We start from the raw sequence: 144,179 nt of genomic DNA on the forward strand, positions 1-144,179 counted from the left end.
AGTTCATGAAACAGATTCCTTATGACATATTTATTGCTTTCCTACAATACGGTGCTAAAAATATTCACCGAGTCTTTGCAAGACTCCTCAAGAAAATGGAGATTCAATATGAGTTTTCTCGCTCCTCGGTCTGTGAGCCCTAGGTAGGGCAGTGACTACCCCAGCACTTAGCTCAGCAAATGGCACAAAGTAAGAGCTTTAATGAATTGTTATTATTGGTATTATTATCATGTTAACTCCTCTAGACTGTAAACTCCTTGTGAGCAGGGAGTATGCCTACCAAATCTATTATATTGTGCCTGCCCAAGCGCTTAGTACAGTGTTTCACACATAATCAGCATCCAACAAATGCAATTGATTGATTATTCTGCACACAGTAAGCACTTAATAAATACCATTCATTTATTCATTCAGTCATATTTACTGAGAGCTTACTTCGTGCAGAGCACTGTACTAAGCACTTGGAAAGTACAATTCAGCAACTAAGAGAGACAATCCCCGCCCACACCAGGCTCACAATGATTTATTAATTGCTGGGTTGGGAAAGGAGGGTCTCTGTGGACAGAGCATAGGCCTCGAAGTCAGAAGGACCTGGGTTTTAATCCCAGCTCCACTACTAGTCTGCTGTGTGACGTTGGGAAAGTCACTTCACTTCTCAGTGCCTAAACTGCCTTATCTGTAAAATGGGGATTAAGACTCTATGCCCCATGTGGAACATGGACTATGTCTAACATGATTAGTTTGTATCTTCCCCAGTGCCTAGTTCTGTGCCTGGTTACATGGTAAGTGCTTAACAAATAACTTTTTAAAAAAAGGGGGATATCCATCTCCTTCCATGGGCATGAGAGACCCTCATCAGAGGGAAAAGGCTGTGGTCTTTCAACTCACATTTGGTATCAGGAATCCCATAAGAATCCTTCACTCTCTGATTGAGGGTCTCTTTTCAGGTATAGGATTGTCTGGACAGAACCTTGCATTCTTTGGTCAGAGCAAAGTGGGATGAATGAAAGGATAGGAGGGAGGAAAATCTTCCCATCAGAGCAGTGGGGCATGCTCATATACACGCCTTGTGGTTCATGACTCCAAACCTGTCGAATCTGACAGTCTGGCTCACCCTAGCTAATAAGTTGACACGGAAGACTAAATTTTCCCCGTGCAGACTGGGTCCCAAACCAATTTAATTACTGAAAAAGTATCTTCATCCAAAAATAGCCATGCCCATTAGTTTGCAGGGATAAACCATCCTGCTTCCTGTGCTATGTGTATGAGTTTACTATCTGAGGATGGCCAAGGGTAAATAGCACAGATTTAGGAAACTGATTTTAGCCCTGGCTCCGCCACTTGCATTTTGAATGACCTAGGGCAAGTCATTGAAAGTCTCCATGCCTCAGTTTCCTCTTCTGAAAACACTGTTCTCCTCCCCTCCCCCGTAGACCGTGACTCACCTGGGCAACAGGGATTGTGTCCAATCTAATTACCTGTCCCAGTGTTTTAACATTTAATGAATACCGTAACTATTATTCCCATTTACTCAAGTGCAGGTCTGGGTGGAGAGGGTGAAGAAGGTTCAGTCGATATGGCATTTATTGAGCTCTTACTCATTGCAGAGCACTGGACTCAGCTTTTAAGAGAAGCCATATCAAGAGGAAAAGTCTTAACCAAGAAATAATGGTTTCAACATAAGGATATATGGCATGAAATCTAAGCAGAGCACAGAAGATAAGATGAAAGACATCAGTGTTAATGATCAATGATGGGATTAACATCCTTCACGACAGGAGGTTGTTTGAAAGTGATTCCACGATTTTAGTGTTAAACAGAAACATCTATCTGCATTTCAGGATGCACTTTTTTAGTCCATAAAATGGATTCCCTGACAATAATTCCAATCATTTCAGCCCTTACCCACCTTGCATCCCAACCATAACTAAAGAGTGAACAGCTCTTTAATGATGTGAGGCCGTGAAGGTCCATCACCTGAAATTGCACAGTAAAACATGGAAAGCACTGACTGCATCTAGAAATAGAATTCACTGTGGTAACATCAGCTTTGGCTGGCTCAGCTCATCATGGGAGTCATTCCAGCACGAAGCTTCATGGTTAAGCGTCATTTACCCACTGCTTTAAAAACCACAGAGTGCAGGTATTGGGGTGTGTGCAAGAAACATCATTCCCTGCTGAATCCTTTATATCCCTGGGTCTCTAATCTACATTCTGCAGGTCTATGCCAAAGTGTTCTGAAAAATGTTTAATTCTGCTGAGAAGAGTAATCTCTCCCTTTGAGAAAATATCCAGTAGGGGTGACATCTGTGGCTCCTTAGGGCTGGTTTCTGCTAACCGCATTTCCTGGCTGAAATATTTGATTTAATTTATGAGAACAGTTCAGGCAGCAGCTGTATTGGTATAGCCTTTTTTTTCCTCTCCCAAAATGCTTATCTTTGTGTTTTGTTAAAAACAACATAATAGGTAAATGGAATTTGTGCTCTTGATAGGTGTCATAATGACTGCAAATTCTTTATCAGCAAAGTTGGCAGAGCCTGGGGAGAGAAGAACTTTGTTCTCTCTTACTCTGCCCTTCACGATCACAGATCTATGGCTCGCCTGGGATTCTACTTCCTTGCAAGAGAGGAAGCGTTGACTTTCCATTCCGGTTTTTCCTTAAGATTTCACTGCTGATGGATCATGACTACTAATTGAGCACTATACTAGACATTTGGGAGAGACAGTAGAATTACTGACATGATTCCTGCTCCCATGGACCCTGTGCTCTACTTTGTGCAGAACACCGGCTTGAGAGAGTACAATAGAGGTAGATGACAGGCTCCCTGTTCCAAGGAAGATGGGAAGTAGCTTGGCCTAGTGTAAAGGGTACATGCCAGGCAGTCAGGAGCCCAGAGTTCTAATCCCAACTTTGCTACTTGCCTGCCGTGAGGCTTTTGGCAACTCACAACTTTTTTGTGACTCTGTTGCCCCGTGGGAAGCAGCATGACCTAGTGGATAGAGCATGGGCCTGGAAATCAGAAGGATCTGGGTTCTAATCCAGACTCTGCCACTTGTCTGCTGTATGATCTTGAGCAAGTCACTTTGCTTCTCTGTGCCTCAGTCACCTCATCTGTAAAACGGGGATTAAGACTGTGAGCCCCATGTGGGACAGGGACTGTGTCCAACCTGATTATTTTGTATTTACCCCAGCATCTGAACAGTGCATGATGCATAGTAAGTGTTCAACAAATACCATTATCAATATTATTATTATTATTAATGTGGGAATGAAAAGTCTGTTTTCCCTCTCCCTTACACTGTGAGCCCCATGTGGGACAGGGAATGTGTCCAATCTGATTATCTTGTGTCTACCCCTGAAGTTGGCACTTAGTAAGGACTTAACAATTATTATTATTGTTATTATTACTACTATTTTTATTATTATTCTTCAATAGCAGCACAGTTTAGAGGTAAAGATATGTTAATGTGTTTCAGTTTAAATATGAAAATAATGATGATATTTGTTATTCGCTTACTCTGTGTCAAGCACTGTTCTAAGTGCTGGGTAGATTCAAGCTAATTCAGTCATTCAATTGTATTTATTGAGCACTTACTGTGTGCAGAGCACTATACTAAGCTTCTATCAGCTTACAAGCTAATCAGTTTTGACGCAGTTCCTGTCCCACACAGGGCTTCCGATCTTATCCCTATTTTCTAGATGAGGTAACTGAAGCACAGCAAAGTGACTTGCCCAAGGTCACACAGCGGACAAATGGCAGAGCCAAGATCAGAACTCAGGTTCTTCTGCCTCCTAGTCCCATGCTCTATCCACTAGGACACACTACTTCCCTAGTACACAGCTCTTCATCCAATAAGCACTCAATAAATACTACTGATTGATTTTTAAAATGTGTATTATTTTCTAAAAAGAATATATCAAATGTCCTCTCTCCCTTCCCTTCTTCCTGAGTCTACAAGAAAAATCAGCCTGGCCTGGCTGATGGAAAGCTGAGTTCTGTGACTCACAATGAGTGTTGCTCAGATTTGCTTTTCAACTAGGTCAATGATGACATTGTAATTAGAAGACACAAGAGCTGCTGTTTCTGAATGTAATAAAATGTCAGCCTTGACAGCAGCCCAAATTAATGGCTTCATAAAATATGTTTTAGGGAAAATGTGTCAGTGATATTTTGCAGAACAAATTGAGAACATTTGTTTTTTCTTCATGCAAAGTTTTTCCTAGTCGGATGTATATTGTGCTTGACCATGGCCGTTCCCTAAATTAAATCTGTGCATTAGGGATTACATGAGCTTTTTCATAGTCCATTTTTATTTCAATGTGAAATAAAGTATTTGCCTTATTTGAAAGTAAGCTCCTTGTGGGCAGGGAATGTGATGCTTTTGTACTTTCTAAGTGGTGTATTGAGCACCTAATGAGTGTTCAATATGTACTAACCACCTCAAATACTATTTAAATTTGAAATAAATTTGAAACTTGGCAGAGAAATCAAAAAAGTCATTTAGGCCAATCTTATGCTTTTAGATTGATTCATTCTTTGTTGTTTCTTCGTCAAGCGCACTGACAAATATTTCTGAAGAAAAATATGCAAAATAATTTTATTCATTCCTTCGAATTATTTCATTCAACTAATCTTTTTGACTGTGACACTTCTTGAAGGTGATCTGTTTATAACATTATGCTGCTTAAGGCACAGACATCTGCACCACCTGCTATGGTAGTTAGTTTAACCGAATCATGAAAATACACGTTACCCTACACGCCTAGGGGCTTAAAATAAATTGGGCAGTGGATCAACTATAAATTTGGCCATGCCAAGTGAGAAATTCAATATCACCCTTTTCTTTGTCTTTCCGTTGTCTTGAACTTTTCCTTAAGAATCTCTGTTAGTGAGAACCTGAAGGGGGAATATTAAATGACTATATTTCAGGAATTGCTAGTGTGCTATAATGTTTGGAATATGCCCGTGGGATAGGGAGCTCAATTTGGGAGCCTCTTTCTCCTTGTTCCCACAATCTACCTCTAACTTTTGGATGGGTCAGGAAAGTGAGCAAGTCGACATCAATCTTGTCATCTCCCTAACTAACCTACCTGAAAACTAGACTGTCCAGATATCATCAGCTCTTCTCCCACTGCTGGTGGATGGTGTCTTGAGTCTCTCCCAGTTGGTGACCTGTTTCACCTCCAAAAATGGGTGGGGGGGGAGAGAAGGAGACAGCGAGACTGAAGGGGTGGGGCAGAAGTGGAATTCTTAAATATGGATTGGGTCAGTTGAAATTGGTGAACTGAATACCACATGAACAGACTTAATATTTCTGGGAAACTGTTTGCAAGGACGATTCAGACTATGCTATTTGCTCTGAGTTTTTCTCATTGGATCTACTTTATTGAATGAATAAGCAACTTCAAAAGTGCTTAACATACATTTGTGGAATTCCATTAATAATAACCCTGTCAAGCCACTAGGGTAACATTCAGTAAATTGTTTCTCCAGTGAGTGTCCCAAATGGTATCTATAGGCTGAAGAGTTCATGGTTTCCAAAAATGCCTACCTCATAGCCAAGAAGTTGTTTATGCACCTGGAAAGAACGGGCCCTATTTGTTTTTTTTTTGCCTGCCGGGCAGCTTGCTGAACATGGAAGAAATATTCCTAAAACCCTGGATTAGGGATTCAACACGCAGTAGCAAAAGCAACACTGGCCAGTAACAGGAAAATAGCCTCTTCGGATTTGATTCCTTTGAGGAACGCTAATCAGTCAATCCATCAATTGTATTTATTGAGTGCCTATCATGTGAAGAATGCTGCACTAAGCACTTGGTAGAGTACAATATAACAATATAGCAGATATAGTCTCTGCTCACGATGGTATAATAAATATAAATAAAAATGATTGAATGCTGGCAATAAACTTTCATTCTAGCAAGGTCAATCTATAATATCTGTTATGCACATACTGTGTGCCGGACATTGTACTAAATGCTGGGAGCACACATTAAAATTAGTAGTTCTGATCCCTGGCCTGAAGGAATTTGCAATCTAACAAGGATGACAGGCATTAAAATAAATTAAAGAGAGGAGGAGGAAGGAAAAGGAGGTTATGCACTTAAGTGTCTAGGCTGTAAACTCGTTGTGGGAAGGGAATGTGTCTGTTATATTGTTGTGTTGTACACAGAGAAGCAGCGTTGCTCAGTGGGAAGAGCATGGGCTTGGGACTCAGAGGTCGTGGGATCTAATTCCGATTCCATCACTTGCCAGCTGTGTGACTTTGGGCTTCTTATTTTTTTCTTAACTTCTCTGTGCCTCAGTTCCCTTATTTGTAAAATGGTGATTAAGACTGTGAGCCCCACATGGGACAATCTGATTATCTTGAATCTCCCCCAGCACTTAGAACAGTGCTTGGCACATAGTAAGCGCTTAACAAATGCTATCGTTATTATTATTGTTATTATTACTCACCCAAGCACTTTATACAGTGCTCTGCATAAAGTAAGCACTCAATAAATATGATTCATGGATTGTATCAATCCAATCTGATTATCTTGCATTTTACATTCCCTCGCTTAGCACAGAGTTCAACACATAGTAGATGATTATCAAATACCATGATTATTATTATTATTGCTGTTGCAGTATTGCATTGAGATAAGAGCAGTGCAGAGTCCCCAGTAAGATGGCTAGGTTTGGAGGTCAATCCAAGAATTCATTCAATCATATTTATTGAGACTTTACTGTGGGCAGAACACTGTACTAAGTGCTTGGGAGAGTACAATACAATAGACACATTCCCTGCCCACAACGAGCTTACAGTCTAGAATCAGAGAGAGTCCTAGGCCAAGATACTCTTAGGGGCACACCCCCTGACCTACCCCATGCCCTCGGGGTCAGGGACCAGGTTAGGAGGAAACCTCCACCTCGGTGGATAACAGGAAGTCTGAAACATGCCAACTTAGAGAAGAATTCCACTTTGTAGGGTGAGGGAGAGGGAAGAGAAGGAGGAGCCATCCAGAGATCGTGCTTTACCTAGTTGGAAAGAGGGAACTGAAACAAATTTATCTCCGACTCATTGACTTCTCTCTGTGTCTCTGTTCTTTCATCCCTTTATAGGGTTGTTTTCTTTTTCAAAGGATATATAATCGAACTGATTAGATAATGGTTTCTGAAAGAAACGAACACAGAGGCACTACAGAAGTGAATTGCAACTATAAATAACACCTCAAACAACTCAAGAAAAGCATAGTAGTCTAAAATGGAACATAAAAGCTATCATCTGTTCCGATGTCTTTTTTCCCCAACCTCCCCCAGTAGCGTGGCTTTGAAATCTCTGATACCAATATGTGTTGTTACAGGTACCTTCAATCTGCTTGGGTGGTTTGTCTGAATATTATCAAATTGAAGGTCTTGATCAGCAAAGCCATCTGTGAGGGAAAAGCAGAGAGATGGAAGCCAGAGAGATTGTTGCAAGAGTGCAGATTTAGAAGGGCAGCGTATTCAAGTGGTATTTTTTACTTGTTTTTTTATTTTCAGTTCTACCCACTTCAGGACTTTTAATCAAATCCCAAGGTAAACAACGATTGGCCAAATGGGATTTGAACAAAGTCTGGATGAAAGGCACTCTAGCCAATTCCAGAGATTTCCAGCTAGTCTGCACAGCAGATGGCTACTAGCCAGGTTAGCCACTGAGGTTCATGCTGACCTATGTCCTGTTCCCTGGATGACAGTCATCCTCCCAGTTTTAACACTCCAGGACTGGGAGAGACCCAAAAGGTGTCTTTGAACTGTTCTATTTCCATGTTTTTCCATACATTTTAATATTTCTGAAGTAAATGATGCACTTAGAGTGGGCCCTACTTGGAGAAGACTTTGCCAATGCTAGCCGGGACTTCTCCTTCACATATCTTGGAATTGAGAAGGGAGCTCAGGTGTCAAAAAATTCAATCATCTTGGATTCAATCAATCTATCATATTTACTGAGGTCTTACTCTGTGCAGAACACTGTACTAAGTGCTTAGGAGAATACAGTAGAGTTAGTAGTCTTGATTCCTGCCCTCATGGAGCTTTTATTCTAGTGGAAATTCAAAGGGCTTTAATAGCAAGTGACAATTTGGGCATAGTTGCTCTCTCAAACTTTACCCATTCTTTCATTTCTGCCATTTTTAAGGTTCCCGGCAGATCAAAGTTTTACTTGTATTTGGAGCATGGCCTAGGGATAGAGCACAGGCTTTGGAGTCAGAAGGACTCGGGATCTAATTCTGGCTGTGCCACTTGTCTGTTGTGTAACTTTAGGCAAGTAACTACACCTCTCTGGGCTCAGTAACCTTTTCTGTACAATTAAGATTAAGACTGTGAGCCCCATGTGGGACATGGACTGTGTCCAACCTGATTAGCTTACATCTCCCTTAGCATTTAGTACAGTGTCTGGCACATAGTCAAGTGCTTAATGAATATCATAAAAATATTATTCTCTCTAAAAGTAACTATGGGCAGGGAATGTGTCTATCAGTTCTACTATATTGTTATATTTTACTTTCCCAAGTGCTTAGTATGGTCTTCTACACACAGTAAGCCCTCAATAAATATGATTGATTGATTTGGAGGACTCAGGAACATCTGTGTTTAGACCATTATGGGAGCAGAAGATGAATGTCTTCCAAGATGAGCAGAGTTCTTTTCTTCTTAATTCTTCTCACAATCACCTTCAGTTCCTTTAAATCTGCATTTAGGGTCAATAATAGGTGAGAGCTTTGGGCAACATTCTTATTTTGTCCTCACATCCTCCAACCTAATGCTTTTCTCCAGTGTTACCTTTCACTGAGTCAATTTGGCTCTTTGCTTCATTTCTCTCTGGACTGTCCTATGTTTTTGCATGTTAAACTCTGGTCAGAGCTAAGCCAAACTGGCGAACATCCCAGGAACGACTGTTCTCTTGCTATTTCCTGACCAACAGGAAACTGGTTGTATTATTTTAGTCTGGCCAGATAGCGGGGGTCTTTCAAAAGTCCTCCAATACAATTTCTCAAGCCTAAGAAATCTAGAGCATCTGTAGGAACTTGGGACAGGATCTGAAATTCTGAGTCCCCCTGAAGACTCAGTTAAACCTAGCTGCTAATTATCTTCAACCAGATGAAACCTGAGCAAGCTGACCAACATGATACAGACCCTGTTTCAACCTTGCCATCAGATGTGTGGTGTTTTTATGTGATTGCTAAGATGTTTTCCAAAAGATTTCATAAGGACCAAAGCTATGCCTGTATGTTTGGCAGGAAATGATCAACACCTAATGAAAAGTGATTGAAAATGAACTTTTCTTCATTATGTTAGAGAGTTCATTGGCTTCATAATAGCACATTTTTGTCTGCATATTTTTCTAGCATAATGCCAGCCATTTAGGCAAACACAAGACAAAAGAAGTTCAGTCAGAAATGCACCAAAATGTGTGAACATAGCAATATTTAATCTCAGTAAAATGACCCTGGAAAAAAGAGTAATGTCATAACACTACAAAAGTCAACAAACTGAATGAGACACACAGAGGAAGTCAGTAGACTCTGCGATTCTGCAAAGGATTTTGTTTAAATTAGGCAAAGACAGATTGTGTTTCTATTGTGTCATCTCAAGTTAGGCAGAGGCATGAGTCTAGTGGTCCATGAGATGTCTCAGAGATATTTTGTTCCGTGGACAAAGACTGCGCCTGCTTTCTATGCCAGCCATCTCGTTATGCACAGTTGGACCCGGAGAGAGAATGAGGATGTTTTAGTGCAAATCTTCACCACTTTCGGCAAAAATAGCTCAAGTGCATGAACTACTGACTGATTTAAACACATTCCTCCCCTCCCCCTTAACCATTAGTGGCTGAGAAGTGCTTACCTAAATGCTAAAGGATCAGGGAAAATACAGACTGCTACATTTTCAGGTGCCCAGAGTTCAAGTTTGGAAGAGATTCTCTGTCATGACATTTTTTGATTGTAAACTCCTTGAGGGCAGGGATTGTGTCTACCTACTCTATTGTGTTCTCTCAACAGTGCAGTGCTCTGGAGACAATAAGCACTAAATACCACTGATTGATATATAGGTACAGAGAAGCCATGTGGCCTAGTGGAAAAAAGCATCAAACTAGGAGTTAGGAGACCTACTTTTTAATCCCCGCTCCTCCACTTGCCCGCTATGTGACCTTGGACAACTCACTTCACTTCTCAGTCTCAGTTTTTTTCATCTTTGAAATGAAGATTAAATACTTGTGCTCCTTCATCCTTAGATTTTGAGCCCCATATGCGACAGGGACTGTGCTCTTATGAATATCTTTTGTTTACCCCAGGGCTTAGCACAGAGTAAGTGCTTAAGGAATACCAAGATTATTGTGATCATTATTATTAGGGATTTATCTCAGTGTCAATAAATCATCACCTGAAAAACCTCCCTTTCTGAGATGGCAGAGATTATGTGAAAAATTCCCACTACTCTCCTCCTCCCTCTGCTAATGTTGACAAACTCTGAGAAATTGAAAGGGAGAAAACAAAGGGAAGGAGGGACTTGAATTTGTTTAGGGAATTGAGAAAGTAAGTGACAAAAACAGAAGAAGGAAATCCAGATGGCTCTATAGAAAACATTTTCAGCCCCATTTCCCTTGTTCTTCACAACCTAGAGTGGAGAGGTTTTGAGTAGACAGTTTCTAGAATTGGAAGTAGAATAAAAAAATTCTTTCAGAAATCACACTTTGAAAAATAATCATCGACAGTATCAGAATGTGTATTTTCTCATGATTCTACCAATACCTATATTCATTAAGGGTTTACTGTGTGGCAAGTGGTGGGGTAGAGGCAAGATAATCAGATCAGTTTCTGTCCCATCTGGAGCTTACAGTTGAAGTGGTGGGGAGACCAGATGTTGAATCCCCATTTTATAGAGAATTTTAAGTGATTTGCCCAAGGTCACATAACAATAACAACCAAAATAATAACTGTGGAATCTGTTAAGCACTTACTATGCACCAGACACTGTACTAAGCACTGGGGTAGACACAAGCAAATGGGGTAAGACACAGTCCCTGTCCCACACTGGGCTCATGGCCTTAATGCCCGTTTTACATATGAAGTAACTGAGGTGCAGAGAAGTTAGGTGACTTGCCCAAGATAAGATTGCTGACAGGTGGAGGATCAGGATTAGAACCCAGGCCTTTCTGACTCCCAAACCCATGTTCTATCCACTCGGCTATGCTGTTTCAGTTCCGTGGCAGATAAGTGGCAGAGCCATGCTCTTTTCATTTTGAATTTCCTGAATAATTACTAAACCTTAGTATCCCTTCAGTAAACTCTACAACTATCAATTTGGTATGTTAAGGAGCAGCATAGTCTAGTGGAAAGAGCACAGGCCCGGGAGTCAGAGGACCTGGGTGACCTTGGGCAAGTCACTTAACTTCTCCATGCCTCAGCCTCCTTATCTGTACAGTGGACATTTAATACCTCTTCTCCCTCCTACTTAGACTATGAGCCCTGTGTGGGATAGAGACTGTGTCTGACCTGATTAACTGTGAGAAAAGCAGTTTGGCTTTGTGGAGAGAGCACGGACTTGGGAGTCAGTGGTCATGGGTTCTAATCCCGGCTCTGCCACTTGCCAGCTGTGTGACTTTGGGCAAGTCACCTAAATCCTATGTGCCTCAGTTACCTCATCTGTAAAATGGGGATTAAGACTGTGAGCCCCACGTGGGACAACCTGGTTACCTTGTATCTCCCCCAGCACTTAGAACAGTGCTCAGCCCATAGTAAGCACTGAAGAAATACCATCATTATTATTATTATTAACTTGTATCTACCCCAGTGCAGTGTTTGACCCATAGTCAAGCAGACTTTAGGGCTGTTTCTAAAACTGCCATAGGAACCCTGATGTGAGTGTCTGAGCTGCCAGTCATGCTCACTCACAGGTCTATCAGAAGCTCAGCATGAAGAAACTCGCCTTAGGGCAATATGACCATCTCCACAAGCTTTGAGTGACCAAGCATCCTGATACTGGAGGCCATTCAGTGAAATCATTTGTAAAATGGGGATTCAATGCCTGTTCTCCCCCCTACTTAGATGGTTCTTTCATTTATTCATTCAATCATAGAGTGCTTATTGTATGCAAAGCATTGTACTAAATGCTTGGGAGAGTACAAATGGGTGAACAGATGGTGAGCCCCATGTGGGACAGGGACTGTGTCTGATCTGCTTATATCTATCCCAGTACTTTAGAAGAGTGCCCGACACAGAGTAAGTGCTTAACAACTCAACTGCATTCTTCTTTCCCAAGAAATTATTACAGTGTTCAGCACATGGTAAACCCTTAATAATAACAATAATTATCACTGTGGTAATTGTTAGGTGCTTACTATGAGCTAGGCACTGTACTAAGTGCTGGGATAGGTAACAGGAGATCGGGTTGGACACAGTCCCTGTCCCACATGGGGCTCACACATTTCATCCCTATTTTACAGATGAGGTAACTGAGGTCCAGAGAAGTGAAGTGACTTACCCAAGGTCACACAGCAGGCGTGTGGTGGAGTCGGGATTAAAGGCCAGATCCTTCTGACTCCCAGGCCTGACTCATTAGGCCGTGCTGCCAGATATCCTTGATTGATTGACTGCTTGACCCTGAAGGTCCTTGTCTAGAGCCCTGATTAAGGGTTGTGGTATATGATTTGGGCAATTGTTCCAGCAGCCACAAGCTTTGGAGGAGGGTAACCACAGAGGCCATTAGACTGTAAGCCCTTTAGTAATAAAGTGCCAAGAACTGTAGTCAGCCAGTCAGTTAATCATATTTATTGAGTGCTTACTGTGTGTTGACCACTGTACACAGTAATTGGGGGAATACAATATAATAATATAACAAACACATTCCCTGACTACAGTGAGTTTACATTCTAGAGGTGGAGACCGACATTAATATAAATAAATCACATATATGTACAAGAGTGCTGTGAGGCTGGAGGGGGGATATATAAAGGGAACAACTCAGGGTGATGATGCAGAAGGGAGTTGAAGAAAAGGAAAAGAGAGAGTAGATTTAAGACAATCAGGTCAAACACACTCTCTGTGGGACTCTCAGGCTATGTAGGAAGGAGAACAGCTATTGAATCTTCATTTTACCTGTTAGGAAATTGAGGCACCGGAAACTTAAGTCAGTTGTGCAAGGTCAAGCAGCCGATGTTGGATAGGGGTTTAGAATCCAGTTCTTCTGACTCCCCAGGCCCATGCTTTTTCCATTAGACCATGGTGCTTCTCAGCTCCTTGAGGGCTGGGTTGGTACCTACCAACTCAGTTGCATTATTCTCTCCCAAGCCCTTAATACAGTGTTCTACACACAGTAAGTACTCAATAAATGCCATTGATTGATGGTGGGGAGGAAAGAGGCCAGCTGCTGATGCTTCATTGTATCCTATACCTTGGGCTTCTTGTCAGTGGGGAATGTGTCAAACAACTCTGCTGTACTTTACCAAACACTTATTTCAGTGAACTGTAAGTGGTCAATAACTATGATTGATTGATCGACCCTTAAGATGTGGGCCGCCTGCCCCCGCCATGACCGAAAAGCCTGAGACCCACCGGCTGCCAGTGTGGTCTCTCTGAAATCTGGGACTAATCGACCTGCCACCCCGAGCTAGGTGTGGGAGTGGGGTGTAGACGAGAGGGGCAGCAAGCTGTGGGGAAACATAGGCGTTCATTCGTTCGTTCATTCATTCATTCATTCATTCATTCATTCATTCATTCATTCAATCGTATTTCCGGAGCACTTCCTTTGTGCAGGGCACTGTACTAAGCCCTTGGAAAGTACAATTCAGCAATAAAGAGAGACAATCTATGCCCACGCTGGGCTTACGGTCTAGAGCCGGGGAGAGAGACATCAAAACAAGTAAACAGGCAACAATATAAATAAATAGAATTATAGATATATGCACATCAAAACAATTAACATACATCAATATAAATAAATAGAATTATAGATATATACGTAAGTGCTGTGGGGAGAAGGCGGGGGGAAGAGCAAAGGGAGTGAGTTGAAGTGATGCAGAAGGGAGGGGGAGCTGAGGAAAAGGGGGGCTTAGTCTGGGGAAGGCCCCTTGGAGGAGGTGCACCTTCCGAAGGGCTTTGAACGGGGGAAGAGTGGTTGGTTGGCAGATTGTTTAGATAGGTATGTACTGCTACCGATATTGATTTCCCAGCCCTCTTTTCTAGCTTGATGGCATCAGGCAGTCAGTCAATCATAAGTGCTTGGTACATAATAAGCATTTAATAAATACCATCATTATTTGGGCAAGCCACTTCACTTCTCTGTGCCTCAGTTACCTCATCTGTAAAATGGGGATTAAGACTGTGAGCCCCACATGGGACAACCTGATCACCTTTTATCTACCGCAGTGCTCAGAATAGTGCTTGGCACACAGTAAGTGCTTAACAAAAAGCATCATCATTATTTATTGAACGTTCCCCACTTAAAAGCCCTACAGAAGGCTCACCTCCCAGGCACTTAGTACAGGGCTCTGCAAATGCAAGTACTAAGTGCTTGGGAGAGTACAATACAACAAAATAACAGACACATTCCCTGCCCACAATCAGCTTAGAGTCTATAAGGGGACCACCACTGGCATACATTATAACACTAAGAAACATTTCATATTCCCAGTGATTCAACTCTATGGATTCTGTATGAATGATAAACCTTGAACTTCTCTACTTCAAAGCCTTGTTGAAGGCACATCTCCTCCAAGAGGCCTTCCCTGACTAATCTCTCCTTTCCTCTTCTCCCACTCCCTTCTCTGTATACCTGATTTGCTCTCTTCATTCTTCCCCCATCCCAGTCCCACAGCACTTATGTACATATCTGTCATTTATTTATTCATCTTACTGTCTGTCTCTCCCTCACCTCCCAGACTGTAAGCTCATTGTGGGCAGGGAATTTGTCCGTTATTATATTGTACTCTTCCAAGTGTTTAGGACAATGCTCTGCACACAGTAAGTACTCAAAAAAATATGATTGAATGAATGAAAATAATGATGGAATTTATTAAGTGCTTACTATGTCTCAAGCACTGTTCTATGCGCTGGGATAGATACATCATAATCAGGTTGTCCCACGTGGGGCTCACAGTCTTAATCCCCATTTTACAGATGAGGTGACTGAGGCACAGAGAATTTAGGTGACTTGACCAAAGTCACACAGCTGACAAGTGGTGGAGCCGGGATTGGAACCCTCGACCTCTGACTCCCAAATCTGTGCTCTTTCCACTAAGCCTCGCTGAAAAGCAATTGGTTGAACACCTGAAATGTACCAAACCCTTGGGTGAATAAAATAGCGGTACTAGACATGACCCTTGCACTCAAGGAGCTTAGAATCAACCCAAAATTATCATTCTTTGCCTGAGATAAATTAGTAGAGGCATTAAAAATTCCCTTAAAGATTCATTCATTCACTCAATCATATTTATTGAGTGCTTACTGTGTGCAGAGCACTGTACTAAGTGCTTGGGAGAGTACAATATAACAATAAATTGACACATTGCCTGCCCACAACAAGCTTACAGTCTCTATCACTCCCTCATTTGAATGCTGGGTTTGTAAGGGATGTAGATTAAAAAACACACTCAGCCTTCTATCACATTTTAGTTTAGAATATGTTTGTTTCAGATGGCATCCTATGTACTTGGATTTATGGCCCCTAAAACCTGAGTGAAGGCAGTTTAATGGAAAGCAAATATAATTTCTCCATTGCATGAATTAAATGGACCATAAAAGAAAATGGAAATCATAAGGAAGACCAACATTTCAAATCAGGAATTTTTTTGGAATGGAACATGGCATACACCTCGTTGAAAATGGATTGTTCAAATTCACTGCTTGAAATTGAAACACAGACTGAATGATTGATATCTGAAGCAAACCTAAATTAGGCACCAGACTAAAACACCTTCTGCTGTAATGGGAAGATTTTGTCCTCATGAAACCTTTTATTATTATTAAGGTATTTCTTAAGCCCTTACTGTGTCAAGCTCTGTTATAAATGCTGGAGTAGATACGAGATAACCAGGTCCCAAGTGGGGCTCACAGTTCAAGTAGGAGGGAGAACAGGTATTGAATTCCCATTTTACAGATAAGGAATCTGAGGCACAGAAAAGTTAAGTGACTTGCCCAAGATCACATAAAGGCAAGTGGTGAAGCTGGGATTAGAAATGCCAAAATGCTTAGTATAGTGCTCAGCACATAGTAAGCACTCAATAAATACCACTGATGATAATGCTGTCCTTGGATTTCCAGGCCCGAGGTTCTTTTCCACTAAGTCACACTGCTTCACCACCTTCCATAGTGGCTTCCAAAATCTCAAGCATGTGCACGCACACACATCCATACCCACACCCACATGGAGGTTTTTTTTTTAATAACGTGGCATGCTCAGCCCAAACCCAAACGGGCTCATGTTGTCAGAAGAACATCCCTTAATCCACGAATCCCTTTCTAGACAAATGTATATTGACGTGGGTATTTGTTAAGAACTTGTTATTTGACAATCAATCAATCAGTGATATCTACTAGACACTTACTGTGTGCAGAGCACTGCACTAGGTGTTTGGAAGATACAATACAACAGAGTTGGTAGACATTTTCCCTGCTCCACTACTGGACTGATTATCTTTTATCTACCCCAGACTTTAATACAGTGCTTGGCACACAGTACATGCTTAATAAATACTACCATTACAATGCAAAATAAACAGATTGGACAGAATATTGATCTATATGGGGCTCACAGTCTGAGAGAGAGCAAGAACTGGTATTTAATCACCATTTTTCAAATGAGGAAACTGAGGCACTGAGAAGTTATGTGACTTGCCCAGGGTCACATGGCACATTAATGGTGGTCAGGATTAAAAACTAGGTCTTCTGACTCCCAGGACCATGTTCTTTCCACTAGACCATCATGCATTATGGCATAGCCGAGTGCATTAATGGAGATCTGTCTTTGCAGACAAATTGAATACTAGGGAGTCCTAACTTATAAATCCTGACATCAGCATGCCAACCTGATTGGCAGAAAGTATTAAAGATTTTCTGCCCCCAAATCTTGCCCCATTCCCCATTTGCTGTGCTGGGTGGTCCCAGAAATGTCAGAAGATCTTGAGTTTTGCAATCTTCAGTCATCACTGAACGCACTCTGATGAGAGCTCTTTCCTAGGCACTGTGAGTCAAGATTCAGAAATGTTCTCATTTCCAAAGTGCATCACAGCTTTTCAAAGTTTTTCCTCCTTAGAAGACACACTTTTGGGTGAGAAACTCTCCATTTAAACTTTCACATTTTTCACATGGGTTTTTGGAGTATTTATGTCTTGGTTCTCTTGAAGTTTCCTAGGTGAAAAAAGCAAATCAATTCTTTTTTTTTCTATTCTACTTAGATTTTTCTCTTCCCTCTGTTGCCACATGGGTAAAAAGGAAAAAAATCTAGTCACTGGATACAAATGTCTTGTCAAGTAGGTGAGGGAGAAAGCTTTGGATTTTCAAGTTACAGGTATTTGTTAAGCTCTTACTATGTGTCAAGTCTCTTAGGTGCTGGGATAGTAATAATATTAATAGTAATTGTGTTATTTGTTAAGCATTTCCTATGTGCCTGGCACTGTACTAAGCACTGGGGTGGGCACAAGTAAATCAGGTTGGACACAGTCCCTGTCCCACATGGGGTTCACAGTCTTAATCCCCATTTTACAGGTGAGGTAACTGAGGCTCAGAGAAGTGAAGTGACTTGCTCACAGTCACACGGCAGACAAGTGATGGGTAGAAATGGGCTAATTAGTTTGGATCCAATACCTACCCTTCATGGGGCTCACAGCCTAAGTAGAAGGGAAAGCACGAATTAAATCCCTTTTTTACAGGTGAGGGAATCGAGATATAGTGAAGTCAAGTGATCCGTCCAAGGCCAAGCAGTAAACAAATGGCAGATCTGGGACTAGAACCCAGGTCCTCTGAGGTGAAGCCCGCGTTTCTGATGTTCCAAAGTTCCCGGAACTGGGGACTCTGTATCGTTTTAATTATCTTCAGATAACTAGAGTTGACTGGCCCCTTTTAAATGGTTTCCCCCTCCAAAGATATGGAATCAATTCCTTTAGGCCCCCCAAAATGGGCATTATGGTAGTCGTGGGTATGACAATCTCATAAAATCACTATAACTGATTTTCTCTGTGGTAATCAGTTCAAATGAAATGAAATAATGCTCTTTCTAAAAGTTTAGAGATTCTGATTTTTACTGTCTCCTTTTATTGCATAGTTGGAAACATTTCCTCAATGAGGAGAGAAAAAAAAGGAAATTTTTTTCATGCTAGCAGCATAATGAAATGACAAAGAGCTGTTTGTAAAGGGGCCATGATATGAAAAACAGATATTTAGCATTTGATTACAAGGAACTGGAAGATTTAATTGGCTTAATGACTTAGGTTGAAAAGGATATGACACTCAGGACAGAAAAATCCAGCTCAAACAAAAGCATTTAATTTAGCAACAGAAAAACTATAAATAGAGTTGGTAGGGGTTTGCCTCACTAAGGAGTGTTTATTAATTTCTCAGTTGATTTGTGAGTAAATGTGGGGTAGTAGGAGCTGTTCTTCAGAAAAAGGAAGTATTAAATATCCAAAATCTGCAGGTTAAACATCTGAAGCACTTATGTACATATTTTATACACTCTATTACTTCCTCCTATCTTAATTTAAGTATCTGCTCCTCCACTGGATGGTAGATACTTGGGGACAGGGATCACCAAACAATCAGTCAATGATAATAAAATACTAATCGAATAAAATAATAATTTTCGTTACCCTATTTATTTTGTTAATGAATTGTACATCGCCTTGATTCTATTTAGTTGCCATTGTTTTTACGAGATGTTCTTCCCCTTGACGCTGTTTAGTGCCATTGTTCTTGTCTGTCCGTCTCCCCCGATTAGACTGTAAGCCCGTCAAACGGCAGGGACTGTCTCTATCTGTTGCCGACTTGTTCATCCCAAGCGCTTAGTACAGTGCTCTGCACATAGTAAGCGCTCAATAAATACTATTGAATAAATAATTGTATTTGTTCAGCACTTAGAATATGCAAAGCAATGCACTTACTATATGCAAAGCTGGAGTAGATTCAAGATAAGTCCCATGGGGGCAGGAGAACAGGTATTGAATACCCATTTTGCAGATCAGGGAATGGAGGCACAGAGAAGTTCTGTGACTTGTCCAAGGTTATACAGCTGACAGTGGCAGATCCGGAATTAGAACTCAAGACCTCTGACTCCCAGGGCCATATTTATTGAGCCCTTACTTTGTGCAGAGCACTGTACTAAGAGCATGGGAAACCAAAATTAAAATAAATTACGGATGGGTAAACAGAGTGTGTGGGATGAGTTAAGCAGTAAGAGGGAATGGATTGTATAAGTACAAAGATGACTGAATAGGGAAATTAAATAGGTTGGGGAGAATGGCATTTCCCCATTTCCCTCTGCTCCTCCCACTCTCCCTTCCCATCCCCTCAGCACTGTACTCATCTGCTCAACTGTATATATTCTCATGACCCTATTTATTTTGTTAATGAAATGTACATCACCTTAATTCTATTTATTTGCTATTGTTTTAATCAGATGTTCATCCCCTAGATTCTATTTATTGCTATTGTTCTTGTCTGTCCGCCTCCCCCGATTAGACTGTAAGCCCATCAAACGGCAGGAACTGTCTCTATTTGTTACTGATTTGTACATTCCAAGTGCTTAGTACAGTGCTCTGCACATAGTAAGTGCTCAATAAATACTATTGGATAAATACTATTGAATTAATAAAGGCTATTGAATGAATTAATGAATGGCAGGAAGGAGGATGCGAGCTGGGGGTTTATGGCAGGAGAAAAAGGAAAGAGGTGAACAAACTGGTTTTAGAGGAGCGAAATATGTAGACTGAGTTATAGTGGGATAGGAATGAGAATAGGAAGGAGGGAGCGAGCTGATCGAATGCCCTCAAGTCGGTCATGGATCACGTATACTAATTTATATTATACCCTCCCAAGTGCTGAGTTCAAAGCCCTGTACGCAGGTACTAAGAAAATGCTATTGATTGTTTCATTGATTAAAAGAGGGCAACATGTACATTGTCTGTTGTGAGCACCATCAAAGTTTTGACTGCATTTAGTTGTCTGATTTTATTACATAGCCATTGATCTGATAGAAAAGGGTTACATTTGCCATTCGGAATTGAAAACAGAGAGGATTAAAAAGCTCTGAAGATTTAGGGTGATGAAAAATTTCCATTTAAAGTTTCATTAAAGACCCATCAACTGGTTGAAACTAAAGGGTTTTGTGTCTAAAAATGGAAGTGAAAAATGGTCACAAATAACCTTAAAAACATTAACTGGATTACTTTTTTTCTAGCTTACTTCTGTGCTACCATAGAAGAAACTGGAATCAGCAAAATCTAATTGCATATACATTTATGTTAATATGACATTAAGGTTAAGATTTTAAACCATTGGTGGTAACTGCCAAAGCATCAAATCATTTCCCTCTACTTATGGAGTAATTTTGCAAAACAATTAGAGCTAATGCCCTAGTCTGTTAGGCAAAAATCCAGTTTCAAATGAAAATAAGTTCAGAGCAAATGTGTCTAGCTAGTCACTCAAACCAAGAGAGAATTGAAAGCAGAATATCCTGATGTCTCACTCTTTATCCATTCGGGATCAGCTTGTAATTATTGTGCTTGCCCCTACAAATGCAGATTTTTTTGACCATGTGATTGTGTCCTCTAACTCTTGATTGATCACAACTTCATGGTTAGGTGTGGGGGAACCTTGAGGTGAGTTTTGGAGGCCTCTTTCTATATTCAGAAATGAAATATTCGATTGCACTTTATGTCCGAATTGCTGCATTTCTCCCACTTCAAACTCAACATTGAAAGATCTCAGGCATTTAGTTGACTTAGCAAAGGATCCCTAAAACAGGTATCAGAAGAGAGGAACACATCCTATTTCTCTTCAAAGCTGGTTAACTACAACCATAAAGTGCTGACCTCCTTCAAAAAAATGGTTTGTGTTATAATTTCCCTACTCCAAGAAGCATGACCCTCAGTTTCACCCTCCTTACCTTCCCCTTTCTTTTCCTCTCTCCTTGTATTGTGATGACTGGAGAGAGATGAAGAAAGGATTCAAGAACAGAAAGTCCAAATCATATCAATGGGATTAGGCACAGATATGAAATTCAATTATGGACCAAGGGAAATAGCCAAAAATATAATAAATTGGCTTGGTTCTCTCTCAATCAAAGCCATTTATTGAAATTTTACTCTGTGCCAATATTGTAGACTGTGAGCCCATTGTTGGGCAGGGATTATCTCTATCTGTTGCCAAATTGTACATTCCAAGCACTTAGTACAGTGCTCTGCAAATAGTAAGCGCTCAAAAAATACGATTGAATGAATGAACGAATAAAATAGAATTAGAAGACATCCTTGCTCTCAAAGTGCTTCAGTCTGATGAGGAAGGCAGACACTAAAATAAATTACAGATAGGGGAAAAGAACACAGGTTAAAGATACATATGGAAGTGCTCTGTGTTTGGGAGAGGAGGGAGGAATTAGAGTGAGCCAGAGAAGGCTTCTTGGAGGATTTGCAATTGAAGAAGGGAGGCGACACAGTGGAAAGATCATCGATCCGGGAGCCAGAGGACCTGGGTTTTAATCCTGAATCCCCGACTTGTAAGCTGTGTGACCTTAGGCAAATTACTTGACTTCTCTGTGCCTCAGTTCCCTCTTCTGTAAAATTGGGATTCAATGCCTGATCTCCCGCCTACTTAGACTGTGAGCGCTAAGTGGGACAAGGACTGTGCCCAACCTGGTTATCGTATATCTATTATCTTGTATCTTTCCCAGAGCTTAGTATAATGCTTGGCATATAGTAAATGATTAATAAGTACCATTAAGAAAGATAGACTTTGAAGATAAGGAGAGTAGCAGTCTGCCTTATAATAATAATAAAAATGATGGTGGTATTTGTTAAGCACTTACTCTGTGCCACTTACTGTTCTAAGCTCTGGGGTATATACAAGGTAATCAGGTTGTCCCATGTGGAGCTCATAGTTTTAATCCCCATTTTACAGATGAGGTAACTGAGGCCAAGAGAAGTGAAGTGACTTGCCCAAAGTCACACAGCTGACAAGTGGCGGAGCTGGAATTAGAACCCATGACCTTTGACTGCCACGCCCGTGCTCTTTCCACTAAGCCACACTGTGAAGGAGGAGTTCCAGACATGAAGTAGAGCATGGGTAAGAGATTAATGGCAAGTGAGAGAAGAGTGAGGGATAACTGACCTCAGAGGATTGAAGCTTGTGAGTTGGGTTGTATGAGATGATGGGTGAGGAAAAATAAGGGAAAGATGTGGATATAATGGTATTGTAGTAATAATAATTATTATTGTATTTGCTAAGCACCTACTATATGCCAAGCACTGTTCTAAACTCTGAGGTAGATACAAGAGAATCAGGTTGGACATAATTCCTGACCCACATGGAGCTCACAGTCTTAATCCCCATTTTACAGGTGAGGTAACTGAGGCACAGAGAAGTTAATTGACTTGCCCAAGGTCACACAGTAGACAAATGGCAGAACTGGGATTAGAACCCACGACCTTCCGACTCCCAGGCCTGTGGTCTTGCCACTAGGCCATGCTGCTTCCCATGTATCATATTATCAGGCCGTGAATGGAAGTAGCAATGCTATTTATTAAGCTTTTATTGAGTGCAAAGCATAGTACTAGACCCTGGGAAAATACCCAGGTGAGAACAGCATGACCTATTGGATAGAGCATGGGCCTAGGAGTCACAAGGACCTGGCTTCTAATTCTGGCTCCACCACTTGTCTGTTACGTGACCTTAGGCAAGTCACTTAACTTCTCTGAACCTCAGTTACCCCAGCTATAAAATGGAGATGAAGACTGCGAGCCCCACGTGGGACAGGGACTGTGTCCAACCTGATTAACTTGTCTCTACCTCAGTGCTTAATATGTTAAGCATATAGTAAGTGTTTAACAAATACCATTACAAAAAAAAAAAGAAATAAGCACAGTGCCTGGGCCTCAGAAAGCTCATAGAGATTTTCAGTTTCTCCCCAAGGAATGTTCAGCCGGATTTCCTCAGTGTAGAGACAGGTCATAAAGGGAACTCTGTATTGTATTGAATGCACATAGTAAGCATTTAACCAATGCTACTATTATTAATGCCATTATCTACACAGATATTCCTTTAAAGAAATGATACTTAGATTGTCTCCACCATAATCAACTTTGAGGAGTCCTTCACAATCAATCAATTGTATTTATTGAGTGCTTACTGTATTCAGGGTACTGTACTAAGTACTAGGAGAGTACAACAGTGTTGGGAGGAATGATCCCTGCTCTCAAGGAGCTTACAGTCTAGAGCTTCTTGAGTAAAGGTTCCTCACTTTACAACTAGGGTCCTCCTACCAGGCTGACACCCGTATTTCTTCCTTTTCACAGTCCTCTCCTCCATCTCTCCAGCGTGCAGCTATCCGCTACCTCTCTCCTTCAGAAGATGTTCCCCAACCCTTCAGGGCCGACAGTCCATCCTAGGGTAGCCAGCCAGGTGTCCTGTGGGAGTGTTTTGCACACAGTAAGCTCTCGATAAATCCTATTGAATGAATGAATGAATGAATGAATGGAAAATGACTTGCCCAGGTTCGGCACCTGAAGTGGTCAGTCAGTCAACTTTATTTACTGAGTGCTTACTGTGTGCAGAGCACAATATCAAGTATTTAGGATCATACAATATGACAGTATAACAAACACATTCCCTGCTCTCCACGAGCTTATGGTCTAGAGGGAGAGACAGACAATATCAATTTAAAAATTACAGATATGTACATAAATGCTGAGGAGCTTGGGTGGGGAATGGATAAAAGGAGCAAGTTAAGGTGATGCAGAAGGGAGTGGGATAAGATGAAAAGAAGGCTTAGTCAGGGAAGGCCTCTTGGAGGAGATGTGCCTTCAATAAGGCTTTGAAGAGGAGAAGAGTAACTGTCTGTCGGACATGAGAAGGGAGTGCACGGTGATCAGAGAGCTCAAACAAGGCTGTCTTGTCTTTCCCCCCTCATTTACCTTTCTCTCTTCCCCACCTCTATCCTTGGGCTGTGGTTCGCACACAAGCTGTCCGTGTTGTTCTGGGCGGTCTGCCCAAAATCCATATGGTCTCTAGGTGTCCAGTCTGGCGGCTGACAAGGGTCAGTGAGGGTCTCCCAGTGGCCGCCAGGAACAGCCGGTGCAAATGGAGCACAGATGGTCCTGGGAAGGGGTGTAATGCACATTTAAATTTCATTTTGCTTCAGTATCGTCTCCTGCTGACTCAAGCAGATGAATCCCAAACTAAGGAAGATCTGTGAACTTGCTGAGACTGTGGCCGAAGCATAAGCTTCAAAAAACTCAGTGCTGAGACCACTTTGTACTGCTTTTTTAATGGCATTTGTTAAGTGCTTCCTATGTGCCGGGCACTGTTCTAAATGTTGGGGTAGCTACGAGCACATCAAGTTGGACACAGTCTCTGTTCCACATGGGGCTCACTGTTCTAATCCCCATTTTACACATGAGGCAACTGAGGCACATAGAAGTGAATTGACTTGCCCAAGGTCACACAGCAGAAAAGAGGCAGAGCAAGAGTTAGAATCCAGGTCCTCTGACTCCTAGGCCCCAAGTCTCTTTCCACTAGGCCATAGTGCTTCTCAACCATTTAAAGGAGAAGCACCTTTTTTGGTATGCCAGCACTGTCCTGTGACAGGTCTTTTTCAATGTTCAGTACAGTGCTCATCAAAGACAAAGTGCTTAGTGAATACTACTGCTATTACCATCCCAAAGTCAATTTTTTTTTTAATTTTAGGTTGAGAGAAACATTGGCCTTTCTCCCTATTTTTAGTACTCTTGGGCTTGGGCCCAGCAGGGTATTATCCAGGGTGGGTCACATCCAGTGACTCATAAATAATTGTTGTATTTGCTAAGTGCTCTCTATGTGCCAAGCGTTGGTCTAAACCCTGGATTAGAGACAAAATAACCAGGTTGGACACAGAACCTGCCCCCCAGGCTCACAGTCTAAGTAGGGGGGAGAACAGATATTCAATCCCCATTTCAAAGATAAGGAATCGGAGGCACAGATAAGTTGTGACTTGCCCAAAGTCACACAGCAGCCAGTGGCAGAGCCAGGATTAGAACCCAGATCCTCTGACTCTCAGGCTCCTGCTCTTTCCACTAGGTTCCACAGATCTCTTCTTGTCTCCTTTATTTCTCTCCATCTCTTCCCCTCTTCAGTACTGCTCACAACAACATTTGGCATTTATTTAGTTCAGTCCCAAACTGCCTCCCTCCTCCTCAATTGACAATCTCTTACCCGAAAGGCCCTTCTGGCCCCTCAGTCAATCATATTTATTGAGTACTTACTGTGTGGAGATAGTAATAATAATAATAATTCTGGTATTTGTTAAGTGCTTACTAGGTGCCAGGCACTGTATTAAGCGCTGGGGTGGAAACAAGCAAATCGTGTTGGACACTGTCCTTGTCCCACTTGGAGCTCACAATCTCAATCATCACTGTACTAAGTAATTGAGAGAGTACGATACAACAATAGACACATTCCCTGCCCAAAATGATCTTACAATCTAGAGGACAAGTTCCCTGAGAGAAACAAGCAGGGCTCATTCTAGCAGTCACTACATAAACACACACATAAACACACACACTTGACTATGTAAAGCACATACAGCAACACAAACATATAATAATAATAATTGTGGCATTTGTTAAGCACTTATTCTGTTCCAGGCTCTATACTAAGCGCTGGGGAGGATACAAGCAAATCAGATTAAACACAGTCCATGTCCTACATGGGGCTCCCTGTCTCAATCCCCATTTTACAGATGAGGTAACTGAGGCCCACAGAAGTGAAGTGACTTGCCCAAGGTCCCACAGCTGACAAGTTACCTAGCTGGAATTAGAACCCACAATCTTTGGATTCCCAGGCCTGTGCTCTGTCCACTTTGCTATAAGCCTACATCTATTTGTATTGAGAAACAACATATACCAAGGTAGGTGCAAGAAATAATGGAGCGTGAAACAGGATACTAATAATCATAATAATAATTGTGGCACTTGTTAAGTAATTATCTTATTCCAAATATTGTACAAAGCACTGGGGTAGGTACGAGATAAACAGGTCCCTCCCAGGGCTCACAGCCAAAAAAACCCAACCTCATTAAAATCTTGGCATAGCAATTCCTAGCTCTAGAACCCATAATGCTGAATGTGATTTTTTTTTCCATCTGCAAGGTCATGATCCCACTTTAGGGACCAATCCCAGGGTCAAAGAGGCAAACTGGAAGCAAGATGGTGAGCAAGGTAGTAGGTGTGATAATGTCCATGATATGACATAACATAAGATGAGAAACCAAGTGATTTAGTACCCTGGAAATAACTTGGCTGGCTCCAGTCTTCCCAAGCAATCAACCTTTTCACCACTACTGCATGACCAGTCATAGGAAATAAATGTTACTCCTCCACATAAGCTCTTCAGTATAAATCTCCACCTGATAGATTTCAGACTGCACTAGACAAGGCTCTGAAGATGCTCACTAGCTGTTGAGTGGCAAAATCCAATGTCAGTCAACCAGCTAATAAGATTTATTGAGTACTCACTATGTGCCCAGCACTGTAGTAAGAGTTTTAGGGAGCACAAAATAACAGAATTGGTAGACACATTCCCTGCCCACGAAGAGCTAAGTATGAGCTCTCTTATTCACCTCCCTCAGCAAGGTACTGTGAGTAAAATGAGGACTCAAATTTATAAAATAGACAAGTCTTTTCGCCCTTAAGGAAGTTGCAAAGAAGTAGCAATAACTACATCAGAAAAAAAATCTTCCCCTGCCTTCTCTGTTCTGTGAAGTTAAAATTGTCATCTTTTGACCGTGACTAGTAGGTTCAAAAAAACCTCTAAACAGAAGGAATAAATGTATTCCGATAAAGCTGAGACCCGTAATGAATCCGATGAAGAGACTGTGCTTCGACTCTTGGGAAAAATATATTGACCAATAACACCGAGGACAGACATTCAAATCCCTGCAATATTGGCCTTTTCTTCCAAGAGCTTCAGGTCTGGAACTACAGCAAACAGAGCAGCTGCAAAGATAATTGAATTTAACTTGATATTTTTAGATGGTCCAGGGACCTGCTTTTCAAAAACAGGACCTCTTCTCTTTAATAACGGATGTTTCCGTCTGAAAGCAGGTTAGAGGCTGGAAAGGGGGAGTAATGTTAATTAGTCAAATGAAAATTCTGTTGTTTCTCAGATTGCTCAGTTCTACTCTTCCCCTTTCCTCATACTACATGGACTCTCATTTCCAAAACCCACTGTCTGACAGTGCTTAGTACAGTGTTCTGCACACAGTAAGGGCTCAATAAATATCATTACTTGATTTACTGATGGAGAGCTTCTATCATAATCATCCAGCCACTGATGTTACGTTAAGGTGTTGGAGAGAGCCACCTAGCCACCTGGTATATTGTGGTAGCAGGGGCACCGTTGGAGATGTTAAGGACTGTGGGAGTGTTATATTGAACTCTCCCAAGTGCTTAGTACAGTGCTCTGCACACAGTAAGTGCTGAAGAAATATGACTGATTGATTGATCTTTGGACTGCTGTTTGGGTCCTCAGTGGCAGCACAGAGAAAGTGAACAAGAAGAGAGACAAGGAAGCTAGAGGGACACCTCACCCTCCTCCCTATAAATGGGTCTCTCCTCCATTTTGCACCACCTTTTCTCTTCCTCCCAATGTCCCCTAGTCCTTCTCCTAGCTCAGGATAGTGGCACAGTAGTTTCAGTAGGTTCTGATAATCCCCAAAGCACGCAAGATTTACTTATCAATCAATAGTATTCAATGACCTGGAGAGTTTCCAATACTCTACTCTTTTAGATGGTCCAGGGAACTAAGTTTCCAGTACTCTACCAGTCACGACTACAGGAGGGAGAGTCAAGCAGAGGCATACCCATTCCATTCCTAGCTTGGCCCGTGGCTAGCAGAGACTCATTTACTGTGCGGAGGGGGCACTGGTAAACCCCTTCCATATTTTTACTGAGAAAACTCTATGGATACACTAGCAGAACGATTGTAGATGGAAGATGGAAGTGGGGCGTTCTGGAAGAGATGTGTCTATGGCGTCACTAAAGGTCCCTGTCCCTCACTGGGCTCATCATCTTCTTATCCCCTTTTCTTACAAATGAGGTAACTAAGGCCAAGAGAAGTGAAGTGACTTGCCCAATGTCACAAAGCAGACAAGTGGTGGAGTCAGGATTAGAACCCGTGACCTTCTGACTTCCAGGCCCGTGGTCTAGCCACTACACCATGCTGCTGTACTAAGGAGTGGAATAGATTCATGATAACTAGGCAGATGAAAGTCCTGTTTCAGCTGGGGCTCCCTGTCTAAGCTGGAGGTAGAACAGGCTTTGCATCCCCACTTTACCCTTGAAGAAACCTAGGCACAGAGAAGTTGTGACTTACCCAAGGTCACCCAGCGAACAGGGCTGCAATTAGAACCCAGGTCCCCTGACTCACAGGCTTGTGTTCTTTCCACTAGGCCCCACTTCTTCCAAGTCACAGAGACTTTAGAAGCAGGAACCTGCATGAAGGAATTGGTGATGGTGTACACGCCCACTACTTTCTCTCCCCTGCCAGTCATTGTAAACAGAGAGAGAAGGGAGTACACAGGTATGGGTGCAGCAGTACACGTAAGAATTTCACGGCCAACGTGACTAGAGCAGAGGACTGGATCTCTGGCCCAGCACTAGCCTGACAGACGGTCGCCAGTGTAGCCTCTAGATGCTTGACCAGGACCCAGGCAGAAAGGCTTGGCTGCAGTGGGTGACTTTCCTATCAAATGTAACGGCGGTGGGACCACTCATTCATTTGATCATATTTACTGAGTGCTTTCTGTGTGCGAAGGGCTGTACTAAGTGCTTGGGAGAGTGCAATATAACAATAAAGACACATTCCCTGCCCTCAATGAGCTTAGAGTCTAGAGAGAGAGACAGACATCAGAAGAAATAAATAAATAAGCAAACAAATGAATAAATAAATAAATAACTCGTGGCAGGGCCAGGGAAGTAGAGTGGCTGTGGCTGTGCTGGGTGCATCAAAGGAGATGAAATTTCACAACCACAAACACAAAAGAACCAATGCATTTTATGTCACCGTCTGGAAATTGAGCCGAGCTAGAAACAGTGTGAATGTGGCTGGCCTTCGGAGAAGTTATTGGATGTGGCAAGGAAGGAGAGACTTTTATCATCATCTGTTTCAGAGAAATATCATTTCTAGATTCAATGCACATACGCTTGACTTTCTATTTCTGTGCTCAGGCCACTAGGTTAGAGAACTGTCTTCCCTTTGTGTCACCGGGGCCTAATTGCAAATTTGAATTAATGACCAGACCATTTCAGTTCACGTGTACGCTAGACAATGTATTGATGGAGCAATAGATCATAGCCGTGTGTAAGAAAGGTTCAATTGACTGATTGCTGAAGCATCAGTTTTTGGCAGAATCTCTTCCACCCTGCCTCACTGTTCATCAGCCTGTTTACAAGTGAGAAATTTTACTCCCAGAGTGGTAGAGAGGCTGAGACTGTGGAAAAGGGACCTCTCGCCCACGTCCTGCCTCTGGCCTGGAATGCCCTCCCTCTTCATATCTGACAGATAATTACTCTCCCCGCCTTCAAAGCCTTATTGAAGGCACATCTCCTTCAAGACACCTTCCCTGAGTAAGCCCTCCTTTCCTCTCTTCCCACTCCCTCCTGTGCCGCCCTGACTTGCTACCTTTATTCATCCCCACTGCACTTATGTATATACCTGTAATTTATTTACTTATTTTAATGTCTGTTCCCCCTGTAGACTGTATACTAGTTGTGAGCAGGGAAAGTGCTTATTGTTATAATGTACTTTCCCAAGTGCTTGGTACAGTATTCTGCACACAGTAAATTCTCAATAAATGCAACTAAGTGACAAGAAGCACTGTAGACTAATGGAAAGAGTACAAGACTGGGAGCCTGGAAACCTGAGTTCCAATCCCAGCTCTGCCAGTTGCCTGCTAAGATCACTGCTTGTGACCTTGGTCCTGTCACTTAACTTTTGTTTTCTTCAGTTTCCTCATCTGTAAAAATGGAGATTAAGTAACAATTCTCCCTTCCCCTTAAGCTGTGAGTGCCATGTGGGACACTGACCTTTTCTGACATGACTATCTTGTATCTACTCTAGCGATTTCTTCTGTGCTTGGTGCATAGTAAGTGCTTAACGAATCCCACAAGTATTAATTGTGTTAATCCTACACCAGTAGAATCTGGTGACCTTCTGGGCAAGGCCAGGGGGTGATGAGTGTCACTGTGTTTGATTTTGCCACAAACGTAGCAGCCTTCCTGGGGTTATGAAGCTTTGAAGTCTGCATTTAAAACCTTGACCTGTGGGCATCGGTCTTTGCCCCACCCTCATCCCCACAGAACTTATGTACATATCCGTAAATTATTTATTTATACTAGTGTCTGTCTCCTCCTCTAGACTGTAAACTCCTTGTGACCAGGGAAAGTGTCTACCAGCTCTACTCTATTCTCCAGCTCTGAACTCTCACCCTCTCCGCACTCACGTTTCCTCCTTCCTTCAAGACATCTCTCTTTGGATAGCCACCATCACCTCAAACTTAACATGTCCAAAACATAACTCCTTATCTTCCTACCCAAACCCTGTCCTCACCCTGACTTTTCCATCACCATCCTTCCCGTCTCGCAAGTCCATAATCTTGGCATTATCCTTCACTCCTCTCATTCAACCCACATATTCAATCTGCCACTTAATCCTGTTGGTTCAATCTTCACAACACTGCTAAATCTGCACTTTCCTCTCCATCCGAACAGCTACCACATTAATCCAAACACTTATCCTAACCCACCTCGATTACTGTAACTGCCTCCTTGCTGACCTCCCTGCCTCCTGTCTCTCCCCACTCCAGTCCATACTTCACTCTGCTTGCTGTCCAGATCGTCTTTCTACAAAAAGGTTCGGGCCACGTTTCCCCCTCCTCAAGACCCTCCAGGGGTGGCCCATCTACCTCCACATCAAACAGAAATGTCTTATCATCAGATTTAAAGGACTCAATCACCTTGCCCCTTCTTATCTCACCTCACCATCCGGCCCCCACACCTCAGTCCTCTAATGCCAACCTCCTCACTGTACCTTCATCTTATCTATCTTGCTGCCGACGTCTCTCCCACATACTGCTTCTGGCTTGGATCACCCTCCCTTTTCATATCTGACAATTACTTTCTCCACCTTCAAAGCCTAATTGAAGGCAGATCTCCTCCAAGTGGCCTTCCCTGACTAAGCCTTCATTTCCTCTTTTCCCACTCCCTTCTGCGTCTCCCTGACTTGCCTCCTTTATTCACCACAAGCCCCTCCCTCCCCACAACACTTACGTACATCTCCATGATTTATTTATTTATATTAATATCCATCTCCCCATCTAGACTGTAAGCTCATTGTGAGCAGGGAATGTGTTTGTCATATTGCTGTTTTGTAATAATAATAATTATTATTATGGTATTTGTTAAGTGCTTACTATGTGCCAAGCACTGTTCTAAGCACTGGGGTAGATAGAGGGTAATCAGGTTGTCCCACGTGGGGCTCAAACTTTTAATCCCTACTTTACAGATGAGGTAACTGAGGCTCAGAGAGGTTAATTGACTTGCCCAAGCCCTTGTTCTTTCCTCTAAGCCACGGTTTTCAACTGATCCATCTTCCAAGGGGCCTTCTCAGACTAATACCCTCTACATTACCTATGCCTCTGCTGTGCACTTCTTAAATACTTTGATACTCACCCCAACCCCACAGCACTTATATCCACCTTACACTCTACTATTTCCTCTACGTATAATTTATTAGAAGCTGCGTGGCTTAGTGGAAAGAGCCCGGGCTTGGGAGTCAGAGGTCATGGGTTCTAATCCCGGCTCCGCCACTTGTCAGCCGTGTGACCTTGGGCAAGTCACCTAACTTCTCTGGAGCTCAGTTCACTCTTTTCTAAAATGGGGATGAAGACTGCTAGCCCCACGAGGGACAACTTGATGGCCTTGTATCTCCCCCAGTGCTTAGAAAAGTGCTTGGCACATAGTAAGTGCGTCACGAATACCATCATCATCATCATCATTAAAGCAATTGATGGATGGATTTTCCCTTGGAATGTCACTGGGGGCCTAAGGGAAGTCAGTGTTACTCTTTGATTGTGAACTCCAGGAGGAAGAGGGGCCATGTCATGTACTCACCAATATATATTCTCCCAGTACTTAGTACAGTGCTCTGTGCAAAGCAGGCACTTAATAAATGATACTACTATTTCTTATCTTTGGCTTTTGGAAATCTCAACCATAGAGGGAGTTGATCCTGGGACAAGGTCCTAGCAGTCATCTCCAGCCTTCAGCCCAGGACTCACTTACTCTCTCTCTCTCTCTCTCTCTCTCTCTTTTCTTTTACTATGTCCTCCAAGGAGGTTGATTTTAGGCTACTACTAAGAAAATTATCATTTTAATTATTGCAAGTAAAAGCCAGAACATCCTTGCCAATTAAGTTCCTATAGCACATGATGCATATAGTGACAAGCAAATTCCTCTGAGTTTGACTCCATTATGGGATTTAATAAACAAGCAGGGCAAATGATGCAGGGTTTTAGATGATACATTGGAAGCTAGAAGGTTGTGTCCAGGATAAGTGTATTAGTGAAGGGACTGCCTGATCTTTGGAAGGGAAAGGAGGCAATTTTCAGTAACTATAGGTACATGTCCAAGGTATGGCATTTAGGTGCAAAAGAAAAATAAATAACCGTAATACTTGACACTGGCTAGAGATAAATGCAACACGCATAAACTGGGGAATCATAGCTGACCGGAAACTAAATGAATCCATAGTCTAGGGTCCCACATTTTAGGGTCAAATGCTTAATAATAATTAATGATTAATAACTATGGTATTTGTTAAGAGCTTACTATGTGCCAGACACTGTACTAAGCACTGTGGTGGATACAAGTTAATCAGGATGGACACAATTCCTGACCCACATGGGGCTCACAATCTAAATCCTCATTTTACAGCTGAGGTAACTGAGGCACAGAGAAGTGAAGTGACTTGCCTAAGGTCACACAACAGACAAGTGGCCAAACAGGGATTAGAACCATGGCTTTCTGACTCCTAGGCCCATGTTCCATCCACTAAATCACACCGCTTAAAACAGTGTCCTGCACACCTTATATAGAGTTCACTGCTTGTTTTGTTATGGGATCATTATGAAAATGCACCCAGATTAGTAATGAGGGTGCTTCATGGCTATGCATGATGTAGTGGATAAGGCACGGGCCTGGAAATCAAAAGGTCATGGGTTCTAACATGGCTCCGCCACGTCTGCTGTGTAACCTTAGACTGTACAGGTTACTGTACAGTCGATTAGACTGTAAGCCATCAATGGGCAGGGATTGTCTCTATTTGTTACCGAATTGTACATTCCAAGCACTTAGGACAGTGCTCTGCACATAGTAAGTGCTCAATAAATACTATCAAATGAATGAATAACTTTGAGCTAGTCACTTCACTTCTTTGTGCCTCAGTTACCTCATCTTTAAAATGGGGATTGAGACTGTGAGCCCCACGTGTCCAACCTGATTTGCTTGTAACAACCCCAGAGCTTAGTAAAGTGCTGGGGACATAGTAAGTACTTAACAAATACCATTATTATCCTTATTACAATCATTATTTTTACATGGAAGTAGTGTTTATTATCAGCCTGGCAAGCACAGGAGCATGCCAGGAACTTTAGTGTCTACTGAGGCCAGGTCAAAGAGCAGGTAGAGGGATGGCTGGCAATATTGAGGTGTTGGCCTAGTGGAGAGTATATGGGATTAAGAGACAGGAGAGATATGTTCTTGGTTTAGTTGCACAACTGGCATGCTGTGTGACCTTGGGCAAGTTACTGAACTTCTCTGTGACTCGATCAGTGATATTGGTTGGGCACTTACTGTGGGCAAGGCATTGTACTGTGTACCTGGGAGAGTACAACTCAGTAGTATTGATAGAAACTATCCCTGCCCACAAGGAGCTTATAGTATACAGGGGGAGACAGACATTGAAATGAATCACATATAAAGAAATACTAAAATATAAGGATATGGACCTAAATGCTTTGTGGGGCTAGACTGAGCAACAAAATGCTTTCGGGGTACACAGCCAAGCACATAGGTGACATAAAGGGGAAGAGGAGTAGGATGGATGGTGGCTTGGTCAATTAATGACTAGTCTTCCTCATTTGAAAAATGGGCATTAGATACCTGTTTACCCTCTCCCTTAGACTATGAGGCCCATGCAGGACAGGGATTTTGTCCATTTTATGATTTTTCTGTATCTACCCCAGCACTTAGCACAGTGCTTGGCATATAGTAAGCGCTTAACAAATTTTATTGTTATTATTATTATCGTTAACTCTCTCAGGGTCGCACCTGGAGAGTTTCCAGCACTCTACCAGTCCTGACTATGGGAGGGAGAGTCAAGCAGAGCCCTACCCCTTCCATTCCTATTTTGGGCAGTGGCCAGTGAATGGAAGGCAATCTGCTACAAGTCATAAGTCACCTGTTATGGTCAGCAGCAGCTTGGGACAGAGTCGAGGGCAGAGACTCAACTATACTATGCGGAAGGAGGTAATAGTAAACCGCTTCCGTATTTTTACCAAGAAAACTCTCTGGATCCACTACCAGAACGATTGCAGATGGAGATGAGGCACGCTGGGAGAGAGGTGTCCATGACTTCGCTATGAATCGGACAATACTCGAGAGCATAACAGCAATTGTTATCATTATTGATTGTGAACCCTTCAGTGGGGAAGCCCCCACCCAATTCCCATCTTTGAATTATTTCCCAATGCTTAGTACAGTGCTCTGAATACAATAAGTACTTAATAAATGCTATTACTTATTACTGTTACTACTACTCTAGACTGTAAGCACCTATCAACTCATTATACAAACTCCACTGTGCTGGACTCTCCCAACCACATAATAATAATCACTGTGGTATTTGTTAAGCGCTTACTATGAGCCACTGGGGTGGGTACAAACAAATTGGGTTGGACACAGTGCCTGTCCCACGTGGTGCTCACAGTCTCAATCCCCATTTTACAGATGAGGTAAAGGAGGCCCAGAGAAGTGAAGTGACTGCAAATGGTAGATGTGCAATAAATATCATCAATTGATTTCTACTTAGCTTCCACTGGGCAGCTCAAAATCGGGTGGTTTTATGTTTGTTCTGTGGACGCATCTCCAATAATACTTCCTTTCAGAGATGAAGTGGATGAGATTTGCAAGTAGTTCTGATTGTGGATGGGTGACTGCAGCCTTAAAAATAGGCCTAACCTACAATTCCCAAACCAAAGGACAACTTTGGAAGCATCAGTCTCTCCTTTGTTTCACCTCTTGGTTTGATTTTCAGGGTATTTGCATATGTAGGGGAATGCTAAGTATATATACTGTTCTCTTAGTTTATTGGAGGAGAAGAAGGGGTAGCTGGAAAGGGGAGAGGGTACATAGGAAGCACTGTGGTCTTGTGGAAAAAGCACAGGCCTGTGAATCAGAGGATCTGGGTTCTAATGCTGGTTCCACCACTTGACTATATGACCTTGGAGGAGCCACTTAACTTCTCTATGTCTCAGTTCCCTCTTCTTTAAAATAAGGATTCAATATCTGTTCTCGTCTCTATTTAGACTGTAAGCCCCAGGTGGGACCTGATTATCCAGTGCATAGTCAAGTGCTTGGCACATAGCAAGCACTTAACAAATAACACAGTTATTGGGAAATGTAGGCAGGGGTGATGCAAATTTGGTAACTAGCATGGAATTTTTCTAGCATAAGGATTTTCAAAAACACTGCATGACTGGACATTTTTGCCTTATAATGAGGTCTTTGATAAAGAAGTTCCTGGGGATTTGAAGGGATGTCTTTGTCCTGGCAAGATTAATCCTTAGGGGCCCAGCCGGACCAGACATGAAGCTTTCCTTTGGTAAGTAAAGAGAAGGGGTAAATGGAATAAACTTCAGCCTTCTTATAGGACATTCAAAAATGTCTCCAAACTTGGAACAGTGAGTCCTTGGGTAGAAACTGGTTGCTTGAGAGAAAGAGACAAACCTAAGTTGAGGATGCTTTAAATAAAATGGAACTGGAAGAGAAATATCAAGATGATTACTTTTCAAATCTACAGGCCTAAGAAAATATCATTCATCACAGATTACACCAGTATGGGTGAAGATAAGCTGGGAAATCAGAAGAAGAACGGAGATAAAAATGAAAAGAATAAGAGCAACAGAAGACCAGAGAAGGAATTTGGCAAGAAAAATGGATAGAAAAAGTAGATTAGAGTAGAAAAGAGAGTAATTATTTAGCAAGGAACAGAAGGAATGTAAGGTCCTTAATTTACCAATGGGTGTACACATTTGGGAGAGTAATTAACTTCCAGATGTGGTTCCAAGAAGTTAGTATAATCACTCTACCGGCTAGTCAATTGAAGAGCTAAACACATTTATAAAAGTGACCCATTTAATCCTCTCCTTTGGGCCGGATCAAACTGAGAAACTAATAACCCAGTTGACCTCACCCCCAACTCATAAATGTCTTGTAATAATCAATTTTTCAGTAGCTCACTTACCTCTATCTACCACCGACATTTAAATGCTAGTGTCTCACTGTGATGAATGGTCAAGGTGTCATTTGTTGGAATTCATTTAGATTTTTGATTTGCTTTGTGCTGAAGTCTTAGTGCTTACAGGAGCAAATCATCAGAATTTTCAGAAAGCGAGAGTGAACATCTTAAGCGTAGCTTGGTGATTCAGTGGGAGCCAGATGTCAAGTCATTCCCTTTGAGTTTTTGTGGCATCCTGCATTAGATATAATGGTTCCGCTACACAGACACTTACAGGAAGGTTGTGGGGAAGGGAAAAGCCCTCAGAAACCAAACAGTAGGAAAGACATAAAGCAAGCAGTTTGGAAGAATGACAAATGCTGAACTAAGAAGAGAAGAGGAAACTAGGAAGAGAGAAAGTGGAAAACTGGAAAGATTACTTCTCTGGGCTCATAAATGAGATGGAGATGAGAGAAAAATCTCCTGAAGAGGAAAACAGAGCCACTGAGAAAATGTTTGGATGGGAGAAGTGGAAATCTACTACCGGGAGAGAAAGGCTCCCCTGTTACCATGGGAACTGGTATCTTATTAGTGCCCTATCACTGATATGAAGTATCACTTCCACTGCATCATAGGCAATTCAAGTGGGGAGTCCATCAGTTCATTTCTGTGTTCACATTCTTTGCAATTATTCCTTTGCACAATCTCCCTTCCCCCATCCCCTTCTCCCTCCTTCTTTTCCTCTCTCTAGTCCCCCATTCTCTTTCTCTCCTGTCCTTTCTCACCCTTTTTCTACTTCTTTTCCTCTTCCCCTTCCTCTTACCTTTTATCCTCTCCCTTTTACTTACTCACTCCTCTTGTCTTCTATGGACTCTACCCTTTATCTTTTTCTTCTCTCGTTTTCTTCTCTTCCTCCCCTCTCTTGTTTCCTTCTCTTCTCTTCCACCCTTCTAACCCCTTTTTTCTTTCATCATTCTAATATTAATGATAAAACAACAATGAAACTAATAATAATACTAATAATAGTACCTGTTGAACACTTGCTATGTGTCAGGCACTGGGATAGTTACAAGTTAATCAGATTGGACACAGTCTCTGTCCCACATGGGGTTTACAGTCTAAGCAAGAGGGAGAACAAGAATTTAATCACCGTTTTACAAATGAGGAAACTGAGGCATAGAGAAGTTAAGTGACTTACTAAAGTAACACAACAGGCAATTGGCAGAGCAGGGGTTAGTACCCAGGTCCTCTGGCTCCCAAGCCCAGTCTTTCCATTAGGCCATCCTGCTTCTCTTCCTCTTTTTTCTTTTCTTCTCCTCTTCTCTTCCACTCCTCTCTCCTTTTCCTCTCCTCCTCTTCTCTTCTATGTCTCTCCTATCTTCCCTCTCACTTTTTCCCAGTAAAGGGTTCCAATCAATCAATCAATGATATTTATTTAGCATGTGCCACTTGCAGAGAACTGTACTTGGGAGAGTACGAAACAGTAGAGTTGGTAGGCATAATCCCTTACTACCAGGAGTTTACAGTCAAGAGGGGGAGACAGACATTAAAATAAGTTACTGATATGGTTCCCTGAAGGAAGTGCATCTTTACTGACAGTGACTTCTCTTTGTTCTCTCTCCTTCTTTTTGATAATAATAATGATAATGATATTTGTTAAGCACTCACTATATGCCAAGCACTGTTCTAAGCGCCGGGGTAGATTCAAGGTAATCAGGTTGTCCTAGTTGGGGCTCACAGTCTTAATTCCCATTTTACAGATGAGGTAACTGAAGCACAGAGAAGTTAAGTGACTTGCCCAAAGTCACAAAGATGATGTGATGGAGCCAGGATTAGAACCCACAGCCTCTGACTCCCAACCTCCTCTTGCCACTAAGCCACGCTGATGCCTCTCCCACCTTCCCCCTCACATCTTCCGTAAAGAACTATTCTCTGGGTAGTTTATAAAAATAACTTTTGAAGGAACAGGATAGGAACAACATATTCAGGGAGGCTGAGCCGACGGGGAGGTCTTTTCTGTACTTCACTTTCCAAAGCTGGTCCGAGCTGCAATAAGCACACAAGCTATAGCATGTGATATCCACAAAAAACAACAACCTCTATTCCCAGAAAAAGGGACATTGGTGGAAATTAGCCCCAAATGACCAAACCCCCTTCTCCCAGGGGGCTATGATCTCATTTGATTACCTATTTGGATTGGCAGCAGAAAGTTCCAAAATGACTTAATGGTTAAATCCTTGGCTTTGTTACATTGCAATAATTTGGTCGCTGAATGATTTATGGCTTGTTCTATAAACAGCCCAGCGCTGTCATGGCCCACTGAGTTGAAGTGCGGGCTGGAGAGAACCAGAAAAAAACCCCCAAACTTCCCCAAGTTCTGGCATCTTGTATTTCAGCTATGTAACTGCAGGTGTCGTGAGTTATGAAGGTGAGGTGCTAAAGGAGGAGGAGTCTGATGCCTCAAACCTTTCAATGTTTTATTATTCAGTTTGACCAGTTCTTGCCTAGTGAAAAGAGCGTGGGACTGAGAGTCAAGTCTCTCTTCCACTGCTGGCCTACTGGGTGACCTCGATTGAGTCACTTAACCTCTCTGGACCTCAGTTTCCTCATCTGTGAAGAGGGGATAAGATTATGGGCCACTTGTGGAACTGGGTAAGTTTCAGATCTTCTATCCTTGCATCTACACCAGTGCTTAGGCCATAATAAGCACTTCCTAGATGTAGTAGTAATAATAATAAAATAATAATAATGATAATAACGGACCTTGCCGGAGCTTTTAGCAGAGTGTGTCTGAATGTTATTAATGGGCCTACATTCTGTTCTAGTCCCAGCAGTATTCGGGATCTTTGGCTCCATACTTAGTGTTGAAAGCATGCTCACTGCTGCGGCCTGGATAATGAATGTCTTCCCTTCCTTGGTTTTGATCAAAGTCCCCCCTCCTTAGCTACAGATGGTATAGACTCTCTACGGCATACTCAGATGGGGACTGTGAGAGCATTTGACACTGAAATTGGATGCGACTCATAACTCAGTGTGTTATAAAAATGTGTCCTCTCAGGATTTATACAGGCTGATCAACTCCACACTTCACATTATAATGGGAATATTTAGCATCTTATCCCCATGAACCTCTGCTGAGTTAAGTGTATTATCTCTATTTTACAATGTTACCTCCATTTCCCACAATGTGAATTTTTCCCCATTATCCACTAAGAATAAAAGACCTTTTCATGACTAGATTTGTCAGCAGCTGTAGAAAAGGCCTTCAAATAGTATTTTATAGAAATATTAATAAAAAAATAATAATGTTGGTATTTGTTAAGCACTTACTATGTGCAGGGCACTGTTCTAAGTGCTGGGGTAGATAAAGGGTAATCAACTTGTCCCAAGTGGGGCTCATGGTCTTAATCCCCATTTTAGAGATGAGGGAACTGAGACACAGAGAAGTTCAGTGACTTGCCCACAGTCACACAACTGACAAGTGGCGGAGCCGGGATGCGAACCCATGACCTCTGACTCCCAAGCCCGAGCTCTTTCCACTGAACCATGCTGCTGGTAACCAGGTCTGCTAGCAGCCAGAGTGTCAAATAAGGGTGCCAAACAACTTGTTTTAGAAAAAAAGCAGAAGATCTTCTTAATGAAGAAAAATGGGGTGAGAAATAATATTGTATTCAGGACTGAGCTACCTCAGCCTGGTAATGCTGGTGTGCCAGGTCCCAAGCAGGCCATATTTGGAGAATTCTATGAGACGGTAAGCTCCCTGTAGGTGGGGAATGTGTCTACCAACCCTGTTGTACGTGTCTACCAACCCTCTCTTCCAAGTGATTAGTACAGTCCTCTGCACACGGTTAGCACTCAATAAATACCACTGATTCATTGAGATGATGATAGATTGCCTGTTGTCATAAAGGAGACAAGGCAGAGTTGGGCTTTTCCAGTCAACCAGATTGCTTCCCCTTTTTCCCACTGCCCCTTTTATCCCTAGAAGACTGAAGACATGGATCACATATGCAGATATCCTCTGGGATACTCTGACCCTGCCTGGATTCAAGCTTCTATGGAATTTTATTTCATCTTAATTGACAGCCGTGTACTCTATGTCATGTCTATACTTGATCACCTTCTCTCTCCACTTAATTTGAAGCCCTTTAAGGAAAGGGGTAGGTGGAACTAACCGTCTGTAAACCCAAGGACACTGGCCTGCTAATTCTAGTTTGAACCTAAGTGTGTTAGATTGACTACACTGCCCTTGTCAGACTTCCACATCCAAGATTCCCATCTTATTTCTGTTTCATTAGGGGCAGGATACTTGTGATTCTGAGGAAAGGGTTGTCAGATCCCAGACAAAGGCCCTGAATTCTCCTTCCTGGGTGTTAGCTTCTCAGGAGTTGTTCAGACGACAAAGCGACAGGCCTTTAGTCACTGGCTTTGCCATGACTCAAGAATGTGTTTTTACATAGTGATAAACTGCCTTCCTCAATCCACCTATTAGGTCAATAGACATGTCCAGATTTATTTGTTCAAGATACAGAAACGAATATCCATCTTACAAAAATTCACCCAAATCACCCCCTTAAATTCCCCATTCCCCACTTGATCGATAGCTCCCACTGGCCCTAGCTCTTCTCCCCATCGGTTTGTAAGACTTCAGACTAATTGGTGTTTCACTTTGTAACTCTAAAATGGGTCAGAAAGTGCAGCATCTTTAAACTCCGTTTCTCCCCGCTACCCATAATTTATTTTAGCATCTCTCTCCCCTGCTCAAACGATATCTCCTTGAAGGCAAAAAAGCCCATCAACTAGATCAATTGTACTCTCCCAAATGTTTAGTACAGTGATTTGAGGATAGTAAGCACTCAGTAAATGCTATTGAGTGATTGACTGAGAGCTTAATTTTATGTTGAATTATCATAGATTTTCCATTACATACTAAAAACTCCCCATTAGCCCAAGGAACAGCCTAAGATTTCTTCCCGCTCCAAGGTCTCTCTCTGAGTCCCATTAATGCACACCCCTCCTCATCCCTCTATTGGACCTTCTTGCCTTTTCCTTCTTCCTCCTGACCCCCACCTGCCTGAACAACAGGTTGGGTTTGCATATTTGTAGCCATACCTGGATCTCTTCGTTTAGAGGGTCTGGTTGCCTCCAGACCTAAGAATCTATTCTTTTCCCTCCCTCTAACACAACCATACACTACCCACCGTTGGTCATCGACCGTTCATCCTCCTAAGCAGCATGGCTCAGTGCAAAGAGCCCGGGCTTGGGAGTCAGAGGTCATGAGTTCGAATCCTGGCTCTGCCACTTGTCAGTTGTGTGCCTGTGGGCAAGTCACAACTTCTCTGTGCCTCAGTTACCTCATCTGTAAAATGGGGATTAAGACTGTGAGCCTCACGTGGGACAAACTGATCACCCTGTATCTACCCCAGCACTTAGAACAGTGCTCTGCACATAGTAAGCATTTAACAAATACCAACATTATTATTATTATTACTGCCGCCTCTTCTCACTCTTCAGTCGGATGACAGGATCCCATACTGCTGGCTTGCCTGCCAGCAACTAGCATCCTGGCTGAATCATCTGGCCTGTTGGAGCATCTGCGCCAAGCTGCGGCAGGGACGCTGGTGCCGCTTGCCAGCCTCCACCATCCTGCCTGGGCCGAGCTGGCGGCCAGCCCCACTTTGGTTCAGATGTGGCCGTCCTCTTAGCCCCCACCGAGTTGTCATAGCAACTCCCCAGCATTATCCTCTCCCAGGGACATTTCCTCCATCGCGGTGTAGGGAAACCGGTCCGAGTTGGGCACTCATTAGACTACAACAGCCAACTTCAGTGGTAAATAGCTTTTCCTCTTTCCCTACTTCTCTTCTTAAGCCCACTTGGCATAGCACGGATTCGCTGTTGATGGCTACTAGACTGCAAGTCAGTCACAGATTCAAGAATAAAAACTAAGATTTCCGACTCCCAGTATCTGTTCCTTCTAGGTTTCTCCCCCGATCAGTAGGCTTCCCCACCCATCTCATTGAACACCTGTATCTCAGTTTCCCTCTCGGCTCAGTTTCTATGCTCTCTCTGGGGCTGCAGTTTCTATTAGATAAAATTTGAAATGATATCAGACAGTCAATATGAACCAGTCCTTCAAGAACTAGGGTTCTTGTTTAATTCCCACCTGTGCATCCTTTTCCAGAGTTTAGTACAGTGTTCTGCACCCAATAAGCACTTAGTAAATAGAATTATTGCTACTATGAACATGCAGCACAGCTCCAGTAACTGTGGTCATTTGTAAATTTTGATAAATCAATCAATCAGTGATATTTATTGAACACATGCAGAGCAGTTTACTAAGCTCTTGGGAGAATACAATACAATGATAGATATGATTCTGTGTAAAAGGAACTTAGAGTCTATTGAGAGTTTACATTCTAATTTTAAATCGAATTTGAAAATTAAATTTGCAAGTACTTGTACAGCAGAACAGCCTGCATATATGTACAAATCTCCACCCCTGACAAAACTGCTCTCCTTTTCCGGGAGATACTGAAGAAGAAAAATCAATAAAATCAGCCTTTTTTTTAAAAAACGTGCATGCTTTAGATAAATCATTACTCACATCCTGGACAGGTGGCTTTTTACAAGGTCACACCAGACCTTTTACTAATATTAATGCATAGTAGATGACTCTGTTCTGCCAGAAAACTTGGACAAAATGGATTGATTCGTTAAGTCTAATTGTCAAGCTAAGAGTTGGAGTAATTAAGTGAATAGAAATTTCTGGCTTTAGGTGACCTTTCTTTTGAAAGACTCCTATTGAAAATAGTTAGTAGAAAGGTACCAAGGAAGACTGTGTTTTAAAGAGACTACTCCTTACAGTTATGGGTAAGGAACTTGTCTGCTAATTCTGTTGTATTGTACTCTCCCAAGCACTTAGTACAGTGCTCTGCACATGCGAGCACTCAATAAATACCCCTGAATGATCGATTAAGTAGAACATGCTGCATTCCTGAAGACATTCTTTTGGGATACCCACACAAATGGAAAGACTGAATAATGTACCATGACCTAGTGGAAAGAACCTGTGCTTGGGCTGTGTCACCTCGGGTAAGTCAGTTCACTTCTCTCTGCCTCAGTTCTGTCATCTGAAAAATGAGAATATAGTACCTGTTCTCCCTCCTACTTAGACTGTGAGATTTTTGTGGAGCATGACTGTCTTAAATCTACCCCAGTGCTTAGTACAGTGCTTAGCACATAGTAAGCACTTTACAAATACCACAATTATTATTTTTATGTATTTTCCGCTATTATTTCCACCAAACTTTTCTGTTGCTGAAGAACTTTCAGTGAGGATCATTGGACCATATTCTAAACCCTCAGATAGAGGCTTTTCCTCACTAAGCCCCCATTTTCCTCAGCTTCCCTTCCCCTCCAGGTCACTTCGACTCCCTCCCTTTGCTCTACTCCCCTCTCCCAACCCCTCAGCACATGTTTATATGTACAAATCTGTATTTCTATTTATTTATATTGATGTCTGTTTACTTGTTTTGATGTCTGTCTCCCCCTTCTAGATTGTAAGCCTGGTGTGGGCAGGGATTGTCTCTCTTTATTGCTGAACTGTACTTTCCAAGTGCTGAGTACAGTGCTCTGCACACAGTAAGCGCTAAATAAATACAATTGAATGAATTAATGAATGAACGAGTAGTCCTCACTGCCAACAAAAATCTATATCGATGTTTTATATTCCACAAGGCTCTTAATAGGAAAGCAGTGTACCGTGTCTTTGAGCTATTTCACTACTATATCATAATTATCATTGGAATAACTACATATTTGCTCACAGTTTAAAGCATCGGAAACTCAAGATGGTGATTGAAACAGGGTGTTTAAGGCTGTATCCGCAGGCCTTGACTTAAGTTTGTTCCAATCCCTTTGGAACAATATTTGAGATAAGCTTGACTGATTTGGAGAGACAGAGAGGTAATAAGTAGACCACCTATATTGGTTTCTTCTTTTATTCATTCATTCATTCATTCATTCATTCAGTAGTATTTATTGAGCGCTTACTATGTGCAGAGCACTGTACTAAGTGCTTGGAATGTACAAATCGGCAACAGATAGAGACAGGCCCTGCCCTTTGATGGGCTTACAGTCTAATCGGGGGAGACAGGCAGACAAGAACAATGGCAATAAATAGAGTCAAGGGGAAGAACATCTCATAAAAACAGTGGCAACTAAATAGAATCAGGGTAATGTACATCTCATTGAACAAAATAAATAAAATAAATAGGGTGATGAAGATATATACAGTTTAATTTGATATCAAAGAACATTGTTTTCTAAGGCAGAAACTTGCAGCTATATTTTCATTTGTAAACTAACTTGAGCTGAACTATTGTCCTTTTAAGAAAAAGATACAGATTTGGGGAATTTGAGATAACAATAATGATAATAATAGTGATAATAGTAATTGTCATTATTATGTACCCACCATGTGTAATGTTACTGCTTTTTTTGTAATGTTTGTTAAGTGCTTATTATGTGCCAGGCACTGGACTAAACCCTGGGGTAGATGCAGGGTAATCAGGCTGGACACAATCCTTGTGCCACATAGGGCTCACAGTCTTAATCACCATTTTCAGATGAGATAATTGAGGCACAGGGAGTTAAGTGATTTACCCAAGGTCACACAACAGACAAGTGGCAGAATAGGGATTAGAACCTAGATCCTTCTGAGCTCCAGGCCCATGCTCTTCTCTAGGCCATGTGCTCCTCTATTCTTCTAAGTACTTGGGAAATTAATACAGGCAGGAGATATTCCCTGCTCTCAGAGAGATTCTTCTCTAATGGGGAAGACAGGCATAAATATAGTTACAAATAGAATTGGAAGAACAAATCATCAAGTGCGTAAATGAATGTACATATATACACAAGTTCTTAGAATCATCAATGGCATTTATTGAGGGCTTACTGTGTCAGAGCACATTACTCACCACCACTTGGGAGAGGTTTGCGTATCCGTGAGTGTTAGAGCTAGCCACTGGGTTGATGTTTTCATTATTTTCATTCAATAAAATGCTTTTTGTTATTGTTTGGATATAGATAATTCACCTCAGGAGGAAAATTAGTCATTTTGAGCAGAATGCTACATCCCAACATAGCTTATGTCCGGTTGTTGTTTTAGTGCTTCATCATTAGGGATTTACCAACAGACACTTAGTTGCAATAGCAAAGTTGACAAGAAATGGAAAATAGCAGCTGGAGGAATCTTCGTCAGTATCTAAATTAACAGGGATTAATCAGTTTATAAAAAATTACTGGTTCATAGGGTAATATTTCCATTATGTCACTAAGCAATTAGCATAACACTTTAAATGGTATGTTCATAGTAATTTCTTGTTGCTTTGAGCAAAACATTGTTTCAGCCTTAGGACATTGCTCAGAATTTCAGTCTACAAAAGAAGTGCTTTACTAGCCAGTCTAATAATACAATAATATGCCCATGTTATTTTTTTAAATTTTATTTTATGGTATTTGTTAAGCACTTACGAAGTGTCAGGCACTATCCTAAGCACAGGAGTAGAGACAAGGTAGTTAAGTTGGGTACAGTCCAAATTCCATATGGAGCTCACAGTCTCAATCCCTATTTTACAGATGAGGTACCTGAGGCACAGAGAATTGAAATGACTTGCCCAAGGCCACACAGCAGACAAGTGGCAGAGTAGGACTAGAAGCATGAGCTGATTGTACCCATTTTTCGGATAGGAGAATGGGGGCCCACATTGGTGGTTCACTGAGTGACTGAACCCGGAATAGATTGAGTCTCATGACCCTGAGTCACTCTCCCTTCTCCTAATAATATTATCTCATTACTCATCATTTGAACAGCATCTAATAGAGAGTGGAACATTCTACTGCTTAGCATTAGTCATTTTGGTGTAATTGTATTTTAATGACTGATTATTTGCTAGATGTGCACTATAGAGGAAATAATTAAATAAGCCAGTAGTAATTTTTCTGAGGTGTGCAGGGATTAACAGTGTGAATGGATCGGGGTGCTCAATTGTAGATTTTTCAAAATAATGGCTACTTATACAAGCGTCCTTGGCTGAAGGGGAGTTTTCAGGAATCACCGGGAGACTGGAAGGACGTTACGGGCAGGGAACATCTGCTAATTCCATTCCATTGTACATGCCCAAGTGTTTAGTACAGTGCTCTGCACAAAGTAAGTGCTCAATAAATAAGATTTAATGATTGATTGATAAGGAAGAATTACCAGAGAAGAGTCATGCCCAAGTTTACTTGTCTCAATCCTTTTTCTGAAATTTTAATCCCTTCACTAATACCTGTCAGTCTGCTGTCAGTTCAAAGGCACTGAAGCCTTTCACTATCACCAACTCACTAGAAATGGGGAAATAGTTGGGCTTTCTGGTCATGGTCCAGAGAAAAAGCAGCCTCTTGTCTCTTTCAGATCATTTTGGTGTCCCACTTTGTGAAAAACCTTTGTAGCGTTATAATGGGGTGAGGCTATTGTAGGGGTAAATTATATCTAGTAATAAGGGGAGTTGGAGGAAGAAAGGAGAGAAGGAAGAGAAAGGTAAGAGGGCACTTGAGAGTGCACCTCTCACTTTTATAAGGCTTTCCCAAGTGCTGCACGGAATAGGAGCTCAATGAATTAACCTCCTGCCTCCCTTGTCTTTGTCCTCAAGAGAGCACTCATCTCAAAAGGACTCCCTTCCCCTGGCACAAACCAGCTCTTCTTCATTATCACTTGTTGAGTATTCTCTCCTGGAACACACTGCTCTCACTGCATGCAGTTTTTTGGAACAAAGAATAATCGGGGTGGAGCAATTATAGAAGTAGACTTGGTATTTCTCTATATTCTTTCTGAGTTTGTTCTGTTGCTCTAGAGAGGTGAAGCAGCTCCTGGCCAAGAATGGTGGCAAGTGGTTAATTAAGTTGAATGAGTTGTTTTCTAAGTGTCAGTGCTGGGCTGGTGTATCAACTCCCTGATATCACTCCTTTCCATTCAGCGGGGTCTAATGGACTAAGCATGAACCTGGGAGTCAGAGGACCTGGGTTCTAATCCTGGATCTCCCACTTCCCTATTGTGTGACTTAAGTCAGTTAACTTCTTTGTGACTCAATTTCCTCAACTGCAAAATGGGGATTCCATCCCTATTCTTCCTCCTACTTAGTCTGATCCCTATGAGGGATAGGGACTGTGTCCAATCCAATTCCCCTTTATCTACCTCAGTGCTTGGAACGGTGTCTGACCCCTAGTAAGCACTTAACAAATGCCATAAAAATGGTGAAAAGGAGGCATGAGAGAAAACCAGGAAGTAGTTGTGCCTGCCAACTTTGTTTAAGTGGTCAAAAAACACTGGGTTGGTGGCAAGGTGAGTGGGAGTGGTCTTTGGTTACCATGCTGATTGCACTTTATTACTTCTTCTCAGTGGCAGGGTGACAGACAGCAGTGTGCTATTAATCCAACTGTTGGGTGGTGACACTGTGTCCCTCAAGGGCCCATTATTGGGTAGAGATTGTCTCTGTTGTAGATTGTACTTTCCAAGTGCTTAGTACAGTGCTCTGCACAGAGTAAGCGCTCAATAAATACAATTGAATGAATGAATGAATGAATGAATGAATGGGACAAAGAGGGGTAAAGCATCCAGACCCCTTTTCTTTCCCCCGCCAGGTGTGACTATTTCTTATTCACCACTGCCACTGTCTCTCCCCTTGAGACCAACTACTTTCCATGCCTCACAACCAACCCCTCTCCCTCCCAGAAAACCCGATCATCCTTCCTGGCTAACGCAACTCGGCCATATTAAGTTTCGGATTTTTGCCTCTTCAGTTCATGACCATCGCTGGTGAAAAAGTGAGTGGAAGATGGATAAAGAAAAGTCAGAAAGCAGCTTGGCCTAGTGGATAGAGCACCTAGTGGACCTGGACTGTGTCCAACCCAATTGCCTTGTATCTACCCCAGTGTACAACACATAATAAGCACTTATCTAATACCACAATTATTATTATTATTTTCCCATAAAAGTCCCAGTTTCAGCTTCCTCTGCTGAGAAGAAATATATGGTGACATCAAACATGATGATGTCTGCAATCACTGGGCTGTGAGTTGTCAATATCTGTTTCAAGTGTTATGAGATAATGAGAATATTGTACATACCTGTGGAGTATAAACATATTTAGATCAGTTCACGGGATCATTTTGGTCATTTTGCCAACCATAAAATCTCATTTGTTTTTGCTAAACCCTCTGTGAGTGAAATTATCAGCATACTAATGATAAGAAATGCTCTCTACCGTGAAAGTTAATCATCTCTTGGAGTGTTTTTAAGACAATCTTCTTTAACTACTATATTACAAATTCTATCACTTTTAGAAATTGGAAGATGGTAGGCGGTAATGGATTCCATCAGTTAGGAGACTTAGTAACATTGCTTCGTACTCTCCCAAGTGCTTAGTACAGTGCCCTGTTCACAGTAAGCATTCAATAAATATGATTGATTGATTGTCATTGATTGTTTGATAGTAGCCTTTGTAGACCTCCCCCTTGGTGCATTGTACTGTACTAGGTGCTTGAGAAGGATGGAATAGTGAAGCAATTGTGTTCTCTGCTCATAAGAAGCTTGCACTCTATTGGGGAAGACAAGCACAAATACTTACAACTATGATCAGAGATGGAAAAGATCCAGGATGTCCCCACCTCTCGCCTAGCCCCTAACAAGAATTTATGCTTTTCTTCTTCCTTCCTATATTTGAAAGTCCATCAGGTGACTAGGCTCAATTTACTTTGTTTTTTAAAGTACTGGACGTTTTCCTACCGACATCTGTCAATTTAGGGTTAGTGGGTAAGTCTGAGTTCTCTTCTCACTCTAATAATAAACAACTCCATTGCTCACACTCTGGTTTTTCTTTCTTAATGTTAATTTATGACCAATATCTCCCACCCAATAGTTGTCTGATCAATAGAAAGAGATACTGGAGTGTGGTAGCATTCATCATTTTCCTTGTCAAAATCCAAGATGCTAATTAAAAAGGTTTGACTCTGAAAAAGTGATAAAATGATGTCCTCTTTGTGATTTTCAATCTAAAGTAAAACATCCCTTGGGTAAATTTGATTCACCAAAGAGAAAATTTTGAATATAAATGATCACAAAAACCAATTCTGTTAAACCCTGAGAGCACAAACCAGGTGGAAAGAGTTCAATTCATTTCAATTCCATTCAATCATATTTTATTGAGCACTTACTCTGTGCAAAGCACTGTACTAAGTGCTTGGGAGAGTACAGTACAACAACAAACGGACACTTTCCCTGCACACAACAAGCTCACAGCCTAGAGGGGGAGACAGACATTAATATATACAAATAAATAAATAAATGGAAGGAAATGTCTATATTGAGCACAATGAAACAACTTAGGCTCTCATTTATGTGAAGCATTTGTTTTTAGGACTTTAACAGTTGAAGAGAAATTCCTGATGTAAAGGTAAAATAAATACTTTATCTGCCCATAACACTTCCACAATCCAAGAACAGCATAAGAAGCAATGGCCTAGTGAATAGAGCACCGGTCTGGGATCAAAGGATGTGGATTATTATCCTAAATCTGCCACTAATCTGTTGTGTGATCTTGGGGAAGTCACTTACCTTCTTTGTGCTGCAGTTATATCATCTGTAAATTGGGGATTAAAACTGTGATCCCCATATGGGATCCGGATTGTGTCCAGCCTTGTACCTACTCCAGTACTTAATTCAGTGACTGGCACATAGTAAATACTTAACAAATACCTTTTAAAAAACAAACAAATAGACAAAAATCCCACGAGGCACAATATTCGATTTGATGCTTTTGCGGAAATATTTTAAGTGGAAAATTGCTTGTGATTCCAAAATGAAAATGTTTTGAGATACACCTCAAAAAATATAAAACCAGCCACTTTGCATGAAATAATTTTCAATAATAGGAGCAAGTCAAGGATTTTAGCAAGAAAGCAGTTTATGATTCCTTTATCATCTGACATAACAGCTATCATCCATCTTTCACTGTCCACTATCTCCTTGGCCTGTCTTTGCCTCCTTCCCAGAAAGAAGTTGTTGTCTTTATCTTCCATACAGTTCTGTGAACATTTCATTTGAGTGCATCGGAATTGACTTACTTAATTGTGCAGATGCTAATGGAGTCTAAGTAAAATGTTTCTTTCCCAGTGATTTTAACCAGACCTGCAGCTGTACCATCCCGTCCAGCCCACGGAGAGAGAAATTTTGGTTAAAGCTCTCTGGGGATCTCTTTGACTTTATTAGGCTACTAGCAAGGCTGCATTCCACATGGATGCTCCTTCTAGTTTTATTTCCTGTTTAGAGTCCTGAGCCATTGCTTGTGTTTGAGAGTAACCCTGGAATTTTTCTAAGGCTTTGAGGTTATTGGTGATCCTTTTGGTTTTTTTTTAATTCCACCTGGTGCTTCCCATTCAGGAAGCAACTTATCAACAGCACGAGAAGCATTCATTCATTCATTCAGTCGTATTTATTGAGCGCTTACTGTGTGCAGAGCACTGTACTAATTGCTTGGAATGTACAATTCGGCAATAGATAGAGACAATCCCTGCCCAACAATGGGCTCACAGTCTAAAAGGGGGAGACAGACAGCAAAAACAAAACAAGTAGACAGGCATCAAAACCATCAAAATAGATAAATAGAATCATAGATATATACACATCATTAATAAAATAGAGTAATAAATAATGTATACAAATATGCACAAGTGCTGTGGGGCCCTCAGGAAGGAAGGGGGTAGAGCAGAGGGAGGGAGTAGGGAGAAAGGGGAGGGGAGGAGGGGTGGAGGGAAAAGGAGGGCTCAGTCTGGGAAGGCCTCCTGGAAGAGGTGAGCTCTCAGTAGGGCTTTGAAGAAGAGAGTTAGTTTGGCAGATATGAGGAGGGAGGGCATTCCAGGTCAGTGGTAGGATGTGAGCCATAGTTGGACGGGTCAGGAGAGAACGAGGCACGGTGAGGAGGTGAGCGGCAGAGGAGCAGAGTGTATGGGGTGGGCTGTAGAAAAAGAGAAAGGAGGTGAGGTATGAGGGAGCCAGGTGATGGAAAGCTCTGAAGCCAGTAGTGAGCACTGTATTAAGCATTGTGGCCTAGCAGAAAGAGCACAGGCCAGGGAGTCTGAATTTGGATTCTAATCCCAGCTCTGCTACTTGCGTGCTGTGCTCCCTTGGGCAAGTCACTTAACTTTCTTGTGCCTCAGTTTCCTCATCTGTAAAATGGGGATTCAGTGCCTATTCTCCCTTCTACTTAGACTGTAAGTCTGTTGGGGGACAGGGACTGCAACCGATCTGATTATCTTGTGTCTAATCTAGCCCTTAGTAGAGTGTATGGCAAGAGTAGAAGTTTAATAAATACCGTAGTTATTATTATCAGTTTTATAAATAGATACCATAGTTATTATTATCAGTTTTATACCGGAGAGTATTGTCTGAATTGGGATCCCTCTGGGCCCTGGTCATTCAGTGCTCAATCCCTCTTTCTTTCTTTTGAGTTTGGCCAGAGCTGCTTGAAGATGAAATTCGAATGGTTTGCCGGTAATTGAATTACCCTCCTGACTCTGTTTTTAAAGAAGGATGGTGGTAATGGTATTTATTAAATATCTATAGTACAGTGCACTATACATCAGCGCTTAGAACAGTGCTTGGCACATAGTAAGTGCTTAATAAAGACCATAATTATTATTATTACTAGCAACGGAAGCCTGAGTGACAACTACTAGGTGCAATGCATAGTAGCATATTTCATGAGAAGCAATTCTTGGAGAGGATACTTCTAGCCCCTGATCCTTTTTAGAATAAAGATTTCCTCGACGTGTTCTTTCAAACAACCAGATGATTAATTGGGTGCTAATTGTGTGTGTAGCCCTGTACTAAGCACTTGGGAAAGTGCAATACAATAGAGTTACTGAACATGTTCCCTGCCCACAATGAGTTTACAATCTAGAAGGGGCAACAAATGGATTTAGGACAGTTTTAGAACAGAATGGAGATGTTCCCTGTAGTCTTGCAGTTCCTCCTGCTTTCAGAATATCTCTACTTGGATGTCTCTCTGACACCTCGAGCTTAGCATATCCAAAACAAAACTCCTCATCTTCCCACACAAATTCTGTCCACCCCCTGACTTTCCCAATACTGTAGACAACACCACCATCCTTCCTGTTTCATAAGCTTGTAACCTTGGCATTCTCTTCGACTCTTCTCTCTCATTCAACTCACATAGTCAATCTGTCACCAAATCCTGTCAGTTCAATCTTCACAACATCACCAAAATCCATCCTTTCCTCTCCATCCAAACTGCTACCCTGGTAATCCAAGCACTTATCCTATCCCGCCTTGACTACTGTATCAGCCTCCTTGCTGACCTTTCTGCCTCCAGTGTCTCCCTTCTCCAGTCCACACTGGAGTCCAGTCCACAGTCCTCAGAGAAGCTGCGTGGCTCAGTGGAAAGAGCAAGGGCTTGGGAGTCAGAGGTCATGAGTTCTAATCCCAGCTCTGCCAGTTGTCCGCTGTGTGACTTTGGGCAAGTCGCTTCACTTCTCTATGCCTCAGTTACCTCAACTGTAAATTGAGGTAAGACTGTGAGCCCCACATGGGACAACCCGATTACCTTGTATCTTCCTCAACACTTACAACGGTGCTTGGCACACAGCAAGCGCTTAACAAATACTTCACTATGCTTCCTGCATCTTTTTTCTACAAAAATGTTCACTCCATGCTTCTCTACTCCTTAAGCACTTCCAGTGTTGCCCATTCACTTCCACCTCAAACAGAAACTCCTTACCATAGGCTTTAAAGCACTTGATCACCTTGCCCACTCCTTCCTCACCTCCCTCCTCTCCTACTACAACCCAGCCCACACACTTTGCTCCTCTAACGCTAACCTCACTGTACCTCGAATTTATCTATTTCACCACCCACCTTTGCCCACATCCTCCCACTGGCCTGGAACTCCCTCCCTCCTCATACCTGACAGGCAATTACTCTTCCCATCTTCAAAGCCATAACGAAGACACATCTCCAGATGTTAGAGACCTTCCCTAACTATACCCTCATTAACTCTTCTCCCACTCCCTTCTTTGTCACTCTTGCACTTTAATTTGCTGCCTTTTTTCACACCTCCCTCAGCCGCACAGCACTTATTTACATTGCTGTAATTTATTTATTTAATATAATTTCTGTCTCCCATTCTAAACTATAAACTCACTGTGTGCAGGGAATATGTCCACCATCTTTGTTGTACTGTGCTCTGGCAAATGCTTAGTACAATGCTCTGAGTAGTGTAAGTACTCAATAAATATGATTGATTTATTGATAAATGCTTACAGGAAATGGGATTCTGTCCTAACCAGGAGCTCCACAGAGATATGAAAGTGAAGTCCATTTTACCAGACATATTGCAAGATAGTATCGATGCAGAAACCCAAGGTAGTCCAGCTGGTTTCCTAAATCAATTTAGGCTCCAGTGATAGTGAGGAGAAACATTCTGAAAGGCAGGAAAGGATAAAACCCATCCATCTCTCTTCTGTAAGTGCCAGTTTCAATTTTATGATCAAATCGATGTTGAGTTCAGTGGGCTACCTGCCCAACTCCAACCTGTGAGTTGGGAAAGTGCTCTTTGAAAGATAATTAAAGTTAAAATTAATGTTAGTAAATGCCAGAGTTAAATGGTATTTTTTCATGAAAGGTCATAGGAGAAAAACTTCTATTGTTCATTTTGCAGTTATTTAAAAAAAATACCTCCCTTTAGCATTTGCTGAACACCAACAAAGTAGATGAGTACAGAATATTGGACAACTACTGCACTGTGTACTGGTAATATAGATCACACATTTAAATGTCATTTCCTTTACAGATCCATTTTTTTTGAGCTCTTAAGGGATGTCTTATTAAATGTCATTGAACAGACTAATTGAAGTTCTACCTTGTTGAAACGATTGTGTTCTTTGCACTGCTGAGCTGACGCAATTCTCAGATTAAGCCTTTGGCAGGAAAATGAGAGGATTTTATTTTACTTTGATAAACTCAGGGTAGACAGTGTAGATTGACCTAAAATGGTAGTGATGGTGTTTGGGAATCAATCAATCAGTGGTATTGAGAAGCAGTGTGGTTCAGTGGCAATAGCACGGGCTTGGGAGTCAGAGGATGCAGGTTCTAAACCTGGTTCTTCCACTTTTCTGCTGTGTGACTTTGGGCAAACCACTTAACATCTGTGCCTCAGTTATCTCATCTGGAAAATGGGGATTAAGACTGCACACCCCACATGGGACAACCTGATTACAGTGTAGCCAACCCTGTACTTAGAACAGTGCTCGTCACATAGTAAGCACTTTACAAATACCATTATTATTTTGAGACGCAATGGAGCTCAGTGGAAGGAGCATGGCCTTGGGAGTCAGTGGTCATGGGTTCTAATGCCGTATCTGCCATTCGTCTGCAGTGGAACCTTGGGCAAGTCACTTAACTGCTCTGTGTCTCAGTTACCTCATATGGAAAATGGGGATTAAGACTGTTAGCCCTACGTGGGACAAACTGATTACCTTGTATCTACCCCAGTGCTTAAAACAATGCTTGGCACATAGTGTGTGCTTAACAAATATCATCATCATTATTATTATTATAGCACTTAACAAATGTCACAATTATTATTATTGTTAGTAGTAATATTACTCAAATGTATTAAAAATATCACTTCACATTAAGCAGGAACTTGTGACCATTGTCTTTTAGACACTCATCAGCTCTCTTTCTCCTATTTATCCACTCTCTTCTCCCACTGCATCCCAGCACACAGTGTTTATTCCTCTCAAGCCAATTTACTTCCTCTCCTTGCTCTTGTCCAGTCCCCTCCTAATCATGCTTTTCCTCACAGTACTTATATAGATATCCAAAATTTGTTTATATTAATGTCTGCCTTCCCCTTTTGACTCTAAGCTAGTCGTGATCAGGAAACGGGCCTACCAACGTTTTTGTATCGTACTCTCCCAAGCCTTTAGCACAGTGCATGCGCGGAGCCCACAACAAATATGATCGATTGTTTTGATTGATTTGCTCCTTTCTTGAACACCCTCTTCTTTCAGACCATCTTCAAAGTCCTTCTGAAATCCCATCTCTTTTCTCAGCTGCTAGATTGCCCACTTCTTGAGCTCAGAGACCGTATAGTAGTCATTCTATTGTACTCTCTCAACAGTTATTGCATAGTAGTGCTGTGCACACAGAAGTGCTCAATAAATAGCACTGACTGATTGATTAGGAGAAGCATGGTCTAGAAGAAAGAACACAGGAGATGGAGATTGAGGTTTAAATCCTCATTCCGCCACTTGCCTGCTGTGTAACCTGGGGAAAGTCACAACTTCTCTGGGCCTTAGTTCTCTCATCCATAAAATAGGGGTAAGACCTGTTCTCCCCCCCTTTTCTGCTATCAGCCCTATATAGGACAGGGACAGTTCCTGATCTGATTATCTTTTATCTACACAGAAGCAACTTGGCTTAGTGGAAAGAGCAAGGACTTGGGAATCAGAAGTTATGGGTTCTAATCCCGTCTCTTCCACTTGCCAGCTATGTGACTTTGGGCAAGTCACTTCACTTCTCTGGGCCTCAGTGAACTCATCTGTAAAATGAGAAGCAGCAGCAGCGTGAAGCAGCGTGGCTCAGTGGAAAGAGCACGGGCTTTGGAGTCAGGGCTCATGAGTTCGAATCCCAGCTCTGCCACTTGTCGGCTGTGTGACTGTGGGCAAGTCACTTCACTTCTCTGCGCCTCGGTTCCCTCATCTGTAAAATGGGGATTAAGACTGTGAGCCCCACGTGGGACAACCTGATTCCCCTATGTCTACCCCAGCGCTTAGAACAGTGCTCGGCACATAGTAAGCGCTTAACAAATACCAACATTATTATTAAAATGGGGATGAAGCCTGTGAGCCCCTCGTGGGACAACCTGATGACCTTGTATTTACCCCAATGTTTAGAACAGTGCTTGGCATATAGTAAGCACTTAAATATTATTATTCCTTTCTGATCTCCCAAGCTCCTGTCTCTCCCCACTTCAGTCTATACTTCACTCTGCTACCCGGATCATCTTTCTACAAAAACACTCTGGGCATGTCACTCCCCTCCTCCAAAACCTTCAGTGGTTGCCTATCAACTTTTATAACTACTTACTCTTGGCTTCAAATCTCTCCATCACCTTGCCTCCTCCTACCTCACCTCCCTTCTCTCCTCCTACTGCCCATGCTGTACACTCTGCTTCTCTGCCGCTAACCTCCTCACCGTGCCTCATTCTCACCTGGCCCGCCGTCGACCCCTGGCCCACCATCGACCCCTGGCCCACATCCTACCTCTGGCCTGGAATGCCCTCCCTCCTCACATCTGCCAAACTAACTCTCTTCCCCACTTCAAAGCTCACCTCCTCCAGGAGGCCTTCCCAGACTGAGCCCCCCTTTTCTCTGCTCCTCCTCTCCTCCCTATTACCCTGACTCCATCCTTCTGCTCTACCTCCTCCCTGTCCCATAGCACTTGGGTGAATACGTACATATTAATTATTCTATTTACTGCATTAATTATGTGTGTATATCTATAATTCTATTTATTTGTTTTGATACTATTGATGCCTGTCTACTTGTTTTGTTTTGTTACATGTCTTCCCCTTTCTAGACTGGGAGCCCATTGTTGAGTAGGACGTGTCTCTATCTGTTGCCAAATTGTACTTTCTAAGTGCTTAATATAGTGCTCTGCACATACTAAGTGTTCAATTAATACGATTAAATGAATGAACTTAGCTTGGCACATACTAAGTGTTTAAAAATACCATTAGTATTACTATTATTATTGATTGTAGTTTCTATTTTAATGGCTTTAGATCCAACTATAATTCTAATAATGGAAAACATGAAACATTAGAAAAACTCAATTTTATATCCTGTTTAGCGGTTCTTACCTCGACCCTAAAACTTGTGTGATGTCAAGTGATGAGATTAGATGAATAAACCTAAATTCCTTCATCCTTTGATTTATTGCTGTGGGCATCGAACTGAATTTATCTTCCTCCCTGCACTGTTGTTAAAATACTAGCATCAATGTCACTCCTTATGACACTCTGCCAAAGGAAAGAGTGGGTTTGAAAGCTAATCCATAAATCTCAGCTTCCAATTCTTCAGGGTAGTACTGCTGTCACTGGATTTCTCGGAATCTTAAATTCATCAAAAGCAGGAAATGCAAGACATTCTGGTCAATTAGAAAACAATGAAGTCAAACTAATTGATAGTGTAGGGGGAGGAGAGTGAAGGAGTGCTCCATTTCAAACAGTGTGAAGGAACTGCATGCTTAGTGGAAATCAGCCAATCAATCAATCAATCAATTTGTATTTACGAAGTGTGTACACAGAACACAGTATTAAAGCAATTAAAGCAGCACGTGTCTCAGTGGAAAGAGCCTGGGCTTCGGAGTCAGAGGTCATGAGTTCGACTCCCGGCTCTGCCACTTAGCTGTGTGACTGTGGGCAAGTCACTTCTCTGTGCCTCAATTCCCTCATCTGTAAAATGGGGATTAAAAGTGTGTGAGCCCCACGTGGGACAACCTGATTACCCTGTATCTCCCCCAGCGCTTAGAACAGTGTTCAGCACCTAGTAAGCGCTTAACAAATACCAACATTATTATTATTATTAATAAACCCTCTGGGAGTGTACAGTATTCTGAGATGGTAGACGTGTTCCCTGTCCATAAGGAGTTTACAGTCTAGAGGGAGGAGAACAGGGCTGGGAATCAAGAGAACTGGATTCTAATTCCAGCTCTGCCACTCACATGCTGTGTGATGCTGGGCAAGTAATTCTGTGCCCTCTGCCTCAGTTTCCCCATTTATAAATGGGGATGAAATACCTGTTCTCTCTCTTCCTTAGATTGTGAATCCCATGTGGGTCAAGCACTGTGCCTTTTGAATCCCTGGCCATGAATACCCAATATTTCAGAAGTGTCTCTGTTTGAATCTTAGACCTGAAAACACTGCAAAATAGAGTGTTCATTAACTGTATGATAATAATATGGATCCCAGAATAAGAATAGTGAAATAGTGACTAATTTCATCTTCTTGGGATACCAGGTTTAAGGAAACAACTAAGCCTTTGTTGGTTACCTGTGAAACAAAATGTATTTATCAATCAATTTTAATTATTGAGCGTTTACTGGGTGCAGAGCTTGGCAGTAAGTGCTTGAGAGAAGGCAACATAGCTATCCAAATGTTGTTTGGTTTCCAAATATCGGATTTGGTAGACATGTTCCGTGCCCACAAAGAGCTGACAGTCTAGAAGGATTTAACTGCAATCAAATGTAACTTGTAATCCATAAAGACCTAGCTAGAGCTAGAGCAATCTCAACCAATCGGTCAGTCAATAAATGGTATTTATTGAGCACCTACTATATGCAGAGCACTATACTAAGCCCTTAGGAGAGTACAGTAGAACAAAAGTAGCAGAACGTATCCTGCCCATAATTTACTTTGTTATTTTTCTTAGAATTACAGAGAAGTAAAATTGAAGAATCCTGAATATATTTCGGAATCACCACAAATAGCACAGATATGTGTTTTGCTTTGCCACAAGTGGAAGTGAAGTGTTTTTCCTTCTTGAACCTCAGTAGCTTTTAGGTACTATCTCTCCACCCAGAGCAGGAATAGAGGGAGATGCCATAAAATATAGAAAAACCAAGCCATGCTCCCTGAAAAAGAACTTAGTGTAAATTATGGCCCCAAACATTGACCTCAGTGTTTCATAGAACCCCATGCAAACACACTGAAGTTTAAGCTTTTTTAAAAAAATTCCTGCCTAACACAGAAGCTGATAAGAGTATTTCATATTGTTACCATTGCTTTATCCACATATGTGCTTTCCTGACTGAGTTTTAAGTTTTTGAAAGATAAAGCTTTGGAAATACTAATTTATTGGTTGGATTCACTCCAAAACACTGTTCTATAAGGAGAGATTCTTCACAGAAATTTTCAGAGTTATGAAAGTGTCAGGTTTAATAGCCACCCTCTTATGAAAATATAATATTCATAGTCTTTACATTGCAGATTTGAAATGGGGCCATTTGTGTTTTTCTCCATTATGCCTAAAGCAATTCATATGGGATCTTATTAGTGACATATCTTGAAGTGAGAAAGGAGTGGAATAGTGTGTGTGTGTGTGTGTTTGAGTGTCTTTATTCATGAGTGTGTATTCAATCAGTGTATTTATTGAGCACTATCTGTGCAGTGCATTGTATTAAATTCTTGAGAGAGTACAATAGAATAAAGAGACAGAGTTCTTGCCCTCAGGAAACTTAAAATTTAGTGAGTCTTTGCATGAATCCAGGTGATGGAGAAGGTAATGAATATATGAATTGGGAATTGCTGAATTTTATTTTCTACATGTCACAGAGGGTTTCAACAGTATAGTTGGGCGAAGAGCAAATTATCAGCCTGCGAAAGATATAGAGATATAGACAGACATAATTCAAGATGTGCAGATTTATCCGTCAGTCCAGGGACATCACTACAGGTTCTTCCCCTCTGGACTGTAAGCTTCTTGTGGTCAGGGAACCTGGTTACCAACTCCATTTTAATTTTCTCTCCCAAATGCTTAGTACAGTGCTCTGCACACAGTAAGTACTCAGTAAATACCATCAATTGGTCATGGTTGATGGTGAAATTGTAACCGTGAGGTGAGACTCACTTTTGTAGTAGATTTCTTGTAGAATTTACGGTAATTCATCTTTTCTAACCTCTTACCCTTTAGTGCGGATGTTGCTCAGACACCAAAAGATAGAAGAGGAAAGGAATGTCTTGGACAACAGAATGAGCTTGAGTTTGGCTGGAGCAGTGAAAGTTTAAGCTGGGCCAGCCACACTCTTTCTGCTTAGTGGCAGATGATGGGAGCTGGCTGGTCGGGGAAAAACAGGTATAGGATGTGGTTGTGGAACAGACTATCTTTGAACATAGTCTAGTGGAAATAGCTTAGGTTTAGGAGTCAGAGGACCTGGGTTTTAATCGTGGCTCCACCATTTGCTTCTCAAGTGACCTTGGGCCAGTCACAACACCCCGTCTCAGTTCCTCGTCTCTAAAATGGGGATTCAATACCCATTCAGACTCTTACCTAGACTGTGAGCCCCATGGGGGTCAGGGATTGTGTCAGATCTGCTTATATCTACTTCAGTGTTTGGCACATACTAGAAGCTTAATAAATATCATTATTATTATTATTAGCAACTGACACAAAAGTACCTTCCACCATTTCATAAGCAACTGTTGAGAACAACACCTAGATCACTTAGAAAGAAAGGGTTGAGGGATAAAAATATATCAACTCATCACCGAGGCCAGGATAATAAGCCTGCTGGAGCCCAACAGAAATGGAGATGCAGGACTTCAATCCCCCAGATTGCGGTCCTTGAAAGAGGCGGAGAGGAGGACTGGCATGGAAAAATGAGTGAGCGATGCACTTAGTAAACTTTGGGGATTCATAATCATTGAATGTGCATGTAAACTGGAAGCTGTCTCCCTTCATTTTCCTGAGCTTCTGCTGGGGAATCAGCACTCACCAGAGAATTGTGAGGACTAAAGGAGTCCCTTCTGAATGGCTTGTTTCAAATCTGTATCTTTCTGCAAAAATGTCCCCCTGGATCATTATTATCTCTGTTTTCTCACTGGCATGCTCCTGCCACAAAGACTGTGTGTGTGGGTGTGTGTGTGAGAAACTGTGAGATCAAAGGCTCCAAGTCCCATTTGCTTGAGCTTTCAAAGTAACTCCCATAATTGGTGGTGGTGGCATGGACAAGTACATTATTTAGTGTGTTTTTAATGTGAAATATTAATTTCTGATCTGAGTCTTCACAAGGATAGCCTAATCCACTGTCCCAGACATGCATTCCTTGGGGGTGCTAGCTAGGCAAAACAAACATCCTTCTAACCTGGCCCCAGCTTCTGACCTACAATTCCTGGTAGAGTCACTCTGGCTAGATTGATGGGCAGCTTTAGAGATTTCTCACACCCCAAGACTGACCAGGTGAAGACCAGCCCTCCACTGATTGGCATCTTTTTTCAGGACGGCTGCAGACAGACAGACTGCAATCATCTGGGAAGGCATTCATCCCGCCCTCTGGGCTCTGTTCAGAGAAGTCCAAAATGGAAAGTTAAAGCCCTTAAAGCTCCCCTTCTAAACTGTAAGCTTGCTGTGAGCAGGGGATGTGTGTGTTATATTGTTACTTTGTACTCTCCTAACTGCTTAGTACAGTGCTAAGCCCCTTAGAGAATCTCTTCTCCCACTTCCTCTGCATCTCCCTTGCACTTGGATTTGCTTCCTTTATTCACCCCTCCCTCAACACTTATGTAAATAACCATAATTTTATTAATTTACATTAATGACTATCTCTCTCTCTGGACTGTAAGCTCACTGTGGGCACAGAACATGTCTTCCAGCACTGCTACATTGTACTCTCCCAAGTAGTTGGTACAGTGCTCTACACACAGAAAGCGCTCAATAAATACGACTGATTGGTTGATAGATTTTCTTCTGATATATACTTTGCAATTTAGAGGCCATGAAATTCCCAGGAGAGCAGGCCTGTGGTGTGACCCTGTGCAAGTCACTTTACCTCTCTGGGCCTCACTTTGCCCTTCTGTAAAATGGTCAACTGCTAGATTGTAAGCCCCATGCAGAACAAACACTATGTCCAATCTCAACTTTATGTCTACTCCAGAGCTTAGTACACTGTAAGCACTTAACATTGTGGGCAGGGAACAAGTCTACCAACTTAGTACAGTGCTCCGCACAAAGTAAAAGCTCAATAAATGCCATTTATTGATTAATCAATGTTAAAATTATTAAGTTTTTTAAATGTGTCATAGTTTCACTCAGAATGACAATTATCATCAAAGGTTATCATCAGAAATTATGGTTAGATGTCCTTAGGGGAAACTTAAATGAGCAAACATGGAATAATTTCGTACTAAAATGGAGGGCGATCAGTGTAGTCTGGGAAATGGGGTGGTCAAATGGGGTGGTCACATGGGGTAGAATGACATAGTTCCAGGAGTTTTTATGGCTTTGGTCAAATCCCTAAACTTTTATGTATCATAGTTTCGCCATCTCTGATTTTATGATAGTAATAAGTGAATCAATAAAAGGTCCAGAAATAAATGCATTACCTTTCATTCTGATAATTGTATCAACAGTCTAATATAAAAATTTTCTTCACATATTTACATTTTCTCCATATATTTAAACTCAGCATAGTTTATAGACATTCACTGCTGCAGGTTTTCATGACCCTGGACCCTGAACTGAAGATCTGGGGATGTGGCATTTAGAGAAATGATATTATGCAGCTCCACAGCAGCAGAACAAGTGAGGAGGTATAATGTGAGTTTTCCACAGTTTTGCAAAATCTCAGCCTCTGTGTTACAGGGCTGAGAATATTCTATTCTTGCTTTAAGACTACTGAAATGAGTAATCAGTGTCCTGAACAGCAGTGTTGAACCACTGATGATACATTTCCATAAACTATTGGTCAGTGAGCGCAGTGATTAGCTCCAAACCATAATGACTAGCCTAGTCACTGGGAAGTCCCAACTGAAAGGCTAGAGAGGGGAAAAGAGGATATCCAATCAATCAATCGACCAATGGTGTTGATTGGGCACTTAGTGTGTGCAGAGCACTGTACTAAGAACTTGAGAGAGTACGATATAACAGAGTTGGTAGACTTTTCCCCCACCCATAACAAGCTTACAGTCTAGAGGGATGAGCAAAAGTCTAGAGGGAACTATGCAGGCTAAAGCTCCTATTGATCTGGCGAGATCAGTCAGTCAATCCATAATATGTACTGAGCGTTTTCTGGGTGCAGTCCTCCATACTAAGTGCTTTGGCAGTTAAAATAGAGTTAGTGTGCAAAATCCCTGCCCTCAACAAGTTTACAGTCTAGGGGATTATAATCTAGTATTACTCCCCCATCTGCAATTTACTTGTCTCTCTCTTCCACTAGACTATAATCTCTTGGAAAGTAAGGAACATATCTACTAATTCTCTTGTACTCTCCCAAGTACTTTTAGCAAAGTGCTTTGAACAAAGTAAGAGCTCAGTAAATGCTGCTGCTGATGATACTTCCTTGCAGGGAGCAGGCAATGATGACAACAAATTTATTAAAATCTGGTCAGATTCCCTAAACCTTTACTAAATGATTTGCCTTTGCAAGAGTGTGGCCTAGTGGCAAGAGCTCGAGGCTGGGAGTCAAGAGGCCTGGGTTCTTTTCCTCTTGCCTGCTCTGTGAAATTAGGCAAGTCACTGAACTTCTCTGTGCCTCAGTTTTATCATCTATAAAATGGGGATTAAATACCTAGTTTCCCTCTTCCTTGGACCGTGAACCCATGTGGGACAGGGACTGTGTCCGACCTGATTGTCTTGTATAAGTCCCAGTGCTTAGTGCAGTGTCTGGCACAAATTAAGCTCAAAAAATACTACAGTCATTATTATTATTATTATCATCCCAGTTGTCTGAGATTGTGTGGCCCACTATTTCCAGGTTGAATAAATGACTCCCTCAGTCTGAATTCTTGGATCCACTTTAAAATTCATTTAACTTCTAAAAAAGCATGACATTCTGTCAGTGAAAGTGGCAGATATTTCATCTTAGCTGCAACATTGTGCCTGTGGGAGAATCTGGACATTTATTTCTGTACGTATAGAGAAAGAATCATTTCCAGGTTTCAGCTCTTCTAGAATTAAGTAGTTAAGGTAGAGTTAGGAGCTGAGCCATTATGAAGACCAATTCACACTTCTCATGGATTGAGGAGGGCAAGATTGTCATAGTCACCTAGTGTCCCTTTTTTAGAGTTGAGAGGGTAATACATCAAACCATCAATCAATCATATTTATTGAGCACTTACTATTTGCAGACCACTGTACTAAGAGCTTGGGAAAGTACAATATAATAGAGGTAATAGATATGTACCCTGCCCACAACGAGCTTACCCTTAGGCCCCATATGTGCCAGCCCCAAAGAGGAAGCTAGTTGGAGGGGTAGAGGTAAGAGCTCTCTCTCTTTCATGGTATTTGTGAAGTGCTTACTGTGTACCAAGCCTAAGCACTGGAATAGACACAAGGAAATCAGGTTGGACAGCAACCCTGTCCCACATAGGGCTTACAGTCTAAATCAGAAGGAGGAAGATTTAATCTCCTTTTTACACATGAAGTAACCGAGTGACAGAGAAATTAAGTGTTCATGGACACACATCATACAGATGGTAGAGCTAGGATTAGAACCTAGGTTCTCTGACTTCCAGGCCCGTTCTCTTTCCACTAAGCCATGCGGCAATTCAGTTCTTTCCCTTCTGCGCTTTCTTGGTTGTCAGGGCTTCCTAGGAAAGCTTTCCTAGCGGAGGTCAAGGTCCAGTTTTCAACACCCAAGTGATGCTATCCCCACATCATTTCCTGGCCTGACCTGTCCTCCTCTCTGGCTGGGGTGGCCACTGACAGCACTCAAGAATACTGTATTATGTCAGGCATGCAGCATGATGCAATGACATTCTCCATGGTGCTTTGCTGAAGTACACCCATCCAAGAATCTTTCTCCGTGGAGAGCCCAGGAGCAGGACTCTCAGGTATAAAACTGACAAAGGGCACCCGATTCTGGATTTAGCTGAAGATGACCAGACAGTTGAATTGATCGATCAATGAATAGTAATAGCTGCTTACTTACTGCATGTGGAGCTCTGTACTAAGCACTTGGGAGATTATTATAAAGTAGGTAGAAAAATTCCCTGCCCTGAAGGAGTTCATATTCTTGCAGGATCTCCTTCAGGAAGTTAATGAGGAGAAATCTCATTTCCTACAAAATTTCTCTATGTAGGAGGACTAACGGACTGGGATCGAGGTCAATTTTGCTGTTTTTGGAGCACGGATGCCATCTCCCTCAAAACATTTCTGCCTGGCCTTTAGAAAGTCTTGTAAGCTTTTCTAGATCTGTTTCTTCATCTATTAAACACTACATTCCACCTGTCTACCTCTCCAAACTGATTTTAGGATTAATGTATTCATGTTTAAGAGACTCTAAGCTGCTTCACTGAAAGATGACATTCACTCGCAGGAAATCGAAGGGTTGAAAGACCCTATTTCAGGTCATCCTTCCCTTTCTTTGCAGGACTTAGTACTGCACTCAATACAGTACCTGGCACATAGTTAGTGCTTAGTAAATACTATTTTTTTTAAAAAAAAGGATTGCTCTGAAACCTGACCATTCAGGGAGTTACTAAATTCTTTCATAAAAAAGCTATTCCACAAAAACACTCTTTGTAATTCATAATGTCTTCCTCCCTATTTAGACTGTGAGCCCCAAGTTGGGCAAGGACTGTGACTGATCTGAATATCTTGAATTTACCCTAGTGCTCAATACAGTGCTTGGCACATAATGAGCACTTAACCAATGCCACTGTCATTATTATAATAAGCCTTATAATGAAGACCTTCTTTCTGATTTATCATCTCTCTAGATTGAAAGCTCATCATGGGCATGGAACGTGTCTACCCACTCTGTTATATTGTACTCTCCCAAGTGATTAGTACAGCTCTTTGCATAGAGTAAGTGGTCAAAAAATACAACTGATGGACTGATTGATCCAAATCATCCCCCACTACTTTCTCTCTAGTCATATCCCAAATAATGATGGTATTTGTTAAGTGTTTACTAGGTGCCAAGCATTGTACTAAGCCATGGGGTGGATACAAGCAAATCTGGTTGGGCACAGTCCCTTCCCATGTAGAACTCACAGTCTCAATCCCCATTTTACAGATGAAGTAACTGAGACACAGATGAAGTGAAGTGACTTGCCCAAGGTCACACAGCAGACAAGGGGGGAAGGCAGGATTAGAACATATGGCCTTTTGACTGACTCCCAAGCCCAAGTGCTATCCACCACACACTATTGTTTCCCTCAAATGTAAAGCAAGAGTAGGAAATGGTCATTTAAAGAGTCCTCTCCCCAGTCAGCCCCTAGGGTGAGTTTTTCACCATAGCCCCAATCCAAAGGCCATTCCTTGCACTCTGTTTACCTGGGGATGGGAAGGATCAGGAGGAGTAAGAATTTCCAAGAAGTAGTCCATTAATAGTCAGCAACAACCATAGGGTTCAGCAGAAATTATTCCTAAATTAGGGAAAGAGAAGTAGAAATTTTTCTGGTTTTTGATAGTTGACTTCCCACCACCAACAAAGAAACATTCCCAATGAGGATTCCTGGGGTCAGTCTTTTTCTTATTTATTAGTTTAAGGACTCACTGCCAGGATCTCACAGCAAATCTCAAACCTATAAGGCCACATTTCTGAAAAATGTTTTCTTGAAAAAAATCTTGCCCCACATCCTTTTTTACCACATTATGTTTGACAGCAACTCCGTCTGGCCTGAGTTCATGAAAATGTAATGACTGTCTTCTTTGTATGTGTTGATTTCTGCTGCTTCTTTTCCTACGTTTGTTTGAAAAGGTAGGAGATTGTACAGATTACAACCGCTGACTGAATGAATTGACTTTGTTCTATGGTAATTAAGCAAGAGTCTCTATTATTGTAGATATCAGCAGCCAATCTGGAAAGTGGTTGAAAAGACAGCCAGAGAATACTGATTTCGATTTGAACTCCATTTAAGAATTATCAAAGGAAGCCACAAAGACAGATGACATCAAGTCCTTGAATGGTTTGGCTTGAATTCCTTACTGAAGTTGTAAATGAGAGATATACTGACAGCCATTTTCTCTCCTTCCATATAGTCACTCTCATTCTGTCTTATGTAGCTGTGGGAATTCAAATGGCACCCCATAGCTCCTGCTCTTTGCTTTTACCCTCTTTTGCCCGCAGGTTTGGGTGGTGCTAATTTGGGAATGGAAACATTGTCCTTCAGACGGGATTATGAGTTTGGAAAAAAATGCAAAAGATGGCAAACTCCAATATCTTTGTTTTCATCCCTAACTCCTGCTAACACCATTTAATTCAAATTGGGGTCATTCCTCTTCAAACCCCATTATGGTCCAGCTGACTCTGCATTCAGCTGAGCGGAGAAATAAGCAGTTTTGACATTTAGCAGCCTGAGGCCTCTTTTCTCCTTGAGAGAATCAGATTTGGTTTACTCCTATTGTTTCGAAGCAGATGGTGAATTCTCACCTCAACTGAGGAGACAGAGACTTCAGAGGTCATAATAATTCTTACCAACTAAATTATAACCGACTGGGCCTTGGGGCATTTGGAAACACATGATTTCCCATTGTGGATTTCCAACTCAAGCTGGTGGAAGGGGCCAAAATGGGAAGCGGAACCAATAACAAACTGGACCTCACTCAATCCTCAGAGCAGACACCAGGGTTTGATGGTTCTCACCCTCTCACTCTGTCCAGCTGGACCTCAAGACTTTCTGCATCTGGAGGTCAGAGGAACCCATTTAGCCTGAATTGTATTTGGAGGTTGAAATGAGTCCAGTTTTCTGGGAGGAGATTCTGCTGTGGATAACCTTTTCACTTTAATTACTATACTTCTGACCCATAATGCAGTTTAACAAGAAGTCTCTTGGCTGTGACGCATTAGCGATGAGGTTCAACTCTCAGAAAGCATCCAGAAGGGTTATTTGCCTTTGGCTTTGCTGGTCCTTCTATTCCATAAGGGATTGTACCTGAGTGGAAAGTAATGGCCACTGTGGATTGAAGAGTTTTATTTTTAGTAAGCTCTTTCTAAGACCAGATCCTCTTGCTCTCAAAAATCTTATTTTTAGCGCACTGGATATAATACCATCTCTCAAATCTCAGCAGGTAGCAGAGGTTCTGCTTTGCCACTGCAAATCATCACCAGCAGGAAGAATTTTTATATAATGTTACATGAAATGCTATGAAAATGGACCGTCTATCATGGTTCTTGATCAGGAGTGAAAAGAAGACAATCATTTTTTCTCAATCAGGAGTCTTAAATAGTTGAAAACAAATCCAGTTTCCCACCAGCTCTATCTAGTGATGACATATTTAATTGTTTTATGTGGGCATTGTTTAAACTGTCAATCCTGAGACACTTTCTAGGGAAGAAGGTAGGGCTCTAATTAGCTAATATGATTCTTCTGTCTATAGAACCTGACCAAGAATCCATAAAGCATTATCCCCATGGAAGGTATCTGTCAAGAGATTGCCTTGACCCTGTTTTCATTGTATCCAGGGGAAATGTGGATTTTAAGTTCCCATCCTATTGTAAGTTCCTTTAGGCTAGGCACCATATATTTTACTTCTATTATACTCTCCGAAATATTCAACACAATCCTCAGCACAAAGTAGATGAGCAAAAAGGACTATTGGTACATTGGTGGCAAATCTAATTAGCTGCTCTGACTACCCTTAATCAACTGATGGTATTTACTGAGCACTTACTCTGTGCTATACTGCACTCTGGATCTCCTGACAGTATAGTAGGCTGAGAAGTGCAAAGGGAAATAAAAAGTGAAGAAAGTAATCTCAGGTATCTATAAATCAATCAATGAATCAATCATATTTATTGAGCACATACTGTGTGCAGAGTACTGTACTACATGCTTGGGAAAGTATAATATAACATTCATTCATTCAATCATATTTATTGAGCACTTACTGTGTGCAGAGCACTGTACTAAGTGCTTGGAAAGTATAATTTGGCAAGGAGCCAAGAGTCTAGAGGGGGAGGCAGCCATTAATATAAATCAATTACAGAAATGTACTCAACAGTGTAAGACAAGACATAAGTGTGATGGAGTGAATAAAGACTACAAATCCATGGGTAAGGGTGATGGAGAAATAAGTGGGAGAAGAGGATATGAAGGTTTAGTAGGGAAAAGCCTCTTGGAGGAGATGTGCTTTTAAAGCATTTTGAAGGTGGAGAGATTGATGTTCATCAGGCATGATGTGGGAGGGCTTTCCAGACAAGAAGCAGGACTTGGGCGAGGGGTCATTGAAGATATAGATGAGGTAGAGGTACAGTAAGTAGGTTGGCATTAGAGGAGCAAAATGTGTGGGGTGGGTTGTAGTCAAAAATCAGAGAGGTGGTCACACAGGAGGGGACAAGGTGTTTGAGTACTTTAAAGCCAATGGTAAAGAGTTTCTGTTTGATGCAGGGAATTCCTTTTTGTTACAGATTATATGAGTGTATGAGTAAGGTATATAGATATAAGATTTATATAAGATATAGAGTATATGAGTAAGACTTTCCCGATCCTAATACTTTCTATTTAGAATCCCTGCATCATGATTTTCTTCTTCCCTTAGTTCAAATTTTCCTACCTTATAACTACCAACTTCCACTGCAACATTTTTAAGCAACCATCATACTATCCTAATTATCCTATGACTTCCTCCTCTCTTTTTTTAACTTTATGGCCTATCTCTCCTCCTAGATTGAAAGCAATTTGAGCAGAGGGTTAACTCAGGAAGATGGAGCCTACTGAATCAGAATTCCAAAGTCCCCTCTAGACAGTATGCTTCTTGTGTGCAGGAAATGGGTCTACCAACTCTGTTATATTGTATTTCCCCAAGTGTTTAGAACAGTACTGTGCACACAGTAAGTGCTCAATAAATATCACTGATGGAATAATTGATTGAGTGAAGAATAACTAAGATTAGATTGATTTGCAGCTTGAGGAAAAGAAAGAGATAAAAACGATGGAAAGGGGAGTTCCTGCAGAATGAATAAGGAAACAAAAGCATAAATATTTTTTGTCTTGAGATCGCCAAATAATTTGTAATTAAAGATGGATTTTACTGCAGCCAAAGGAAGTACCCCAAGTTGCTAGATAATGCATGGGTTCCTAGAATAAGACCTATAATCTTCAGGCAAATTTACACCTAAATCTATACATCTACATTAACAGTTTTTCAGAAATCACTTGGAGAAAATCTGCATCAACATGATAGATAATAGAGTTTTTGGCCAAGTGCTCTCTCGGCCTCTCACCTCTCCTTTGTTTTAAATTTGTCCCCCTCTTCGTCCCTTCTCTGCTATGGGGTTCTCTTTCAGCCTACCTTGTCTGGGATACCCAAAGTTACTGAATAGAGAGATTAGAAGGTGAGTTGGGATGTGTTGGACCACTCCCGCTCCAAAGCCCCACAACCTATTCCCAGGGTCCTAAACCATGTGGGCTGGAAAGAAACTATAGAGCAAACAGGGTGTATGTGTGTGTGCGTTTGTGAGTGCCAACTTTTTTTACTCGATTCCTTCTCCCTTCCTGCAATTTATTTTAGTGTCTGTTTCCCCTGCTTAATTGTAAACTCCATGAGGGCCGGGATGACGCCTAGTCTATCTAGTGTACTCTGTCAGCACCTTTGTTGAATAAATACTTGATTGATTGATTGACTGGGGAGGAAGGGCAGGTCATTTTGGGAACAAAAGAGGCATATGGGCTACTGGTTGCCAGGATACCTAATTCTAATCCCAGATCTGTCACTGACCAGCTGTAGGGCTTGGGGCAAGTCAATTCACCTCTTGGGACTGCAGTTTCCTCACCTGTAGAAGCAGAGCTAAGATTCCTATTCTTGCCTACATCTTGGATGGTGATCCCTATATGGGGCAGGGAAAGAGGGGCCACTGTCTATTTCCAAACCCAAAGTCTGGTTTCCAGCTGGTCTGTCCCTGTCTAAAATGGATGGATAGTGAACAGCACTCTTTATTTTGGGAAGCTTTACTTTTAGGATCCAGCCTCCCTGGGCCTCAACTCCTCCTGCCGAGTTCCACAGCTCAGATGCCAAGTTGGTGTTCAAATGTTAAGAACCACACCCCCGCCCCACCCCACAGCAGTCCTCGCCAGGTCAAGACGGCGGACTTTCTCCAGAAGAGTCAAATGGCCATAAGATGACAGGCTTTCAGATCCTATTCTTGGCAGATTATTTATGCTTAGCTCCTTCTGGAAAGGAGAAAGCAGAAAACATCTTAATGTACTAACAGCAGAAAGCCAAGTTCCCATCCCAGGCTGGCACAGCCTCAGCCGTAACCAGGGATTAGAACGAGAAAAATCTAGGGCAGAAGAGTGGAATCTGTGGAATCATTAAGGCTATTGGTCTTTGCATAGTCACATTTAATTGCTCAGGACTTCCTTTTTCTAAAGCCGCTCATTTGAGCCATGAGATGGGTGCATTTTCATGAAGTCATAATGGGCAATCCAAAGGGGAAACAATGATAATGGGTATTTATTTTAAAATCCAGCCCATGCCACAGGGCCTCAGGGAACATGACACAATATAATTTAAAAATATACAATTCTTATCACTAAAAAGGCAACAAGATCTGATAATTAAATCCCGGATAACTCCAACCCACACCCAGAGAAGCAGAGAAGGGAATCAGCATCTTTCTCTAAGTGGGGAGAAACTATGTATAAAGTACATCCTCCAAAAATCAATCAATCGATCAGCACTTACTCTGTAATAATAATAATAATAATGTTGGTATTTGTTAAGCGCTTACTACGTGCAGAGCACTGTTCTAAGTGCTGGGGGAGATACAGGGGAATGAGATTTTGTCCCACGTGAGGCTCACAGTCTTCATCCCCATTTTACAGATTAGGGAACCGAGGCACAGAGAAGTGAAGTGACTCGCCCACAGTCACACAGCTGACAAGGGGCGGAGCGGGATTCGAACCCATGACCTCTGACTCCCAAGTCCGGGCTCTTGCCACTGAGCCACGCTGCTTCTACAGAACAATGTACTAAGTTGGTATTTGTTAACCTCTTACTATGTGCCCGAGCACTGTTCTAAGCGCTGGGATAGACACAGGGGAATCAGGTTGTCCCACGTGGGGCTCACAGTCTTAATCCCCATTTTACAGATGAGGTAACTGAGGCACAGAGAAATTAAGTGACTTGCCCACGGTCACCCAGCTGACAAGTGGCCAAGCTGGGATTCGAACCCATGACCTCTGACTCCAAAGCCCGTGCTCTTTCCACTGAGCCACGCTGCTTCTCTGTTTTGTTTGAGAGAGTGTTTGGGAGAGTACAATATAATGGAGAAATGTTCCCTGCCCATAAGGAGCTTACATCTAAAGAACTGCAGAACCACCCTGCAGCATAGGTAAGGAGAGGAACAAGGGTCTTAGTGTCCAGGGCAGACATCCTAAGAGCATGGACCTAATGGAAAGAGTATGGGAGTGGGAGATAGGAGACCTGGGTTCTAGTCCTTGGTCTGCCACTTCCTTGCTGAGTGGCCTTGAGCAAGCCATGATTTCTCCGGTCATCAGTTTCCTCATCCGTAGCATAGGGAAAAATACCTCTTTTCCCTCCCTCTTAAGACTGGGACCCATGTGTGGACCAGGATTTGGGTCTGATCTGGTTAATAAACACTTAATAAACTTAATGAGCATGACTTAATAAACATCATCATTATTATAACTACTATTATTACATGGGACTCCATTCTCCTGCATCTGAGTCAGTCTGCAGTAAATGGAGAGCTGAGTGAGGTCTTGAGTGGAGGAGTAAGAGCTGAAGAGCAGGCACAGAATGGAGTGAAGACCTGAAGATTCAAGCAAACAGGCCTTTTCCCAGTTCATCATTCATGGAGCTCCTTCCCCCCTTCCCTTCCGTCATCCTTACTTCAGAAGTACTGTACTGTCTTTGGCTAATTGCCCTGAGAGTGGTGGGCTCAGCCCCATGGGGTCACTGGGGGCTGTGTCCTTTAAGGTCTTTAGTAACCCCCATATTCAGTGGCCCTGGGGCAGGCAGCATGTGTGCATCTTGAAAACATAAAACGAAATTCACATCATTGGCAGGAAAAGTGAGAGGAAGAGAAGAGGCCTCCTCAGAGGGACCTCCGACCTCATCAGAGTAAACGGAACAATCACAGAGGCTGGGAATAGAAAAGGCCTCCTAAGTATTCGCATGTGGCAGCATTAGGGCTAGGAGCATTAAGATGTCCAAACCGGGGGATTTGGGTTGAAGACATTTGCAAGTGGTTTGCAAACTAACAACAGCGGCTTGAAAATTTTTTTGTGGTTGACCTTCATCCTCCTCATTTTGGTGCTAATTATCTGTTGGTTGGCAGGACAGGCTGCCATAGACACCAAAGAAGTGCTCAGGTAACATTGCCTTAATGAGTGTCTGTTTCCCATTCCTTTCTCCTCCCAATGTTTATTTTCCTTCCCAGAGGGCGTGGGATGATGTCACATGTCTAACCCTCCTTTCCACTCAGTGGCTGAGTCTGCACAGCTGGATTCTTAGCGGGTTGTGAAATTTAAATTGGGCACTCTGAATATGCTCAATAAATTCCAGTACAGGCTAATTTGGCTAGAATGCACATTTTATCTTCATGCCTGGAATAACAAAATGGAAATAAACTATATTTTGCTTATTTATTGTGGAGAATTTATGAGCCACTCCACCATATTCACCTCAAAAGCATTTGAGCCTTTTTCACACTTTGAATCATTTGCTTTTCTCTTCTTACCAGGAATTCATTCAATGTTCTGGAAACTGGTAACCTAGGACTGTGGATATGGGTATATTTTCAGGACAGAGTTTCTGAATATACTTTTGCATTTAAATTCTAGCTACTTTTAAGAAACAATATGGTCTAATGGGAAGACCACAGGCCTGGGAGTTGGAAGACCTGGGTTCTAGTCCCAGTTCTGCCCCTTGTCTGCTATGTGACCTTGGACAAGTCTTGACTCCTCTTTGCCTCACTTCCCTCATCGGCATATTAGGAATTCAATACCTAGTCTCCCTCCCTATTTAGACTGTGAGCTCCATGTGAGGCCTGATTACCTTGTATTCATTCATTCATTCAATAGTATTTATTGAGCGCTTACTATGTGCAGAGCACTGTACTAAGTGCTTGGAATGTACAAATCGCTAAAAGATAGAGTCCCTGCCCTTTGACGGGCTTACAGGCTAATCGAGGGAGACGGTATCTACCCCAGCATTTAGTACAGTGCTTGGCACATAGCGAGTGCTTTACAGATACTGCAAGTATTATTACTTTTCCAGGGGTTTATACATTTAGCTGATCTTGGTTTTCAAAGATGATGCTAATGATGGTGATTGGAAAAGAAGCTATAAAGACCAATGTGTGACTGGCACTACCTTTGTCAGTCAGTCAATCAGTTGTGTTTATTGAGCACTTACTGTGTGCAAAACACTACACTAAGCACTTGGGAAAGTACAGTTCAACAATATAACAGACACATTCCCTGCACACACAAGTTTACAGTCTAGAGGGACTTCTGTGTTGTTGCCTTGTAGAGATAGAGCCTAGTTGCATTAAAAAGTTTGCTCCACTCAGGCTCTGTGGTTGTTTTGGAGCCTGTCTCTTGGAATCCTTCACTTTGCAAAGCATTTACTCCAAGAGAATCCCCACTCCTGATTATTGCCCACCAGCTGGTCTGTCTATTTCAATGGGCTGCCAGCAGTCACTTCTGTGCTAAGTGTGCTTGCTCTTCAAACAGACCAAGGAAGATATTGGGAAGCAATTTGGTCTAGTGGAAAGTGCACAGGACTGGAAGTTAGGAGACCTGAGTTCTAATGTTGCCTCCTGCCTCTTCCACTGGTCTGCTGGGTATCTGCAGGCGAGTCTAGTAACTTCTCTGGAGAGATGTCTTCCCTGACTAAGCCCTCCTTTCCTCTTCTCCCACTTCCTTCTGTATCACCTTGACTCGCTCCCTTTATTTATCCCTCCTCCCCTCTGGCCCCACAGCACTTATGTACAAATCTGTCATTTATCTACATTAATGTCTGTCTGCCCCTCTAGACTATAAGCCTGTTGTGGGCAGGGAATGTGTCTGTTCATTGTTATATTGTACCTTCCCAAGGTTTAGTACACTGTTATGCACACAGTAAGTGTTCAATAAATGCAATTGACTGACCGACCGACTTCTGTGATGCCTTTTTGCCCCTTTATCTGTCCAGCTGACTTGTGCGTGTGTCCCTTTTCAGTTCCTCATAGAGTCACCATTTAGGTGACTTGCTGCCATCCTCCTCTAAAATTGTAAGCCTGTTGTGGGTAGGGAAAGTGTCTACCAACTCTGTGGTATTGCACTCTCCCAAGCACTTACTACAATGTTCTGCATGCAATAAGAGCCCAGTTAAATACCAATGACTGATTGCTTTCACTCATCTCACAAGTCTCCATCAACAAAACTGTGTTTCTGTTAACAATGACTTCTTTCCGGTACCCTGTTTTTGGTTGTCTTGTTCTCCTTCCATCTGATGCTCACTGTGGTTTGTAGCTGTTGCTAGTGAAACTATTCTAGAAGCTGGAAGTGTCTTCTGTAGCAGGACCAGATCCAGGTCTCCAGATCCAGCCCTATATCTATTGTATTTATTGAGACTTATTCTGTGCAGAGCACTTTAATAAACATGTGGGAGAGTAAAATGTCACAGAGTTGGTAGACAAATTCCCTGCCCACAAGAAACTTACAGTCTACAGAGGCCTTTAATTTGATATTGGGCCTGATTCCTAGTTTTCACCAAATTCTGTTTTTCAGTAACAGACTTTAATATGAACAAATTAAGGATCTGTACATAAGTACTGTGAGGCTGAGGGAGGGGTGAATAAAGGGTGCAAATCCAAGTTCAAGGGTGATGCAGAAGAGAGTTGGAGAAGAGGAAATGGGGGCTTTGTCAAGAAGACTTTTTGGAGGACATGGGTTTTGAATAAGGCTTTTAAAGTGGAGAGAGTGATCCTCTTCTGTAGGATATGAAGAGGGAGATCTACCAGGCCAGAGGCAGGACGTGTGTGAGAGGTTGATGGCAATATAGATGAGATTGAGGTACAGTGAGTAGGGTTGGCATTTTTGGAGTGAAGTGTACAGGCTGGATTGTAGTAGGAAATCAGTGAGGTAATGTAGGAGGGGGCAAAGGGATTGAGTGGTTTAAAGTCTACGGTAAAGAGTTTCTGTTTAATGTGGAGGTGGATAGACAACCACTGGAGATTCATGAAAAGTGGAGAAACATGGACTAAATCGTTCTGTAGTAAAATGATCCAGGGAGCAGAATGAAGTTTGGACTGGAATGAGGAGAGACAGGAGGCAGGGCGGTCAGCAAGGAGACTGATGCAGTGATCAAGGCGGGATAGGAGAAGTGTTTGGATTACCATGGTAGCAGTTTGAATGAAGACGAAAGAGTTATTTTAGCAATGTTGATAATGTCCAACTCACAAGATTTGGTGACAGATTGAATATGTGGGTTGAATGAGAGAGATGAGTCAAAGATAATGTTAAGGGTTATGGGCTTGTGAGACAGGGAGGATGATGGTGCTGTTTACAGTGATGGTAAAGTCAGCAGAAGGACTGGGTTTGGGTGGGAAGACAAGGAATTCTGTTTTGGACATGTTAAGTTTGAGGGGTTAGTGGGACATCCTAGTAGAGATGTTCTGAAGACAGGAGGAACTGCATGACTACAAGAAAGGAGAGAGGACAACATTTGAGATGTAGATTTGTAGATTTACAGATGAGAGAACTAAGACCCAGAGAAGTGAAGTGACTTTCCCAAGGTCACCCAGGTCGGGATTATACCTCGTGACCTTCTGACTCCCAAGCCCATACTCTATCCTCGGAGGGTGGTGTTGAAGCCCTGGGAGTAAATGAGTGAATGAGAGGGGAACCCAGAACTGAACCTTGCAGGACCCCCACGGTTAGAGGGTGGGAGGCACAAGAGGATACTGGGAAAGACACGAGAAGGAGCAGCCAGAGAGATAGGAGGAGAACTAGGAGGGGACAGTGTCAGTGAAATCAAGGTTGGGTAAAGTTTCCAGGAGAAGGGGGTGGTCGATAGTGTCAAAGGCAGCTGAGATGTAGAGGAGGATTAAGATAGAGTAGTGGTCTTTGGATTCAGCAAGAAGGAAGTCATTGGTGATCTCGGAGAGGGCGGTTTCTGTGGAGTAAGGGGGGCAGAAGCCAGACTGGAGGGGATCAAAGAGAGAAATGGAGGAGAAGAAGTGGAGACAAGCGGGTGTAGATAACTCACTCAAGGAGTTTAGAGGGGAACGTTAGGAGGGAGATGGGACAATAATTGGGGGGATACGTGGGGTCAAGGGAGGACTTTTTAGGGTAGGGAAGGCTCGTGTGTGTTTAAAAGCAGTGAGGAAAATCACTGGAGAGTAAACAGATGAAGATGGCAGTCAGGGAGGGAAAACAGGTAGGGACAGTCACTTTGACAAGGTGCAAAGGGAGAGGGTCGGAGGTGGAGGTGGTGGTGGAGGCGGGAGATCTCCTATTGAGACACTTCTGGGAAAGATAGGAGAGTTGAAGAAGGGGCAGGAGGAGGGAGGGACTGGAAAGGAGACGGTGAGATTTTAGACTTTAATTTTCTCAATCAAGTAGGTGACTAAGTCATTAGGGGCAAGAGATAGGTGAGGTCCGGTGTGACAGGGAAAGAGCAGGTACAGGGAGTTTGAGAAGGGAGTTAAACATCTGAAAAAACTGGTGAGGGAAATTGGCATGGGAGTCGATATGAATGGAGAAATAACGTTGCTGGGCAGAGGAGAGGGCAGAGTTAAAGCAGGAAAGGGTGGACGAGGTCAGCCTGATATGTGGATTCCCACCAGCAGCCCTCGGCAGCTTGTGCACAGAAGGGAAAGAAGCAGACTGTGGAGGCGATCAGTGGTACAAGATTGGAAAAGGAATATGGAGCAAGTGAGTTGAATTCAGTAATAATAATAATCATAATAATTATGGCATTTGTTAAGCGCTTACTATGTGTCAGGCACTGTACTAAGCGCTGGGTTAAGTACAAGTAAATCCAATTGGACAGAGTCCCTTTCCCACTTGGAGCTCTCAGTCTCAATCCCCATTTTAGAGATGAGGGAGCTGAGGCCCAGAGAAGTGAAGTGACTTACCCAAAGACACAGAGCAGACAAGTGGCAGAGCCAGGATTAGATCTCATGACCTTTTGACTTCAGAGCCCATGCTTTATCCACAGAAGGTGCTACTGAAGGTATCAATTTTGTCATCAAGGAAAGGTAGCTTGGTTATGGAAACTAAATGGGGCATAGACATGGGGACAGAGGACATGAGTTCTAATCCCGCCTCCATCACTTGTCTGCTGTGTGACCTTGGGCAATTCACTTCACTTCTCTGTGCCTCAGTTACCTTATCTGTAAAATGGGGATGAAGACTGTGAGCCCCACATGGGGCAACCTGATTACTTTGTTGCTACCCCAGCGCTTAGAACAGTGCTTGGCACATAGTAAGCACTTAACAAATACAATAATAATAATCAATGTTCAGTTTACAAGGGGTATTCAATAAATGCCCTTAATTAATTATGGAATCATAAACAATCTTTGCAAGGAATGTCCTAACCTCCCCACTGCAGACCCAGTGACTGTGAAGGAAACTTTCCAGAAAGACTAGAGTCCTCAGAGGTCTCAAATCACTTGAACCAGATGGAAACTCAAAATTAGTGAATTTTTCATCCCCACTAACTGTGGAAATAATGTAATCAAGCCCCATTAGCGTGGATTGAAAATAGTAGTTTGATCTAGAAATATTAAAACAATTATAGAAAAATTCCCCCTGAGAACCAATCTGTAGGTAAGCCTGATGTCTTGGTGGTGTTAATTGTCACCCCACAATCTTTTTTTTGGAATTATTGTAGATAATATTCTTGTAGTTCCTCCTACCCCCATTTTACGTAACATGATCTTGTTCTGTTTTCGTCAAGAAATATTTCCTTTGAGCAATAGGGATAAGGCTATGATTGGGGAGGCGAAGATTTTTCAGGTACTTTCTTCACAGGACAGGATCAGGCTTTAATCAGAAGTGATCCTTCTCTGTTGGGAAACATGTAAGACACAGGCATTCGTTGCTCAATCAATCAATCAGAGGTATTTATTAAGCACTTACTGTGCACTGAGAACTGTACTAAGTGCTTGGGAGAGTACAGAACAACAGAGTTGGCAGAGACAACCCCCACCCTCAAGAACTTCCAGTCTCTTCTCCTCATGCCTCCTCCTCCTCACCCTGAGAGAAATCAGGGAAGGGATCAGAAGGAGAGATAAAAAAGAGACAAATGTAAAGGTAAGCAAGTTGGAATGAGGGAATAGGTAAAATGTTCAATAGCTTGGGTTGATTTTTAATTCAGAGTGAAGTTATCCATGCAGAAGGTAGGGAATGTGATATTGTTATACTGTACTCTCCCAAGTGCTTAGTAGAGTGATCTGTACAGTAAATAGGATTGGCTGACATACATTTGGATAAATAAGTCAATCCTCAGAAGCTTCCTTCTTGTCCCTGGAGACCCAATCCCCATAGCAAGACTCATTGTTGTCTTTTTAATCTAGTTTAGGAGTCATATGCATTTGGCTGTGTTCCCCTAAAGCATTTGATATTCACACCAGACCTACAGTACTTATGTACTACCATTTCCCCTATCCTTAATCTATTTCAATGTCTATCTCCCCATGTAGACTCTAAGCTCCTTTTGGGAAGGGACCTCATCTTCCAACTCTGTTGTATTGTACTTTCCCAAATGACAGTGCTCCGTATACAGACAGTGCTCAAAAAATACCACTGATGAATTGATTGAGCAAAGCATGAAAGCTTGGAATGGTCTTGGAGAGTTAGGATTCTTGAAAAGAAATCCATGTCAGAACCTCCACAGTGTTGGATCACAGAATCTCAGCATCAGTGGCCGGGGGGCTTAGCGAAACGACCATACTAGATGATCATAGATAGCCATAGATGTTTGGCACCACAACTGAATTGATTGATTAAGCAACTTTGCACTGTGAAATATTCTCAAGGGAAAAAAAGTAGGAAAAATTCTGGTAAATTTTGTGAAAATAGGCTTTCTTATCAGATTCAGAAAATTCTCTGAATCTAACTGGAATTGATATCCAGATAAACTTTACCTTGACATTCTCTGTTTCTGTTTAGCTTCAGTCAAAACCTGACACAATACAAGGTAGTAAACTATAAATGCCTGAATATGTCAAAAATTTAATCCCAAATTTAGATTAGGGAAGTAGCGTGGCTCAGTGGAAAGAGCAGTGGCTCAGTAGAAAGAGCACAGGCCTAGGAGTCAGAGTTAAAGGGTTCTAATCCCGGCTCCGCCACCTCTCAGCTGTGTGACTTTGGGCAAGTCACTTCACTTCTCGGTGCCTCAGTTACCTCATCTGTAAAATGGGAGATTCAGACTGTGAGCCTCATGTGGGACAACCTGATTACCCTGTATCTACCCCAGTGCTTAGAACAGTGCTCGGCACATAGTAAGCACTTAACAAATACCAACATCATTATTATTATTATTATTAAACTTGATTCTAGAAATAGTTGGATTTCAGTTATTATTCATGGGGCAATTTGTGTCTGCTTGGTTTGACTGTGGTAGTTGTAGGTATAGCAATAGTATTTATTGAGCACCCACTGGGTACAGGATAATTAGCTCATGGAGAAGCACCATGAGTTAGTGGATAGAGCATGAACCTGGGAGTCAGAAGGACCTGGGTTCTAATCCCAGCTCTGCCACTGTCTGCTGTGTGACCTTGGGCAAGTCACTTATCTCTTCTGTGCTTCAGTTACCTCATCTGTAAAACAAGCATTAAGACTGTGATCCCCATGTGGGACATGGACTATGTCCAACCTAACTAGCTTGAATCTACCCCAGTACCTAGTACAGTACCTGACATATAGCACTTAACAAATACCATTAAAAAAAAGTACAAAACCAAAATGTGATACAGATCCTGCCTTCAAGGCATTAACTCTCTAATTGTAGAGGTAGACATAAATATATGTACAATGAAGGCTTTCAAAGAACATCATTGAATGTACAATTGAATAGCATATACACAAAAGTGCCCAGGGCAGGAGTAAATATGTGCTTAAGTGCTGGAGATCGCTGATGGTTTTGTTGGACTTGAGGTGCTGGGAGCTAACTAGGAAAAGTTTCATCATCAATTATATTTATTGAGCACTTACTGGGTGTAGAGCATTATACTGAGTGCTTGGAAGAGTACGATATGACAGAGCTGGTAAACACGTTTCCTGCCCACAGTAAACTCACAGTCTTGAGGGTGACTTACTGTCTAGAAAGGGAGGAGGCTTTTTGGAAAAATGTTGGAGGAGGTGGAATTTTAAAAAGGCACTGTAAGTGGAGAATTCTGACATCTGTCTGATTTGAGGAAGGAGGGAGTTTCAGGCAGTTACAACAGTCTGGAAAAGGGGTGAAAGAGGGAGAGCTGAGATGTTTGAACAGTTAAAAGCCGAGCCTGAGGGGAATGAATCAATCTCTCAATCAATCAGTGGTATTTATTAAGCACTTATTGGGTGCAGAGCACTATACTAAGCACTTGGGAGATGACAGTGGAATTGGTAGAAATGTTTCCTGACCAAAATGTGACAAATTGGTTAAGAGCCTTGAAGCCAAGTATGAGGACTTTTTGATTATTGTTTGACCTGGAAGTGCAAGATTTGAGCAGTGGAGAGATGCAGGTCATGTGTTGCTCAAATAGATAATCTGTGTATAGAATCCAGGAATAGGGGTGACCCAGTAGCATGGAAACCAGTAAGAAAGCTGGTGCAACTACCTAGCCACAATATGACTAGACTGTTGCCCAGGATGAATGCTGTTTGGGTAGAGAGAAGAGAGAGGATCCCGGAGATAATCTGTAAATTCCTTGAGGCTGGAGTAGTTTCTTACTTTTGTTATTAATAATAATTATTATAAAAATAATGGTATTTGTTTAGCGCTTACTTGAATTAGCTTTCATCCCCACATCAGCCCATTAAAATCTGATGTTTGCTGTTGTAAAAAAATTAACCTTTTATCAAAAATCACTCCCATGAAAAACCATCTGAATGAATGAATCAGACAAAAGAAAGAAATAACATTTTACCTTACAAGGTTTCCTTATGATGTGAAATTTGAGGAACGAAATGCCACAAGGATAAAGGAGGTGTAGAATACTAACAATCCATTTGGTAGCAGGATAGGTGGGATTCTAGATTGTAATCGCCTCTTCTAGACTGTAAGCCCCTTGTGGGCAAGGAATGTGTCTACCAGCTCTGTTCATTGTATTCTCCCAGGCACTCATTAGAGTGCTCTGCACTCAGTAAGCACTCAATAAATATGATTGATTGATTGACTCTGAGAAAAAGAAAATCCCATATAGATACCTGATGGAATCATAATTGGAAAAAGAGAGTGGGACCCACAGGCTCACAAATGGGGAAGTTATGTGATGATGTGGTAAATAAGATATTTTGAGATGCTTAAACAGGCCTTCATGAATCATTCTTGACATTCTGACTGCGACCCTGTGGCAGAAACTCTTTTATCTTTGTTCACCAGGGCCACCTAGCTGATTAGCTTAGCAACAAGTCTCTTCCCAGGTCTGTTGAGGCTGGTTGTGTTCTATCTGATCTGTCACTGTCACAATTGAACTTATTAACTAGGGCAAGATGCACTTTCCTGTTTGTGTTCCTTTCTTCCTAATTAGGTCTCAACACTTAGGAGTCTAGAGATCCACAGTTTGTGATATCAGAACAGAGGCCGTGACATGGCAATGGGTTACCATTAGGAGTGTACTTAGAAAAAATGTGCTGAACCCCCAAAGCAGATTCAGGAGGCAGGGTCCTTCTCCAAAAGGGTGGGAGCCCGGTTTCCAGACGCCCCTGTGGGAGGGGGAGAAATAGGGGAGGAGCAACATCAAGGAAAGTCTCACCTCCCTCTTCTCCCATGGCAGTTTCTGGTTGCAAGCTTGGCTGAGAAGGAGCATGGCCTACTGGAAAGAGCACAGGCTTAAGAGTCTGAGGACCTGGGTTCTAATCCTGACTCTACCAATTGCTTGCTGTGTGACGTTGGGCAAGTCACTTAGCTTCCCTGTTCATCAGTTTTCTCAACTGTAAAATGTAGATTAAATGCCCGTTCTCTCTATTAGACTGTGAGCCGTATGCTGGGCAGAGACTATGTCAAACCTAGTTAACTTATACCTACCCCAGTGCTTAGAACAGTGTTTGGCACCTAGTAAGTGATAAACAAATCCATTTTTTTTAAAAAGGCAATCATTCAGGAGGTGATCTAGACTCATTATAGGATCATCTTTGACGATTTGTCCCGATCATCGTGTCATAGCACAAAATGTGCCAAACCGTCATGGTACCCCTTATTCTCTGCCATTTCCCCTATGTGCAATTTATTTTAACATCTCCCTCTCCCTCACTAGACTATTACCTCTCTGAGGGCAGATATCCTGCATACCAACTCTGTTGTATTGCACTCTCCCAAGCATTTAGTACTGTGCCTTGCACACTGTAAGCAGTCAATAAATGCCATTGATTGATTGATTCATATCTCCCAGGTTATATCCTCAATTGCTACTTTGGCATTTCTGCTCCATCTCAGAACTTGGGTTCACCCAACCATCCCCACACTTATGTACATAGCTCACATTCCTGAAGAGTAACTCTTACAAATATACCTGCCTTTTATCTCCCTCCCAGAAGTAAATTTTTTTAGCGTCAGTCTCTCCTACTAGGTAGCAAATCATCTGAAGGAAGGTACCGTATCTATTAATTTTAGTGTACTCTCCCAAGCCCTTAGTACAGTGCTCAAAAGGTGCTCAATAAATATTATTGATTAATCGGGGAAGCATGATAAAAGAAGTCAAGAATCCTTTATGACTAGAAGCTACCAGACCTCAGTGAGTAGACACTGATAAGAATGAATGAACTAAAGCTTGTTTCCCATGCAAATCATTGTTCCTTTTCTCAACTACTAGAATGCAGGTTTGGCTAACCAGAAAAATCTATTTCATTCCTCGTAGAACTGTGTTTCCTTCCACATTTCCTCTACAATCTTGAATTCATGGAAGAAAGACTATGACACATCTGATAGCAAACTGTAGCTCTTTCTATATGCAGCATTGCTGAATATCTGCATTGCCAAAATCGGCCTGACCGTTAATATCACCACAGTAATCAGGCACGAGTTTGATTTATTGATTCAAGCTGTCGTGTGTCATCTGGAGAGGATTTTTCCAGGCCTTCAAACTCAGCTGTGATGTGATTTCTGTCACATTTCAGTCCTTATTGCAGTGGATTGAAAGTTGGTTTAGCAGGCATCTCCCTAATTGCTATTTTCCACTTTTCTCACAGGCTAACCCCATTTCTAAAAGAAATGGAATTATTACATTGCCCAAAGGGCTCTTATGCTGAAAAATGCAGTTGAAGTGCAAAACATTATTAAAGAGAACGTGTTCAAATCGGCCATGATATCCTTGAAATTATTCATCCATATGTTTGTAATCCAAATGTACTGCCTGGCAAAACCCCCAAAAAGATGATGCTCTGCATGTTATTTGGATATTGAAATTGTTCTCCAAAGGGAAGAGAGGAATTGTGTTCATTTAGAAATCCTAGCTAGCACTTGAATTGTAAACTAACGGATTTTTCTATGAATTCTAGGAAGGCATAAAAAAAACCGTCAAAGTGAATCTTATGGGATTTGCTGTGTCTTCTGCAGTTTGATGGGAGAAGATAAGATTCTTATTATGTTAAGAGCTGGACAGAGATTACCATACCTCAATCGTCATTTCCCAATCAGTCAATCAATGGTTGATTGCTTAATGTATAAGAGCACTATACTAAGCACTTGGAAGAGTACAGTAGAGTAGATAGATAAGTACCCTATCCTCCAAGGGCTTACAAACATCCTAAACTAAACAGTGGCTCCACCTTGCATCTGAAATGCTAATTTTGTACTCTCTCCTATCTTTCATGGATCTTTGAAATATAACTAAGAAATCATTTTCAAAGACAAGACACTAGAATTCAGGATATCAGAATTCCAGAAAAAGCACCTTAATGCCATTTATTCAAACAAAACTAAACAAGAGAAGTCTGAAGCATTACCACCTACGCTTGTGAGTCTTAGATGACTCAGTGACCCAACTAAGGCAATCAGTCAGAACCAGAATGTGCCTGGGTATTTAAGGACTCACTTTTGATGCTTGGTTCATGTCTACATTGTTTTTTGAGTCCATTCACTCTTACAATATCAGAAAGATGCCTTTAAGAGGTCAGGAAGGGCAATTTTTACAGGATTTAGGAGCCCCTAAATCAAAACTATTCTGGCACAATCCCTGCCCTTGTGTCAACACTTCCTAGGATCAGAAGACAGCTGAGTGGAATCTCCAGGGAACTTGTTTAAGAAAGGCAGAGAGAAGAGATAAAAGGAGAGTCATTAAAGACAGGGTCTCAAAGGAGCAGACCTGATAATGTCCTAGGGGAGAATGGGAGGGTGAAACAGGGCTATGTAAAATATCTGGAAGAAAGGATACTTGGGTAAAAAATTGGCTCTTTTGCAAGTGAAGGAAGCCTAAGAGCTACACTTGCATCTAATCAACACCTAGGACTGGTGAATCTATATGCAGTTAGTTGCTGATGCAGAAACTTCTGGATATTGAGGACTGTCTCTGCTCCCTGGGGCACTCAGTTTAAGGAAGCTGCCCTCTTCTGAAATCAGAAACTGCAAATGACCACGACATTAAAGTCTCTGGGTTGAGATGTGAGTTTATACTTCCCAAGTACTTAGTACAGTGCTCTGCACACAGTAAGCACTCAATAAATGCGATTGAATGAATTCAGTATCTGGAATACAAGTGGCCTCACATTCCCAGAACTGGAGAGTGGATCCGGAGAAATCTAGACCCCAAATGTGGGGGCTTTCTCTCCTCTATGCTGGCAAATTGAACCTTTGGAGACTGAAAGATTCATGCAGATTGGGGCTGTTTTGTTTTTTTTTAATTGTGCCTCAGTTGGCTTTCTGGAACTATCCCCCCGTATCTCACCCTCACCCTCCCATATCTGGTTCCCTGGATGTTGCTTTGGACATGGGAATGGCTTTGTTCCTTCTGGAAATCCAGAAGGCCCATTGGAAAATTGACATGCTCTTTGTGGTTGAGGGGGGAAATTGGTGTTGGAATTGGAAATTGAAATTGGAAACTGAATTCCAATTCTAACTGGAAATTAGAAAAGGGTGAATTTCAGTGTCAAAATGTTAATTGAGGGCAGGGGCCATGGTGGAGTTTTAGACTGAAGGGTAAAGAGTCATGAGCAGATCAAGCGGGCAGACCTGGTGAAATCAAAATACTGAAAAATGAGCTTTTACCATTAAGGGCTGAAGAATGGAAAGTATATTCAAATACATTTACAGAGAATATGGGCCCAAAGAAATCATAAATTGCATTGTAGTTGGAGCAGTGAATAAGTACGAATTAACATTCTTGAGAACAGAGTTGGTGTCTATTTACTCTTGTACTCACCCAAGCACTTAGTGCACCTAGCCAGCTCACAATAAATCCCAATCATTGAATGAATGTCCAATTGATTGAAATAGGTGTGTGGATAGATTGCTCAAGGCAAGTCAGTTTCTGCATGACTGACTGTCTGAAGAATGGAGGGAGAAATAAAGCAAGATCCTGGTTCTCTTCCTTCCTAGCTAGTCTTTTCTATCCCCTGGAGGTTAACAAAGGCACTAGTATAATTTTAAAAACACATCATCAGAGTCACGACAAATTTACTTACCAGGGAGATAATATTTCTCTCCTATTTCCATGCATGACCCTTCTGTATTTAGTTGCAACTTCTGAGTGGCATCCTGATTTTGCATAGCTCCAAGATGAAATATTTATGGTGTGGTATGGGAAGAGGCAGAGGGCATCACCCTGAATTCCCTGGGCATGAAGCCGGTTCCTGGGCATTTTGACTTGGAGACAAGGTTCCCTTTGTCCACCACTACACCCAGTTGGCGACTTCTTAGTCCCTGATTCCTCTGTTATGAATCTACACTCAGACAGCATGGCTTAGTGGACAGAGCATGAGCCTGGGAGTCAGAAGGACCTGCTTTCTAATCTTGACTCTGCCACATGTTTGTTGTGTGGCCTTGGGCAAGTCAATTAACTTCTCTGTGCCTCAGTTACCTCATTTGTAAAATAGGGATTAAGAGTAAGCACCCCATGTGCAATGGGGACTGTGTCCACCATAATTAACTTGTAGCAACCCCAGCATTTAAAACAATGCTTGGCACATAGTAATCATTTAACAAGTAGCATTGTTATTATTATTATTACTAGGGGAAGGAATTTAAGGAGCTGGAAGAATGAAACTCTCAGAAAAACCGTGAATGGATCAACAATCTCTGGAATTAAAACAGAACTGGGGGAGTTCAGAAATATCTACAGTTAAATGCAATGAAACAGTGAAAGTAAATGTAACAACAGATTAAAATACAGGAGAAGACACTCTCCTCTTTTCATCAGTTTTTTTCCTATAGGTGCACGTTTGGGGAATTCCGACAGAAGCACAATTCTGCTTTCGATGCCTTATGTGTCAAAGAACCGATGTTTCTGGACTGTAAACTCACTGGACAGGGAATGTGTCTGTTATATTGTTATAGTGAACTCTCGCAAGTGCTAAGCACAGTGCTCAGCACACAGTAAGCACTCAATAAATGGTTGACTGCCTTACTGTAGGATGGAAACACTTCTAAATCTACATCAATCAGTGGTATTTATTGAGCACTTGCTATGTGCTGAACATTGTACTAAACTTTTGGGAGAGTACAGTACAACAGATTTGGGAGACACGTTCCCTGATCAGAAGTAGCTTAGAGTCTAGAGGGGAGACAGACATTAAAATAAATAAATAAATTATGAATATGTGCAAAAATGTTGTGGGCCTAAGGGAGGGGTAAAAACAAATGCTTAAAGGGCACATATCCAAGATATTTTTATATCTCCTTTCATGACACCTCTCCACTAAACTCAACTCCAAATTTTCATGTTCATCAGCGGGGGCCCGCTTCCAAACGATTTCCTTTGGAGGATTTAATCCGAGACACCTGCCATTCCCCTTCTTAGAACCACCTCGGAAGATTACATTTTGAAATCGTAGGGAATTTCCATGGTAACCCCCAGAAGTTTCCTTCTGACTAGAACCAGCTTGAAGTTGTATTGCAATCCCCCCTGACTTGTCAGTTTATTTTAAGCCCAAGAGCTTGCTTAGGGTTTGCATTCTTTGCAAATTAACTACTTCTTAAGTAGGGGAAGTAGAGAAAGAAATATAACAGAACTTTTAACCAAGTCAACTTCATTTCACTTAATTGGAAAGTGATACCATTCACTTAATCAATCAATCAATGGTATTTATTGAGTGCTTACTATGTGCAGAGCACTGTCCTAAGTGCTTGGGGTAGTTCAATACAATAGAGTTGGTTCTCACATTGCCCGCCCACAAGGAGTGGGGGGAGAAAGGGGAAAGCGGACAAGCAACATGTGGAGATTTAGGCAAAGGAGCTAAAGAAAGGGGCTTGTGTACTACCTCGGTAGAGGAGCCGTATGAAGGTAGAACTATTTGCACTGAACCAGCATGGTTTGGTTGGCAGGGACCTCTACTACCAAAAAGCACTTTATTCTCTGCCTGAAACTTGGAGGGGAGCCATTTGTTCCCAAGAAACATGTAGAGCCAATCTCATGGACAAGGACAAAACCGTAGTTATGCAACTGAACATCTGGAAGGCTGGTTGCTGCCTGCGTGTCGGCCCTGAAATTCACCATTGCCAAAGTCTTGTGAAGCATCTACAATCTGTGATGAAAAACAGAACTGTTTGAATTAGAGGAGAGGAGTAGGAAAGGTCATTCTAGCCTTAGTTTTCCTACACCAACCCAGCATGCTCATTTCACTCCCCTAACTCCAACTTTCACTCCGCTAACACCAACCTACTCACTGTGCCTCGATCTCATCTGTATTACCAACAACCCCTTGCCTACATCCTGCCACTGGCTTGGACTGTCCTCCTCCTTCCTTTCCAACAAGCTATCACTCTCTCTGTCTTCAGAGCCTTATTAAAATCACATCTCCTCCAAGAGGCCTAACCTGTCTCGTCCCTAATATCCCTTACTCCCTCTCCCTTCTGCCTCACCCTTACTCTCCAATTTGTACCCTTTACTCACACCACCCTCAGCCCCACAGCACTTATGTACACATCTATAATTTATTTTAATGACTGTCTCCTGCTCTAGACTGCGAGCTCCTAGTGAGCAGGGAATGTTTGTAAGAACTCTGGCATATTATAATCTCTCAAGGGCTTAGTACAGTGCTCTGCACACAGTAAGTTCTCAATAAATATGACTGATAAATTGACAAATTGTGGATGACCCAGGGTTGGTCCAGAAATCTATGGATATTGTCAGTGGGGTTGGACCTCCAAGAAGAAGCCGACCCCAAGGCCAGTTTACAGATCTCCCTAGTCATTACCTCTATTGGACTGCAAGATCCCAGTGGGCATTGAAAATAGGTTTTTCTTCAGCTGTACTTTCCCAAGCCCTTATTAATACAGTGATTTGTACTCAACAGATGCTCAATCATTGGTACTAATTGATTGCTTGATTGTCCCCTAGGCATTACTTAAGGCATCATACATAGCCAGATCAGATTCATAATGTACTGGATTGAATTAGTAATGATAATAATAATTGTAGTATTTGTCAAGCGCTTACTATGTGTCAGACACTGTACTGAGCACTGAAGAGGACACAAACAAATCAGTTGGACACAGTCCCTGTCCCACATGGGGCTCACAGTTTTAACCCATATTTTACAGATGAGGTAACTGATGCATGGAGAAATGAAGTGACTTGTCCAAGGTCACGCAGCCGACAAGTGGTGGAGCTGGGATTAGAACCCATGACCTTATGATCCCCAAGTCTGTGCTCTAGTCACTTAGTCATGATGCTTTCCTAATTGCAATCAATAAGTAATTTATTGAGCTCTTACTGTGCAGAGCACTGATCTAAGCGCTTAGGAGAATAATAATGTTGGTATTTGTTAAGCGCTTACTATGTGCTGAGCACTGTTCTAAGCGCTGGGGTAGACATAGGGGAATCAGGACGTCCCACGTGGGGCTCACAGTCTTAATCCCCATTTTACAGATGAGGTAACTGAGGCACAGAGAAGTTAAGTGACTTACCCACAGTCACACAGCCGACAAGGGGCAGAGCTGGGATTCGAACTCATGAGCCCTGACTCCAAAGCCCGTGCTCTTTCCACTGAGCCACGCTGTCTACCTGCCTTTCAGATTCATTTGGCAGACCTTAGCAGGGAAAGTTTAACACATTCATTTTTCTTCCAGTGAGGTATTTTAAAACCTTCCCCAAATGAAAGAGATTAGAGAGAATGACTGAACTGTGTGTTCATGTTATTGGAGAACATGGGTCATCTCATCACGAAGACGCTGCAAACAAATGTTTCTGAGAGTTCAGGTATTTGAAAGCAGACTTTGAGAACCTGGAAAATCCTAGTTACTGAGCAAGCTTTTAAACTTTTCTTCTTTTCATATCAATTGTAACACAATCAAGGCAGTGAACTTTGCTTCGGGGATGGCAAATGTATATACTAAGAGGAAAAAATAATTCTTTACATGTTCTACTCATTTGAAGCAGCATGCAGCGTGGCCTAGTAGAAAGGGCACAGGAGTGGAAGTCATGAGACCTGGGTTCTAACACTAGTTCCACCACTTGCCTGCTGTGATATCTTAGGCAAGTCACTTAACTTCTCTTTGCCTCAGTTTCTTCATCTTTAAAATGGGGATTCAATACCTGCTCACCTCCTATTTAGACAGTGAGCCCAGGCTGGGACAGGAACTGTACCTCAGTGGAAAGAAACCGACTTGGGAGTCAGAGGTCATGGGTTCTAATCCTGGCTCTGCCGCTTGACAGCTGTGTGACCTTGGGGAAGTCACTTAACTTCTCTGTGCCTCAGTCACCTTATCTGTAAAATGGGGATGAAGACTGTGAGCCCTATGTGGGACAACCTAATTATCTTGTAACTACCCCAGCTATTAGAACACTGTTTGGCACGTAAGAAGCTCTTAACAAATACCAATATTATTATTATTATTATTACCTGACCTGATTATCTTATATCTACCTCAGCACTCAGTACAGTGCTTGGTACATAGTAAGCACTTAACAAATGCCACAGTTGTTATTATTATTACTGTAGTTATTCATTCATTCATTCAATCATATTTATTGAGCACTTACTGTGTGCAGAGCTCTATATTAAGTGGTTGGAAAGTACAATTTGGCAACAAATAGAGACATTCCTTACCCAAGAACAGGTTCACAATCTAGAAGGGGGGACACAGACAACAAAATAAAACAAAACAAATAGGCATCAATAGCATCAATAAGAATAAATAGAATTATAGATATATACACATCATTAGTAAAATGAATCGAAAAATAAATAATTATCATATTATCAAAGAAAGAGAAAATCAATAGCACTATGTTCAAACATAAGCTTTTTCTCAAGGGAGCAACTGGAGAACCTATCAGGGTATAGGCAGGGTACTATCCTAGGTATTTGGGAACATTCAAGTGGAATCAATCCCTTGTCCCTGAGGAGCTTACAACCTAGTGATGGAGACCAGCAGACACAAATGGCCAGAAAAGCAATAAGAGGATAGAAATGCCCAGTTGCAGAGGATTTGAACTTTGGAATTGGTGGGAAAAGAGTCAGAAGAGATTGAAGATTCCAGACAAAGAGGGGAGGAAGAGGTCAAGTAATTCAAAGAGGTAAGGGACAAGCCAAGCTCAAGTTGTACTGTAAGTACCATTTCCAGTAGTCTCTCCAGATGTTCTAGTAGGTGGTGTGAAACAAATGTGGCCTATCACAAATGGAAGATAGACTCTCCACCTGAGCTTCAACTGATTGCTATTGAGTCCAACTGCTATTGAGTTGACCTTGAGTTATAGGGTAAAGTGCTCTGTAGCAAGTAAGGAAAGCTTAATAAAAACTTTTGTCTAGATTAATTCAGAAAAGAACTCCCTGCCTAGAATGCCATTTATTGGGCATCTGTGGTTTAGGTAGCTTGGAAGATAATTATCTCTTTCTTCCCATATTAAAGTGGATCCAGTTGAGTGGGAGTACTGTGCTCTCCCAAGCGTTTAATGCAGTTCTCTGCACACAATAAGCCTTCAATATATACCATGGATTACATGACTCAGTGGATAGATCTAGGGCCTCGGAGTCATAAGGGCCTGAGTTTCAACTGTCTTAGACAAGCAGCCACTTGTCTGCTGTATTACCCTGGGCAAATCACTTCATTTCTCTGGGCCTCAGTTACTACATCTGTAAAATGGGGATTAAGACTGTGGACCCCAAGTCGGACAGGGACTATGTCCAACCTAATTTGCTTGTATTCACCCTAGCTCTTAATACAGTGCCTTGCACACAGTAAGCCCTGAACAAATACCATTATTATTATTATTATTATTATTAATTATAACAATAATGCAAGAGTAGTCTGCCTCTCAATCACACTGGTTGGTCTTACACTGAGCCTTTCAATTACAGATTTCCTTCTTGCCATTCTGCAGGGAAGCTGTCGGTAGGGCCCTGCTGATCTATTTAGCACAGCTCTACATGATGGTCTCACCAAGTCCTCTGTGGAAGAGTTGGGTGTCTCATAAGGTGAAAGTAGCCAGTGATGGGGTCTGAGAAAAAAATCCACCCTTTTCTTTCCATCCCAAATGACACCGTGTTAATCTAGTCGCTTAACCTATTAATCACTGCATCAGCCTCTTTGCTGACCTCCCTGCCTCCTGCCTCTGTCCACTGCAGTCCATACTTCACTCTGCTGTCCCAATCATTTTTCTCCAAGAAAGTTCAGTTTGTGTTTCTCCACTCCTCAAGGACCTCCAGTGGTTGTCTATCCACCTCTGCATCAAACAGAAACTCTTTACCATGGGCTTTAAGGCATTCAACCACAATACCCCCTTTTACCTTACCTCGCTACTCTCCTACTACAACTCAGCCCGCACACTTCGCTCCTCTAATGCCAACCTACTCAATGTACCTCTATCTCTTCTATCTCATTGCTGACCTCTCACCCTCATCCTGCTTCTGCCACATCCTCCCTGTTCATATCCAACAGACACTTACTCTCTGCTCCTTCAAAACCTTATTGAAGGCACATCTTCTCCAAAAGGCCTTCCCTGACTAAGTCCTCATTCCCTCTTCTCCCACTCCCTTCTGTGTCACCCTTGCACTTGGAATTTCTCTCTTTATTCATCCCACCCTCAGTCCCACAACATTTATGTACAGATCCATAATTTATATATAGAAATGACTGTCTCTCCTCTAGACTGTAAGCTTGTTCCAGGAAGGGAATATGTCCATTAACTCTGTTATATTGTGCTCTCCCAAGCACTCAGTACCGTTCTTTGCATATAGTAAGCACTCAATAAAAATGATTGAATGATTGATGAATTCACTGACTGAAATCAACAGAGATGCAAGATACAATCCCTGCCCAAAGGGAGCTTACACTCTGCAAAACTCTCATACATTAGTGATTGCTCATTTTTCTAAAGCTATATTGAAAACTTGCAAGGCCAACAATGTTCAATCAATCAATCAACAAGGGTATTTACTGAGCACTCACTGCATGCATAACTCAGTACTAAGTACTTGGGAGAGCCCAATTCAACAGAATATTGAAGAGAACTCTGGTGTAGTTTGTAAATTTGTTGTGGGAAGTGAACGTCTACCAATTCTATTGCGTTGTACTCTTCCAAGCATTTATTATGGTGCTCTGCACCCAGAAGTGCTCAATAAATGCCCTTGATTGACTGATTGATTGATCTGAAGCTCTCCAGGCCTGAAAGAAATGAATAGTGGAATTCAGGCAGAGGACCTAGATGGAAACGGGTCAGAGGATTTAATAGGGATTGGCCATATTCCTCCTCCATTTTCTGTTCCCTTTCAGTTGAATTTTCATGAGGATTTCTCTTTAGAGGAGAATCTTTGAGGGAGATGCCTGGGCTATCTCTGCCTGGTGATAAGGGGAGCAGGAGGAGGAGGGGGGATGGTTTTGAAAGAGGGAGTGGGTGTTCCATTAGTAAATGCAACAGGGTAGGCCTAGCATTAGAAGAACAGATTATGATAAAAATAAAAGATGAGTGTAGGTTGCAGACTGACTAGAAGCAGCTCTCCTGACCATCTTTCTTGGAGATGAAGGATGTTACCTCAGTAACAACATTCTAGCTGACTCTGGCGTCCACCTCCTTTCTTTGTTGCTATTTAGCAGATATGATTGCTGCTTTGGAGGTTGGCCACCTTCTTTGTTGATTCTTCTGGGCATGATATTAACTATTTATTCTCTGCATGTACCTCTTCTTCTGTCTGTGCCCTACTGTACACCAAGTTCTAATAATAATAATAACTTGTATTTATTAAATGCTTTCTATATGCCAAGCCCTGTTCCTCCTCATCGTCCCTCGGTCTCGCCTATCCCACCGTCGACCCCTGGGCCACGTCCTCCTGCGGTCCTGGAATGCCCTCCCTCCTCACCTCAGACAGTCTAATTCTCTTCCCCTCTTCAAATCCCGACTTAAAACTCACCTCCTCCAAGAGGCCTTCCCAGACTGAGCTCCCCCCTTTTTCCCTCTGCTCCCTCTAACACCCCCTTCACTTCTCCGCAGCTAAACCCTCTTCTCCCCCCTTTCCCTCTCCTCCTCCCCCTCTCCTGTCCCACCCCCTCAGCACTGTACTCATCCGCTCGACTGTATATATCTTTATCACCCTATTTATTTTGTTTATTTTGTTTAATGAGATGTACATCACCCTGATTCTATTTAGTTGCCATTGTTTTTATGAGATGTTCTTCCCCTTGACTCTATTTAATGCCATTGTTCTTGTCTGTCTGTCTCCCCCGATTAGACTGTAAGCCCGTCAAAGGGCAGGGACTGTCTCTATCTGTTGCCAACTTGTACGTTCCAAGCACTTAGTACAGTGCTCTGCACATAGTAAGCACTCAATAAATACTATTGAATGAATGAATGAATGAATGAATGAATGAATGAATGAATGAAATGATTGGGTAGATAAAAGAGAATCAGGTCAGAAGACCCATTTTGAAGATAAGGAAACCATGGCGGAGATAAATTTCCTGACGCCCAGAGTGACACATCAGGCAAAAGGCAGGGCTAGGATTAGAACCCAGGTCCTCTGACTCACAGGCCCGGCCCAAGCTCTTTCCACTAGGCCTTGCTGCCCTCCTTATTACACAGCTGTTACTAAGAACCTGGGAGTGAGAGGAATTGAGTTCAAACTCCAGCTCTGCTTCTTGCCTGTGTTGTGACTTTGGGCAAGTCTCTTCGCTTCTCTAGGCCTTGGTTTCCTCATCTATAAAATGGGGATTCAATACCTGTTCTCCTCCCTATTTAGACTATGAGTTCCATGTAGGACAGGGTTGTGACAGACCTGATTAATTGTATCTACCCCAGGGTTTAGAACAATACTTGACACATAATAAGTGCTAAACAAATACCATAAAAATGAAAATACTTGAGGAATATGAAAAGGGGGTTGAGGCAGTTCTCGAGCCCTTCAGGGGCATCACTCCTGGTTCATCTGTGGCCACCATCTAGGCAGTGAGATGGATTTTTTCACTCGAAGTAGCTTCCCACTCTGATCATCCCTTCTTCCTTGGCAATTTTTTTATGATTTTTGTTACATGTTTACTATGTGCCAGGTAATGTACTAAACCCTGGAGTAGCTACATGTTAATCAAATTGGTCACAGTCCTTGTCCCACATGGGGGTCACAGTCTTAATCCCCATTTAAAAGATGAGGTAACTGAGGCACTGAGAAGTGACTTGACCTAGATCATACAGCAGACAGTGGGGGAGCCAGGATTAGAACCAGTTCTTCTGATTTTCAGGTCCATGCTCTGTACGCTAGTCCTTTCATTCATTCATTCAATAGTATTTATTGAGCGCTTACTATGTGCAGAGCACTGTACTAAGCACTTGGGATGAACAAGTCGGCAACAGATAGAGACAGTCCCTGCCATTTGACGGGCTTACAGTCTAATCGGGGGAGACGGACAGACAAGAACAATGGCAATAAATAGAGTCAAGGGGAAGAACATCTCGTAAAAACAATGGCAACCAAATAGAATCAAGGCGATGTACAATTCATTAACAAAATAAATAGAGTCCTAGCTGCTCTGTTAGTGACATATAATGGAGGCCAGTGATGGTAACTTTATATTAATAATTTGGTAGTAGAGAGCCCCAGATCTGTCAGAAACTTGTCAAACAGTTTTCTGTTCACAACATAAGGTAAATTGAAATGTAGAGGTGCTGACTAACATCTCTGACACAGTCAGTCCAGAGTACCATAACAGTTTTTGTGTCTTTGTTCTCTTCCTCTTGTTCTGGAGGGTTTTGTGAGTGTTTTTCCCTGTACGGTTAGAACCAGAGATGGTGTTAAAAAATTAGTTGACAGACATGCGGTGACACTAATAGACAGAAGCAGCGTAATACACTGGTAAGGGCAAGGGCCTGGGAGTAAGAAGACCTGGGTTCTAATCCCAGATCCACCACTTGCCTGTTCTCTGACCTGGGACAAGTCACTTAATTTAGAGAAGCAAGCAGTGGAAAGATCCTGGGCTTCGGAGTCGTGGGTTCGACTCCCGGCTCTGCACTTGTCAGCTGTGTGACTGTGGGCAAGTCACTTAACTTCTCTGTGCCTCAGTTACCCCATCTGTAAAATGGGGATAAACCGTGAGCCTCACATGGGACAACCTGATTACCCTGTATCTACCCCAGCGCTTAGAACAGTGCTCTGCACATAGTAAGCGCTTAACAAATGCCAACATTATTATTAACTTCTTTGGGCCTCGGTTTCCTCTACTGCCAAATGGGGATCAAATATCCAATAATATATCTAAGTCCTTAGACTGTGAGCCCTATGTCCAACTTGATTAACTTGTAGCTTTCCCAGTGTTTAGAACAGTGTTTAGGGAGGCAGTGTGTCTAAGTGGGAGAGCTACAGCTCTGGAAGTCATGGGTCCCGGGTTCATTTAATTGTATTTATTAAACACTGTGTGCAGAAAACCACTTTAAGCACTTAATAATGATTATGATACTTGCTAAGCCCTTCCTATGTGCCAAGCACGTTCTAAGCACTGGAGTAGATACAAGTTAAGCAGGTTGATCCCTGTTCCACACGGTGCTCACTCTTAATCCCCCTTTTTCAGATGTGGTATCTGAGGCCCAAAGAAGTTAAGTGATTCGCCCAAGGTCACACAGCAAACATGGCAGAGCTGCGATTAGAACCCATGTCCTTCTGACTCCCTGGCCTATGCTCTGTCCACTAAGCCATGCTGCTTCTCAGAGCCACATTCTAGTTTTGGCTCTGCCACCTATCAGTTGTGTGGCCTTGGGCAAGTCACTTAACCTCCCCGTGCCTCAGTTTCTCAATCTGTAAAATGTGGACAATAATAATACTTGAACCCTATCTCACAGTGGTGTTGCAGGAGCAAATGAAGGTAACTAATGTAAGATGCTTTGGCAATAAAAGCACTAAATAGAAAGAAACCCCCTCTAGATTGGAAGCTCGTTGTGGGCAAGGAACATGTCTACCAACTCTCTTTTATTATACTCTCTCAAGCACTTAGTAGAGTGCTCTACATACAGTAAGTGCTCAATAAATTGATTAATTTATTGATATGTAGTAAGCACTTAGTAAATACCATTTGAAAAAGCCAAATATATTGCAGAGGATTAGGTCTTAATGCCATGGTAAACTTGGGTAACCAGTTTGCTTATTTCCCTCTAGACTGTAAGCCTGTGGTGGGCAGAGATTGTGTCTACCAACTCTGTTGTACTGTGCTTTCCCAAGCACTTAGTACAGTGCTCTGCACACAGTAAGCACCTAATAAATACCACTGTTTGACAGATTTGGATATTTCATGGTCAGAGATTCTTGAAACATTTTCTTACCCAAATCTCCAATTTTGTGTCCTGAAAGTCACTGTACAAAGACCACTTAAGATGGTGCTCAAGTGCTTAGTATAATGTTTTGCAGCAGAGTCAGTGCTCATAAAATATCCTCGGTCAATTGATGGAATAACTGAAAGACCACAGAGTAATTTGGGCTGGCATGGAGTATGAAGCCTGACTTCCAGTTTATAGACTAATCAGGAGACCCCACTGTCATATGGCAGCAAAGAAACACCAATTTTACAATTTCCTGCATGCTGCAAAGGCCAAGCAGACAGAAAAACTCTTAATTTAAACCTGACACCTACAGCTTCAAATCCCTTCTGCATGATTTTTTTTTTTAGTGGACTGCGCAGTGTGGCCTTCAGAACTTTTGATCCTGCTGACTAATTTAGAACAAATCTAGGCCCTGAGACAGGCATGTCAGCGAAGTCCTTTTATGCAATATCCTTAAGCCTACTGCACAGAAATGAAGAAAATAATCCAAGAAGTGAAATCTCCCATTCTGCTGTTCTTGTTGCAAGTAATATCAGTAAATTCAAAACATAGGAAATTCAACTCATATTTCCCTAATGACAGGATTTTAAAGATGGTACAAACCCATTAAACTATGTCTTTTTGTTGGTTAGACCGTACAAGTTAAACAGCCTATGCAAATCCTCAGTCATTTTTTATATGAAAACATGTGCAATGTGATTTTCCCAGTAGTTGATTCTAAGCTGATGCTTAACATCAAACTTGATTCTCTCCCATGCCTAGAATGGAGAGTAGGGGTAAGAGGGGAAAGGTAAGAATGACAGTAAGGCTTAGTGGAATGAGCTTGAGTTTGGGAGTCAGAGGACGTTCTAAACCCATCTCTGCCACATGTCTGCTGTGTAACCTTGGACAAGCCACTTAACTTCTCTGTACCTCAGTTACCTTGTCTGTAAAATGGGGATTAAGATTGTGAGCCCCATGTGGGACAACCTGATTACCTTGTATCTACCCCGGTGCTTAGAAAAATTCTTTGTATAGTAAGTGCTTAACAAATACCATAATCATCATCATCATAAACCCACTTGCCTTTGTCTCTCCTGATCCTCCTTTTGGAATCAATTTCCACTTACCCCAACTGGCACAATTTAGACACTCTACCATCCCTTACTTCTTCCCAGAGTCCCCAAACACTTATCCCAAAGCAGGTTTTGTTCAAAATTAGGTTGGGGGAGCAGAATCTGTAGGATGCATTGTACTAAGCATTTACGAGAATACAAGAGAATTAGTAGACACAATCCCTACCTCCAAAGAGTTTACGGTATAACAGGGGAGACAGTCCCTAAAGAAAATTAAAGATGGAGAAAGCAAAAGAATTTAAAAATACACACATAAATTCTACCAGATGTGGGTGGGGAACCCAAGTGAGTGAGGATGAGATGTGTAGGTGATGAGACAGGGTTGAAATAGTATTACGGTAAATGAATGGTGGTGAATGAATGAACAGTAGTAGGGGAAATTGTGTGGTAAAATGAGAGTTTAATCGGGCAAGGCCTCCTGGAGATGTGATTTTGGAAGGGCTTTGGCAATGGGGACAGCAGTGGTCCGTCAGATGTGAAGAAGGGAGGGAGTAAACAAGAGGTCTGTGGCAAGAAGGAGCAGTGTTGCCTAGTGGAAAGAGTAGAGGTCTGTGTGACCTTGGGCCAGTCACTCAACTTCTCTGTGCCTCAGTTCCCTTCTCTATAAAATGAGGATTAGACTGTGAGCCCCCTGTGGGACAGGGACTGTGTTCAACCCGATTATCTTGGATCTACCCTAGTACACAAAAGAGTGCTTGGCACATCTGACAGACAATTACTCTCCTGTCTTCAAAGCCTTATTGAAGGCACACCTCTTCCAAGAGGCCTTCCCAGACTAAGCTCCACTTTTCCTCATTTCCCACTCCCTTCTGCATCTCCCTGAGTTGCTCCCTTTGCTCTCTCTGCTCCCAGACCCACAACACTTAAGTTCAGAACTTACATACATATCTATAATTTAATATAACTGTGTTGATATTTGTCTACTCCTTTATAGACCGTGAGCTTGTTGTGGGTATGGAATGTCTCTGTTTATTGTTGCATTGTACTTTGCCAAGTGCTTAATACAATGCTCTGCACACAGTAAGTGCTCAAGAAATATGATTGAATGAATGACCAGTAAGTCCAGCATGTGGTTGGCATAGAAGGAGTGAAACATGCAGACTGGGCTATAGTGGGAGAGGAGTGAGAATTAATAGATGGGAGAGAGTTAATTGAGTGCCTTAAAGCTGGTGGTGAGGTGTTTCTGTTTGATGTGGAGATGGATGGGCAACTGTTGGAGGATTTTGAGGAGATGACAGATGAGAATCTGTTGACATTTTTGTGTTCACAAAATCCTGGAGTAATAAAATCCAGATGCTTACTACCCACTGTAATACAGTATCGTATATCATGATACAAGATCAAATATCCCTAGGTCAGAAATAGTGACAGATCCCTTAATCATCACTGCTGACATTTCTTCACCTGAGGGCACCACCTACCCCATATGGGACATGGATTGTGTCCAACCTTGTATCTACCCTGGCACTGAGTAGAATGCCTGGAACAAAGTAAGCACTTTAGAAATGCCTTAAAAAAAGGACAGTGTTGATTTAAATGTGAGTTGCAGTACCACAGAATGAAAATGTTCTATAAATTACTTGATTAGGATTCCCTAGGTAAGCAAAGCTTGCTAGAAATATTCTATGCCCCACTGGACCACTGTTGAAACTTGCTAGAGACTCACTTGCACATTAATAACAAAATTCCCTTCTTTACTGGTAATTTAATTACCTTCATCACCTATTCCAAAACTGTTATTTCTCTTACTCGTCTGTCATGATGGGCTCCCCCTTGTAAAATAGGTTTAGGGATGTCACATGGAAAAGTTTTAATTATATGGTTCTGAGCATTGCTATAGTAACAATTGCAGGCTCTCCCAATCCATAGGGGCATATACTTCTAAGTTTGGAATAAATTTGCATGGATGTCATGTTCCATCTGATGATGTAAAATCCCATTAAGGGACACTTACTTCACTTGTAAACGTGAATGAGATGGAATTCTAAAATAATTAGGTTTAGCCTATTTAAATAGGTCCAACTCAAGAATGTCCTCTGACTCTGGGCCCATTACGTTTTCATATGAGTCCACAGGTCTAGAAGAAAGGGGACATGCCTGGGACTCAGGAAACCTGATTTGTAATCCTGGCTTGGCCACTAGTCTGTTCGATGACATTGAGGAAATAATTTAGCTCCTAAAGGGCTTCATATTTTCCATTGAACAAATGGAGCACTCCTACTTTTGGCGGGCAAAATGAGCTCAATGAGGGAGAAGGACTGTGGAAAATAATAATGTTATTGAAACTCAAGGAACAATAGAAGTGTAAACTGGATATATTTTAATTTAATCTAATACGTCCCTCTCAGTATTTTGCTTTTCTGAGAGAAGGGTTTGCGTGTTGGACTACAGGAATCCTATGTCTCTTACTTAAATTACCTATTTCAGAGAAGTGAAAGATGACCATGTTGACTGGCAAATTTTCAGTGAATTATCATGGAAGAAGTTGGGTTTTCCAACATGTCTTTGCCTTGACAATTATCAATCTGGGTTTTTCGATTTCTCTTTTCCAGCTCAACATACATGTGTACTCTCTCTCTCTCTCTCTCTCTCTTTCTCTCTGAAGCCATTCTAAAAGAAGAAGAGAGGATGAGCTTATTGACTGCTTTTGTTTCACTTCCTACCACAAGCCTCCTGGGTCCCATCCTCTTCCTCACCACTATTAATAATGTTGCTATTTGTTAAACTCTTACTATGTACCAAGCACTGTTCTAAACACTGGGGTAGATACAAGGTAATCAGTTGTCCCATGTAGGGCTCACAGTCTTCATCCCCATTTTACAGATGAGGTAACTGAGGTACAGAGAAGTGAAGTGACTTGCCCAAAGTCACACAGCTGACAAGCGACGGATCCGGAATTAGAACTCATGACCTCTGACTCCCAAGCCCAGGCTCTTTCTGACTCCCAAGCCCAGGATCTTTCCACTGAGCCACGCTGTACTAATAGAGTACAAAGACCTCCCTCTTGCTCAGTAACTCCCTGCCCTACCTGAACCAGGCAGTGACTAGCTCAGCTGAGAGCCCTGTCTTCCTCCCAAGTTCCTTCGCTCAACTCCCACTTGCGACTTTTCTCCCATTAGCTGGGACCAACTCTTCTGCTGCCTTCTGCCTACACCTACCCACTTTCACCCACTCTCTGGTCCTGTGCTCTGGCTGATCACTCCTGTTCTAGAAGTTACTCACTGTAATAATCAGAGTCATTGTGCTACTTAAGTGCTTACTTTGTGTTAGTCATTATACTAAATACTGATGTAGACACACAGTAATTGAGTTGACACAGTCCCTGTCCCACATGGGGCTCACTGTGTTAACCCCCATTTTACAGATGAGGTATTTGAGGCACAGAGAAGTGAAGTGATTTACCCAAGTTCACACAAAAGAAAAGTGGCAGAGCTAGGGTGAGAACCCAGGTCCTTCTGACTTCTGGACCTGTCCCTTATCCACTGAACCATGCCACTCCTCATATATAATAATATGATTATTATAATAAATCCTCTAAAAACCTTGTTCCCACAGTTAAGCATGGAATCAGACCTAGGTAGACCATTATTGGTCTGATTTACTAATGGCATTTCTTCCATTCTTGTATACTCATTAAACACTGGGGTTGAAAGTTTTTTAAATTTGAATTTCATCTTGAAATAAAACACATTTTCTGTGATTACTTACTAAATATGCCTTATGGCCATATTGTGCATCTAAGGTTTATAAATCTTTTATGAATCAAACCTTTAATTTCCAATTTGAAAATTAAATATTCATGCCAAAGCTTACTCTACAAGGAAAATTAAGTTCTCTAGAATTGTTCTACACATTTGCAAGTCAGAGTTAAATTGCGATGCTTTGAAACTACCCACACTTATTTCCCTTTGGTATCCCGTCTAGGTATTTAATAAACTGAACAGGAAACAATTATAGATAAATTAGATAAGCTCATATCCCTGGGCTCTTAAAATAGTCATAATGATTACAATAGGAAAGAGTCTAAATAGTCAAGTGAGAGAGGGAATCTTATACAAAACTAATGAGAAGGTTTTCTGGATTTTATTTTTTACTTTAACTTTCTTGAGAGAGCAGCAATTTCAGATGTAAAGTGACACTAACCTAGTCACCAAGGTGTTTTAATTTCACCAAGGTGCTTTGATTTCTTTGTCTTCATGATGACTGCTTTGCCAGTTTTCCTCCTGTTGCTCCCCAGGTTCTTTCTCCCTTTGGTGTGGTAACTATTCTAAATTTCATTATTATAATGATATAATTCTCCACATTCTGCAGTCCATTTTATTATGCAGAGAGGATCACTTAAGTCGATATCTCAATGGTCATTTTGTGTGTCATTAAGGTTTAAAAAGAGATTGATACAATTAGAACAATCCTATGCAAAGTAATGCATGTTAATAGGACATATCTATGCAGAGGACTAAATTTTATCTAAACTTTTGAAAACAAACTGTTGGTTCTCCCAGGGAAACTTGGAGTCTTCCAACAGATAGAACCTGTGGAGTTTCACGGGCTACATTTCTTCCAACTGAAGACGACAATAGTGAAGACGACGATATATTACTTCTTATAATGTAATAATACATTTTATTCTGTTGTTGGAAAGACTCATTCCCTAGAGTTGTCACTACTGTGTACTTGCTGGCAGGCACATGTACATATATGGATATACAATTTATATTGATTTTTGAGGTCCAAATGAATTGGAGTTGATTTAAATAGATTTTTGGCAAGTATATTCTCTCCTTTCCGCCCTTGTAAATGTAACTCTTTGTACCTTCATGGGTCCTAATTGGAATGGGGAAACCTTTCTGAAATGCCCCAACTTGAGAGTCTCAACAACCTCCAAAAACACACAATTGTGTCAAGAAATGTGAGTGCGTGTGAGAGTTTTGTGAGGCAGCCAAAGTATCTGCTGGGAGAGAAACTGAAAACAACAGCACTATTTGGAGTGTGGGATTATATTTAGAGATGGAACTCCCTCTCCATTTATATCTGACAGAGTACCACTCTCCCCATCTTCAAAGGCCTACTAAAATCACATCTCCATGTGGAAGCCTTCCTTGACTAAGCTTGCATCTCCCCTTCTGACTTTGTTTTTATGCTGTGTATTTGTCTGTGTGGTAATGTTTCATCATTCCTGTTGTGTCTGTCTTCAGCTCTTTATCACCACTTTCATTCATTCATTCAGTAGTATTTATTGAGCGCTTACTATGTGCAGACCACTGTACTAAGTGCTTGGAATGTACAAATTGGTAACAGATAGAGACAGTCCCTGCCCTTTGACGGGCTTACAGTCTAATCGGGGGAGACAGACAGACAAGAACAATGGCAATAAATAGAATCAAGGGGAAGAACATCTCATTAAAGCAATAGCAAATAAATAGAATCAGGGTGTTGTACATCTCATTAACAAAATAAATAGAGTAATGAAGATATATACAGTTGAGCGAACGAGTACAGTGCTGAGGGGATGGGACGGGAGAGGGGGAGGAGCAGAGGAAAAGGGGGGAGAAGAGGGTTTATCTGCGGAGAGGTGAAAGGGTGGTAGAGGGAGCAGAGGGAAAAGGGGAGCTCAGTCTGGGAAGGCCTCTTGGAGGAGGTGAGCTTTATGTAGGGTTTTGAAGAGGGGAAGAGAATCAGTTTGGCGGAGGTGAGGAGGGAGGGCATTCCAGGACCGCGGGAGGACGTGGCCCAGGGGTCGACGGTGAGATAGGCAAGAACGGGGGACGATGAGGAGGTGGGCGGCAGAGGAGTGGAGCGTGCGGGGTGGGCGGTGGAAAGAGAGAAGGGAGGAGAGGTAGGAAGGGGCAAGGTGATGGAGAGCCTTGAAGCCTAGAATGAGAAGTTTTTGTTTGGAGCAGAGGTTGATAGGCAACCACTGGAGGTGTTTAAGAAGGAGAGTGACCTGCCCAAAACGTTTCTGCAGGAAGATGAGCCAGGCAGCGGAGTGAAGAATAGACCGGAGCGGGGCGAGAGAGGAGGAAGGGAGATCAGAGAGAAGGCTGACACAGTAGTCTAGCCGGGATATAACAAGAGCCTGTAGCAGTAAGGTAGCCGTTTGGGTGGAGAGGAAAGGGCGGATCTTGGCGATATTATAAAGGTGACACTGGCAGGTTTTGGTAACGGATTGGATGTGTGGGGTGAACGAGAGAGCCGAGTCAAAGATGACACCGAGGTTGCGGGTCCGAGAGACGGGAAGGATGGTCGTACCATCCACGGTGATACGGTGATAGCGAAGTCAGGGAGAGGACCGGGTTTGGGAGGGAAAATGAGGAGTTGAGTTTTGGTCATGTTGAGTTTTAGGTGGAGGGCAGATATCCAGGTAGAGACATCCTGGAGGCAGGAGGAGATACGAGCCTGAAGGGCCTGGGAGAGGACAGGGGCAGAGTTGTAGATCTGTGTGTCATCTGCATAGAGATAATATTTGAAGCCGTGAGAGCAGATGAGTTCACCGAGGGAGTGAGTGTATATGGAGAACAGAAGAGGGCCAAGAACTGACCCTTGAGGAACTCCAACAGTTAGAGGATGGGAGGGGGAGAAGGAGCCTGTGAAGGAGACTGAGAATGACCGGCCAGAGAGATAAGAGGAGAACCAGGAGAGGACGGAGTCTGTGAAGCCAAGGTGAGATAAGGTGTGGAGGAGAAGGGGATGGTCGACAGTGTCAAAGGCAGCAGAGAGGTCAAAGAGGATTAGAATGGAGTAGGAGCCATTGGATTTGGCAAGAAGGAGGTCATGGGTAACCTTAGAAAGAGCAGTCTCAGTAGAGTGGAGGGGACGGAAGCCAGATTGGAGGGGGTCCAGGAGAGAATGGGAGTTAAGGAATTCTAAGCAGCGAGTGTAGATGACTCGTTCTAGGATCTTGGAAAGGAAGGGTAGTAGGGAGATAGGGCGGTAACTGGAAGGGGAAGTGGGGTCGAGAGAGGGACTTTTTAGGATGGGGTGACATGGGCATCTTTGAAGGCAGAGGGGAAGAAGCCATTGGAGAGTGAGTGGTTAAAGATAGAAGTTAAGGAGGGGAGGAGGGCAGGGGCGATGGTTTTTATAAGGTGAGTGGGAATGGGGTCCGAGGCACTTGTGAGGAGGGAGGAGATCTCCTCTGAGGATACTGCAGGGAAGGATGGGAAAGTAGGGGAGAGGGTTGGAACAGGGGAGGGGGGTAGGCAAGAGGGGGAGGGATGACTTTCGGGAGCTCAGACCTGATTGTGTTAATTTTTGAGATGAAGTAGGTGGCCAGATCATTGCGGGTGAAGGATGGGGGAGGGGGAGGAACAGGGGGCCTAAGGAGAGAGTTAAAGTTCCGGAACAAATGGCAGGGGTGAAGGGCATAGGTGTCGATGAGGATGGAGAAGAAGTTTTGCCTGGCGGAGAAGAGGGCAGAGTTAAGGCAGGAAAGGATAAATTTGAAATGTATGAGGTCGGCTTGGTGCTTGGACTTTTGCCAGCAGCGCTTGGCAGCTCGAGCATAGGAGTGTAGGAGGCAGACAGAGGCAGTGACTCAGGGCTGTGGGTTAGTGGAGCGATAGCGGCGGAGGGAAAGGGGGGCAAGAGAGTTGAGAGGAGTAGAGAGGGCGGAGTAGAGAGCGGTGACCTGATCATCTAGAGTGGGAAGAGAGGACGGGGGGCAAGGTGGTGAGAGATGCTTTTGGAAAGATGGATGGGATAAAGAGAGCGGAGGTCTCTGTGGGGGAGTAGCAAAGATTTGCAGGGGGAGGGAGTGTGAGAGATGAGGCAGGTGAGAAGGTTATGGTCTGAGAGAGGGATTTCAGAGTTGGTGAGGGAGGAGGTAGTGCAGCGGTAGGAGTTGATGAGATTGAGGGTGTGACCGAGTTGGTGAGTGGGCGTGGTATGGTGGAGCAAGAGGTTGACAGAGTCGAGGAGGGATAGCAGGCAGGCGGCAGAGGAGTCATCGGATACATCCATGTGGAAGTTGAAGTCTCCGAGGATCAGAGTAGGCAGAGAGAAGGAGAGAAGGAAGGTGAATTCCTTCACTCACTCAAGTGATTTCATTCACTTGAACTCATAGATTGTGAGCTCCCTGAGGAAGGGACCATATCTCAGTCCCATTGTTATATAATCTTCTGGATCTTACTTAGTACAATGTTCTGCAAAAAGTGCTTAATAAATGCTATCACTACCTCTAGTCTAGTCTATGCCCCATCCCCAGGTGGAGTGATGAGAGACCTGTTCAAATTTCTCCAACACAATGCTACAGCTAGCTAAGGAGACATAGATCTCTTTCATTGAGGTCATGAACCCCCGATTGCTTCTGTCCCTTTCCTAGAAAAGCAACTGGCTTTCTAAATTTGCAATCTTTATCCCATATTCACCTTTTCCTATCTCCTGAAGACTCCTCTCCCCTCTGTGGGATGTAAACTGATCAAATTACAGTAATCTGCAGCAGACTTCTTTGAAATGCCTAGCCCTGTGGCTCTGAAAGAATAAAAATCAATGAAAATCATTTTCCTCTTCATTCTGAAAAGAAAAGCCACGGTTCTCTAGTCACCATAGACACCCTCTAGCTACAGTGCCCGAGTCAGAGGCCCCTCACTTTGTGAAAAGTGAATAACTATTTGATTCTCTTTCCTTGAAACAGGAAGCTAGTTTTGCTCAAGAGATTAAGCCTCAGAATAATGGGAAAGGGACATTGAAAATATGCATTATTCTGTATTTTGTTTCCAAACACCCTCTTTTGAAATTTGCTGTAGATCACTTTAACTGGTATGTGGTTGTTGTGGTTGTTGGGGTGGGGGGATATGGTGTGTGTGTGTGTGTGTAAACGTTACTATAGCGGTCTTTTGAGCTCAAAATTGTAATAATAATAATAATGGTATTTGTTAAGTGCTTACTATGTGCAAAGCACTGTTCTAAGCGCTGGGGGGATACAAGGTGATCTTGGGGTTCACAGTCTTAATCCATTTTACAGATAAGGTAACTGAGGCACAGAGAAGTGAAATGACTTGCCCAAAGTCACACAGCTGACAAGTAGCGGAGTCGGGAGTAGCCGTAGCTTAGTAGTAACATTTCTTGAGCAGCTACTTGGTGCTGTGCACTATACTAGACACTTGTACCTGCCAGTGAGTTTTTTCCCTACTTTCAAGTGTGGCTGATAAGGGCAATGTCTTTGATTTATTGTGCGTGAAAGTATTGTCCCATGCTGAATCACTGCACTAATAGCCCTTCGGGGCTGTTGCTGGTCTCCCTTCAAGTGTTATGTAAGTCTCTGCTTTCAAACAGATACCTCATGTCTGAACACTTAGCTGATCTGTCTTTGGCAGCTGACTCCCACCCACCCTAAAACAAAATAGAGCATGGGCCTTGGAGTCAGAGGACGTGGATTCTAATCCCGGCTCTGCTATGTGTCTGCTGTGAACTTGGACAAGTCACTTCACTTCTCTGTACCTCAGTTACCTCATGTGTAAAATGGGGATTAAGACTGTGAACCCCATCTGGGACCAAGACTATGTCCAACCTGATTATCTCGTATCTACCCCAGTGCTTAGAACAGTGCTTTGCACATAGTAAGTACTTAACGAATTCCACAATTATTCATTCATTCATTCATTCAATCATATTTATTGAGTGCTTACATTTTGCAGAGCACTGTACTAAGTGCTTGAAAAGTACAATTTGGCAACAGATGGAGACAATCCCTACCCACCAACAGGCTCACAATCTAGAAGGGGGAGACAGACAACAAAACCAAACAAGTAGACAGGCATCAATAGCAACAATTACTATTATTATATGCCCTATCTTTTTGCCTCATTGTGTCTTTAAAAATTTAGCAGCATGGCTCAGTGGAAAGAGCACGGGCTTTGGAGTCAGAGGTCATGGGTTCGAATCCCGCTCTGCCACTTGTCAGCTTTGTGACTGTGGGCAAGTCACAACTTCTCTGTGCCTCAGTTACCTCATCTGTAAAATGGGGATGAAGACTGTGAGCCCCACGTGGGACAACCTGATTCCCCTGTGTCTACCCAGTGCTTAGAACAGTGCTCTGCACATAGTAAGCGCATAACAAATACCAACATTATTATTATTATGGTTCACCCCATTTCATAGAACATGCATTCGGGTATCCTGCTGTCATCTGTTCCCCTGATATGGCCCTGTCAGTGAAGGTGAGATCATGTGATAATCACTGGTGTGATGCTGACAGTATAATTGCATTCCCCAAACTCTTTGTTTGGTTCCCTATCTCACCACCTGATGATACATAGTGTAGGTAGGTAGGTGGTGGTAGGGAAACCGCTTCAGAAGTCTACTAATAAGTCTACTAATATGGCTCTTACAGCTATAAAGAAAGTGGAACACTGCATTAGTTATATAGACCTTCAGTTTGGTCTCAATCTTAATGTAACATTTCTTCCTCATTCTGACAGTCTCTCAAAGGACCTATCAGCTTTTGTGATTTAATATTTTAACTATAGAAGTAATGGTATTTATTAAGCAGTTACTATGTAATGTAATAGATGCTGGATAATTGAATCAGATAAGATATTTGTGCCCCGGAGGGCTCAAAGTCTAAGTGGCGGTAAACAGATCCAAGGAAGAGTTAGAGTTAATTATGAATAACAATAGATTAAAAACTCAAAGATCCAATTTCAGATTGCTGGGCATCATGCTGCCTGAGTAGCGAAATTCAAAGATAGTATTCATCAGCAGCTTTCTGTAGCTGATAGTGGTCTTTTTGGTGCGTGGGGTTTTCTAAGGGTGAGCCGGTCCATGATTTTGATCTTCTTCAGACCAATTTGCTGATTCTGAGAAGGTTAAAATTTACCTGCATGTATTTGCAGAGTGTACTTCTCTAGCCTAGTCATTAACAAGCAGAAACTCCTGAGTGACTAAACCAAGGACTTGCAGCTCACTAGGAGGAGAACATCATTGGAAGACTTATGCAGGGAATTGAAATTAGATTATTAATAAAAATAATTGTGGTTAAGCACTTACTTTGCATCAGGCACTATTCTAAGAACTGGGGTAGATACAAGGTAATCAGGTTGGACACAGTCCCAGCCCCACATGGGGCTCACAACTTTAATCCCCATTTTACAGATGAGCACAGAGAAGTCAAGTGACTTGCCCAAGGTCACACAGCAGGCATGTGGCAAAGCCAGGATTAGAATCCCCATCCTCTGACTCCCAGGACAATGGTCTTTCCACTAAGCCATGCATGTTGTATCCTTGAGCATGGCTACCTCTACTAGATTAAATGTAGCTCCCTCCCTAGATTGTAAACTCCCCCTCTATACTGTAATCTCCTTGTGGGCAGGGAATATGTCTCCCACCTCTGTTGTATTGTACTCTTCTAAGCATTTAGTACAGTGCTCTACACATAGAAGGCTCCCTCCACAATGACGCAGCAGGGGAAGTCATCCAGCCCCATGTGGACAGGGACTACATCCAACCCAATTTGCTTGTATCTACCCAGAGCTTAGTTTGGTGCTTGGCACACAGTAAGTGCTTAACAAGTACCACAATTTTTATTATTATTATCCAGTAGAGAGGTCCAGAAAGTAGGAGGATTTATGAGTCTGCAGAGAAGGAGAGAGATCACGGCTGGAGATATAGATTTAGGAATCCTCCGCCTAGAGATGGTAATTGAAGCCATGAGTTCACCAAGGAGATAGAAGGGGACCCAGAACTGAGCCTTTAGGGATTCCCAAAGTTAGGCGACAGGAGGCAGAGGAGGAGCCCATGAAAGAGACTGAGAATTGAGCAGCCAAAGAGATAGGAATAGTATTTATTGAGCACACAATGTGTGCCCAGCATTGTATTAAGTATTTGGGAGAACACAGTAGCATTGGCAGACAAGCCCCTCTCCCCCAGGAATTTATTCTCTAATTGAGAAGTTTACAATCTAGTTGGGATTTTACAATCTAGGGACAAATATTCACTTGTCGGAAAACCTATTCTAGCAGTAGTGCAGTACTTACTGAGCACCCAGTACGTGCAGTGTAGGATTTTACAATCTAGGGACAAATATTCACTTGTCGGAAAACCTATTCTAGCAGTAGTGCAGTACTTACTGAGCACCCAGTACGTGCAGTGGACTGTACCAAGCAGTTGAGAAGTACAAAATAAAGAAGTAATACATATTCCCCGCCACCAGGAGTTTATATGTTACGGAAGGAGCTAAAGCTCTAATGCTTCAAAGAACATCATCTTCAAAGGTGGAATGGGTTACTGAGACAGATAGCTTCCTCCTGGATGATGCCCTGCCCTATATTCAAGGCAATGGGGGCCACCCACATGAGCTGAGTTGGTTGTTCTGCCAGCCAGAGACCAGGATGTCCACCAGGAGCTTGCCCAGGCTAAGAAAAGGAGTGGGATAATAATAATAATTGTAATGATGATAATAATCATGACTGTGGTATTTGTTAAGCATTAACTATGTTCCTAGCACTATACTAAATGCTGGGGTAGATACAAGACAGTCAGGTCCCACATGGGGCTCTCAGTCTAATTAGGGGAGCAAAAAGGTATCACATCCCATTTTATAGGTAAGGAAACTGAGACACAGAGAAGTGAAATGACTTGACCCAGGTCACACAGAAGGTAAATGGCAGAGCCATTATTAGAGCCCAGATCTTCTGACTCCCAGGTCCGAGCTCCTTCCACTAGGCCATGCTGCTCCCTAGTGGAAATCATCATAATAATGATAGTTGTGGTATCTGGTAACTGCTCACTGTGTGCCAAGCACTGTATTAAGCGCTGGGGCGATACAAGTTAATCAGGTGTCACATTGGGTTCACGGCCTGAGTAGGAGGGAGAACAGGTATTGAATCCCCATTTTGCAGATGAGCTAACCGAGGACGTGTCTAAGGTCACACAGTAGATACGTGTAGGAGCTGGGAATAGACCCCAGGTCCTCTGATTCTCACGCCCAAGTTCTGTCCACTGGGCTGGTGTTTCAAAATTCCTAGGATGTAGGTGAGCAGTGTCAGTGGACAGCGCCAGATCTGGAATGCGGGCAGGAATGAGGAGGGGTCCATGCTCCATTAGAAAGGTCAGAGAGCATCACAGGAGTGGAGGAGGGTTAGCCTGGGGCTGGGACATGGGTGGGGCTGAGGGAAGGCAAGAGAAGCATGCAGAGAGCTCAGTCAGTCACCCAGTCAGTCGATCATATTTATTGAGCACTCACTGTGTGCAGAGCACTATACTAACCTCTTGAGACAGAACAATATAATACTATAACAGGACATTCCCTACCCACAGTGAGCTTACAGTCTAGAGATGAACTTACAGTCTAGCTACCGTCTAGTGCCCAGTCTTCTGTGGATCTGGCATCCCCTTTCCTCTCTCCTTAGAGACCAGAGCTCTAGTTTCCACCTTTCTTCCCCACCTCCTTTCCTGCCCCACACATTCTGAAGTTGAGATGTGGGCAGAACTGGGACCAACTCTCCTTGAGGGGCCTCCTCCCCCTCCCCATACTCAACGTTCAGCCCATGCAGAGGAACTCAGGCCCTGCCCTCCTGAACGCTGGAGTTCAGGGGAGGTCCAACCCCGGCTCCTCAATCCCGTCCACGTTGTAGTAGACACCCATCATGGCGGGTCCCGGAGTTCCCCAGCAGGAAGAACAGATGTTAATGGTGGTGACTGCCAATTAACTGAGGGAACTGATTACCAGCCCAGTGACCAATAGAGAGACATGAAAGATTTATGCCATTTTTGACTGTCTGGCGGAGGGATTGGGCAAAGAGGTAAAAGCTATCAGTGGCCAGTTCTGGAGTTAACTCGTGCTTAACGCCTAGACCTTGAGAAGTGTGTTGGGGCCTCCTGGGAGAGAGTGGAAATGAAGGGGCTTGGACTGAAATGAGCTGCCTTTGGGATGTTTTCAACACTACGCTCCTCAGGGGAGTGGTAGCAGAAGGCCTGTTAAAGGACCCAGTGAAGTGTGGTTGCCAACTCAGTAATGTTTTCTTTTTGTTTGTGATGAAGATGGAGCAATTACTCCTTTCCAGTGGTGCAGTGTTGGTGAAGATGGGTCTCTGGGCTCTCTTCAAGGATGTGTAGAAGACCTTGATTTGGTTTCAGACTATGAAGCTTTGTATCTCTTCAGCCTTGGCATCCTGCCATGAGTTGCACACAGACACACACATATATGTATAAATACACACACACAAACACACACTGCTCTTAGCTTGTTGGGTGCTTCATTAGGCTTCTGTAAATATTCCTCTTGTGAAGATTGGCAGGTACTGTTAGTAACTCTTTGATCTCAGCAATATTCTCTTGTGTTCTCCTTTTTCCTACAAGCAACCCCCACGGTCTTAAGGACTTTCTGGTCTGGACTATCTAGCAGAGACTCCCAATCACTGCTCACAAAGGGGAAGCAAACATATGCTTCTGATGTAAATCTTGAAGATTTTGTCTTTGGGAAATTAAGCTATCAGATCAACAAACTGCTTGTTTATAACTCAAGGTCTAGGTGTGGTGGTTAATTCAGCTCAGACCATCTCAACAATGATTGGATCATATTTATTGAGCACTTATTGTGTGCGGACCACTGTACTAAATATTCAGGAGAATACAGTACAAATGATTTGGTAGACACATTCCCTACCCACAAGGAGCTTACAATCTAGAGAGGGAGACAGATACTAATATAAATAAATAAATTACAACTCAAGTACATGCTCAGCTAGTGGTAGGACACAGCTTTCTGCTCCACCACTTAGTACGGTGTTCTATGCATGTAAGTGCTCAGTAAATGCCGTTGATTGGTTTACTGGTGTTTGAGCAAATTACTAACTTGAATGTCAAGGAACCAGAGAAGGTATAATACTGGTCTCAGTTCAAAACTTTTTTCAAGACTGGGCTCTGTAAGGTACTGTGGCAAGATAAGCATTCTGCCCCTCTGCTGATGGCATGACATATTTCAACAGAAGAGAGTTCCCCACATTTCTCATCCCCAGTTTTTCTTTTCCTCAGATTATTTTCATGGTTTTTGTTAAGCACTTACCATGTGTCAAACACTATTCTAAGCACCAGAGTAGGTACAATTTAATTAGGTAGGGTTCCTGTCCTGCAAGGGTCTCACAGTCTAAGTAGGAGGGAGAACAGGTATTGAATCTCCATTTTACTATTGAGAAAACTGAGGCACAGAAAAGTAAAGTGACTTTCCCATGGTCACACAGCAAGCAATTGGAAGACCTGGGATTAGAACCCAAGTTCCATGACTCACAGGCCCATGTTCTTCCTACTAGGCCACGCTGCTTCTCACTTCACTTCTCTCTGACTCCAGGAACTGGGCCTCCTTTCCTCAGCCCCCACTAAGGCCTAGAACAGTGGAGAATCCTACAGTGCTGTTGTAGTCTGCTGTACTTAAATAGATCTATCCCAAATTTGTTTGCTAAAGTATACAAAGTCTGTCCTCGGTGACCTCCCTTCCCGTTGACTCAGTGAGTCAGAAGAAGTGGTTCCTTATCAGGGAGAGTTTTCTAACAAGCACACTATTGGGATTTCAATTTATCTTCTCAAGGAGATTACCAGCTGGTAAGCATGGAAGTGAGAGTGCTTTTGCCATCTAAACCCTCATTCCCTCTACTCCCCTCCCTTCTACATAACCCATGAACTTGGATCTGTATCCTATATTCATCCCACCCTCAGTCCCACAGCACTTTTGTATATATTGGTAATTTATTTATTTTTGTAACTGTCTTCCCTGGTAGACTGTATGTTTCTTGTGGGCAAGGAACGTGTCTACCAACTCTATTATATCGTATTCCACTAAGGGTTTAGTATAGTGCTCTGCACAGAGAAAGCACACAGTACATATAATCGATTGATTTCTATGGGTGGGCAGAGGGATGTTTCCCAAGACATGTAGGCTGGGAAAGTGAGAGAAGGAGAAGAGTGACTGAGTGAGAGAGAGAGAGAGAGGGAGATGAAGAGAGGGAAAGAGAAAGGAAATTTTACAAATTTTACAGTCAAGGAAACTGAGGAACAGAGAAGTTAAATGACTTGACCAAGGTCACAGAGCAGGCAAATGGAGGGAAGCAAGATTAGAACCTAGAGGGAGAGAAAGAGAATGAGAGAGATAGAGAACAAAAGAGATTGACAATGCACAACGGCAAGCCAGGGTCATTCTATAGATTCCACAGGCAGAATTCCCAGAATCAGAATGTTGTATATTACTTTCTATTAAAAAAAATTGATCTTATAATGGGGTGGAAAGGGGAAGGAAGAAGGGAGGGAAAGGATGCAGGATGAAGGGGGAGAACCCAGGAGACTAAAATCCTCACAAGAAGCAAAAAAGATGTTTCCAATGGAAGCAGGAGTGTGGTCATTTCCTCTGTGTGTGTGCTCTAAACGTTATAAATTTGCCTTTGAGATATAACAACACTTTAAATTATTATTACCCGACTTTCCTGACTTTTTATTGTGAAAAGATGAATTTCTATTGTTGGAATTCTCTTTGGAGTTGCCCTAACTGGAGTGCCCAGATTTGGCTTTTGAGTGAATGCAGTAATGAATGCCGGGTGGAAACTTTGGCAGCAAAGCATAATCATTAAGAAGAAGAAAATCCATCTGTCACCTCAACTATCGAGCAATAATATTATGAATTTTTTTCTAGATTAACAAAAACAGATGTAAACATTTTTAGCTGTTTGCAGTCAGATGAATGAGACAATGATTTATTGCAGCGGTTGGTAGTAATTGTATTTAAGTTAGAGTAAGGACTGTCATTCTCTTATGATCAGCAAAAATCTTTCAAAAGAAAGCACAACAACAGTTGGGATTCGGTAAATCTTTTCAAAAATAAATTGTAAACCCAGTGTGGGGCAGAGACTGGATCTGATATCCTAATAATAATACTAATGGATTTTGTTAAATGCTTACTATGTATCAAGCACTTACTAAGCACTGGGATAGTTACAGGATAATCCGATCTGACAAGGGGATCATAGCCTAAGTAGGAGGGAGAACACATATTGAATCCCCGTTCTGCAGATGAGAAACTGAGGCAGAGAGAAGTTAACTGACTTGTCCACGGTCATGTAGCAGCCAAATGACAGAACAGGGATTAGAACCGAGGACCTTTGACTCCCAGGCCTGTGTTCTTTCCATCAGGTTTCGCTGCTTCTTATTAAAGGCTTAAAAACCAGCTGTCATTATAGTTAGTTTTCAAACTTTCTATGCTTGTGTTAGGTACCTCTTTTTCTCTGTCACCAGGAAAGAGACTGTAAGAAGAGAGTTGGGATAGGATAAGGGCTGAGTGGTTTTTAATTTAACAGAATCATCTTCTGTGGAATTCAACGTTCAGTTTTTAATGGAATGACTTTACAGTTCATTTTATTTGAGCTGCCAAAGGGATCTTGTCAATCCTGAAATTGGCTGATGCAATGTATTAGAGCAAAAACACAGGTGACCAGCTTCTGTGACTCTGAGCTCCGCCAAGCCTAGAAACAAGATCTCTCTGTCACTACCACATTCAGCCAAATCAAAGACTTCTTTTCTCTTTCCTCTCCTTCCTTTACTCCCTTCCTATCTCTACCTTCCTATTCTTTCTCGCTCTCCTTTTCCTTCTGCCCTCTCTTCCTCTTCTGCTCTCTTTCCCTCTCTTCCACCCTATTTCTCTCCCACTCTCTCTCTCCTTTCAGTTTTCTAACTCTCTTTAATTCTACCTTATTATCTCTCTCTATTTTCCCTTCCTGCTTCCCCCCCCCCACTTCTCTCCCTCTCCCTCATATTCCTCTCTTCTGCTCTCTCCCTCTTGCTTTTTTTCTACCTTCTTCCCTTCCTTACTCTCTAACTCCCCCAGGCACTCCCTAACACTGTCTCTCTCTCGCTCGCTCTATCGCCTGACCAACTTCTCTCTCTCTCTCTCTCTGCATCCCCTCCCTTGAAAAAGGAAGGCTAGCACTCAACACTTCGGCCAGAGCCGAATGGAATGTTTGGACTGGTATTTGGTCAATTCTGGGCAGTCAAGAGAGTTGGCAGGTTCAGGGAAAAGCAGAGCTTTGGCCAGAATTCTCCAGACTGGCTGTCTGGTCGGCCCTATTTTCCCTGGATAAGTCCATAACCTTCCTCCTTCCTTTTGGCTGTCTCGTCCAGGGGTGTCAAACTCTGAGCTGCTGCTGGCTCGAATTTCTTCAGGAAATCTGGCAGGCTTGTGCTTAGTGGGGTGGGGATGATAGGAGAGGAATGGAAGGTTGGGATGGCTAGTCTCTTTAGAGGGGCATACACTCAAGAGCACAAGCTAAATAATGACACTATTCTGCTCCCTAGATTCTGTCAGCAACCCTCATTCTGAAAATACACCATCTACAAGTATTTCTGTTAAAAGAAAAGCCTGTTTTCCTCCTTCCCCTGTAGCACTTTATTCATTAATTCATTCACTCGTATTTACTGAGTGCTTACACTATGCAGAGCAGTGTACTAAACGCTTGGGGAAGTACAATACAACAATAAATAGTCACATTCCCTGAACACAGTGAGTTTACAGTCTAGAGAACAACACTGAGTCATTCAATGGAAAGAGCACGGGCTTGGGAGTCAGAGGTCATGGGTTCTAATTCCGGCTCTGCTGCTTGTCAGCTGTTTGACTTTAGGCAAGTTACTTAACTTCTCTGGGCCTCATTTACCTCATCTGTAAAATGGGGATTAAGACTGTGAGCCCTACATGGGACAAACTGATCACCTTGTATCCCCCTCCCAGCGCTTAGAACAGTGCTTTGCACACAGTAAGCGCTTAACAAATACCATCATTATTATTAGTAGTAGTACTTAGTGACCACCTGTAGTGTGTAGATCACTGAACTAAGAAGCCCTTGGGGGAGTGCAAAGAGATCTTATACCTAAGGAAAATTTACAATCCAGCAGGGGGAGTCAGACACTAATAATAACTGTGGTATTGGTTAAGGGTTTACTATATACCAAACACTGTACTAAGCACTGGAGTAGATACAAGATAATCAGGTCCCACATGTGTAAGAGAGAAAAGAAGTATTTTGCAGATGAGGTAATTGAGACACAGAGAAGTTAAATAACTTGGCCAAGGTCACTCAATAGATATGTGGCAGAGCTGGGATTAGAATACAGGGCCTTTGATTCCCAGACCCTTGCTCTTTCCAGTAGACCACACTGATTCCCACACTAATAATGCGAGAGGACTGATGTAGGAATTGGAAGATATTAAGTGGGGAGCTGAGAGAAGAATCAAGGATGGCCTCCTGGAGGAGATGTGATTTCAGAAGTGTTTTGAAGATGGGAAGGGCTGTGATCTGTAGGATGTAAAGGGGGAAGGAGTTCTGGACAGGAAGAAGGATGTGAGCAAGAGGATGGTAGCCAGAGAGCTGAGATGAGAACACAGGAGGGTGAGTTGGTTGGCTTAAGAGAAATGAGGAGAGTGAGCTGAGGTAAAGTAGGAGAAGAGAGCAGATAAGTAGGGGGAAGAGATTCAGTTGAGGACCTTAAAACCAATGGTCAGAAATATTTTTTCTTGAAGCAGAAAGAAATGGACAACCCTGAATGTCTGGGAGGAGTGGGAAGACGCATGCAGAACATCCTTTTAGAAAACCTGGGAGCCTGTTTAAACTGCTTAGACTGTGAGCCCGTTGTTGGGTAGGGATTGTCTCTATCTGTTGCCAAATTGTACATTCCAAGTGCTTAGTACAGTGATCTACATACAAGTACTCAATAAATACGAATGAATGAAAACCGACCCAAGCAGCAGAGTGAAGTACAAACTAGAGAGGGCAGAGATCAGATACAAATACATCAGTGAGGAAGCTGAGGCAGTAATTAAGCAGGGATATGACAAGTGCCTGGACCAGTGTGGTGGTCATTTGGATGGAAAGAATGGGGTGAATCTTGGAACACACTTTCTGGCAGATACAAGCTGGCACACATTAGCTGGCACATAGACTGGCCCATATATTTACCACGTCCTTTTCCCAGCTCTGGCATACAAGATGGTGCCACTCAGCACTCTAGAACTCTTGCATCCCTTATATGTTCTAGAACGCAAGTGTCTCTTCTTTCCACTTTCACCCTCCTCAATACAAGGTGATGGTCTCCATATTCGAAAGGAATACAATGCAGAGTAGTGTGTCAGACCTGAGGGGTTTCTCTCTGGCTCTTTCTTAACATCCTCCTTACCCCCACTCAGTTGGGAGGCTGAGGGCAGGGATCAGGGCTTACTGACTCTATTATACCCTCCCAACTGTTTAAACAATCCTTTGGCCACAGCAGGTGCTTAATGGATATGATTAATTGACGATACAAGATAATGCAGCAACTAATACTATTGAATGAATGAATAATACACTTAATCCAGATTCAGAGGCAGCTGGGGTGGGGTAGTGCAGAGCCGGGAGCCGGGGGAGGGAAACGGTGGGAGCACACTGGAGTGTAGCTGCAGCTGCCAGATGGGGAAGAAATTAATGCAGGGATGGGTCTCTGGCCTGATGGGGGTTGGGTTTTTCTCTTGGCTCTGGCTTTGTACTGTGGGCCTGAGGGAAAAGTTCTGGAAAGAGCCAACCCAACATAGGGACAAACACACACACACACGTACGCACCACTCAGCCAACTCACCCTCTCCATTTCAGTCAATCAACCAGAGAGAGAGGGAGAGAAGTATTTATTGAGAGCTTACTGTGTGCAGAGAACTGCACCAAGTGCTTGGGAGAGTAAATTACAATAATATAACAGACACATTCCCTGCCTGCAACGAGCTTACAGTTTAGAGGGGGAGACAGATATTAATATAAATAAATGAATTGTGGATATGTACATGTGTTTTGGGGTTGTGGGGAGGAGTGGTTGGGGAATAAAGGGAGGGATTCGAGGTGACACAGAAGGGAGTGGGGAAAGAGGAAATGAAGGCTTAACCAGGGAAGGCCTCCTGGAGGAGTATATGCTAAATAAGGCTTTGAAGAGGCAGGGGGTTCCAGGCCACAGGCAGGATGTGGTCAAGAGGTCGGCGAGTCAGGCGAGATCAAGATACAGTGAGTATGTTGGCATTAGAAGAGCGAAGTATGCGGGCTGGGTTGTAGTAGGAGAGTAGCGAGGTGAGGTAGCAGGGGGCAAGGTGATGGAGCTCCATTTCCCTGTATCCCAGAGACTGCTATTACCATGATGGTGGTGTGAGGGAACACATGGTTATATGTCCTTTGGAACCTCTGTTTGGGAGGCAACAGGGACGACCTGGAAGAAGAAGGATGGGAGTGGGGATGGAAAAGCCAGGCTAACTCCTCCTTCTCTTCCTCCTGCTCCTTCTCCTCCTCCTCTTCCTCCTCCTCTCACATTTAAACACTATTACTCAGTGAATCCATGGCTGCATTCTTGGCTGCATATCCATAACTTATTTATTTTTTATATTAATGTCTATCTCCCCCACTAGACTGTAAGTTCATTGTGGGCAGAGAATGTGTCTACCAACATGTGCAATAAATATGATTGATTAATTGATCAACTGATTCTTTACAAAGGGCTGAGCATGACTTGAGAGCATCCAGGATGGGCAAAAGCTAGAGTTGGCAGAAAGCAGAGGGGAACCCAAAGGAGAAAAAAGAAAGAGTCCATCTAAGAACCTCAGGATCAGAGAATTCACCAGGAAACCTCTTCAGGATCATTCAGGCCATAAAGACTACTCCAAGTTCTGTGAAAAGTCCCTTTGGCTGAAGCTATATAGATGCCAAATGACCCCATCCCTGGCTGGTCAAACACTTGGTTGAGAAGACACTGGAAAGAACCCAGGATGAGTCAGACACCCAGTCTAATCACTGTCCTGCCACTTCCTAGCTGTGGGATCTTAGGCCAGTCACATTTATTGTACTGTCCTGAACATTCTAAGCCCTAGCCAGAAGCCAATCAATCAATCAATTGAACTGACTGACCACTTTCTGTATACAGAGCACTCACGGTACTAAGCTCTTGAGAAAGTACAATTCAATATAGTAGACTTGATTCCTGCTCAGAAAGAGAGGGAGAAGAAGCAGCATAGCCCAGGGGAAAGAGCTTAGGTCTAGGAGTCAGAGGACCTGGGTTCTAATTTAGGTGCCTTACTTACCTGCTGTGTGACCTTGGGCAAGTCACTTAACTGTTCTGAGACTCAGTTCCCTCACCCTCAAAATGGGGACTCAATACCTGTTCTCCCTCCTATTGAAACTTTGAGTCACAAGTGGGATCTGATTATCTACTATCTATCCAAGGGCTTAGTACAGTGCTTGACACATACTAAGCACTAATCAAACACCACAATTATTATTCTCTGTTTCTCCGCTTCCTCAACTGTAATAGGGAGTTTAAATAGTGTTCTCCCTCCTCCACAGACTCAATGGGACAGGGACCCTGTTCAATTTGACTACCCTCTATCTACCCTAGGGCTTTACATGGTGCTTGATGTATACTAAATTCTTAACTGGTAATACAATTATTATTGTTGTTATTATTAATACAGTTGCTGTTGCTATTACTGAAGGCCATTGGCCCCCAGCCCTGAGGAGCTTAACTATCATTCTGCACAGTCTCACGAGGAGAGAAAACTCAGATCTCTTTTCATTGCCTTCCAAGTGACCCGCTGGGGACTTCTAGAGGGTCTCACCCTTTACATGGCTTTGTCTTAGGGTCATCAGTGAGATAAAGTTATTTACTGAGTGTTTGCTATGTGCAGTGTAGCTAAGTGGAAAGAGCCTGGCCTGGGGAGTCAGAGGATGTGGGTTTTAATCCGGCTCCACCACCTGTCTGCTGTGTGACCTTGGGCAAGCCACTTAACTGCTTTGTGCCTCAGTTACCTCATCTGTAAAATGGGGGTTAAGACTGTGAGCCCCACATGGGACAACCTGATTACCTCGTATCCACCCCAGTACTTAGAACAGTATTTGGTATACAGTAGGCACTTAACAAATACCTTAATTATTATTACTACTAAGCATCTGAGGGAGCACAGTTCAGTATAGTAGACATGGTTCTTCTCCACAAGGAATTTACAGTTTACAAGGGGAGGCAGACTTTAAAGTAGATTAAGGATAGAGGAAATAGGAGAGGATAAAGATATTTACATAATTAGGGTGAGTGTCAAAGGCATCTTGGTTATTTCTCCCAACACATGAATTGAATGAAGGACAGATGGATAACCAAAACTGGCCCTTGCCAAGGCAGGATCCTTCTTCAGTTCTTGTAATCAGGGGCTGGTGAGACACCCAGAGAATTTCTCCAGCCCTTCATCTTCCCCTAGGTCCGGTCCAAGGAAGTAATGTAGGGATGTGAGAGTAGGCAGCAGGTGGGGGGAGGGGAATTTGATACTGAGCAGCCTAGTAAAAAGAGCTTGAACCTGGAAGTCAGAGGACCTGAGTTTTAATCCTGGTTCCACCACATGTCCTCTATGTGATCTTGAGCATGTCCCTTAACTGCTCTGCCTCAGTTTCCTCAACTGAAAAGTGGGATTAAATATATTTTAGACTGTGAGCCCCATGTGGGAAAGGGTCTGTGTCCAGCCTGATTATCTTGTGTCTACCCCAGTGCTTAATACGGTACCTGGTCCACAGTTAGTGTTTAACAAATACCATTAAAACAAAAGAGTGGGAGCAGCAGCCATGAGGACAGATGTAGAAGCTGGACTGCACTGCTCAGTAGCATATGCCCAACACTGCATCCATTATTCAATCATTAAACACTTACTTTTTTTTAATGATATTTCTCTAGTACTTACTATGTGCCAGGCACTGTACTAAGCTTTGGAGTAGATATAAGATCATCAGGTTGGAGGCAGTCTCCTTCCCACAGGGAGCTCACAGTCTTAATCCCCATTTTACAGATGAGGGAACTGTGACACAGAGAAATGAAATGACTTGTCTGAGATCACACAGAGCGGTGGAGCCATGATTAGAATCCAGGACCTTTTGATTCCCAGGCCCATGCTCTATCCACTAGACCATGCTGCTTCTCATGCTGCTTCTCAAGCTACTTCTCAAGCTACTTACTGTGTGCAGAGTACCATACTAAATGCTTAGGAGAGGCCGATACAAAAAGTATGATATGATCCCTGCCCTCCAGAAGCTTACAGTCTGGAGGGGGAATCTCCAGCATCTCCCCTATCTTCTCCTGGGTCAAGTCCAGAGTTCCAGAAAGGGAGGTGTTCCCAGTCCCCAAATTCAGGCACCTCCTCTCCCCATAGCATCCTGTGAAATGCCTTGTACAGGACCACAGATCGCATGACCCTGACACAGCCCCGACCTCCACTGCAAACAGAAAGAATGCACAGGGCTTGACTGAGTCTGGAGTGTGTTTTCATTTCCCTCTAAGCCTCAGTCAACTAGAACAGCAGACATGCCAGTGTGTCATTAGAGGGACCTACTTCAACACAGACATAACAAATACCTTTGCAGTGAAAGAATTTTATTTATTTTTCTCTTCCAAAATATGTCAGAATTATGTGGAAAAAAGACCAAGGAATTTATTATACCTATAAAGGGTCCCTGACCTTTCATATAACTTTTAGTGGGATTTTTATAAGCATTGAGTTAAAAACAGGTTTTTATTGATTTTGCTATCTCACTGGAGTAGGTTACTACCAGATTGTTGCATCAGAGAACGGATAATCGCAAAACAGGACCAACATTTTGTGAGTTACAGGGTCAAAGTTCTGACCATCCAAGCTGAACTAGCATTCTTGCAAACCCTCAGATTAGAAGTCCCTGACAGATAAGAAGAAGCTAGTTGTTCCACAGGTAGAGGGCAGGATCTACCATCAGCCTGGCTCTCCCTGGTTCCATTTTCCTACTGTTTTATGGCCCTTTTAATCTGGGATTTTAATCTGGGATCACTCTCTCCCATCTTCAAAGCCCTTCTGAAATAACACCACTTCCAGGAAGCCTTTCCTGACTAGCGTCTTATCTGCCCAATGCATTTCTTCCACTACTGGCCCTTCTTATCACTTAAGGACTTAGATACTCACCTCCAACCCTCAGTCCCTGATAGCACTTTGATAACAGTATTTATTAAGCACTTTGCTAAGCACTGGGAAAGATATAAGAAATGCAGCTCTCACACAGTCTCTGTCCCACACAAGGGCTCAGGAGTTTAAGGGGGAGGGTGAGCAGATACCCCATTTTAGAGATGAGGAAACAAAACCCCAGAGAAATTAAATGACATGCCCAAGATCACACAGCAGGCAAATGGTTCTTTGAGGCAGGGAACATGTCTACCAACTCTTGTACTCTCCCAAATGCTCAGTATGGTGCTGTGCACACAGTAAACATTCTGTAAATACTACTGATTGATTGATTGAAATGGGGCAGCTGGGACCAAAACAAGGTCTCCCATCTCCCAGTGCCAGGCTCACTAGGCCATGATGACATTTTGTAAACCCCTTAAAGGCAGGGGTCACATCTACCAGCTCTATTGTATTGTACTGTCCCAAGCACTTAGAACAGTGTTCTGTACTTAGTAAGCACTTAATAGACACCACTGAAAGATGGTTAAATTGATTTAAACTCAGTTGCTTCCTCTTACTTTTTATTTCTTTTTTCCCATTATTATGGGGCACGGGGGATGAGAAGGAGCATATCTACTCATTCTATGCTTCTCTCTCAAGAACCTAAAACAGGGCTTTGCCCAAAATAAGGGCTCAATAAATACTACAGATTGATTGACTGAATGACTGTCTGCTCTATGACCCAAGGTTGAAGCATCACTGGGTGTCAGCGCTGACCAAGTAGGAGATGGAGATTCCAGTGGGTGTGGTCAATGTCCAGGCTTTTCATTTATTTTTATGATATTTGTTAAGTATTTACCAAGTGCCAGGAATTATACTAAGTGCTGGGGGTAGATACAAACTAATCAGTTTGGGCACAGTGCCTGCCGTACATTGTGCTCCATTTTATAGATGAGGTAATTGAAGCACAGAGAAGTGAAGCGATTTGCCCAAGGTCACACAGCAGGCAAGTAGCAGGGCCAGGAATAGAACCCAGTTCCTCTGACTCCCAGGTCTGTGTTCTTTCTACTAGGTCATGCTGCTTCTCTAAGCTTGTGCTCAGAGAAAGAGAGAGGAGAAAAAAGCAATAAATGGAGAATTGAGGAGAAGGGTCTTGGAAGGCTCAAGCAGGAGATTAAACGAGCAGACAAGGATTCTCTGCCTTTTCTGGTTTTCCTCTCTCACTTGATTGGAACACGAGTGAGAGCCCCACAGATGAGGAGAGAAGGCCTGGCACTGTTCTCTTCTTCCTTGCCCCTCTGCCAGGCAGCACTGCATCTTGGAGCAGGAGACAGGGCAGATAGGCAGGGTAAGGACCAGTCACCGGCACCTCACCCTGCCCCTGTTGGCTTCATTCCTGGCAAGTCCAGGGACATATGCTTACTCCATCTTCTACAGAGTTTTAGCTCTAAAGCCTTGAGTCCAGGGGCATGGCCAACACCATGGCAAGAAAAAATGAGATGGTAAGATCATCAAGGGCAGGGAAGATGTCTTTCTTTTTTTTAATATTTGTCTACTATTTGCCAGACACTCTACTAAGCAGTGGCGTAGATTCAAAATTATCAGACTGAACACAGTCCATGTCCCACATTCATTCAGTAGCATTTATTGAGCACTTACTGTGTTTAGAGCACTGTATAAAGTGCTTGGGAAAGTATGATACAACAATAAACACGACACAACAATAACAACACATGAGCCCACATGGGGCTCACAGTCTTAATTCCCATTTTGCAGATGAGGAAAATGAGGTATGGAGAAATGAAGTGACTTGCCCAACCAAGGTCACACTGCAGACAGGTAGTGGAGCCAGGATTAGAACTCAGGTCCTCTGACTTCCAGGCCTGTGCTCTATCAATTAGACCATGCTACTTGCCATGTTGCTTTTGTCTATTGTTTCCTCCTCAGTGGTCAGTACAGTGTTTAGCACTCAGTAAGTACTACACAGTAGAACTCGATAAACACTATTGAATAAATATGTAGCACTGATTGAATGGTTGGCCTCATATGAACACTCTAGTTCTTCATCCTGGTTTGGTCTTGATGTTCCATGCTTGACTCATTTCATTTTTCAGTCTGCCTATAATCATTCTGGTTTTTTGATTCCATTTGGTTTGATTCTGAACTGAGGCCCAGAGAACATCTGTGACCTGCACAAGGTCACACCTTGAATAAGTGGAGGAGCCAGGATTGGGACCCAGGTCTCCTGACTGCCAGGCCTGTGCTTTTTCCATGAGGCAACACAGCTTCCCCTAATTAATACCATAATTAGCGGTTGAAGCAGGTGGAAGACCAGATATCTGAGGGGACTGCCCCTTAGGTCCCAGAATCCCCTGCTGCTCCTCTTGGGGAACCCAGAAACCACAGGGATGGCAGAACCATGTGGGCAGGTTTCCAAAGGAAGAAATTAGTTCCTTCTCAAGCTAAGAAACAGCATGATCTAGTGGAAAGGGCACGGCCTTGAGTGTCAGAAGACATGGCTCTGCCACTTGTCTGGGCTGTGGCCTTGGGCATGTCACTTAGCTACTTTGTGCCTCAGTTGCCTTATCTGTAAAGTGGGGATTAAGACTCTGAGCTCTCTGGGAAACAGGGACCATGTCCAACCTGATGGGCTGGTAGCTAGACTAGTGCTTCGTATGATGCCTGGCATTAAGTGCTTAATAAATACCATAAAAAAATTAAACACTTAAAAACAATCTGCAGTATTATATTCTCCCAAGCATTTAATATAGGACTCTGCATGTAGTAGGTGCTCAGTAAATGCCACTGAAGATGATGATGATTACTGTTTGCATCTCTGTTTAGCTGTGCATCATTGGACAGAGAACTGCCTACATAGCAGGATTTAGTAACATCTCTAAGTTCTGAATTCCTGATGAAAACCTTGTGTTATGGGTTTGTTCATGTAATAATAAACTGGTAAGTTAGGAAGTTTGCAGACAAACTTAGATTCAAGTGAGGATGTTAAAACTTTGGAAAACAGGAAAATGTTTCCAAATGACTGATAAATCAGCAAATCAATCTCACATAACCACTTTGAAATTCAACAGAGAATTCATTTAGGGACAAAGCATGAAGACTGGATTGGAATGATGAAAAGCTAGTGAAATGTGTGAGCTGAAATGGAGCCAGTCTGGCAGTAGTAATACCAATAGTATGTATTAAGAGCTTGCTATATAATCAGAACACTTTACTGAGATCTGGAAGAAAATACACAGGTGGACATTAGACATTAGACATAGTCCAGGTGCCTTGGGGGATCAGGGGTGCATTAAAGCAGCAGGACACGCAATAGTAGAACAGTCCCTTTATTTTCAATTTTTTTTAATTGCATTTGTTTGGTATTTGGTGGGGGGGGGTAAATTGGTATCTTTTTGTTTGTTTGTTTGGCCCTTACTATGGGCAAGGCACTATTCTAAATGCTGGGATACATACTAGGTAATCAGATTGGACACAGTCCATGTCCCACATGGGGCACACCATCTCAATCCCCATTTTACAGATGAGGTAACTGAGACACAGAGAAGTTAAATGACTTGTCCAAGGTCACATAGCAGGCAAGTGGCAGAGTAGGGATTAGAACCCAGGTTCTTCTGGCTCCCAAGCTCGTGCTGTATCCACTAGACCATGTTGCTTCTTAAGGACGTTTGTTCAGTTCTGGTCACCAGTTGTGATTCAGTTAAAAAGATGTGGAGAAATGGGATTGAACCAAAGAATGCTTAAGGAAAGGGGTGGAATCATTCATTCAATCAATCAGTGCTGTTTATTGAGCCCTTACTGTGTGCAGAGCCCTGAGCTAAGCACTTGGGAGAGTACAATACTGTAGAGTTAAGTGGACTTGTTCCCTGCCCTCAACAAGCTTACACTCTAGAACGGGAGATGGAAAATGCAGCTTAAGTGAAATATGAAAGGAATTGTGGTTGTTTAACCCAGAGATTTATCCAATTACTGCCCAATAATTAGGGTGCTGAGTAGTTGTTCTTACTCTCCCCACCAGTCAAAATAAAATGTCCTTAAATTGCCGGAAATAAAGAAAAATCAAGTGGCCGATAAGAAGAAACACCAAAATAGGGTAAAGAAAGAGACAGTGCTGTGTTCATTCCTGGAGATCTTTAAAGGAATGAAAGCCATGGATTTTGTCATTCGAGGGCTTAGAGGCAGAGAGCTGGACTAGAGAACCTATCAGCTCTCTGATCTTACATGCGTATTGCTTCTTCCAAAGATATCAAACACAGCCAGAGAAGAGCAAAGTCTGGCTTTTTGACAATTTTTTTTAACAATTTATCATTGCAGTAAAATTGTTCTGTGGAAAGTGTTCTGACATACCAATGTTTGAGTATTGGTATATTTCTGAAAAATTATTGATGTCATTTCCAAGACAGTGATTCTGATTAGCCATTTGATCAGCCACACTGCAAGACAAATTAAATAAGCAGATGATATTTTTTAATGAGAATACATTTTATAACCTAAAATGTCCTCCTTATTAAAGGTCAATTAGCTGACTTTGCAGGGTCTCTGAGAGTTGGGAAACTATCCAAGCTTTTCTGGTTAATGCTGAAAACTGTCTAAAGATAAGGAGAGCAGGAAAACAAATTCCTATCTAAGTGGGAGGAGGAGATTTTCTAGAGAATGTACCTATTCCTAACCACTAAACACCTGTTTAAAGCCTTCCAGCTTTAGTCTTTACAACCCAATGAATAGTAATATTAGTAATAATATATATTAAGCACTTACTATGTGTGTAGAGCACTGGCCCATGGTCTGGGAAAGAATTCACCAGCAGGAATTGGACCTGGTCCCAAGACATCAGGGTACTAACAATCTAAAAATCACTTTAATGAATACTCTTGCCCATATATACACTCACATCTCCCAATTGGACTTCATCAGGAAGAGAGCATGATTGAATTTTACAGAATCATTAAGGAGGTGGGCAGGGTGAACCTGGGATTACTGTTCATCAAATCCCAAACCAACAGATGTAGGGGACATATTGAGTGTAATAGGCTCAAAAATCAAAGGATGAGGTTTTCTCCTAGTAGGTGATAAATATATGGAATTCATTAATATACGAAAGTGTAGGCAGGCAGATAGATTCAAAAAGGGGATTGGAGAGGAATCCCAAGTGAGGAATCCCTGTTGGGTCAATGGAGAGAAATATAATGGATGTTAAAAGGTTAATTAAATCAATCAATCAATCGGTAGTATTCATTGAATATTTATTGTGTGCAGAGCACTGTACTAAGTGATGGGAAAGTACAATACAACATTCTTAGGAAGATGCCTGAATGTTAGGGAGACAATCATCACTGTTCCTGTAAGGGTATTCCTGTAAGGGTACACTGATATGATTGTCAGGATGGCTGGATTATTGATCTGAGCCAGTAAATGGCTTTACTTACATTCTTGGAGGGTTTTGAGACAGTTAATTTTTGTACCTAAAAAATCAGCAAACACACCCGTGGACACACAATTAATTATAAGAATCCGCAAGGCCTATTGGCAAGAGCGGGGCTCTGCGAGTCAAAGGACCCATCTTCCAATCCCGGCTCTGCCATCTGTCTACTCTGTGACTTTAAGTCACTTCACTTCTCTATGCCTCAGTTGCCTCAACTACAAATGGGGATTAAGACTACGTGGGATAGGGACTGTGTCCAATCTGGTGAACTTGTATCTTCCCCGACATTTAATGCAGTGTCTGGCACATAGTAAGCACTTACATATACATAAATGAGAAAAAATCCTCCCCAACACCAAGCAAGTTTCCTGAACCCTTTTTGGGGGGATGTCTTTGCAAATTTAAGGTTGAGGGCAGATACTGTGTCTTTTACTAGCTTCAAATAGTCATCATAGCCAGAGCCAGATGCTTTCCAGTCGGTGTTCAGCAACTACAGCTGATAATGGGGAAAAATTGTCTTTATATGATAGAGCTTTCTTTCATGCCTAAACTCTGAGACACAGTGAAATGATTCTCTGCACTCTGCCCAGTGCCTTTTAACTCAGCTCATCCTTGATTCTCTGTGACAGCATTCACTAGTCTCCATCAAAGAATGAAACTCAGATTTTCTAATACTGAAACAAACTTTACTTCACTAGTTTTTGCTCCGCCTGTTGATTGACATTATAAAACAACAATTTTAGCATGGACTTACTAGGCATGAGAAATGACTGGCTACATAATCTTTTAATTATCCAACAATATGTTCTGTACTGTGGAAGCTGTGGATTCTAATAGCATCAAATTGTTTCCTCTTGTGGTTTGAATGGGAAAGGGGTAGCTGCATAATTAGATAGGTAATTAATTAAAAAGAGGTGGTTTTGTGTGAAAATGTCACATTTCCCCAAACCATTCACCTCCTAATGACTCTTGAAAAATGTTTCCTTATGTCATTTCTGTAAATAAGAGCTTCCTCACTAACAGTCCCCATATGTTGGAACTCTTTTTCAAGGTAATTATACCAAGGGTCAGTAAGGAGCAAATAAGTCCTTGTTTTGAAGCAATTTGTCACATATGCCACTGAGGTGCCAGTGACTTCTAGGTGACCTGAAAAAGAACAGTGAGGAAGTAGGACTGAACTCCACCACTTCTCATTTCCTGTTCTATCCACCTGTAATGAAAGAAAATCTTCTGCAGAAAAGAGCAAACGTCCTCTCCTGAGAACATTCTCTTCTTATATTTCTTTTTCCAAGCACCAAGATTACTGAGTTGTTTGTTCTATAGAAAACTGTGTCTTTAGCTTCTAATTGTAACCTCATTTCCCAGTAAAGTAAATATTAATGTTATATGGGGCCATAGAGGAACTACTTGGAAAATGTTTGCATTGCCAGCAGGGTCTGCAAGACTCCTGAAATAATTGTCTGAAGCAATTAAATCAGGATGCTCTGAGATAACATTCTGAAGCTGGGTGATGGCCAGGTCACCTTTAGGATTATAAGGGTTTATGAATCCATCCATCAAAGGTATTCATTGAGCACCTTCTGTGAACAGAGGGTTGTATTGAGACTGTGAGCCCCATGTGGGACAGGGACTGTAACCAACTCTATTTGCTGGTATCCAGCCCAGAACATAGTACAGTGCCTGGCACATAGTAAGCAGTTAAGAAATACCAATATTATCACATATCACATTATCACATTTAACACATATGCTCCTTTGCACAATCCCACTCCTAGCCGACACAGTCAAGCTCCCCTTTGTCCTCCTGAAGATGATCCTCCTGGAATGAACTATCATTATTCCCCATGCCATTGGTCAGATTTGATGGCTTCTCTTTGGTGGTTGAGCAGGAATAATAAATAATCAAAATAATTATGGTATTTGTTAAATGTTTACTATATGCCAGGCACTGTACTCAGCATTGGGGTGGATATAAGCAAATTGTGTTGGACACAGTCCTTGTCCCACATGTTGCTCACAGTCTCAACTCCCATTTTACAGATGAGGTAACTGAGGCACAGAGAAGTGAAGTGACTTGCGTGAGGTCACACAGCAGACAAGGGAGAGGGGAGCAGGGATTAGAACCCATGACCACTGACTCCCAGGCCTGTGCTCTATCCACTATGTCATGCTGCTTCTCCAATGATACCTGGTCATCACCCTAGGTCCACTGTTGATCTCGACCTCATGGCACGATCCCCCATCTTGGAACCTCATGGACCAGAAGGGAGAGGGACAAGATGGACTCCCCCAAATTCCAAGGTATTGGGGTTAGGGTTAGGGGGCTAGGGTCAATCCTAAACTTTGATGGGGTAGGGGTTGGAGGTGTCCTGGTAATGGTAAGTGGTTCCAGGAGACATTGTGGGCTGGGCTCTGGGGCAAGGTCTGGCGGACAAGGCATGACTTCTTGGTGTGAGGAGGTGCTGGGTGGGGGGTGGGAGGCATGCATAGGTGACAGCCCTGAGCTGTTAGAGCCATGCCAAGCTGTTAGAGCCATGCCAACAGTGGAGGCAGGCCCCAGGACTGGTGGGAGGGGAGGTGCGACACATGGGCCCAAGGCACCAATGCATCTCTCTGCAACAGACCCAAGCTTTTTGAGGTGGGTAAGGGAATTGCAGAGATGAAAAGGAGAAACTACATTTCCCAGGGATGCAAGGGGCTGAAAACACACAATAAAGACAAAGCCAAGACCCCCTGCCATCTTTTGGCCTGGGTAGAGAAAGATCTCTGGCTTCCCCTCTTCCTCTCCTGGCATTTCCCTCTGCAGATCTGGTAAGGAAGGCCATAACCCCTAATTAAGCTGATAGGGAGGGAAGCCAGAGAAGTGAGGGCTAAAGATCTATTTTGGAGTTTTATGGTATCAGTCTTTGTGCTTTTAATTTCTATAGGAATTTATTTTCTTGCATTATTTTCAATTCAATGTCTGATTAACATATGGTTTTCATGCAAATATGTGTAATCAAAGTTTTATAGTCTTTGAAAGTATTCCAGTAGAGTTCCCTTTGGAATTCTGGCCAGATTCTACATCTCTTTCATTCCTTTACAAATCCTGGTTTGGTGAAGTGTGTCTAAGCATTTTAGGTATTTTAGCAAGGGGGCTCCTGCTTAACAATCCCTACCCTCAAGGACCTTGCAATCTTAAGAAGGAGTGTGGGAATGGAAAAATGAAGCTACAGACCCAATTGATAACTCTGGCCTACAGAATAAATTCGCCTCTCAGGGTTGCACGTGGAGAGTTTGCAATACTCTACCAGTCTCGACTACTGGACGGAGAGTCAAGCAGAGCTATATCCATTCTATTCCTAGCTTGGGCAGTGGCTAGCGAGTGGAAAGCCATCTGCTACAAGTCAAAACTCACCTGTGCTGGGCAGCAGCGGTATGGAAGAGAGTTGAGGGAGGAGACTCAAGTTTACTGTGTGGAAAGAGCCAAAGGTAAACCACTTCTGTATTTTTACCAAAAAAACTCTGTGGATACACTACCAGAAAGATTGCAGATGGAGGTGGGGTGTTCTGGGAGAGCTGTTTCCATGGCATCGCTATGGGTCAAAGATGACTCTATAACCTAAGACAAGACAGAGTAAATTAATGCAACATATATTGATCTTAATGCTCCCCAATTTCAATGGGCAGATGAATTTCGTTTGTGTGACTATATAAGGTAAAGGTGGTGGAAGCACATATCAAACTAGGTTGTAAACTCTTGCAAGGCGGGGACCATGTCCAGTCAAAATTTTGTATATGCTATAAATCCTGATACAGTGCCTGAGTCCCATCATTGTTCAGAATCAATCAGTGGTATTTACTGAATGTGTACAGATCACTGCAATATATGCTTGGGAGACTACAATGCAATAGAGTTGGAAAACTAAATCCCTGCCCTCAAGGATTTTACAATCCAGAGAATGTGTTTGTTGGTGAGATCAATGGTTTCCCCAGTCCTTAATCGACCAATGAGAAGCAGGGTGGCCTGGTGGATAAAACCAGGACCTGGGAGACAGAGGACCTGGGTTCTAATTATAGCTTCACCTCTTGTCTGCTGAGTGACGTTGGGCAAGTTACTTCACTTCTCTGTTACCCTATCTGTCAAATGGAGATTAAGACTGTAATTCTGATGTGGGACAGGGACTATGTCCAACCTGATTACCTTCAATCTACCCAGTGCTTAGTACAGTGCCTGACACATAATAAGTACTTAACAAATGCCATGAAAAGAAACAAACAAGCAAAACCACCAATGGTATTTACTGAACACCCATCAAGTGTTTGGCACTGTTCTAACTGCGAGAGAGAGCACAATAATAACAAGATACATGCTTCTGCCTTGAGTGATTTTACAATCTAATTCTAATCTTCCTATGTACCCAGTAACATTTTAGTATACTCCAGAGAGACCTTACCATTTGGTACAAGTATCTCAATTTTAAAAAGATAGGGATCCCGAAAACACAAGACTCATGATTGAAGAATGGATTAAGGATTTGAAAGGGTTTACTTAGGGGACTGATTGAAGAGGAAGAATTGCAGAGTGATTAGAGCCCAGTACTGTGGTTATAAATTACATAAAGGATTAGGCAGAGGATTCTATTTAATTCTTTAAATGTAGTTAGATGTCAGAGTATTACATGGCCCAAGGGATTATATTGTTAAAAGGATTGGAAAAACCTCATCGCCAATGTGGAGGGATTATACTTCTATTGTAAAGAATAGTCTAATCTGGGGATATTATTCCCACTAATGGTAAATTAATTCCTGGAAAAGATTCATGTGCAAAGTCATCCACATAGCCGCCTGCAAAATTCAGAAAAATTTGACTTTTGGGCAGTTAAACTGGCAGCTATGATTGCTGCTTTATTCCAGCCTCAGTTCGCCCTGATTTGGGATGTAAACCCTGTTCCAACCGAGGGTCTGTCAGGAGACTTTCTGATTCCGTTCAGATTCCCAGGTGAATTCCGCCAGAAGTGTCAGACAATACAGTAAGAATTTGAGCTGAATTGGAGATGATTCCATGAAGGATTAGCACCATTTTGAGCTACAACACATTTGACAGGTCAAGTCCTTCAAGGTGATCCAGTAAGCAGCTACCTTATAGCCGCACCACATCCGTTGTCTAGGTCATTTAAGGTATGGAGTCACCAGGCTGGCAACAAAGAAATGCAACATGCCTACTAACTCAGGGATTATTGCCCAGATCCACCTCAGTTGAACAGATACCTGGAGGCAGGAAGCAACCTTGAAATTCACATATCAATGGGAGTAAGAAAGGTAGGCTCAACCAATCAAGCAATCATATTTTTTGAGTACTTACGGTGTGCAGAGCACTGTACTTAGTGTTCAGGAGAGTACAATATAACAATATAACAGACACATTCCCTGCAGACACAAGTTTACAGTGCAGAAGGGAAATATTTATATTTCTATTCCCCTGGTAATTTTGTTCTCCAAATGTGGCAAAATTGGCTCATTCCAGATCAATTTCAGAATGATATTCTCTTCCCATCATTTTCCAGAGGAAAACAATATTCCCACCCAATTTGTGAATGCAGTGCTCTTGAGAACAAATAGCAAATGAAACATTTCCCAGAACAGTAAAGCAAATGCGCAAAAACACAAATAAGATGAAAATGAGGAAAACACAGAGAACAGATCTGTAGGCTTTCCAAACAAACCACCCATTCCCACTGAGTATGGTGGCCAATTTGGCATCTCGGGATGATTAAGACATGTTGAATTGTTGTTGTTCCTGAAAAGATGGGAACCAGCCCGGTCTTAGAGATCCAAGACCTCTATAGCCACCTGGGAGTCTACTGCTGAGGAAAGAAATTGTGGGAATTTGGTTTCAAAGCCATTGTCTCCTTAACTAGTCTCCTGGGGTAATGTCCAACAATGTGGTATGGATAGCTTCCCTCATTAAGACTTGACTACTCAATTAGCCTAACTAGCCCTCACTCTTCCCTCTCCCGCTGCCAACCCATTGTGCACGCTGGCTCCCCTGCCAGAAATATCCTCCCAACTCAGTTTGGCCAATCCACATCATTCCCTCCCTTCCAATCCCTCCAAAAAAGTTCCTTCTTCCAGGAATCATTCCCTGATTAATTCCTCAAACTTCAGTCATTTGTTCAATCAGTCAGTGGTATTTATTGAGTGCCTACTGGGTGTAGAGATTGAGAGAGTACAATATATCAGAGTTGGTAGACCTGTCCCCTGCCCAGAAGGAGCTTAGGATCTAACAGGTGGGAAGGGGGGTCGGGGAACAGATGGGGGGTCGGGGAGCACATATGTACTTAATTACTGAGGGGCTAAGGGTGGAAAGAATAAAAGGTACAGATCCAAGTGGGAAGGTGATGCAGAAGAGAGAGGGAGTGGGGGAAATGAGGCTTTCGACAGGGAAGGCCTCTTGGAGAGGCCTGAGAAGTTATCCCATGTATAGATATATTTATTATAGTTGTAGTTTTTCACTTTTACCTCTTATTTTTAGCAATCTCTCAATCAATGGCATTTAATAAGTGCTTACTATTTACAGAGCAAATCAATCAATCAATTGTATTTATTGAGCTCTTATTGTGTGCTAGGCATTGTACTAAGCACTGGGGAGCGTACAGTACAACAGAGTTGGTAGACATGTTTCTTGCCCAAAATGGGCTTACAGTCTAGAGGAGGAGGCAGATATTAATATAAATAATTTACAATGTATAATTCCTATAAATATATTTATATAAAATTAATGGCCATGTCATATGTCATATGTGGGAAGCAGCATGGTTCATTGGAAAGAGCCTGGGCTTCGGAGTCAGAAGTCATGGGTTCGAATCCCAGCTCTGCCACTTGTCAGCTGTGTGACTGTGGGCAAGTCACTTCACTTCTCTGTGCCTCAGTTACCTCATCTGTAAAATGGGGATTAACTGTGAGCCTCACGTGGGACAACCTGATGACCCTGTATCTCCCCCAGTGCTTAGAACAGTGCTCTGCACATAGTAAGCGCTTAACAAATACCGACATTATTATTATTATTATTATATCTTCATATTCCACCCACTCCTCACTCACCCAGAGCCCTTGTGTACATTTCTTCAAATTCTGTTGCTTCCCTTATTTTATGAAGCAGCATGGCTTAGTGGAAGCAGCGCAAGTCTGGGAGCCAGAGAAGCTGAGTTCTAATCCTGGCTCTGCCACTTACCTGCTGGGTGACCTTGAGCAAGTCACTTAACTTCTCTGTGCCTCAGTTCCTTCATCTGCAAAATGGAGTTCTCATACCTGTTCTCTCTCCTCCCTAGAATGCGAGCCCATGTAGGACACGATTAGCCTGTACCTACCCCAGAGCTTAGTACAATGCTTGGTCATAGTAAGTGCTTAACAAATAGCACAGTTGTTTATGTTAGAGTCTCAGTCCCTCACTAGACTGTGCTGAGGCAGGCTACCAGGCTGGGCAGGGGAGAGGATCACTGACTCTCTGCTGGGCCCTGAGAAGGTGGGCAGGCGCAGCCCCTGTGCTGGACACGAGGCCTGCTCAGCGTGGCTGCAGCAGGAAGGAAAGGGGTGTTGGGAGCAGAGCCCTGCTTCTGCTGCATTGGTTATCAGTGCCCGTGATACCTGACATGGGGCTGCACAAAGTAACGATGGTTTCAAAAAGTCTGTTTAATGTGTCAAAGCAGCACGGCACTTTGCAAATCTGGCATCCCCTCTGCCCCTTTCCCAAATGAAAACAAGCAGAAATAAATGAATTATTTTCCTCCTTCTCCCTTTTTCTCTCTCCTCTTGCCATCTCCTGTCTCTCTCCCCCTCTCTCCTCTCTTCTTCTCTCTCTCCCTCTCTTCTTCTGTCTCTCTCCTCCTCTTCCTTTCTTCCCTCTCCTTTCTTCCTCACTCCCCATCTGGCTCTTTTCTGTCTCCCATTCTTTTCTCTCTCCTCTCAATCCCATTAGAAAACAGCAATGCAAGTACAGTATTAAACTGTAGAGCAGCAGCGTGGCTCAGTGGAAAGAGCCTGGACTTGTGAGTCAGAGGTCATGAGTTCAAATCCCAGCTCTGCCACTTGGCAGCTGTGTGAATGTGAGCAAGTCACTTAACTTCTCTGTGCCTCAGTTACCTTATCTGCAAAATGGGGATTAAGACTGTGAGCCTCATGTGGGACAACCTGATTACCCTGTATCTACCCCAGCACTTAGAACAGTGCTCTGCACGTAGTAAGCACTTAAATATCAACATTATTATTAAATCTAATTTATTATACTATAACTATTATTTAATAATCACACTTCCATGATGAAATGATACTTTTTGTGGTATTTGTTAAGTGCTTACTATGTGTCAGGCACTGTACTAAGCATTGAGGCAGACACAACTAATCAGGTTGAACCAATCCATGTCCCACATAGGGGCTCATGATCTAAATTCTCCATTGCAGATGAGGTTACTGAGGCATGGAGAAATGACTTACCCAAAGTCACACAGCACACAAGTGGTAAAGCCAGAATTAGAATCTAAACCCTTCTGACTCTCATGCTTTTACTTTATCAACTAGGCCACATTGCTTCTCAAAATGCATTACTATGTATTTAAATTATATGACTGGCTCTCCTGCACAAAGGAGTTGCCAAATCTTGTTATAACATATAAGAAGTAATAAAGAGTCTATGCTTTCATCCAAGCTTCTGAATACATGTTTATTATCCTTAAGAATTTAGGTTTAAGAAACTGGGACATAAATTCCTGGCATTATATTGGAGAACTGAAGATTAAAGCCCAATTTAATGAGGCTTCACATATTTGACAGATCATTACTCTGGTTCAAAGAGTATAGATCTGAGAGTCAGTGGACCTGAGCCTTAATCCAGGCCCAGTCACCTAACTTCTCTGTGCCTCAGTTTCTTTATATGACTATTCTGAATGTGAGCCCCATGTGAAACAAGAACTGTGTCTGGTCTGATGGCTCAGTGGAAAGAGCATGGGCTTTGGAGTCAGAGGTCATGAGTTCGAATCCCAGCTCTGCCACTTGTCAGCTGTGTGACTGTGGGCAAGTCACTTAACTGCTCTGTGCCTCAGTTCCCTCAACTGTAAAATGGGGATTAAGACTGTGAGCCCCATGTGGGACAACCTGATTCCCCTGTGTCTACCCCAGTGCTTAGAACAGTGCTCTGCACATAGTAAGCACTTAACAAATACCAACATTATTATTATTGTATCTATCCCGGTGCTTAAGTACAGAGTTTGGCAGTAAACTCGCTGTGGGCAGGGAATGTGTCTGTTTACTGTTATATTGTATTCTCCCAAGCCCTTAGTACAGTGCTCTGCACTCAGTAAGCTCTCAACAAATATGAATGAACATAATACGCATTTAACAAATACCAAATACTATTACTATTATTATTATTACTTAAAGGTCGGGAACCAGCTGTTGAGGGTAGTGCAAGTAGAAACAGTCTTGACCAACAGTATGAAGATTTAATTGAGATTTGAATTTCCGATTGATGAGTTAAGAATTGTGGAACCTCTTTCCCTTGGACGCTTTAGCCCCAACAAACTTCTGATTATGTGGAGTAGTTTAGGTGTGGGTTTACTTGAAGAGAGGTGCTGGATAAGATAAAATTGTCTTCATTATAGTCTTGACAATGTTTTAACTGAAGGACTGCAGTTGGAAAAGGCACAAGCTCTAGTCTACATGTCCTGCCACCACTGAACAAGAGAAATATGAAGGGATGGTGAGCTTGCTTAATTTAAGTCAGAACTCAAGTAGTGATTCATTTTACACTTCACATTCAGAATGAGTTTGAAAGGAACTGCTGATTCCACAGATGGAAGGGTTATGGACGGCCAACTCTACAGGTGCCAGGATTATGAGCTGCTAACTCCAGAGGTGGCGGGACTATTAGAAACTGCCAATTCTGGAGGTGCCAGGGTTGTTATGAACTACCAATTCCACAGGTGCCAGGGTTATGAACTAACCAATTCCAGAAGTGTCAGGGTTGCTACAGACTGCCAACTCCGAGGATGCCAAGGTTGAACTCTTGCAAACCCTGGACTGAAGCAAGCTCTGGATATTGGATTCTGTGAACTATGGTTGATGAGAATCAGCACAAATTGTGAAAGTGCTGAGTGTTCTAGAGGAACTAATTAGAAACTAGATTGGAAGGTGTACATTTGAGCATTGTGCCAGACACGGGTACTCTTTTATTTGAGGGCACTGTTAGATTCTTAAAATGTACATACCTAGATGGATCCACATGGGGCATGACCACTGGAACCAGCCCCAAAGGGAGCCAGTCACTCAATCATATTTAGTGAGCACTTACTGTGTGCTGAGCACTGTACTAAGTGCTTGAGAGAGTGTAACAATAAACAGACACATTCCCTGCCCACAGTGAGCTAATGGTCTAGAGGGGGAGACAGGCGTTAATATATATCAATAAATTACAGTCAGTACATAAGTGCTGTGGGGCTGGGAGGGGGGATGAATAAAGGGAGCAAGTCAGGGTGGGGCAGAAAGGAGTGGGAGAAGAGGAAAGGAGGGAAGCCTCTTGGAGAAGATGTGCTTTCAATAAGGCTTTGAAGAAGGGGAGAGTAATTGTCTGTCAGATATGAGGAGGGAGGGTGTTCCAGGCCAGAGGCAGGACTTGGGAGAGATGTTGGCGGCAAGGTAGAAGAAATCAAGGTACAGTGAGTAGGTTGGCATTAGAAGAGTGAAGTGTGCAGGTTGGGTTTTGGTAGGAGAGCAGTGAGACGAGGTTGGAGTGAGAAAGGTGGATGAGTGAGTAGTTTTAAGGTGAGATTCTGTTTGATGCAGAGGTGGATGGGCAACCAGTGGAGTTTCTTGAAGAGTAGGGAAACATGGCCTGACGACTTTGTAGAAAAATGATCCAGGAAACAGAGTAAAGTATGAGCTGGAGTAGGGAGAGACAGAAGGTGGGTAGATCAGCAAGGAGGCTGATATGGCTATCAGACAAGTTCCCCCACAGCATTCTGAGCAGGTCTCCTAAGTTACTACATTTGGGCTCAGCGAGCCTGGAAGGTTTCTGGTCAGTTATGAAAAGACTACATTGGTCGCTGTTAGACCTGCTACCTCTTTGAAGCTGGACTTCCTCTAGTCCCCTTGTCCCCTTAAATACCTGTCCTCCCACCTCCACAATGCCCCCATGTCTATGCCTTATGCCAAGGGTTTACACAGGTCTCACCCAGCACTTCATTAACTCTCTAGAACTGGTTGTTGTCTTACATTGTCTTATGCTGTTGAGTCCTGTCTGACCCATAGGTATGCCATGGACCCAACTCTCCCAGAACTCCCCACCTCCATCTGCAATCATTCTGGTAGTGGATCCCTAGTGTTTTCTTGGTAAAAATATGGAAGTGGCTTACCGTTGCCTCATTCTGTGCAGTAAACCTGAGTCTCTGCCCTTGACTTGAGTCTCTGCCCTCTACTCTCTCCCATGCCACTGCTGCCCAGCTCAGGTGAGTTTTGACTTGTAGCAGCAGATGGCCTTCCACTCGCTAGTCCCTGCCCGAGTTAGGAATGGAATGGATATGCCTCTGCTGGACTCTCCCGCCCACAGTCAAGACTGGTAGAGTACTGGAAACTCTCCAGGTGTGACCCTGAGAGGTGGAACCAGTTAGAAGAGGATTTTCTGATGACATCAAATTTTCTGCTCCTCCATAGAGTTGGAAGTGGTAGCCCTAACCCTCAGGGTCTAGAATTGAGCCTCGTTGGCAACAGTTACTCGTTTTCACTTAGCTTGCATCTAGATAGGCTGTGCTTTCATGGCCCAGCAGTTTTGAGAGCGCTCTAGTGAAGGGGAAATGTAAGAAATGATTCTCTCTGCAATCAGAATGGAAGCGTTTAATTAAGCTTCGACTTAATGGATCATTGTGGGATATGGAATTTATCCCACAAGCAAGAGAAGCACCACAAGACTGGGGAATGCCAGCTTCCCAAGAGGATGATGTAAATCACCCCTTCAGAGGACATTAAGTCAATATTTTGTTTTTCAACAAAGCAGTGAATATGGTGGTTATTATATTGTACTTTACTTTTTTCTTTAAAAGCACAAGAAACATTGACGTCTGCATCAAGACCTGGCCTCTCATTAGATTGTAAGGTCCTCAAAGGCAGGGACTGAGTCTTTTGCGTTTAGCGATTCAATCGATTAATTGATCAATGTTATATATTGAGTACTTACTATGTGCAGAGCCCGGAAATATGCACTTGGGGGAGTTTTGCACTTGAAATATGCACTTGGGAGAGTTGGTAAAAAACATTCCCTTCCCACAAGTTACTTACGGTCTAGATTTTCCTTCCCTCCTCTAACAAGACCTCTCTGATTAATTCCCATCCTCCCAAGTCATATAGAGTCGCTAGCCACCTCTAATACTTATTTACATATTTATAACCACCCTCAGGACTTGTGAACATATGTCACTGTGGACAGGGGAGTGTCACTGTTTATTGTTGTGTTGTCTTTCCCAAGTGCTTAGTACAGTGCTCTGCACATAATAAATACTCAATAAATACGACTGAATGAATTATTCCTTTTGATTTCACTACACTTGAATGCTTCTCCATTAGAATGTGAGTTCTTGCTTGAGAGGTAATGGGCCACTTCTCTGTTTTGGATTTAGGTCATTGCGCTGCCCCCAGTTGATGTATATTAGTAGTAGGAATATTGTGTTTGTTAAACATTTATTATGTAAAAAGCACCGTACTAAGCCCTGAGAATGATAAAAAGTTTATTGGGTTGTGCACAGTCCACAGTGTAAGTAGGAGGGAGAATGGATATTTAATCCCCATGAGGAAACTGAGACACAAATAAGTTACGTGATTTGCCCATAGTTACACAGCACACAGTTGGAAGAGGTGAGATTAAAATGCAGGATCTCTGACTCCCAGGCCCATTCTTTTTCCACTAGGCCATATTGTACCCCTCTGATAGATCAGTGCTGGGGAACTCTGACCTGTTTGGTGGTGGCGATAGCAGGGGAAGGCAGCTTTTAAAAAGAAACACCCTCCCTTTCACCTCCTCCAATAAAATTTCCCTGATTGAAACACAGGACTTTGAGCCATATTATCTCTTCAGTCAATTCTTGCACTTTTGAATTTATTTACGTCCCCCTTAGTACTCATATCTATAAATCCACTTAATTCATTTAATCTTGACCACTCTAGTTGTAAATATATTTACATTTGTCTCTTCTGTTAGAGTGCAAGTTCCTTGCAGGCAGGGAACTTTAATAAGGCCCAAATGGGCCTTCACTAAATGCTTTTACTACTAGTAGAGCTACTATATAGAATGTAATTAACATCTACTGTGTGAGTAGCACTATTCTAAGCTCTTGGATGAGTACCATAAATAGACATGATCCCTGATCTCAAGGAGCTTACAAACTTTGAAATATTGTATGATGAGACGGTTTCTTCTCTACAAGTACTGGTTAGCAGGTTGTGTTATTTGTTAAGTGCTTACTAAGGGTCACACTCTGAACTAACTCCCTGGGCACATTACTAAGCTGGTTAGTTAGAACCAAGATTAAAGTAAGCAGGGGTCTGCTGCTTCCATTTATTTTTGTTTAGGGAAGCTAATGTTCATTGTGGCTCAATAGCATCAAACTTAGGATGCTAAAATAAAGTTTGGTTAATAAAATAAGCTTAAGACGATATGCTGTCCCAAGTATTGAAATCAAAATGAGGCCCAGCGTGACCATCATTCTACCTTTCTTTAACGGTATTTGTTAAGTGCTTACTGTGTGACCTGCTACTGTACTAAGAGCTGTGGTAGATACAAGCTAATGAAGTTGGACACAGTCCATGTCCCTCAAGGGGCTCACAGTCCTAATCTCCATTTTACCAATGAGGTAACTGAGGCACAGAGAAGTGAAGTGACGTGACCAAGGTCACAGAACCACCCTTGGATATGCAAGAGAAATGCTAGTTACTATGAAATAAACACTACATTGAGATACTCTTACATTTCTCACACATTTAAAAAGAGATTTGGTATAAGCCCAAATGTGTGGGCTTCACATGAACTAGTTAGGGGGGCCCCATAAAGGGTGGGACCCTATAAGGAAGACTGTAAATTCATTTTATCAATAGCA

The 144,179-nt window shown here is 42.5% G+C and overlaps 1 non-coding gene across 1 annotated transcript; it reads left to right on the forward strand.

The window, feature by feature from the left end:
• Positions 1-34,569: 34,569 nt before the first annotated feature.
• Positions 34,570-34,707, forward strand: LOC114814072. The gene has a single exon (XR_003761814.1). It is a non-coding gene; the product is annotated as a small nucleolar RNA SNORA7 (small nucleolar RNA).
• Positions 34,708-144,179: the final 109,472 nt, after the last annotated feature.

The sequence above is a fragment of the Ornithorhynchus anatinus genome, chromosome 8 (genome assembly GCF_004115215.2).
Source record: "Ornithorhynchus anatinus isolate Pmale09 chromosome 8, mOrnAna1.pri.v4, whole genome shotgun sequence".
Taxonomy (NCBI): Eukaryota; Metazoa; Chordata; class Mammalia; order Monotremata; family Ornithorhynchidae; genus Ornithorhynchus; species Ornithorhynchus anatinus.